Source organism: Centroberyx affinis, unplaced genomic scaffold (assembly GCF_046629955.1).
Source record: "Centroberyx affinis isolate AG114_WGS23_722 - 3 ecotype Tasmania unplaced genomic scaffold, CSIRO-AGI_Caff_v1 ptg004451l_1, whole genome shotgun sequence".
In the NCBI taxonomy this organism is placed as follows: Eukaryota; Metazoa; Chordata; class Actinopteri; order Beryciformes; family Berycidae; genus Centroberyx; species Centroberyx affinis.
In genome coordinates this window covers 30,657-158,274 of record NW_027282120.1, presented here as the reverse complement: position 1 = coordinate 158,274, position 127,618 = coordinate 30,657, and the positions used below count along the sequence as shown (strand labels likewise).

The following is a 127,618-nucleotide window of genomic DNA, read 5'->3' as shown; positions in this document are numbered from 1 at the left end:
ATCCTAACTTACTCTGACTTGACGCAGCTGCTGGTCATTAAGCAACTCCACTGAGATAATTATCATGATGGACATAATTATTATGCTTTACAACACAGCTATAGACACTTCATCATATGTAGGACAAAATAAAAAATACGTGGGATAATGTTGAAATATGATGCTTCAATTAATGAAAACATGGCAGTAATCCTATAATACATTTTATAAGGATAGCCTACTATGCAAAATATCACAGCAAAACTATCGCTGAGTCGCTGAGGGAATAATATTTGAATATTGTAGTGACACCATAATAGGTAATAAAAAAAAGTCCAATAAGGTCACTATGGAGTAACACAGCAACACTAAGTATTATAGGAATATTGTAAGAATATTATAGTGATATCATAGGAAATGAAAGTACCGCGAAGTACTATAAGATCACTATAAACTGACTATTGACAACCACAGGACACTGTAAGCCCGTATAGGGATATTATAATGATACCAAAGGAGATACAAATTATAAAAAAAATATTAATAATTAAAAAAAAAAAAAGATTCCTGTAATGCATTAGCTATTAAGACAAACATCTCCTTCCAGGCTGCAGCAGATTGTATCTAATGCAAAGAGGATAAGCAGCTAACTCACTGCTGGGTTGTTATGCAACGGATGCAGGCCTGCCATTAGGTGCGGCCTATGCAAATAGCCTTAAGACCAGCCAAACAATGATTAGTGAGTTCCCATGAAGCCATGTTGAGGGATATTCAACACTTGCATATATAAAATAAAAATTACCAGCCAGCCTGTGAGGGGAAATTTGCCCCAGTAATGAGTGTCCCTCAGTTGCAGGGACTTTTCCACTTTAAGTCTATTTATACTCTGTTGGCGACACATGGAGCAGCTGGGAATATACTGAAGCTTCTGAGAACACACAACACAGAAATAAACTCCCCATCCGCACCTACATGCATGGAGTGATTTAGTTTAAAGCTGCCATAGCATTTCAGTTTTCATGAGTTTGTTTTCAGATAAACCATGACTCAGGATAAGAATCATGTTCTTCGTGAAGTTCTGCAAACAAATGTAGTTTAGTTAAATGGGTATTATTGAATTAACTTGGAGGCTAAGTCCTCACAATGCTGGACTCTGATTGGTTGAACACAGCAGCTCGCCCAGTTCAAATGAGGTATTTTTGTACAAATACAAATACAAAAATACCTAATTTCAACTGGACGAGCTGCTGTGTTCAACCAATCAGAGTCCAGTATTGTGAGGACTTAGACTTGGAGGCCTCACAATACTGGACTCTGATTGGTTGAACACTGCAGCTCCTCCAATTCAAATTAGGTAAACCTGCTGATTGGAGGCTTTCCAGTTCAAATGCTGCAAACTGGCCTGATTGGAAGGATTTCAGTTATTCTGTAGTGAAGGGAGCCAATCAGGAGCAAGTCCAGTTGTGATGCGTTGACTGGAGTGACCCTGCTTTCACATGCTATCGGACATAATTCCCTACTTGGAAATTTCACATAAACGGCATTCATAGTTGGAAATAAGTCCGAAATTCAGAGAAAATGTTGCTACCAGTGTTTCCGAGTTATGACGCAATAATAACCTTTAATTTTCTCAACGAGGCAGTACAATCAGAATAATATACTTAGGTGTTTAAAATCTACTTTCTCACATTCCTGATAGGCTTTGTCTCATCTTCGTTCTCGCGAAGAAACTGCTAGCATTGTGGCAAGAGCTTTTTAAAAGTAAGATGCAGTCAAATCCATGTAATCCTTTTGAGGACGTCCGTGTTTGTGTATTGTTTGTCTTCCAGGGTTGATTCTCCAAAAAAAATAGCACGTGAAGGCAATATTCTTCAGAATCCAACTTGGAAGAGCCGGATGCTGGATCTTCATCTTCCCACCAGCAAGCACAATTAGTCCAAAACTGCCCATGAAAAAGGGGTGGAACTGCAATAACATGAAATTTAACCATGCACTCAATCAAAGTCAAATTTTAACAGTTCTTCATTAAACATCTTTGACCGTATATGTAGATAAATTGAGGAACATTTTGATTTCCATAATAGGGCCACTTTAGCATTAGTAGTGCAACAGAAAATAAGTAATGATGGGTTCAGTTACCACAGGTCATATGGCCTCATTCACAACATGAACTAAAAAACAGGAGGAAAGCTCTCCAAATAAGCAACATTACTATCAGTTTCTATCAGTTTGTAGATCTTGTCAAAAACAGGAAACATGAAACAACTTTTTTTGGACTATACCATTTCGGTTTTTTTGGTAGGGTTAGACTGCTGTGGGTTTTTGAAGGCGATACTGATACAAATATTTTTGGATTCAATTGCAGATAATCGACACTTTTCATGCGAATAAATACAAAAATGCAAGAGTTTTCCCCAGAATTTTATTTTTAATATTTTATTTTAATTTTTTTTTATTTTATTCTTGTCAGAGCGCAAACGCATCTTGTGTGTATATGCATATATGTATATATATATATATATATATATATGAATGTATTTCATTTTATATTATCACTACTATTATTATATATGTATATTTTTTATATATGTATGTGTGTGTATGTATGTATGTATATGTATGTGTATGTATATGTGCGTATACATGTATGTATGTGTGCATATATGTATATCTATATTATTATTATTAATGTAATTATTGTTATTATAATGTATTTTTATGTATTTATTTATTTATTATTATTATTATTTTTATTTTTTTTAAATAATTAATGTCATTGTCAAGGTACCTGCATCCCTCACATTGGGAAAAATAAAATAAAAAACTTAGTCACAAAAAAAGAGTGCAAACGCATCTGAAACAGCATTTAGACCGTCGTGGGACAGTAAGGGTGCAATCACACACACACAGTGTGTTTTCTTTGGTTTGTTTAGATTCACACTGCCCAATTACAAGCAAACCAGGGCTTGTCAACAAAAGCAACAAGCCTCCAACCCATATGTAGATAGAAATAGAAAAATAGAAGGAGTTGTCAACTGATACACAGTTTCAAACAGTTTCTCAGTTATTACAGTGACCAATCAATACATCCATAATTACTTCCTCTTCATATAAGAACAATGCACAGTAAACAATCCATACCATACCAAGATAAACGCCTAGACATTAAGTACACATAGAGATCATGCATGTTAGCCAAATATAAGAATTTAACTCAAGAACAAACCATATTCTATACATATCAATTGATCAAATCATCAAATCATCAAACCTCCTTCAGATAGCTATAAAACTATAAAAACGATATAAATGTCTAAGTTCATTGTCTTGATTAACTTTCCCTCCTGAAGAGAATATAATCTCTATGTCCCCTCCCCCTTCCTGGAACCTTCACATGTTCAATGCCCATATACCTTAAAGAGAAAATGCTATGATGAAATGTAGCGTGACTGGATTCCGCTGGTCTCCTTTTCGTAAAGGACTCCTGTGTTCAGCTATCCTGGTTTTCAGTTGTCTCCTTGTTTTACCTATATAGGCAAGACCACAAGGGCATTTAGATAGAGAGTCTACATACCAGTTAAGAACACATGAAGAAATAGCTATATATGAGCATCAGTCCAGAGTTCGTTTTGTTACCTCCGCCGAGGAGGTTATGTTTTCGGTGCCGTTTGTTTGTTTGTTTGTTTGTCTGTTTGTCTGTTTGTTTGTTTGTTTGTTTGTTTGTTTGTTTGTTTGTTTGTCTGTTTGTTTGTTTGTTTGTTTGTCTGTTTGTTTGTCAGCAGGATTACGGAAAAACTACTGGCCCGATTTTCATGAAACTTGGAAGAGTGTAGCATGGGCCAAGGAAGAACCCATTAAATTTTGGAGGGGATCCGGATCTAACTCACAAACAAGCAATAATAGTACAAACCTTTGCAGAGGTCTGCGCTCTCCGAGTGCCCTTCTAGTTATGCTAGGCTTACTGCTGGCTGTCAGATGCCAACATCCATCTCCTTGTACCCATAATCCCTTGAGTTTTCGGGTCGTTTCTTGTAGTCGGTTCAGATTACGTTCTCACTCCTAATGAAGTGGGCTAGAGTTCTCTTGGAAGAGGACAAAGACTCACATTTTCAGGCGTCTCGGTGCGGGTATTTGGTGCCACCTGAGTTTCAATGGCATTGTTCTCACCTGGTCAAAGGAGTAAACACTCCAGAGTTGGAATCAACCGGTTAGAACGTGCTTGTGTGAACGCACCATGGAGAGCATAAAACTGTCCATTGAAACCCAGGATGGTAATAAATAGAATGAAACATATTTGTAATCAATCAAACTGCATCATATCCATCATATCAGAGGTGGAACACACTGACTGGACCAGATCTGATTTTTCATAAAAGGACAATATTGGCCCCATATATCAGTCCAACCCTAGCATGCACTGTCCCGATGTCCATAGTTCCGGAGTGATGCGTCCAGCTCCCAGCCCAGTCCTTGGGGGTTTTCCATCATGCGGACTAAACCTCCCCCTGTCAGTGTATTTACATCCTCCCTCTGTCCCAGTGGTTTGCTCAGCAGTCACGCTGGGAAGCAGCTGGATTTGGGTGGGAAAAAAAAGAAAGGAAGAAATCAGGAAGAATGGAGGGGGGTCGGCCCACAGGGGAACAGCAGTGTTTTTAAAGCTGGTCTGTTGCCAAAGCTCCATTACGGTGAGGTTATGTTTATCTGAGAAACTATTCTGGGAATTGCATTTCCTGGTCCCACTGGTTTTAACCACTGACACAGCTTCATTTGGAAATGGATGGAGCTGCATCAAAGAATTCATAGCATATAGAAATCTCATGATTATTAATAATAGTCCTTCCTAAGTGGGGCTCTGTTATTGGAAGAAACGGTAACCAAAGTACAGGAGCAATGGGAAAGGAAAATATGAGGGATTTTTAACATTTTTGAATGGGTGTTTTGATTGTGGAATTATGGACACAAAGTCATTTTACTCAGTGGAAATTATTAAATATGATTACAGAGATACATACTGAAATTGCAGTGTATTGACTGGAATATCATGTTGGTTAATTAAATTGAATATTTGACAGATTCTGGAGGCAAAGTGACAAAATTGACCAAAAGTAATCAGATTATGTTTCTAAATTTGAGTGAGTCTGTGGATTATTGATTATTGATTCTAATATTTAAACAAGTCAGTAATGCAAATCAAATGTATAATATGGGTGCTGTTGGGTGAAAACATTGGGTATCTGCAAAATGTCAACTTTTTAGAAACTAAGAAAACAGCTTTGTTTTCAGCTTGACCACCATGCATTTTTTGAGTTTATTCAATGTATTTCAATGGGTTTCATAAGAAATTTCTCAACCCATATAGAAGCATGGAAATGGAAACATGACAAATCCCCAAAGTTGGGAGTTTGGAGGTTTTCACATTACAACAGCAAAGTGTAGTTTCTTATATATAGATTTAAGTAAGACGATTTAGAAAGAGAGTCCAGCAGTTATCAAGGCAGGACTGACATGATTTACCTACCTGAGTTAACACATTGTCTCCTTCTGATGACATTAATGACTTAATGAACTCTTTTTTTAGGTTGGGGTTTACTGAGAGGTAAACTATTTTCTTAACAATCTACTTCCTTTCTGCAGGCCACCCACTAGTTGGTGTACATCCTGTTTTTGAGTCCAGGGCAATTCTATAGGCTTCAGTGTAGAGTTGGACCGATATTTGCGGCTCATACTGGCCTTTTGTTAAATATCAGATATCATCAAGTCAGTGTGGTCAAACCTCTGATATGATGGATATGATGCAGTTTGATTGATTTCATATTTACTGTAGAATTGACCAATATTGCACTGGTTGTCTTTCTTCTTCTTCTTCCTCCTCCTGGCTTTCAATGGAGAGTTTTAGTGTCCCATGATGGTCTAAATGCTGTTTCAGAGGCTTTTCCACCCTGGCAAGAATAAAATTCAGGGGGGAAACAGTAAATATGTGTGATTGTGGGCATGAAAATAGTCAAATGCATATTGAATATAGGCACAAAATATCAGCTATCAGCCACTTTGATCCAAAAAATATCCACCAGATCCTGCTCGAGTGCCACCCGAGGCTCAGGATATGCAGGAGGAAATGTCCCGTAGGGCGAGGTTTGCCCCAGACAGCGGGGGACAAAAGACACTTTTTTTTGCTGTGGTTGGTGAAAGAAAGAATGAAATATTTTAGTCCTTTTGTCATGCGGGTGGTCGAAGCCTCTGCATGAATCAGGCTCATAACAGAGCAGGGTGGGTATGAGGTATGACGCCCAAATATTTCAACACAGAACTATGGCGTTTTATAGCTCCACCACTGAGAAAATAGAACATTCAAAGTCAAAACGACAGACAAAATCCTTTTCTTTCTAGGTATGGCAAAACATAGACTTGAGATTGACAGCTGGTGGAGAAATCAGAGCCCCGCCGACGTTCTACCAAACTTCCCCTGGCTCTGACCTTGGTAAATATAGCCCCGGCTCAGCCAAACACCTGTCACCTGTCCGTCAGAACAGCACAGAGGGCGACAGTCAGCAAGAGTCTGCACACATGCCATGAAAATATTAACCGGGTCAGAGAAAACCACGACCCGAATCCACAGTCACATGCATGACCTTCACGGACGATCGTGTTCTTCAAGACTGTACCGTTTAAAATGATTTATGTGTGATACCATGACATTAAAGGTGCCATATCATTCAGTTTTCATGATTTTGATTTCAAGTGCACAATGGCTCAGGAGAAAAGTCACATGTGAAAACCCATTTGTGAATTCAAAGCACATGTGCTTTTTGTACATATTCGTTTTCATATGTGACTTTTTTTCACGTTGTATTCTCTTTTTTCCCTCAATATTTTTATTTAAATTTTCAACACCATGAAATACAGCCTTTTACATTCATATAATATAAAATACAACATAAAATTGCTGCATTAACACAAAACTAAACAAAACTAAACAAAAAGACAACAAGAATGCTCCTCCCTGTTTTAACAAATGGTAATCTAAACAAAATGGAGTATATTAATTGCAATAGATACAAAATAATAAGTATTTAGAAGAAAAATAATAATAAAAAAAAAAATCTACAAGCTCAGAAACTGCATTGTCCATCACGTATTCTGACATCACACGTGAGTTTTAACGTCAGATGTGAAAAATTCAGTTCATAGGTGAAGTTTTTTTTTTTTTAAAGTTTTTTAAGTTTTTTTAAGTTTTAAGTTTTTTTAAGTTTTTTAAGTTAACTTTTTTTCACATTTTCACCTGACATCATATTTGTTTAACACATGTAAACCTAATTACACATGCAAAGAGACATTTAAATTAGATAATTTAAATTTAAATAGATAATAAAAAACATTTCATATATGTCAAAAAAAGCACATGTGCATCTACTTTTTTTTATAAGGCTGGTAGTGGTGATAGTAGTAGTAGTAGTAACAGAAGTAGTAGTAGTAATAGTAGGTTCAGCAGCTATAAATCAACAGTGAACCAGTATTACCAGTTCAGTTCCCTTGCAGGTTACTGGTGTGGATCATCTGACCCGGTAAGAAAACCCTTTGTGTAACATCAAGTCATCAAGATGATTATTTGACACAGTATTTGACCCGGGGGCCGGCTGGAGGCTCATGTGTCGGGTGACGGGAGATCACAAGGCTGTCATGACCGTCAATCTGTCATTCTGTCCCCCTGCTGGTCCACCAAACCAGAGCACACCAGTCTGAGCGGCTTACAGGTCAGACTGGGAGACCGGGACCAGTCACTGGCCACAGACCAGTGACTCAGCTAAACACAAGACCACCAAACAAACAACTGATATTCCTGGAAGTTGTTTTTTTTTCATATTTTCTTATCTGTAACAATTTCATGTATATTGCTGCTTGTAACTCCAATTTTGATGATTGCCATGTTTCAACTTCAACTGAAGGATTACATGCTCTTGTATGGTTCAAGAAAATCCTAAATACAGCATAACTCTACACTGGTCACACACAATTATGCTACACAAGAAAGATCAAAACCTCCACCCTAAAACCTCAATGCATGTACACATCATGTCAAGGAGGTGACCTAATAAGACGGATGACCTAATACACAAGCAAAGCTGAGAGGCTGGGTGTGTGTGTGTGTGTGTGTGTGTGTGTGTGTCGCCAGGGAGGGACTAGGGCTGCCAGTACTGGGCACAAGCTCTGATTCATGGTGGCTCATGGACTCCCTCTCTGCCTCTTACAAACAGCCACAGTGGGACGACACAGAATAGGCCTCTGTTTAAACTCTGCCACAGGCTTCCCAGTGGTACAGTCTGAAGAAAGGCTTTTTAGATGGTTCATTAAAAGGGCAGAAAGTGCCATTTTTTCCTGCCAGGTGCTGAGATTTGTGCCTTTCAAAACTTTTTTCTTTCCAATCTTTATTGAAAAAACATTCAAATATACAAACAGTGCAGACATGTGCTCAGCATAGTAGTATACAAAGAAATAAGAATATGAATTTAAATAAACAAATAAAAGTAATAATAATTATTATTTACCCCAAAAAAAAAAAAAAAAACAGAGTTGGGATAAATAAACTTAATTAATATATAATTATGATAAAAAACAAAACATGTTATTCTTCTTTAAAGAGTTCGCCGTACAGTTTGACAGTTTTATTACTTTTCTTAGTGTTTATAAGTTTGAGATTCTTAATATATGCATTAAATTCACATAAAAATCTAGTGAAATTGGGGGTAACTTTTGTTATTTTGCATTTATGGATGTGAAATTTACCATATAGAATCAATACGTTTACAATGAATTCAATGTTATATTTATCCTGTTCAAAATGTGTAATGACATTTTTACACTCAATTTTAATATTATGATTAGTTTTACACAATATATAATCTTCTATTACCTTTCAAAACTCACTTTCCAGCCTGTACTGTTTGGAACAAAAACTCCCCACCCAGTTCTGTTGAATCTCTGCTCTAAATTAGCTAGCTTACTCCTAGCTAACTTACTGTCTGTTGCTAAAATGTGACTTTATTATTTATGCCAGAGACCTGTCCATGTTGTTGCAATTCCTTGGTCGTCGATAGAGGGCGATAGAAGTCATAGATTACTTAATGCTCCTTTAAAGACGCACAAAATATGGTACTTCTGTGTTTTTTCGCGGCCTTTGACGGTTAGCTAACACAGTGTAACCGCATGGGAGTCGATCCTGAAGAATGAGGGAGTTTCTGAATGATGTCAGTAGAATGTGGCTAGACTGATATGAGTTTTTGAAAGCCGACTAATACTGATATTTTTGGAATGAAGCTGCAGTCCTGATCCCCATCAAGCCCACCAGCAGGCAGAACAGTAGAAACAGAGGAACACACTGACAAGGCAAGACTCAACCGATATGGTTTTTCGAAGGCCGATAACAATATTTTTGGACTGAATCTGCCAATAGACAATATTTGCTTATTTTCAATATCTTTAAATTTGACCATTTTCATGCCAAAAAAATAGAATTATTCAGCCTCTCCCTGCAGAATTGCATTCTTGTCAGGGTGGAAAAGCCTCTGAAACAGCATTTAGGCTATCGTGTGACGCCAAAACTCTCCACTGAAACCAATACAAATAAAATTCTTCTGGGTGGGTGAGAACTTACCAACAATGATCGGGTCAACAATGATACTTGGACAACAAAGACTATAGTTGGGATGGGAGTCAAGGAGAAAGAAGTATTTAAAAAGATACCCCTCCACCACATAACTGCCCCTGACACAAAAGGTATTTCTGGTCTCACATACAGTGTAAAAGGTTGGTTTGTAAAGTATTTCAGGATATGATAAGCTTCTGCAGCTGCCCAGATATTACACGCCCCTCTTATCTTTACCAAACATGTCGAGGCAGAACTACAAAGCCAACCAACAGTGAAATGTTTTGTACAACTCGGTCAGTCCGCACCTATCTGACAATTAAACATATGATTACTAACATAGCAGAGGGACATCAGGTCTGCTCAAATATTAAACTGATGACCAATTAAATGTGTCATTCTGTTACACGGCCTTTGATCTCCATTGCAGCTGTAGTGTGGTTTGTTGTGACACCTTGTGGTCATTTTCTATCAGGTGTCTGCAAGTTTTATCAAGTTCAATTTAAGACTTTTGAAGACCTTTTTAATGCCGGTTAGAATGAAATATAACACCAATTTCACAAGGCGAAAATAAAAACAACTGTAGACCTATCAGGAAGGAAAACTAAGAACATCTTTAAGGCCTCTAAAACTGAATTTAAGAGTCCAATTGCTTTGTTTAACTGTATTCAAGCCCATTTAAGGGCTTGATTCAGATAATACAATTTAACACATTGTTAAAGGTCCAGTGCAATGAGAATCGCATTTTCCCATCTCAAGCTTTTTGTCCACGCTGATCATTTTTGACTTCAGCGTCTGGCATCAAAAAGCACTTGGATCTACTAGTAATTTGATGTTGATTAAAGGAGCGGTACCGTCATTTTTTTATGGACCAAGAAGTCACAAACTAGAGGTTTGTTTAGTTGTTAAACATGTTGACGTCTTCTCAACCTACTGAGAATTGGCTGAACATAGAGAAAGCAGTACCAAAGCAGTTACAACAAAATGGGTGAATCAAAAACTGATGAAATGCCACTCCTCGCATTAGAAATCCATAGCAAGCTTGTCCTAACTGAATTAAAGTCATTGCACTGGATCTGAAAAAGGTAATATATTATGGAACTACACATTCACCACGTTAGAGGTAACAGCACAGCACAATTCATATCAGGCTAATGATACGATACGATATAACTTTATTGTCAGATTTCTCCGATATTTGTTATGCATCATAGCAGCTCCGCTTTAAAAAAGAAACACACATCATACACAGGGTGAATACACAGTCACATTGCATATAACCTTAAGACAAGTTCAGAAGTTCCTCTCTACATAACTTCACAATGATTAAGTGCAGTCCAATTCACTCCAGTAGGCTTTATCTATTTCAATATTTGAGAGTTGTCAGTTGGGACAGGGAGCTGAGGAACGATGGGTTTTGGAGATGTTTTGGATGATCTGGTCTCTGGGTCTGAAGTGGAGGCCGAGGTGACGGTGGGGGCTTTGGGACTGGAAGTTCTGGTTGTGTGGAGGTCTGGGGAGGGGAGTGTCGGCTCTATGGGACTGGACGTGATGGTGGAGATGGGCAGGGAGTACCGCGGCTCCTCCTCATACTTTCGTCCGCTCAGTACCAGGTCGTCGAGATGGACGCCTTCCAGCTCTCTGTCCCGCGGCCCGGAGAAGAGCCTGATCAGCGCCTGGACCTGGGGAACCTCCAACACGGTGTCCCTGAAGGTCATGATCACCACCAAGCCCACCAGCAGGTAGCCTGTGAAGAACAGCAGAAACAGAGAAATAACGATTACTTGGTCAGATATGGAGCTCGATAGAGGTTATAACTCAAAGGATACGTTTGGTGATTTTGGACCTACATATAATTTGTTTCTTTCATCCCTGTAGTACTTGGACCCACAGACAATATTGGCTCCAGAGTCAGCTGTCAGTTGAAACAGCGATCTCCATTGCTAGGCCATATTCTGACAAACCCCATTTGGACTCATTGTTTGCAGGAGGCAACCGAACAGACAGCTGTGAGTCAGGAGCCAATATTCTCTGTGAGTCCAAGAACTACAGGAATGTAAGAGAAATATTATATATAGGTCCAAAATTGCCAAACTTATCCTTTATTCTCCTTATTCTCCTATATTTAAGACCTTTCAAGGCCTTAGATAGCTCAATTCAAATCATTTTAAGACTTTATAAAGGACATCTAGTCACTTATGCAACACAGCTAGGTCTCTCACATATAACTCCTCTTACATGTGGTGAGGAGTTTGAGCGTCTCCTTGGCCGCCTGGTCCCAGGTCCTCCCCAGAGAGTAGCCCCCTTGGCCGATGGTGCTCAGGGTGACGAAGCAGAAGAAGAGGGCGTCCAGGAAGCTCCAGTCCGGCTCCACCAGGCGGAACACGAGGGCGGGGAGAAGGAAAAGCAGGACGACGACGAGCACCCAAAGGAGACAGGCGTGGACGAGGGGCGCCCGGGCGTAGGGCAAGCCCCAGTGGGTTTGCAGGTGGTAGACGGGGGCGTGGGTGACGACGGGGAGGAGGAGGTCGGACAGGAGGGTGAGGAGGAACAGGGTGAGGGGGATCCCGAGGGTGCAGTAGAAGATGCAGAAGATCTTGGCCCCGTCTGATATGGGGGTGAATAAGTCGTAACCTGGGGGAATGTAGAGAAAGAGGTACGGAGGGAGGGAATGTACCCATTTACAAACACCTGATAGAAAAATGTAGTCATCAATGACATTTGTCGTGATCATGATATATGGATCGGGCATCCTCACAATGTGTTCTGGCATTTAAAATATTACTACTAATAATATTATGGCCTAATGAGGGCGCTATAACTAAAGGTCACAATTTCAAACTCAAATGTGATGGCTCAGACACCATAGGTCTGATTGAGATGATGCATCTTGTTACCGATTGGCTCAAGTGGGACCTGCATCATTCCTGGGGGACGACATTTACTTGCTTATCGCATATTTTTCTTTGCTGTATCCTTGTTACCTCCACCAAGGAGGTTTTGTTTTTGGTGCCGTTTGTTTGTTTGTCTCTTTGTTTGTCTGTTAGCAGGATTACGGAAAAACTACCGGCCCGATTTTCATGAAACTTCGTGGAAGGGTGTAGCATGGGCCAAGGAAGAACCCATTAAATTTTGGAGCGGATCCAGATCCGACTCATGAACAAGCAATAATAGCATGAACCTTGGCGGAGGTCTACGCGCTCTGAGTGCCCTTCTAGTTTCATTAAAGTTTCATCATATTGTTTTTCTGTTACCAATTTCAACATGGCATTCTCACCCATGGTGGTCAGAGTGACGATCACAAAGTAGAGCGACGAGGTGAAATCGTAGTGGCGCTCCTCGCCGTCGGCCTTCAGCACGGCGACGTACTTGTCCTCGGCGGCCAGGGCCTTCCCGAGCAGCTCGTCCAGCCGGCTCTCCCGCACGCACGGGTTCTCCTGCAGGAAGGACCGGCGGAGCTCTCCCACCTCCGCCCTGAGGATCTTCTCCACCGGCATCTCTATGGCCGAGAACACCAAGCCTCCGAGGAAAACGAAGAGGACGTAACCGAGAACCATGCAAGCGAACGCGTTGACCCGGCAGAACGTCCTCAACGAAGACGAACTCTGGCCCATTCTTGTTTCTGGCACTGCTCTGTTTTCTGTGCAGGAATCCACAGTACTGCAACCGGACACTTAAGCTAGTCCGCCTTTAAATATTTAAAAAGGTAGAACAGGCAACAGAGGCAGTTCATTTGCATATAAACAATTGGTAATATTACGTCAGCCGCATCATAGCCGGTTTCCTACTTGCACGAATGAAACGGAAGCTTCAAAACTGAGTCAGTGGAACTTTTATTCTATGAAATCAACAGCTATGTACAAAACATCGAAAATATTCTCAAATACATGGTAAATGCTGTGCGATCTCTCAACAGTCTCAGCACTTTGGAGAAAAATAATCCTTCCATAACCATTTTGTCCATTACTCCAAATACTCTAACATGTTTAGAGTATGGAGTTAAGTTTGTGTCCTTTCCTATTTCCTTGAGGCTCAAGTCTCTCCTCCTAGACAGACAGGGTGTGGGATGCCGTTGATCACTGTCAGGTCTGAGTTAGTGCTTCAGTTTCAGTAGATAATAGAACACAGGGCTTTGCAGTAGGGTTAGACCGATATATTGGTTTGCTGAAATATCAGGCCGATATTGGCCTTTTTATTAGAAACCAGATCTGGTCCAGTCAGTGTGATCCACCTCTGGTATGATGGATATGAAAAATACTATACTGGGTATCTATGGGAAGCCCATAACCTGAATTGATTCTAATGAGTCATTTTGATTGGATTCAATACATCTGTGGATCAATGTTTTAATATTAGTATCATCATCATCATCCGGGGTTTAAGTGGAAAGTTTTAGGCTCCGTTCACACTGCAGCTGAAATTGTCAAAATTCAGATTGTTTCCCTCATTTGGGGAGACAACTCGATTCAGTCATACTCAAAGGTGCATACGATAACTGAAATGTGTTCAAAACAAAAATGGATGTGAAGTATTTTGTTACCGTTACTCTTCACACGCGTATTTTCAACACCGGTGTCAGTTCATATTGGTATGGGATATGGGTTACATCGTAGAATACATCCAGAAAAAACAGATATGAGCCACAATTTAGAATTGACCATGAAGGCCTGCAGTGTGAACAAAGCCTTAGTGTCTAAATGCTGTTTCAGAGGCTTTTCCACCCTGCCAAGAATACAAAATCCTTGCAGTTTTTTGGTACGAAAATAACCAAATCCAAAGATATTGAATATCGGCTATCGTCAGCTTCTGTTGCAAAATATCGATATCGGCTTTCAAAAACCCATATCTGTTGCAGTCTAAAGCCCTTTCCTTCTGCCCAAGCCTCTCTTCTCTTCTCTTAGAGGGGCAGATGAAGGGAGTAATGGGAACACGCCCAGCGCCGTACGGGTTTGCCCACCCTGCCGATGACGGGCAGTTTGTGGGCGTAGGCGCGGGGCGGGACGGCGGACAGGGGCGGGGTCGGGGCAAAAATGGTCTGGAAGGGGCGTCGGCCTTGGCAACGGCGGCCCATCTGCCGCCCGCCGATGAGGAAGGAGAACGCCGGGGGTCCGGTCTGAGGAGAGGTGAACCGGGCCTTGGGGAAAACGTCCCGGGACGGACCCGCCGAGCGCTGGCCTGATCGGGACGACGAGGATCTGGAGCGCTGGACAGAGGAGGAGGAGGAGGAGGAAGAGCGAGCCAGAGATCTGATGGAAAAAGACAAGACATAGGACGATGAGAAATAATAATATGGCCATAAACATTTACCAATACAGAGTCAGCACCTACTCACAACAAGCTCCCCGAAAATGTTAGGTGAGCAGAATCCATTGCCATTTTAAAAAATCATTTTAAGACCCCACTACTACTGTTTTTTTTATCTACTTGCTGAAATATATTTGGTCTTTTTTTTTTACTTTTTAGACTGTTTACTGTTACGTTTTCTTTTTCTTTTAACCTTGTGAAGCGTTTTGTGTTTTGTGTTTATGGTGCTATATAAATTAAATTAACTTGACTATACTTAGACTTATCCCTAGATCACAACATTGCTAGTCATTCCTAAACTCGCTATTGGACTCAACAACAATAGCCCTGTGGGACAGCAATCGGCTCAGCCTTTCATAAACATAAATACCAAGTCAATGGCATGAATTTGATTTCAGAGTTAAAACGCTTCAAAACATGCGACACCAGGACAATGTTGTGCACAATAAGCGACTGTAATTTAATGCTGGTATCAAACTTAATCCATAATGCATTTGTGTTGCTGTGTTGCTTCTGCACAAGGGTCCTATGACTCAACCATATTGAGATGAAACTGATTATTTATGGTTATTGGTTGAAGTGCAAAAATTAACCTTTGCTACAACTCTGACTCACTGATGAAATGAATGAATGAATGGAGAGGTGAAAAATCAGCAACCACAACACTGCATTTAGTTTTCCGCATGCATTATCAGCACATATGTAGAATAAATCCAACACACATCTGGCACCTTCATTGCAACTAATGCTGCAGTAATGGATTCTGTCATTTGGAAATTAATGAACTTTTATCATAGAGTAATGCATTCAACGGATTAAGTTTGATCTAGGGCTGAACGATTTTGAAAAAATATCTAATTGTGATTATTTTGACTGATATTGCAATTGTGATATGATTTGCGATATTAGAGGGAATGATAATTTTTACATCATTATTCTCATTTTCATTGAAATGATTATGGTGTGATTTTTGCGGGGATCTGTACCAAACAAAGATGTTTTCTTAAGTCTGTAGAATATGATGTGTAGGCCAGGACATCGCATTAGTTTGCTTTACCTCCCTGGTCCGGTAGCTGCCAGGCTGGGCGGGGGGGGCTCGGTGCGAGGACTCCCGTCCTGCCTGGGGCTGATGTTGAGGTTGGCGGTCAGCTGCGGCATCTTGCGGGCGGTATCCGGGTTGGCGGCGGGGCCGGGGGGGTCTTTCCTCGCGTCGCTGGGCTGGGACGGGGCGCACGGCGGGTAGCTGCCGAACCCGGGTCCCGTGCTGAACCGGACCGCCAGGCTGTCCCCGAAGAACGAGTAGAGTTCGCAGTACATGGCCGGCAGCGGGACGGGCGTCCACTCCTCCCAGGGGCAGCCGGCGCCCCCGGCCTGGAGGTGGCTGGCGATTCCCAGGGCGGCGTCCGAGAGCGGCTCCGGAGGGGGGCTGAGGCCCGGGGAGCTCACCCTGTAACCCATGGCGCCCGCCGCGGAGCCGGGCTGACCGCTGGACCCCCCCTCCGCCGACTGAGACAGAGACAGAGCTTTCATCTTCAGCAGACGCTCCACTGCCACCTGCAGGATGGAGTGGAAAATTTAGTTGGATTATAAAACAGTTGGAACGTGACTCCAGACTCCCCCCCCCTCCCCCATGTTAACCAGTCAGCCAGCCTATTTCTATTGTTGATAAATGTCAAACAGCATCAAATAGGCCAAGTCTCTTCTCCTGGGAGGGAAACGGTTCATTGTTTTACTGCAATTACAATTGATTATGAATATTTCAACCTTTGTATTGAGAAATTTTCCAGGTCAGTGACTGATGACAACAACTACAACACCTCTGATGTTTCTCTTACATTTCAAAATGTACATAAATTTAGTTTAACCATTTGTCTTGCCTTGTCTGATTTAATGAGTAAAACCACATAGAACCCAGCTAGACTGAAATCTGTATGCAACACATAAAATAGTTCCTGAACCAATATTAGGATTAGCATTTTACATTCCAGCTCTATACTATTCAATTTTATAGTAATATTCAATTTTGGTACTCTCTATTGCTGATTGATGCCATGCAATAGTGAGTCCATCTATAGAAAGGTCATGAAAGCTTTTACATTTGCTGTTCTAAACACTTCTGAGATGGTCCTTCTTTCCCAGGAAAAATCCTCTGCTGCACAGAAAGTGATGTGTTTACTGATTACAGAAGCAACAACAGCGGTTTGTTTGGAATAAATATAATCGTGTTCTTATTACCCTGTAAAACTATCACAATAAAGGCACAAAGAAATCTTAAAAAAAAAGAGAGAAAGTAGTAGTATTCAGCCGTACTGACCAGGATGGCTCCGTAGACCTTGTGTCCGTCTGCTTTGACCTGGGCGTTGGAAACAGAGTAGTCGTCCAACACCGCCTGCAGGTTGGCCCAGTAGGCAGGGAGGTGTGGATACAGCACTCTCTCCACAGCCTGGCAGTGAAAACACACACACACAGGTCAATGCACAGAATCTTTTCATACAGATTCCATAGAGGATATCATTTAGATGAGCAGGGGAAGAGAGGCGAGTGTAAATGAGATTAGATGAAAACTGAACGATTCCCCAGGGGGAAATTGAGGTATCGCAGCAGCAAAGAATACAATATAGCAGTGATTCTCAACCTTTTTCATATCAAGGACCCCTACTTTAGTCCACATTAGGGCCACGGACCCCCATTTGATGAGATTTTGTCTCTCGATCACAAATCTGAGAATATTTGTATTGTTAAATATGATTTTGTCCTGAATTCCATGACTATCTGTATTGTAGGTAGAGAGATAACAGAGAAACTATGATCAAAACAGTCATTCTTCTACATTCTCTAACTGTTTTAACTTCTTGTAAATGAAATAATGGTGAAGTTTAACAATTCATCAGTTTGCTGGGGACCCCCTGGAACCCCCTCAAGGACCCCTGGTGGTCCCTGGACCCCATATTGAGAACCACAGGAATATAGATAAGAATAAGGCATAAAATAATTACAACAATCAAACATATTGAAAATAAGATAGCTAATAAGTAAATGAAGATACAGCATTTTCGCTGATGGATTACATTTTGAACCAGATGTGCATCGCTAACTGTTCACATTATCATACTGTATGTGAAAATGGAAGATATACAGAAAAGTGTTAGGACATGCAAATATGCATAGTAAGCTAGTATTCTCATTATCAGATGGAGGAAATATATGTACAGATATATGTGCAGAACATGCAGATGCACATTGTAAGGTATCATTGTAATGTTTTGAAACACCAGAACAAAAGTGCCAAAATGCATCATCCCTCCAATTTTTTGTCAAAGTCGGACCAGATGCATGGTGGATATCATGCTTGACTTAAAAATTCTTAATGCTGGAACACATTTTACAGAAGATTTACAGATGGAAGCGGCATACGTACCTTCCATCCCAGAGCGTGCAGCCCCACCACGGCTCCGTAGTGGGAGCAGAGCGGCCGGACCGGGTCGGACAAAACCTTCTGGAGCGACAGCAGGATCTGGTGGTACAGACCGCTCACCAGGTCACCGTGAGTCCTGGAAACACAAACACATTTAAAGAGTTTTGCTCTGAAATGCCTTTGGGGAAAAAAAAAAATGTATTACCCGTAGTTTATCATTCACATCTTCTAAAATATAGATGTATCCAGTCAGTAAAAGTTGATATTTTCTCAACCAAGGACTTCAGTTAGCTACTATGGTTTATTAAGTACCTTCATTTATTTAAATGTTTTGCTATGAATTATTTTGTAAGGGGTGACCATTCTTCTTATGGTTAACATCCATCTCAATTTAGACTATTTGGATAAATAGATGGTGTCTGAAAAGTCGTAAATCATAGAGAAACTAAAAAAGTGTCAAAACAGATATCAGACCTCATCAGATCTCATCTACCTCTGATATGATGGATATGATGCAAGTTGCTGTCTGTGGGAATTGTAGAGCTTCATTTTGAGAAGATTCCACAAAAGTATGAATGAATGTGTTTTTAATCATTATTAGTACTAGTTTTGATGGAGAGTTTTAGTGTCCCATGATGGTCTAAATCAGGGATTCTCAACCTTTTTCATATCAAGGACCCCTAATTTAGTCCACATTAGAGCCACAGTCCCCCATTTGATGAGATTTTGTCTCTCCGACTCAAATCTGAGAATATTTTTATTGCTAGACATAAATTTGTCCAGAATTCCATGACTGTCTGTATTGTAGGTAGAGAGATAACAGTGAAACTATGATCAAAACAGTCATTCTTCTACATTCTCTAATTGTGTTAACTTCTTGTAAATGAAAGAATGCTGAAGTTTAACAATTCATCAGTTTGCTGGGGACCCCCTGGAACCCCCTCAAGGACCCCTGGTGGTCCCCGGACCCCACGCTGAGAACCACTGGTCTAAATGAGTCTTTCCCACCCTGACAAGAATACAATTCTGGGGGAAAACACTGAATCCTTGGGAATTTTTTGGCCCTTGAAACCGTAATCAAAACAGCTTGTCCCAAGTGGGATTTGAACCTACGCCTCCATTCGGGACACAAGAAACCAAAGAAATGGGGGTTAGTGTTACCAGAAGATGTGGCTGAGGAGCAGGGCGGCGTAGTCCCTGAGGGTCCAGTGGTCGTTGAGGGGGTTGATGGAGGCGGCCAGCGGCTCCAGGATGCAGTACATGACGCTGGAGACCAGGCTGCGGACGTACGAGCCCAGGTACAGGTAGGGGTTCTGGACCAGGCTCTTCACCATGTGCAGGAGCCGGTTCAGCTGCTCCAGGTCGTGGCTCACCGACTTCACCTGGATGGGAAGAGCCCAAGACGCCCCGTGTTAACGCTTAGCAGGTTAATAGAGCAGTAAAGTAAATATGAAAATGGGAAAATCTAGTGGGATACTCTGAAATCACAATTTGTAGGCCCACAGATGAATGCAAAACTTTTTTCCCCTGATTTGAACAGCTACTAATGCACATATGCATAACTGTATGTTCTCTACATCAGTGATTCTCAATCTTTTTCATATCAAGGACCCCCATTTGACGAGAGTTTTTCTCTGATCCAAATCTGAGAATATTTTTATTGCTAGATATGATTTTGTCCAGAATTCCATAACCATCTGTATTGTAGGTAGGGAGAAAACAGAGAAACTATGAGCAGAACAGTCATTCTTCTACATTCTCTAATTGTGTTAACTTCTTGTAAATGAAATAATGCTGAAGTTTAACAATTCATCAAATTGATGGGGACCCCCTGGAACCCCCTCAAGGACCCCTGGTGGTCCCCGGACCCCACGTTGAGAACCACTGCTCTACATGTTATCTATATCTGTAAAGTGAATATATTTGAAAGGTGTCGTTTTTTTATGATGCACATCTGCATGCCTAGATACTTTCTGTATAAATGTATGGCCTTCTGTGCACCTATTGCTGTAATTGCCGCACTTTTCATTCATATATTTCTACTTACTATGTTCTAGTGTTGTTAACTGTTGGTTGCATTATGTTTAATGCCCCCCATTTGTTATATTATTATTTACATTCTATTTTTCTTTGCTGTATCCTGTTATTATTCTGACCCACTTTCCGCCAGGGGGATCATTAAAGTTTCACCTTATGTTATCGTAGCCTCCTGTGAAGCTTTCAATCCGTACATTATTCCTCCCCTTCGCTGCCTTTGATGCATAACCTGCCAGTCTACTGGAAGGGTTTTCTTAATATTTCATGGGGAATCAAGCTTGGGGACTAAATCGATCTAAATGAAAGCCAAATATTAATGAGGATCCCCCTACAAGTAGAATCATGTAACCCAGGGTTCCTACACATTTTCAATTAAAAAATTCCATACTTTTTCCAGACCTTGATTTGTTTTGAAGATTTTGTCTGGTGTTCAATATGATTTACGCAGATAGACATCTTGCCCCTGCTAACTAGGTCATATCACTGTATAGATGAAGATTGTTCTTCACAGCCACAAATATCAGAATATGTGAGATGATTGGCAGGGTTCCTACACGGTTTCCATTTTAAAATTCCATATTTTTCCCAGACCCTATGTTCTTGACCGGATTTGATTTTGGTCGGTATTTGATATAATGCATGCTGACAGCGGCTGGGTAATAAGAGCGTCCCTCTATCTGAACATTATTCTTCACATCAACAAAAACTGTGGACTCAAAGTGGCTCTACATAAAAGCTAGAATTATGTGTGTATCGGACCTGAACCGCAACATTTTCCATACTTTTCCAGACATTTGTTTCAAATTCCCAAACTATTCAAGACCTGGAAATGATCAAATTCATTTTTAACACTTTTCCAGACTTTCCAGACCTGCGTAGGAACCCTGGTAATCAGACCCCACTGAAAAATCCACCCTAAAAGCTATCTAAGCATCAATGGTAAGTTCACACCCCTTCTCTGAGGGTTGTTGAAAGGCATTCTGGGAAATGTAGGAAATCACAAACTGAAGTAGAAGTAGACGAGGCAGGTTAAGGGAAAGTTTACCAAAAAAGCAAATTACAACACAACACTTCATCACAATATAACTGTGATCGAACAGTGTCTGAACAGTGGACTTTTCCATTTAATGAGGACACCTATCATCAATGTTAAATATCTATGACATCTATATGACCATGGACCTTGGAGTCACACCTACCCCACTGATGACATAAACAAAGTACGGCAGGAGAGCAGCGATCTTCGAGTTGGACTGGAGGTCCAGCAAAGCCACCTGAAACGGATGAGAGAAAATGTCAAAAGACGTGTGACATTTTTCAGAGGCAGACACGGCATCTCGCCCCGTTTACTCCGGCGGGGGGGTTTTACCTTCATGAGGTGCGGGTCCTCTCCCAGGATGGCCCGGGTGATCTGCTGGTAGTACTTCAGGAGGTCGTCCGACAGCGACTGCACCGCACTGGGAACTGTGGCGGGTAGAAGAGTGTCCAGCATTAGGACATTTTTGGACAGAGATACACAAAGCTAGGGCTGCAACTAACGATTATTTTCATGGTCGATTCATCTGTTGATTATTTTCTCGATTAATCAATTAGTTGTTTGGTCTATAAAATGTCAGAAAATGGTGAAAAATGTGGATCAGTGTTTCCCAAAGCCCAAGATGATGTCCTCAAATGTCTTGTTTTGTCCACAACCCAAAGATATTCAGTTTACTGTCATAGAGGAGTAAAGAAACCAGAAAATATTCACATTTAAGAAGCTAGAATCAGAGAATTTTGACTTATTTTTCTTAAAAAATTACTCAAACCGATTAATCGATTATCAAAATAGTTGCCGATTAATTTAATAGTTGACAACTAATCGATTAATCGTTGCAGCTCTACACAAAGCATTAAAAAACATATTCTGTACCGAATTCGAATTATCTTTGCATTTTTGCACACTGTATTTAGGAAAGATTGATTTTGAGTACAGACGGTCCGATGAGTACTTATTTGGCGTTTTGATATCTGCTTGTAAAAAAGCTCTTACCAGACGTTGGTTGCTTCCTGACCGCCCCACAATACAGGAGTGGATAGACTTGGTAAATGAAATATATCTATACAATTATTTATTAAATTCTGGTTGAAATGGGTCTCTTACGGCCAGATTTTGTGGAAGTGACAAATTAATAATCTGTTTTTGTGGTTCTATTTTTATTAACAAAACTCATCATTGTTTTTTTCTGGTCTCCTACCCTCCTCTTTTGTCTCTCCCCATATTTGATTTGTCGAAACCTCTCCCAGCTCTATACAGACACACCTGCCTTTCTCAGCCTGTACAAAGTTCTAGAAACCTACAATTGTTGTAATAAATAAAACGTTTTTAGAAGGATTTCGGGAAGGAAAGAGGAAAATTGTACATGTGCATAATGATACATTTCAACTGTGTAAAACCTCTGCTTATCAATATCTCTACTGTATTGATGTATGTCTCTTGTGATTTAAATCCCTGTTATCCCTGAATAAAGAATAATAAAAAAAATCTAAGAACTGCTGAAACTACTTAAACATCAATATATCATTGTCCAATTAATTGTACCTTGGTATAATTTTCATGAACAAATGAGAGCATGGTGGAGATGATTGGTAGCCTCTATCCCACACCAGTGGTAGTGCTAGTGTTCCCAAATGAAGACTACATTTCCCATAAGCCCCATTGCCTCCTGAACCTTATCCTCTACTAACTATAGGCTAGAGCCAGTGTTAATCATAGTGTGGTCGAGTCTTGCCTGTCCCTTGAGGCTCCAGGTTGCCTTTCCCATCCAGGTAGGACACATTCACTGAGAGGAGAAGAAAACAAAAGTCAGTAACAATCGCCATTTCCCCAACTCAAAGACTTTGAACGCAGCGGAGATACTTCACGTGTGTCGTACCTCGCACCATCGTCTCGGCACAGCCCTTGGGGATGTTGGTGGCCAGGGCCAACTCCACCAGGTTGATGTCCCGGTCCTCGATGAAGAAGAGCTCGCCTTCTTTCGCAGAGCGGAAGGGCAGGGCGTCCTGGGCCCCGTAGCCACACACGGCCTGGGGGACACAAGGGACACAGATACGGGTGAAGGCAGTGGCAGAAACACCAGTCAAGTCATTACAAAGTGCAAATAATAGAATTTACATGAGGTGGATACATGAGGTAGGTGTTGCAATAAACCTGTAAGACCTACCTCATGTATATAATTCACAACCCCCCCCCCCATCATCATCATCATCATCAGTAGAATAGCTGATTTGTGGATATAATTATTCCAGCATCTTTGCACTCTGCACCATTGCACTACTGTCCCAGTGTTGTTTACATATGTGTATATATATATATACTATATATATATACTTTCTATACTTTTTTTAATACTTTTTTTATATATATACGGTATGCATATTGTACATAGTAGTTAGATGTTTAGGTTTACCTCTGTCCATTGTGTTGTCCTTGTTTTTAGCTGTATATTTATTCTGTGTAAGTACAATGTGAGCAACGGAAAAGCTGGAGTCAAATTCCTTGTATGTGGACATACTTGGCCAATAAAGCTGATTCTGATTTGGATGGAGAGCTTGTGAAACTGCGATGGTCAAGCCGTCTCATTTGCGATTCCTACAGCAGAATAAACTGCAGCTAATATATCGCGATTCATCTTTCTGCCCCGCGATACGTATCGTCACATCTTTGTATCGCGACATATATCGAATCGCGATGTATCGTGCCGTCCCTAACGAGATCATGTCATCCCCTCCTTCCGTTTCTCCAGATGTGACATGAAGTGAACAGTCTGGCAGATGTGTATTTAGGATCAATGGCTCACCTCCACATTGCTCCAGCGCAGAGCTCGGTTGAAGTCCTCCACCGTCAGCTTCCTCCGCTTGGCATGCCTCATGAACTGAGAGCTGCTCTGTGTGGGTTCAGGACAGACAAATATAGCTCACCATGAATAATTACGTCTGCATCAGGAACAGCTTACAGTGCACATTTGCACGTCTGGAGACACTTCTGTATATATTCTACCCTCCATTTAGTAATAATGTGAGCAGCTTCTCTATATTTGTCCTGTTATTATCTATATCTTTCTCTCTGCTGCTGCAACGTCTCAATTTCTCCACAGGGATCATTAAAGTTTTATCACATCCAATCAACCCAAGACAATCATGTATCAGGTATTCCCCTATATTCATTAATAATAAAACTGTCTCAAACAGTTTAAAGATGCAGTGCAGTGGCTTTAATTCAGTCTGGAAAAGCTTGCTAGGGATTTCTAATGTGAGGAGTGTATTTATTTTTCAGTTTTTGATGGTTCATCTAATTTGTTAGAACAGTTTAGTGCCACTTTCTTTATGCCCAGACAGTTCTCAGTAGCTTAAGGCAGTGGTTCTCAACCTTTTTCATATCAAGGACCCTAGTTTAGTCCACATTAGAGCCACAGACCCCCATTTGATGAGGTCTTGTCTCTCAGACCCAAATCTGAGAATATTTTTATTGTTAGATATGATTTTGTCCAGAATTCCATGACTATCTGTATTGTAGGTAGAGAGATAACAGAGAAACTATGATCAAAACAGTCATTCTTCTACATTCTCTAATTGTGTTAACGTCTTGTAAATGAAATAATGGTGAATTTTAACAATTCATCAGGAAGGACCCCTGGTGGTCCCCGGACCCCACGTTGAGAACCACTGGCTTAAGGGGGCATGTCCTTGTCCACATACATACATACAAAACTCATTGGATATTAGCATATGTCCTAAACTGATGCATCTAGTTTTATTACAATCGGTGCTAATGTAAATCATTTCTGGAAAAACGGTTGCCCAATCAGAGCATCTATTAAAATTTGGGTATATTTGACATAATTTACACCAGGAAGTAGACTGACGCTACCAGTTCTAATATGTTGGGTACCTTTACATTAACATGTCCTTTGTTGAACAACACTATGAGTTTGGGAAATGTACTTCTCATTGCACTGGACCTTTAAAAGTGTAATATTTCATCCACCCAGCCCTGACCTGCGTTGCTTCCCTGAGGCGGTAACACACGTCTTCGGCCAGCAGAGCGGCCACATCGTCGCCGAGCTCCACGCCCGCACTCTCGGCCATGAGTTTGACGGACTCCCGGGGAACCTCGGCGAAGCGGCGCTCCTCCCGGTCCGCCATGCTCACGGCGACCTCCCGGTTGACAAGCAGCTCTACAGAAAACGTGAACAAACCAACCATCAGATAACATAACGTAAAACCTAGTCTGAATCATTAGGCTCCACTCTTCACTTCGGCATACATTGAATGTACCAAGCTGCTGTTGGTTCAATAACAAATTACGTTTTAGAATTGGTTCGCTGTTACTCCCACAATTTTCTTCCATCAAAATACAGCGTGGTGGGTGACAGCGAGCAGTTGAAATCATGTTTAAAAGTTTCGATTTTATTAAAAAATTAATGCTGCTTGGTGGATCGATTATGAGCCGAATTTACGACAAGATGCACGCGATTGGTAAAATGTCTTGACTCGTGGTTTAGGGGGTATGTATCTTCGGATAGGCGAGGAAAATCTTAAAAAATAACACATTTTTAAACAGAGTTTGGCGTGTCCTTCTCTCTAACTGAACGTATCGGGGCTAGCGGACACCCTGCCAAGCCTGGCTAGCACAATGAAAGCTGGGCTCCATCTATCAGCTGGAATAGATAACTTAAAAAGAATGACAGGGGCAAATTAGGGTTTCATGGCGCAAAGGTTAAACTTTTTCATGCATAAAGATCTGTTGAGCTTTACTAGGAAACAGTGAAATAACGTTACAGTATGAAGCAGCCTGACGCTGCTCACATTGTGCACATTATTCCAAATACTAGTCTGAGCCATTGCCGCTTGTACAATCATTCACGCTGATAAGCAAGCTTGCCGAGTATGCAATAACAACTACAGGAAAAATCCAACAATATATTTTATTTGTTGTGTTAAATAGACTTTACGTTACCTCTAGGACGGCTGGAAAATAAGTCGGTAACAAAGTTTACACATCAACGTAGCTGCTCTACACAAGGAGCTCCACACCAGACTGAAGTCAAGCCGCACACAGCGGTGGAAACAGACACATCCGGGTACCTTCACAATAAAAGCCCCCCACTGGCGAATACGTGTTACCTGGTTTCTGAGTAATACCATAGTGAAAATAAAGACTAGACGTAAGGAAGGAAAGATCTGTATCAGGTGAAAATGCAATTGGTGCCTTTCCAATAAGTTCATCTGTACATTTCAATTAGTCTTTTTTTCAAAAGTGAAACATTTTATCGCTTAACATCCGGTACTATTCTGACCAACTCTGTCTGGCTTTACGCTGCTGGGCTCTCGAGACTGAAATGTTGACATTTTTCCGTACAGCGACGCGCCAGACAGTGAAGGCCAGTGATTGGTCGGTGGAACGTCAGCCACACAGTGGGCTGGGGTTAACACATTGACTGGAGGAAACAAAGTCAATATACAGTATATATCTCCTGATTTGAAGACTCAGAACAAGAACAGTAGCAAAGATACTTCTGACATGGCCGCTCCAAGCATTATTTTCTGTATCGTTTCTGCTCAGACCAAAAATCGTATACTTTGTTTTTATTCCTCTAACATTTTATATTACCTAAAACCATTTCTCCTAGGTTGTAGTTAGTTGCACATGTATTACCGAATTTAAAAGACGGACACATCTAGGCCCTCCCATCATTTAGAGTCATATGGTAATATCATATGAAACAGGTGTAGTTGTTATCCCAGTCACCACCGTTTTCATTTTAGGCGTTACAAACGCTTGTCTGAGGCATTTGGACGGGATTAATTTGTCAAAAATGCCACTCACCACAATATATTTATGGGATGACTTCAGCCTATAAATGATAGGCTGCTATTGCTCTTATCTTCTACTCTTTGCTGTAGTTATATTCAATTTTACAAGTATAGTCTCAAAGTATTGTAGTTTGTGTTGCACTTTTTTTACAGAGAAAGCATAGAACAGTTTACATATGCAAAAAAAAACAGGGCATGAAAGGCCGGGATTAAAAATTTTTAGTTTATTCATGACGCTGAAGTCAGACATTAGAATAACTCAAATAAATACCAACAACTATGTACAACGTTAAAAGTTACATTATACTGATTTGCTGCAGGACAATTTCAGTCTTCCAGATAGTCAGCCAACTACCACTGAATGACAGTTCATGTAATCTGGGAACAAGTTGTGACAACAGCTAAAGGCGAGGTATCATCTTGGCCTGTAAATCACAAGCACTCAAGCCAACCTCAATTGAGGTGAAAAATATATATAATAAAAAAAAAATCTGGTGCTTATGGCCTCTGGGGAAAAAACAAAAAACAAAAAAAAAAACTATATACACTTGATATTAATTAAATCATGGTTCCAACAGTGAGTGCACTCCCAGCTACAGCGCCCTGTTGTCCCAGATCTCCTGGGCGCTGGCCGCCATGGCCTTGCTGCTCTCCAGCTGCTTCAGGTGCAGGGCCAGCGGCAGCAGCAGGTCGCACAGGTGCTGGCTGGAGAAGGTGAACGCGTTGTGGGCCGCGGACTCCGCGGACGGCGAGGGCGAGACGGACGGCGGAGGAGAGGGCGAGCCCGAAGAGGTCGGCGAGGCGGAGGAGAAGGGCGACGAGGGCGAGAGCGCGTCCGAGCCCGGGAACAGGAGCGGGGAGAGCGCGCCTCCCGGGCTCAGGAGCGGGGAGAGCGCGCCTCCCGGGCTCTCGGGGGTCTTCGTCTTGCTGGGGAGGCCGTGCTGGAAGAGGCAGCGGGTGCCGTAGAGGCAGAAGCCGAAGGAGCTGAAGGTGCGACACAGAGCTCCCCGCGGCTTCCACTCTTTGGCCTGGGGCTGGAGCTGCTGGGGGCTGGGAGCGGGCCCGGTCTTCTCGTCCTCCCTGCCGGTCGACTCCTCCTCGCCGCCCACGCCCTCCACGTGCAGGAAGTTACAGCGGGTACCGAAGGGACAAACCCCGAAGGAGCGGAAGGTGCGGCAGGGGACATTCCTCCGGCGCCGGCGGCAGGCGGGCCGCTGCTCCATGGGGCTGTGGACGAACAAGCAGCGGGTGCCGTAGTAGCAGTAGCCGGTGGTGTGGTAGCTGCGGCATAACTCGGTCTTGTACTTGGGGTGGCGGAAGGGCACGTGGAGCTCCTGGAGGCCGTGGGCGAACTGACAGCGCTCGGCGTAAGTGCAGAACCCCGTGCCGGCGTAGCTGGTGCAGAGCTTCGTCTTGTAGCGGGTGGAGCAGACCCAGGGGTTGAGGGGTGAGGAGGAGGAGGACTCGACCAGGGGCAGCAGGGCCTCGGACAGGGACAGGCCTCCTCCGCCTCCATCTGACTCCTCACTGGACAGCAGGTTGTCCACCATCTCTTCGTCTTGGTAGGGAGGCAGGAACAAGTCGTCACTACTGGTCTGAGGGGGGGGAAAAGTTCAGAATAGGTAAGACAGAGCATGGTAGGCTATAGTACCACTGCCAGAGTTAGTGGTTCAATTTCCACTGGGGCAACACCAAGCTGAAGATTAAGTCAGAAGAAACACTCCACTTACCTCAAACATGGTTGCAAATAAATTGGGTTTTGACAGGTCACTCCTGGTGGAAACAACCCCAAATCCTCCTTTTTTTTTAAATGATGAATTGAGGAATAACAGAGGGCCTGCTGAGTCTCTGTATAAACCCAACGTGTATTAATTGAACGGCGTGGACCCTAACAACCCTGCTTTGTTATGGAGTCACAGGCAACTAACCCGTCGTCCCCGTGTGTCTTTTAACCCAACTTCACCATCCCGCCCCGCGTTTAAAATGAGAATCAGCTGTGCTCGGGCTGAACGTCAGACGGACGCTCCCAAGCGGCCAATCACATCAAAGCAAAGGCGGCACGCGCTCAACGACATAACCAGTCAAGTCCAAGCAAGGCGATACGTGCTTGATCAACAGGCCTATTAGCGTCACCATCCGCATTAACGTGACAACGTCGCGTCAGTTTAGAGGTCAGGTCTTTATCAAATTAGGCTCCAATTATCACCATGGGCACCAGATCACTAAAGCCTTAGCTATGGCAAAAAAAAAGCCTCCCAAACCTGCTTATATAGATAAATAAACTGCATTTCTAGGGATAAAATGGAACACTTATTGATATAGATATAATTAGTTGGTCAATGTGATAACTTTGTTATTTTAGATGTAGGTCACCAAACTATATTGCATGGTAGGAATATTGGTCCTTCCCCCTGGTGAATTAACCTACTTATTTACTCATTTATTAAATTGATTTTACATGGCTTCTAAATTAATACATTTCTGGGAATTTTGCTTATCATTCTTTGCTCTCATTAGGCTATGATAAATGCTACAAGGCTAAATCTGCCATACTTAAGCAAAGCTATGGCAAAATCCTTCCTTTTGATATCAAATTACCTGATATCATGGTACACCAAAACTTCCAATCCCGTTCATATAAATAGACTAAATTTCTGGGGACAAGTCACACAGTTAATAGGGAATATTGGTCTTGAATGATTCCCCGATGGATTTATTTTTTCATTTATATGGCTTCCAAATACATTTCTGGAAAGTTTGCTTATTCTTTGCTCTCCATCAGCATGATAAAAAAAATCTTCAATGTCAAATTTGCTTCACCCAATTGACACCCGTGATGATCACAGGGAGCACGGGTGCAATCCACATCCTCAGTGACTGCTCTGTTTACAAGGCCGAGTGCCTCTACATAAACCTATCTGTGGAAATTCACACCTCTGAGGCGTTTTAAACAAACCTGGTAATTAAATGCCGTCTGTTAGAGTAGGAATAGAACCGAGAACAAATAGATAAACATTTCTTTTAGCTAATCTTAAATCATTCTTATACATTCTCTGATTGGGATCATTTCTGGTGAATTTATCTACTCCTCTTTTTGCTGGAGACCCTGTGGTGTTCCACAAGGATCCCGTCTAGGTCCCCTGATGATTCCCAAACAATAAAGCCCCCCCCCCCCCCCCCCCCCCCCAAATAAATAGAGAAAGAGACCGAGTGCGACCACGAAGAAAAAAAATCTTTATTTCTTTTCTTATCAAGATACATTAAAGGATACAGAGACATTGGAATAAAAAACACTTGAGAAAAAAAGTTTTTAATTGTAGCATGTTTGTCTCTCCAACATACAAAATTCAAACCCCTCTCCCTTTTTGAATGTCGCCCCCCCTGGTTCAAATCACCAGCCCACCCCGCCCGATGAAGGAGAGCAATGTTGCACATGTACAGTATCTGAACCCTCTCCACAATAACGGAGTAGGAATTACACGCTTTAGATTTTATGTAAAAAAAACACAGAAGTTTCCAATATGCCAGTTTTTCCACTTTTTTTTTTTTTGACTCGGATTAGTATTTGCTACGAATTTAACACTTTGATTTCTTTTCTTTTTTTTTTTTTTTTTTTAGAAACATTACAAAAGCCCACATTGGGACCAAACTTGCTTATAAATCCATTGTAACCCCTTGGTGGCCGTGAGGAATCACAGGCGGAGGGATACAGAGGAACTATAATTAATCCAATTAACCACTGATTTTATGCACTCGCCCTTTCATAACGATACAAAGGGGGGAAACAATAACGAATCAAAGCAAATGAACCCACAAGTTGAGACATAGCTGGAGATTCCTTTCGCATCATCATCATCATCATCATCATCATATACTCATCATCACAATCAAAAAAACATGACTTCTGCACCTACGTCAGACATTACATATTGCTGCTTTATTTAACAGAATCTGTCAACCGACCAGTAACATAATTTCACCAGTTTCATTCAAACCAACAGCCAAACAGTACATTGTCATAAATGCTGTGGCCTAAAGTTAGGGACAATCTAGTATTACCTTACAGGTAAAGGTGTCCACACAGAATGGAGTTTTACACTTCTACATTATGGCTTGATTTGGACTTCTGCAGTGTCTCTCACAAAAATAGTACCTCAAAGCCAAAATGTATTCACTCTGCATGTCAAGTCACACGCGGTAACTCATGCATATTAGAGCCATGGTAACCACAACTGGTTGAATTTCCTCAAAAAAAAAAAAAAAACTACACGATGATCCTTCCTACGCTGTGAAACCTACAGACCCATTTCAGCAAAACGACCGACCCGTCTCCCCCCCCCCCCCCTCCCCTACGATTCAAGGCCATTGTAGTCGAGCTGCGACTAGAACACAAAGTCCCTGTCTGAACGTCTCAAGGAGCCAGAGCGCTTTCTCTCTCCAAAACGGGAGGGTGGGGGGGCTTAAAATGGCTGTAAAAAAAAAAACGCGTGGCAATCAAGTGACGGGGGAGACAAAGAAGGACGAGACTCGGCGCGATTGCGACAACAACCGACTAGTAAACAAGAGTTAGACAAACACTTCTGTGACACCTGGGGGGAGTGGGAGGGGAGGGGGAGGGGAGGGGGCAAAGTGGAAAAGCCACAGATGGGGGAAAAACTCCGGGGGAGGACTCGACCCGTTAGCATTCGTTTCCTTGTTATCAAACCCCTCTCTTGTTGTTTCTGATAGGCTTGTGTTTGAGTGTGGATTTGGAGGGAGGGAGGGAGGGGGGGGGGGGGGGGGGGAGACAGGTCGACAGGTTACATCGGAGGCAGAAAGTAAAGAGACGCATGCTTGACGCTGGATGGATCAAACACACCAACTGTGCGTTCACACTGCTAGCAAGATGCTCGACAAGTCACCGGAAGTCACAGGAATTAGTTTTCCTACAGAGCCGAGACTCCAGCCACTCCAACGCTTCCCGGTTCTCTTCACTTTGTTTATTTTTCATTAACGCTACCTAATTAGAATTTGCTATCTAGTTAATGTTAACTCAAAACGACGCTATGAAAAGGCAACACACACACATGATTTGCCTGTTCGACACTTCTTTGTAGCTGCAGCCCCGCTACATAGATGCAATCAGAGCGTCTGGCCCCGCCCACAATCAGCCAGAATAAGAGACCCATCGACCAAGTTGCTCTCAGTGTGAACGCACGCCAACTTCATAATGGAGCGTGTGAGTGAAGTCTTCATCAAAATAGACCTTTTCCGAGTAAAGAAACATGCTAAAAAAAAAAAAAAAGGTGTCCCACACACCGGCCTCCCGCTTCCACCCCCCCCCCCCCCCTCCCCCAACGCTCATCAGATAGGTGTCATCCCCTTGAATGATGCAAATATTTACACAAACAAAGATAGAGACCTGGAGGAAAAATAAAGGTGCTTTATCACCATTGTTTCAGGATGAGAAATATCTTGATTTTAAATTACACATTTAAAAATAGTCGTCGTTAAAAAGGGGGAGCAAAAAATAATTAAGGATCCGGAATAAAATACTACAAAGCCCAAAGTGTTGTGTGTGTGAGTGTAGGCGTGTGGATGTCCGTGACTCTTTGCGTGTTTATTTAATGTGATGTAAATGTACAGTCGTCTAAGTGCTTGTGTGTGTGTGTGTGTGTGTGTGTGTGTGTGTGTGTGTGTGTGTGTGTGTGTGTATATGTATTTGTGTGTGTGTGTGTTGGACACATCAACTTTTGGGAAATAACAGAAGACAAAAGAAAAACTTACACCGAAAAAAGAGAGAGAGAGAAAAAAAAAAAAGACTACTGGTATGGCGTGCTGTGCTGCCTGGTAAGTGACGGCCTGAGCACAGACCCCCCTCCCCCTAACCCCCATGTCCTGTTACAAGACCCCTCCTGGCGCCTTTGGGGGCCGCCCCCCCCCCTCCATCAGTCCTCCAGGACGATGGGCTCGCTGGTGCTGGAGGGCAGCAGGGGCATGGCCAGGGTGCGGGGGGGCGGCGGCAGCTTGATCCGGACCGGGAGGTGAGGTTTCCTAGCCGCCCGACGCATCTCCGACTGGGTCAGGTGTTTCCTCAGAGCCCTGGTTGGAGAGAGACCGCCAGGTAAGACGCCACACTCCTTAATTGTGCACTCTCTCTGGCTGTGAGCCAATCAAATCAAAGCCTCTGTATCAAATAGGCTCCTGATTGGCTGCCTGTTATGCCGCTCTACACAAAGCGGTAGTGTCTACACGCTGGATGGCTGACTATCTTAACGTTAGCAGAACTTAATATTATTCCCATGTGGCACTGACGAAGTGTGAGGCCGACAAAAAGCAAAAATTACAACTAATTTTTTTTAGAAATAACTAAATAAAGAATCCATTGTGTACGTTAGTGAGCAAGTTTTAAATTAAAACTATAAATCAGCTGTTGTAAATCAGCAATGGTTGAATAGTAATAGCATATGGTTTGAGTTCTAGGTGCTGATGCTCAAGTTGTGTAGCTTCATAATCCAGATACCAATAAAAGCATTAAATCAACTAAACGTACCTGGTGTCTTTCGTGGCCACAAACACCACAGGGTTGGGCGCGTCTCCCTGGTTGACCTTCTGCCGCTTGATGACGGACTGGGAGGTGGTCCTCAAGCCCGACGCAAATGGCCTCCCATTGGCTGAGAAGGGCAGCCCTGCAGCCTGTGAACCAATGAGACACAAAGGATCAGTGATGAGATAAGTGAGATCTTAAAAGCGTGGAAAGGCTCGGTATGTAACCTCCTGGCCCGACTAAGATGCTGCTTCACTTAGAGACAGACAGGAGGGCAGATGCTCAGCCACGCTGGTAAGGCTTATTTAGTCCTTGTTCACACTATTCCACTTTTTTAAAACCCCAAGCATCTTTTTGACATTAAAATCAATGGGAAGTGGCCGCAAGGTGGCTGGAAAGTGGTCGCTTTGGAAGAAGTGCTGTGACTGGTTTCTTTTTAGGCAGAGGGGAGAGAAAAGTCCAACATTTTAGAGGAGACCACATGACCTGTTACTGTGTTGAAAATGGAGAATTGATACTATGAGTTGTGGTAGTTTCTAAGTGTTTGACAGTTGGAGACAAGTGCTGTCTGACAGTGGCAGCTAACCCAAAATAAGTGAGTGTGTTTCTTAATGATAAACCAACAGTGAAGTAAACAGGTGTGTGTGTGTGTGTGTGTGTGTGTGTGTGTGTGTGTGTGTGTGGGGAATACTGACGCTGTCAAAGGGCCTCTTCCCCAGCAGGCCTGAGCCCCCGCGAGGCTGGGTAGCCTGGTTACGATTGATGGGTGTGGGGGTTCCCCGGGGAGCCTTCAGCTTCAGAGGGGCCGAGATGGCTGGGGAGAGGAGAGGACCGACAGTCGTCACCGTCCAGTGACACTTGACAATGCATTATATAACAAGTGTAATTCACAGAAATGTAGAGAAGAAGTATTGGTTTCCATGAAAACATTGGCAGCCATGTGTCTTCCTGGTTGTGTTCTTACCTAAATCCTTCACTATGGTGGCCAGTGATTGCCGAGGCACCGACCTGTTCTTTACAGGAGTCTTTGTGGCTTTAGGCAGCCTGATCATACCTGAAGAAGTAGAAGGAGAAATGTCAAATCAAACTTCTGAACCAATATATACCACAGTAATAACTTGGGTTAGACCCATATATTGGTTTGCCAATATACTGGCTGATATTGGCCTTTTATTTAAAAAATGGGATATGGTTCAGTCAGTGTGGCCCACCTCTGATATGATTAATTACTGATCAATAATACAGTTCATCTACGGAAAGCCCTTAAACTGAAGTGATTCTAATGAGGTATTTTGATTGGATACCACATATTGAATATCAGCAAGATATCAGCTATTGGCAGATTCAATCCAACAGCATTGGTCCTCTAAAACCCATATTGGTCTAATCCTAGCAGTAGCATGCAATATACAGAAGTCAACAGATGAGTGAGTATTGTGCGTGTTTGATGTCCATGCAGTGTGTATGCATGTGTTTTGCAGATGAGTGTTTCTGTGTGTACATACACTCAGCCTTGACGGCGTTGGCGTTGATGGAGGCGTAGGGCCGCCGTGCGGCGCGGCGCGGCTGCAGGATGTCCTCGCAGACCCGCCGGGCGATGCGGGTCAGCTTGGTGGTCTGCAGGATGAACGTCTGCCGGTTCTTCGCCAGCAGCTTGGCTCGGCCCTCGCTGCGGGTGAACGGCGACAGGCCCTGGGCCTCCTGGCGCGTCATGTGACTACGGGGGCCCGCCTCCTGGACGGGGGGACAGAAGGGACACCGTGTAGAGAGCTTTCAGGTAACGGAACGCACCTTCTGGCGGCCGTGCCGGAGGTCCCCAGCTCTTGGTAACAATATTTGATAACAATATGGACTATGGAGCCAACAGTTTGTTCAGGCTAACTGAGCTGACTCTTCTGAATCTACAATCTGAGTGTTTTCGACTAGAGACTAGGGCTAACAGTGCCACAGCAAACTAAATATCGAAACAAGTCTACCTTATCAGACTATTCACTTTTACTCATAACGTTACTAAACTAACCTACACCACAACAATTATGACACAATCCTTCCATGGAGAAGCCAAATGAAACAATGTAAAACTACACTTTTGGTCAAAAATATCCTTATCAGAGAATGGTGGTATAAAAGCAGCAGCAAAAAGTTCATTTTTGATTGCAAATGCTCAAAACATATGTTATATATTCTCCATATATACAGTACTGTGCAAAAGTCTTAGGCACATGTAAAAGAAAAAAAGTAAAGCGAAGATGCTTTAAAAAATAATTAAATGAAAAGTTGCTAAATATCAAAAAATGTACTATAAAGAGCAGTCTACTGACACACTAATGCAGAAAAAAAATGAATAAACATCTAAGACACAATTTATATAAAAACTCTTGGGTGCCTAAGACTTTTGCAGAGTACTGTATATATTCATATGGAGGTTTGACAATGAACAGAAATGAGATTAGACTGAAGTAGGGAATCAGACGTACAGAGCCAGCTCTAGCGGCACCCTCTAGCTGCGTGGGGGTCTTCAGGCCTCCATACTTCTTCCAGTAGATCCAGCAGGAGGCGCACAGTCTGCACTGCATGTTGGGAGGTCCCCAGGCGTACCACTGGGGCGACTGGGCCGCTGGGGAGGGCAGAGGGGAAATCGGTGTTAGAGAGAGAGGGCATCTAAAGGAGCTCGTATTTGACCGGTAAATAAACACAACATCACAAATCATATACTGTGCTGATGAAAATGTAATCGTTGCTTCCCCCACCAAAGGCAGCCTGTTCACACCACATATTTATACAACCATTACTTAATTATTCTTTTTTCATTCCTTTGACAGTGACGAATCATACGCTTTTATTTTGAAGGCCGAAGCGCCTTATCGGGTGTTATTCTATCCGTCTCTGGCTGGCTGGTTTGAGGGAGCTGCTTCTCCTCTCCTCCACTCTTAACACTGCCAGACACGCTAAGCTTGGCACAGCTGGCACTTTGAATCACCACGCTGCAGACATTTTTCCTCCCACCGGAAAAGTATTTTGTTGTTGCCAAAGCGCGGCTCGTTAAAGTATCAGTATCGGGGACGGCTTCATGTGCTGCTCCAAGTTTGAGTATAAGGTGGATTGGAAGAATCTGTTGTGTCATTTTTCCTCTCAGACTGAATCTATCAACTACAACTCGTAAAAAGTTCTGGCCAAATTCAATGGGGAAAAACGTCCAAAAATGCAGAAAATCAAACAGAAGGCGAATATATTTTCAGAGCGCTGTACACTTATAATCTATGAAGAAGACATGCCACTACTATAATTGGAGAGCGGTTTGTGTGTCCCACCATGGAGGAGAGGAGGAGAGGAGATGAGAAGAGGGGAAAAGGAGAGGAGAGGAGGAGAGGAGAGGACAGGAGGAGAGGAAACAAGGAGAGGAGAGGAGACAAGGAGAGGAGAGGACGAGAGAGAGGACAGGAGGAGAGGAAACAAGGACAGAAGAGGAGAGGAGAGGAGAGGGGAAAGGAGAGGAGACAAGGAGAGGAGAGGACGAGAGGAGAGGACAGGAGGAGAGGAGACAAGGACAGGAGAGGAGAGGGGAAAGGAGAGGAGGAGAGGAGAGGATGAGAGGAGAGGACAGGAGGAGAGGAGAGGAGGAGAAAAGAGGAGAGGAGAGGATAGGAGACAAGGAGAGCAGATGAGGAAAGGAGGAGAGGAGACAAGGGGAGGAGAGGAGACAAGGAGAGGAGAGGAGAGGAGAGAGGAGACAAGGAGAGGAGAGGAGAGAGGAGACGAGAGGAGAGGAGGGGAGGAGAGAGGAGAGGAGAGGAGAGGAGAGAGGAGAGGAGACAATGAGAGGAAAGGAGGAGAGGAGAGAGGAGATGAAACAAGGAGAGGAGAGGAGGAGAGGAGGAGGTTATAAATTCTAGCAGAATGAAGAAGAGATGCTTACTTTGAAGCATGTACTTACTATGGCAGCTCTCACAGCTGAGTCCTTTCTGGAAGCCCGCTGCCCCGTTCATACCAGGCTTGCTACCCGGCGCCATGATCTGATTAGGGTTGGGTTTGGTGCTGGAAAAGAGAGGAGGGGGGTGCAGAGAGGAAGGTGTTACTTTAACAGCAACACTCTTAAAACCAAGGCACTTCATCTTGCAGTTCAGGGTGATACTCACTAGGTGGGGATGTACACTTGCTTGAGCTTGCTGTCTGCCTCTGCTGCCTTTAGTCGTTTCTGAGAGGCAAAACGTTGGAGACGGACAATTCGTTTTTGAGGAACTTGATAGAAATGAGTCAAAACCGAAGCGGAGTGTGGTGTACTGTGTTCTGTGGCTTGCTGTGTTCCTACCTGTTGGATGTAACGGTCGGTAGTCTTCCACATGTAGTAGAACTGGACCACGCTGGCTAGAGACTTCCAGGGCAGCTGGAGGAGAGCGAGCAGCAATATCACTAACCACAACTAACACACAACTAACACACAACTACACAGCTACATACAAGATAGGAGAAGTGATGTACTTCCACATGGCGCAAAAAGAAAAATATGAAGGAAAATCTGGACGTTTTTGGCATGAAAATGGTCAAATTTAAAGATACTGAATATCGGTACAAAATATTGGCTAAAAAGATTATCTTTGGTAATTGAGGCAATGATCTTAACACCAACCTAGCTTCCACATATGCAACACAGACACTTGGCAATAGGTAGAACAGAAGGCCAGCTTACAAAGTCCTGGCGGATGTCGTTGAAGTCTTTGCCATATTTCTCCAGGGCCTCCTCGAACAGCATGGCCTCCGAGGCGCTCCACTCCTCCATCTCGTCGCGGCAGAGCACCGGCCCGCCCTGCGGCACCAGGGTGGACATGGCTTTGGCCAAGTCGTAGTTGTTCTTCTGCAACGTGTCCATGGCGTGGAACTGAGAGAGAGAGCGAGAGAGACAGAGGATGAAGGGAGAGAAGCGGTGGCGTGTTAGATCTTGGTAATGGCCGACATAAGATGGTATTAATATTACCAAGGGAGGCTGGTAATTTGATTTGACCCGTGCACCATCGGTAATTTCAGTCAGTCATCTTGACGGTAAAATCATTTTCCGGGGGGACCGTGGTAATCCTGGGAGACGCCACACAATGTCACGCACAGTACAGCAAAGTGGCTTCATATCGTTGCTGTACCCCACGACTCTTTTTCCCTCATCTCTTGTAATCCAGATGCGGGGGGGGGGGGACCCAAATCGGCAATTGCGTCAAACACCAGATGTCGGTCCAAATTGAAATTACAGGATTGAAATTACCCCAGGACGTCAGAGTTAACTCAATCCACAGTAGGTCATTTCAGATGGAATTTTTTCAAGGTAGTTGGTAAAAGAGGAAAATCATTGACATGTTCGTTCACGACGGCTGGGGTCCTGAGGGAAAAATTGCCAATCAACCAGACCTCCCCTGGTAAAACCAATGCTGCCTGGAGAGGGATGTAGGCACCAATTGTCAACAATCCCACTTTAGGATGCTTGATTTGGTTTGTTTACAGTGGGTGTGTGTGTATGTGTGTGTGTGTGTGGGTCTCTCTCACCAGTGTGATGTCTCTGGAGGCTGCAGCGGCGCTCATATGGAGGCTGGGCTGGCGGATGGAGCTGCTGCAGTCCAAGGCCCGGGCGAACGTCCCCACAGCTCTGCAACACACAGCTACCGGTTACCATCACTGATCTATCAAAACCTCTGACCCGCAGTCTTAGAAAGCACAGAACGTTTGCAATGGTGAAATCTAACCACTATGAAGCGTTTGTGTAAAAAAGGCCTTGAGTTTTCATTAAATGGCCACTAGATGGAGTGTTTGGTTGATGTTGCCAACAAAGGACCAATTCACTGCCAGCAGGATGATTCCCTCCAAAAACAGACTTGAGGCAAAACAGCCCTATTATGTTGACTTGGATCTCATAGCACTACACTTTGCAACAGTTTAACCTGAAAACGCCAAACCAACTGATAATTGATCTCTTATGCAACTCAGGCGAAAAAATTAAATTCACTCCATATGGGAGGTTATCAAACTCGGCGCCAGTTCACGCCTCTCCTCTAGGAAAACTGTCCTGCCGGTGGTAGTGTCAGCGGTCGCCATGGCAACAGGACCCAGTGATTAGGCAACCGGGGTAACAGATGGCGGGGGAGCGTTACCGTGCCACCACCAGGAACTGGTCGATTTGCGGGTCTTTGAGCTGGTTGTCGGGGTCCCACACCTTGGTCTCCAGCTTCTCCTGGATGCGAGTGTCTGATTCAACTGAGACGGGGGGGGGGGGGGACAAGGACAGACAGGGATTAACACTAAAAAAGGGACAGGTTATCTCTTCACCTGGACACTGTGGAAGGTGAACTCGTCATGTTATTTAATGGATTATTTCTATCTATTTTGACGGTTGAAACGGCTCTCGAAACACACTTCCTGCTCTGTCAGCTTGTATGTTTCCTCATGTGTCACAAGAGGATGACTGGAAAGTAGGGCTCGACCGATATGGGTGTTTGAAGGGCCAATATTTTGTGCTGATATTCAATATCTGTTGTGTTTCCTCCAGAATTGTATTCTTGTGAGGGTGGAAAGGCTTCTGAAGCAGCATTTAGACCATCATGGGACACTAAAAGTCTCCATTGAAAGCGATGATGATGATGATGAAGGAAAAAAAAAAAAAGCATTAGAATCAATTCAGGTTAAGGTCTTCCCATAGACAACCAGTGCAGTATTGATCAATTCTACAATAAGCATGTAATCAATCAAACTGCATCATATCCATCATATCAGAGGCGGACGATACTGACTGACTGATATCCTATTTTTAATGAAAGACCAATTTCAGCCCCATATATCAGTCGACCCGGACAGAGAATGGGAGGAGTGATGGCGGGAAGAGGTCGAGCCGAACGGGTAAAATGAATGTTACGGGAAAAGATAAAGAAACAGGTAAATGAGCAGAGACTGATTGGCAGAACGATGAGAGGAAAGGAGGAGTTGTAGGGCAGAGACGATGGGAGAAAGGGAAAAAATAAATGCTGTTGTGCGGTCATCATGACTCACTGCCAGTGCTCTCCAAGGGATGCACTGCCATGTCCGACCAGATGGAGTGAGGGTGTGTAGTTGTGTGTGTGTGTGTGTGCATGATGAAATTGAAGTCACTGTAAAACACTGTAGTACATGAGTCCAGTATGAGACCTGTTCTGACATCTTGGACTTGGTCTCCTGTCTACTTTGAGTTGACGCAGCTTTTTCCTACTTAAATAAAAATTTCAAAAGGTGCATTTTTCTCCACCTAGTTCACCTTCATTTATTTTCTCCCCAACTATTTAAACAGGATCTGTGTAGTGCTGGGTGATATGGATGATATCAATATCACGATAACCATATGGATTGTTTTTCCCAATATCGATATACAGTACATCATGATATGGTTTACACATGCAAAATCACATGTTAAATAATCACATTGAACTGCATGGTAATGTTAGGTGTGATGTCAAACAAATATTCTTTAAAATATTTCATGCCTCAATTTGTCTTGAACAGGACACGATTTGCTCTAGTCTCGGTTTTGACTTGGACTCGACCCCCTTTGGACCAGGTCTTGGAATTGACTTGGCTAAGGTGGTCTTCCACTGCAGCCCTGGCAGACACTCTGGCCGGGATAATAATCATCTCCAGACCTCACAGAACTCTGTCCCTACTTGACAACATGTTGTTTTGGCCTGAGAAACCCATCTTCAGTGTGTGGGAAGCTTCTGCCTATTTCATTTTCACTAATCCCTGCTGATCCCTGCTACTAGTCGAGGGAAGCCCTCTCTTTGTACCGGAGATGGACTCAGGCCTCTTGCGTAAGCATTTTTATGTCGTGATACATGTACGCGCGTGTGTTTGAGGGACTTAACCTCTGGCCGTTTGAAGAGAAGTAACGTGATAGGCTGTGTGGATTGGGAAGGTCAGAGTTCGCCTGGTCCCTCCGACCTTTAGCCTGGCCGATATTAGCCTGCTGCTCACCTTCAGCTAGTTTGTCGGGGATCTCGGCCTGGTACTTGGATCCCACCCGGATCTCGCCCTGGTCCGCCAGCAGGGTCTTTTGGACGGGGTCAAACACCAACGAGTAGAAGAAACAGTCCTGGACAGAGCCCACAGCAAAACATTAAAACAGCTTGCCAGTTGTTTCTACAATTCCTCTACATTGTGTCTCCATGCCTGAAATCCTAAGAGTTTTCCACGTAAAGATCCACTGGTGGCAGATGAATGCTAGGAGCTTACCTCTTTCTCCAGGTAGCCGGCCAGGACGTCCGTTTCGTTGAGGAGGGTGACGTTGCATTTCCCCCTGTGGAGACAGTTAGGAGCGTTCAGAGGCCAGCATGCTTAACACCAAGCTCTACAGATTCTGAAAAGTCTCAAAAAGTGAAAATGTCTCAATGAACAATATTTCATCAGTCACAATAGCACGTTTGACCTTGATACCAATACCAAGTTTAATTAATCTAAAAATTCAATGCTACCATGATACCACAGAAAACAAGGATAACCATCAAACCATCAGGAACTTTAATAAAACTGTGCAATGAATCTTATAAAATAAATAAAGCAGAGATGCTTTACTCAGTTACTTGTGTCACCACACTTGTCTTGGACAAATAGACAACATTTTTGATGTTGATTGATTGGGTGTTCGTCTTTGTCGGCTCGGTAAATGAAATAGTTCCATATCTGGCTCCTGGCACCAGTTTGTCAACCACTTCAAGTCGACCGTTTGCCAATCCTGACTGCCGCAGTCCACTGTGAAGAGCCAGACTGACACCGTCTATTCCAGTCCTTCCTCTTCTTTTAACTATTCCAATCCACGCGCCATCTGCATGTTAATGCCCTCTGGAGGCCATGTCGAAATGGAATCTCTGCTTGCGCAACACATTTGGCGAAGGTATTGAACGTTTCTAAAATTAAATGTCGAATTCAGACTTTCGCAACGGTACTGAAGTAGCGTTGAGATTTCGGTTATCGTGATAATACTATAACGCAATCCTTACAATCTGCCACCTGCAAGTCATCAGTGTGATTATTCAGTAGGGAGGTGGATTGGATTGTGATGATGGGGTGGCCTCTGCAGGGACAGGTTTAACACGTCGCTGACTTAACGGCAGAGAATGGCTGCGGAGAGCACCGTTTGCTGGGCGGTTTGGTGTTAACTGTGCATGGCAGGTGTCAGGGTTGAAATTAAATGGCACGCATGTCTGTAACTGCTGCTGTGCTATAGCAACCACACACACACACACACACACACACCCTTACCGTATGTGAGTGGCAGGTAGAGATTCAAACTGTCGAGAGAGGAAGAGTTCTCTGTGTTTGAGCTGGTGTTTCTGTTGTTCAGACACTGCTGGCTGCTTGGACTCCTCCTCGAAATCTCCTGAGAAAAAGCAAAACCCAAACACATCAGCATGAATGTCGTTTCCCTATCGAGATGACAAACACCGAACTCTATGAAAAATACAAAACAAACCCTGCAAAAAAAAAAAAAAGGATCAACACAGGGTTCCCACTGTGGCCCTGATATAAAACTCAGTCAGAACCCTTCCATGACCCAAACATTTGATTCCTTCTTGGTTTGTTAATGTTGTTTTTCTCAAGGGGTGAACAGTCTGGTTTCTGTTAGAGTGGGGCTGAAAACCGTCTAATACAATTAACGCGAGTTGGAAAATACATTCTGCTATATTCCTGCAAAGTCACCCATGACTTTCCCAGATAATATAACCAACTGCCTGACTTTCCCCGTCTGGAATACACCTCTTTAAATTCCACGATCTTTCAGGAATTCCACGACCGGAGGGATCCCTGTCAACATGCGGGAGGTTCTCACTGCTGTATGCTGTAAGATGAACTAAAAACTGTGACCCTGCTGAACTAAACATATTGTAATATCAGTCATTCACCACTTCTTGCTATTGTCGCTGTGTGAGAAAATACAGACGATAAACAGCACTGCTCCATGTGACCAACCGGGGTCCGAAATGATCACCTGCCGAGCGCCAAATGCCAGTAAAATTTGTTTCTGGCAAAAAGTGAGACAAAACATGGCGTCCCCCATGAACGATGCAGGCGCCCCTTGGGCGCCTGCATCGTTCCAAACGCATCGTTCCAAACGCATCATCCCTCCGAGTTTCATCAAAATCGGACTGGTCGTGTAGCAGTTCTGGCCTTTCGAAATTTGAAATTTTGACCTTCGGTGTAATCTTTTCGACACTCGTCTCGTCAGCCAATCAGATAAAAGCAAAACAATGGCTCCGTATCAAACAGGCTGTTAATTAGCTGCCTGTTACACTGACTTGATCCATTGAGTGAGCAAGTGTTATCTGATTCTATACATGGAATAGCATTGAAATTTGATCCGGGGACATATTACTATGAAAGATGTGCCGTATATGAATTATTTGGCTGGTGAAAATGATTCTTGGCAGGTACATTTTTGGCTTACTAGCCTTTGGCAGGTGAGCCAAAAAGTTAACTTTGGTAGCCATTACCAACCCAACTGTCACCCCCAGCTTTATCTCCCCTGGCTGCAGATAAAGAAAGCCAGTATACTGTATTTGTTTCAGCCAGGGATGTCGATTCACTAAACCCTAAGCTATGGCGACGAATCTGCTTCTCATATTTATTTATAATATTTAAATCACTCCTTAAAGAAAGCTCATTTTTATACACTTGCTTTTTATGTGATGACCTTTGATCAATTGCATTTGACCTCCCTTTTATGGCTCTTACCCTGCTTTTATTGTTGACTTTAGCTGTTTATTTCTGTTGCTCCTTTGTAAACTGCTTTGTAAATGTTCCTAAAAAAAGTACAAAAGTAAGCCGCTTATTATTTAGTCAATGTGACAAATTAGACGACAGGTCACCAAATTATCAGGTTAGAGGAAAAAATGCTCCTGATTGTGATTTGGTGTATTTGTGTGGCTTCATAATAATAATAATAATAATTCATATAATGCTAAAAACTACAAGATACATTCTGGACTTACTTAGGCTAAAATAACGTGAGTGCCACACCTTGCCATACCCAACTGACACCCATGTTTCCAGCCATTAAGAGATATGAAGAAATGAAGCCGTAGGAGGCTCTGTGTGTGTATGTGTGTGTGTGTGTGTGTGTGTGTTCGGCCACTAGATTGCGCATTCCTAATTTCAGGCGGGTGAGTAATTTGTTGCGAGCTGGAGGGAAGGGGAGGGGGGGGTGGGGGGTGTGTGTGGGGGGGGTGGCTATATCGCTCCATCTCCGTGGACTCCGCCCCTGCACTCAGCCACAGGAAACCCTGTCAGTGAGGGCGAGAGAGAGAGCGAGAGACACAGAGAGAGATAGCGAGGGAGAGAGAGAGAGAGAGAGAGAGGGCCAGGACCTTAAGCCACACCCCTTTTCTGTTAACCCCTCAACCCCTCCTCCCCCTCCCTCCCCTCCCTTGTCCGGCGAGTCCCTGCCAGACAAAGTAGGAAACCCTGTGTACCAAACCTGAGGCGCCCATCCCCCCATCATGTACCCCCCCCCCCACCACCACCACCCCCCCTTACACACACACACAAAAAAGAAAAAGAAGCCACACACACACACACACACAGGGAAGGAGAGAGACAGGCACTCAAGGCGCACACACAGATACACACACACACACGCACTCCTTGCACACTCACACTCACACACACACACACACACACACTTTCTTCCCCCTGACAAAGACACAAGGCAAGTCAGAATTAACCCGTTGCGCGCTGCGGCCCTGCGGGACACATCAAGGGCCTTTTGTTCTGAGCTAAGGCTGGTACTTAGATATGTGTGTGTGTACGTATGTAGGAAGAGGAGGAGGAGGAGGAGGAGGAGGAAGAGGGGACTGGTAAAGAAAAAAAAAAAAAAAAAGAGTGAGGGAGAGGAGGAAGAGAGACTAAGGGTTTGTATAAGAGAGCGGTGAGAGCGAGGAGGCGTTGTGGGCGCCTGTACAGGACTTCATCACTGTGGGAGGATCCCGACCTGCTGAGCCGAGCCGAGCCGGGCCGGGCCGGGCTGAGCCGGACCAGTCCAGACCCAGACCCAGACCCAGACCCAGCAGCTGGACTGGGTCCCATAGGTGTCCAGACGGAGCTGGGCCAGACTCTTAAGCCCAGCGGTGGTTGTTTGTCCTCCTTTCTCTCTCATCTACTCTGATTCACTTACTCTACTGGCATGACTGTGTATCAGAAACTATATTGCCAAAACAGTATAAAAAATGAAGAATTTCAAAAGCAAACACGAGTTTTTACATTCAAACCATACGGAGATGACAAACGATGTGGTTTGAAAACATGTAAATTAGATTCAATTTGAATGATCTCTGTGGGGAATTGGGACTTTGCAGCAGCAAATAGTAAAAGGACACAGCAGAGAGGAATAGGATAGAAATTAGAATACATCACATGAGGGTTAGAACAGGGTGATAAAACGACCTTGATAATTATCACGATAAAATTTGCCATGATAACATTGATTAACTTTTGACATTTATTTGCGAAAAACTATTTTCAATCATTTTCTGTTTTTCTCAATCTACACAGAAACGTACTGGTACTGATTGAGCCGTGGGGAGCGCTGTAATAAACCCTCAAAGTCTAAGGCTGTCCTATCCTGTTAATTGTAAAGATATGAAAGTTGGTACAGATATGTATCTGGACGTGCTGAAAATTTTGCCTCGGGACCAATAATGTCCGACTTTTTGAACGCCATTTGTATTTTTTGAAAACTCACATGAAATCACATGAAATTTGAACTGGGTCGGCCTTCATCTAGTTCACGAAAAGCTAAGGGATCGGTGAAAAATGGCCAAGTTATTAACTTTTTTTTTTTTTTTATTCACACAAAAATGTAAAATCATAAAGTAGTCAGAAACAAGATATCTACCAAGCCACATATGTTGATATTTTGAAGACATGATGATACGATGAAGAAATTGTGATAATAACAAAGACCAATACCCACAATACATTGCAGGGCAATCAGGGAACAGCTATATTTTTAGTCTTTCTCTTAGTCTTTTTTCTCTCCCCGACTCTGTTCTTTCTCTCCATAGTTAGAGGGCTTCATCGTGTGTGTGTGTGTGTGTGTGTGTGTGTGTGTGTTGACCGCCATGGAGGACAGACTCTCTGCAGTCTGCACAGTTCACCTCCATATCATAGGGCTGTGAGATAACCGCCCTGTTAGCTAGCTAAGGGATTCCAGTGAAATGTTACAGGCGGTTTTGCTTGGAAAGCTAAGCCCACACTCCCTCTGCGAGACTCTGACTCCCGACTCTCCGCCACCTTAAAATCGCTCTCTCTACACTTCAGCTGACCTTCCCCACGTACGTCTGCTTCCCTGGGTTTGCCGTCACTTTTGGGAAAGTCATAGATAACAAAAACCCAACCGTGGAATCCTTCCAGGACCCTGCCACTACAAGACAAACGCAAGGTTGCCAGTGTGGCCTTGATCTAAAATGCCATGACTTTTCCATGACTTTCCCCAACACAGCCGGAGCGCTTCCATGATGACCTAAAAATGTTCTTCCTTCCCGGTTTGTTAATGTTGTTTTTCGGGTTTACACTCCAGTTGGGCTGAAAGCGCAATGAATGTGTCAAACAAGTTGGAAAATATATGATGCTATAATCTTGTAAAGTGACCCATTTGTAAAATTCCTTGTTATTCCCTGACTTCCCGTGAGATTTATCACATTCCCTGGCTTTCCTTGTCTGGAATACTCCTCTCTGTATTCCATCACCTTTTTTCATGGCTCAACTGCAAAAAAAAAGCTGTAATAATGAACAGTAATGAATTGCTCGACTGGAGGTCTTTTGAAGCTAATTATCCTAAATTTGTATAGTTAAGTGTGCAACAATGACAAGTCACCCTTACCGGTCCAACATTTGGTGATTACTGCTCACACCAAGTAGCACTGAAGCAAGTTCCACGAAGGCACTGAGTACCAGTTTTCTGAGTAACATCGCTGTCTACTTTTCATCTCAGACATGAATGGCAGGCTGTTATGTCAGTCTCTGCATCACAAAAGGTCACTCCACATCTTCTAAGTTCCATTTAGAATAGGTATATTCCACTATGAATGACTTGAGCTGAGCGCTTGTGCATACACACAGACACACGCATACATACCGATACTTGGCACAAGTCGAGCATTGTATTGCCACACTTGGACAGCTTTGTAGAACTTTTACTCAGGGGTTTTGATGTCAGTTGGGTGTAAGCCAAATTGTTTCACAATTGGCTCCTGGCCCCGGTTTGTCAGTCAGTTTAGGTGGACTGGGATTCAGTTCAAGGCATGGCGGACCGTTTGACGCCGTTGCAGTCCACTGTAATGGGTCTTTCAGACAGGACATGCATTGCCTGGCACTCATCTCTTTGGTACAGAGGAACTCTTGACTAAATGTTTGGGGAAGTCCGTTTGGCGTGACAAACAAAACAGGCAAGAGAGGAGTTTACCCCTAGCTTGTTATCTTGCTATTTGCAGAACATGCCTAGGCACCTGAAAACATCCACTGGTCCGAGATCGGTAATCTCCACTGCTTTTCTACCAAGGCCTCTATACAACTTCACACTTGTGCTGCATAATTTGAGAAATTCTGACAGAATTCCCAGTAGAGCACATGTTTTTCTCCATTTCCTTTCCCTTCCTGGCCGGCTACCTCCCTTGTCGGCTCTATTGGACACGCAAGGATTTCATCAAAATGTCCATACTTTGGTCAACGCAGTGAAAATTCATTCATGTGCGGCGTAAGCCACTGGAAATAATGCGTTTTAGAGTGCAGAATCGGAGTGCGTCCTGTGTGAAAGTAGCTTCAAACCATCCCTATCCATCATCTTCCTCTTCTTAAACTATTCCAAGCCACACGCCATCCACATGTCTACGTTCTCTGTAGGTGACGTTCAAATGGAATTTCAGCCGGCACAACACATGGTGAAGGTATTGAACGTTTCTAAATTAAATATTGAATTCAGTCTTTCGCAAATGTATTGAAAGAATACTGAAATTCTGGTTAGCGTGACACCGCTACACGCTATCTTTGCTCGACCCAATACAGGAGGAACACTGTGGGGTTTCACAAGCGGTTGAGAAGCTTGGAACGCTATCCATGTAGCACGAATGTGTCAATTAGTCCGGTTTGTGCCGTTCTGGTGCTGCTCTGTCACTGTACCATCCACTACAAATAAATTAAGCAACATTTGCGAAGGGCGGACTACCCAGTCGCTTTTAAAAGGAATATAAACCTTATTAAAAATGCATCCCGGTGTCGAGGAGGAATGAAGGAGCAAGCGCCACATAAGACTGCACCATTAAAAAGGCCCCAAGCTACTAGTCAAATTGTTAATTGCAATTAGCTTGACAGAAGTATCACAATCTGTCAAAGAGACTTATTAATATATGCTGACAAACAAAAAAAAAAAAATTGAGATGCAGTCGTGTTTGTCCAAATCTCCAACATGCCCACACTTAAACAGCGACCAACACTCCACATCAAATAGAGGAGCTTGTGGTGCTGAGTCCAGTAAAACTGCAGCATTAATGCATCCATTTTGAGGTGTGTGTGTGTGTGTGTGTGTGTGTGTGTATGTGTGTATGTGTGTGTGTGTGTGTGTGTGTGTGTGTATCTGAGCGAATGTCTTTGTCTGGAGCACTGCAGCCCAGAGGAGGGAGGGAAGGCTGGTATTGGTGTTGGGGAGTGGGGGGTGGGGGGGTGGATTGTGAGGGGGGGTGGGGGGGTGGGGAGGGGGTAATGAGTGAATCCGATCAGGCCTCAGTGGTCTGCATGCCATTAGCGCCACCTCACTACCTCAGCCCTCCTCCCTCTTTGGCTCTCTGATCACACACACAAGACGGAGAACACGTCGACACAACTGGTCTGATATGCCAGACGGGGGTGGGGGTGGGGGTGTGTGGTGGGGGGGGACACCGCATACTAAAGGGGAAATTCGGGTGACAAGTAGAATATGAGCTGTGCAGCCACTAGAGGTAGACAAAAATATCGGGCTGATATTGGCCTTTTTTTTTTTTTTTAAGAATATCAGCCAGTCAGTGTGGTCCACCTCTGATAGGATGGAGGTTCCTCTCTGACCACAGCGAGTCAATACTGTATGTTTTCATTACCATTATTATTTATATCATCTGACCAGAGAAATCACTCTAGTGTGGTGTGGGAGGATTTTACTCAACAGCTTCAGGGGTGTCAGTCTGTTAAACCTACAATGAAACCTGCTTTACCCTTCCTTGAGGAACTGCTAACCCACCTATAACAATTCCAACAATATGGCTTTCAATGGAGAGTTTTAGTGTCCCATGATGGTCTAAATGCAGTTTCAGAGGCTTTTCCACCCTGACAAGAATACAAATCTGAGAGAAACACTGGAACGTTTTTTTGGCATGGAAGTCGTCAAATTAAAGATATTGAATATCAGCACAAAATATTGTCTATCTGCAGCTTCTATCCAAAAATATAGTTATCGGCCTTCAAAACCCGTATCGGTCTGATCCTAGAAGCCGCTGAAGGGACTATTGTGACCAATTGCTAAATCGAGTGCAGTGCTGCGAGATTTCCAACAGAGACAAATGTCTCTTAGCGGCTTCAAACAGCCATAGTGTGAAATTGAAATTGCATTGCCGTGAATTTTCATTGAGAAAAAACACTGGCGCGCTTCACTTGAAGGGGTGAGGACACCCAGCGTTACATTGCATAGGGAGCATTGTGCTTTTAAGTGCAACTACAATCGTATTGGAATAACTGGTTTAAAATAAAGCATACGTTCAGCTCCCGACTCATCGCCTTAGAGTCTAACACAGGTCTGTAATGAACAAAAATTCTCAACACAGTCTTCATGATATTTAAGGCCTTCTCCGAACTAGAATCCAGCATTGAGCCTTGGACAAAAGCAATGGTAATACTGCATGTCTGAAGAAGGTCTTAGCGCACTTTATGACACAAAAGCTGAAGTGGTACTTTGGGCCTTTTATTCCAAGCACAGTGAGAAATGGATTGATTGAAGAGAGCGAGTCCATATAATACCTGCCTTCGCAATCTAGCAACAGGCAATAGAGGGGAGGTCAATGGGGAGATTTCGCACCGGGTCTAAGACAGAGACGGCTGGTACTCACTTGCATTGCTGTCGGCCAGAGTGTTGAGGTTGCCTGAGATGTCTCGCCTCCTGAACAGACACACCACCTTGGCCTCCACGTTGCCATTGGCCGTCTAGGATGAAGGGTCAGTGGGGATTAGTTAGGACCATGATAAAGCATTGGCAACTACATGATATTCCCCAACAAAGCTGTGAGTTTCTGTAGATGGCGCCCTTTTGTTTGTCTATTCAGCCCTGATGCTAATACATCTCTGGAATGCTAACAGGGCATTCCAGAGATGTTGGAAAGTTGGAGATTCCCACTTCCTACTAGGAAAAATGCATAGTAACAGCCCTTCGAGTAGGAAACTTGGCCAATTCGTTTTCGGAGATGCAGTTATCTGACCCCAAGTCAACATGGCGGCATACACTGTAAGCGCTACACAGTATTACTTTTAACAGGTTTATAATCCTCAAAATACACTTAAGTTTGATTTTCAACATTGCATGACCATACATCCATCAAAGCACTTGGTGGTAAATCGTGGTAAATGGTTTAACGTCTAAATTTGTAAAGTAAAGTTGCACATACAGTAGGGCTGGGCGATAATTCAATATTATCGTTTATCGTCTTTCAGTGGAATCATATTGTGATGATATGAAGATATTTTGATATTATGACATACATTTCTGCTGTCTAAATTGATGTTGACAAGCAAATTTTACTTAAAAACTCTGATAAAATGAGGTATGGTAGGAATATTGGTTGAAAATTTCACTTTTGTTTGACATCACACCTAACATCACCATTCGGTTCAATGAGATGAACATTCATTTGATTATTTAACGTGATTTTGTATATGTGAACCATATCGTGATATATACTGATATTGAGAAAAATCACTGACATAACATTAGCTGTTGCATGGGGAACAGCATTTTATATTGGGCAAGCAAATCTCCCGTTTTTCCCAGGCTGGACGACTGAAACACAGGAGGTTGGAATTACAACCGAACAGCTAGGAATTTCCGATTTCCAACTTTAAACGGAACGCAGCATAAGTACTCAGTTCTTCTTCTATTGATTTAAAACTAACCACTATTGACCTGCTGCCAGAAACATAAACGCACCATTTCCTTTTTTCGAGTGAAAGACCAACGCGACATCGCATATTTCGAACAGCAAATGTAAAAGCTTTCATCATCTGGGTACAGGCTGAATAATAATATTGCGTTATATTGATCGGCGATAGAGAGTAGCGAAACTTACATCTGTACGAAAATGTCACCGATTGTTACTTAAATTCGGGTTTGAAAGATGAGGGGTTTCAATATCACTGGATTACCCGTGACCAAAGGAGGAGAGAGCGAGCAGAAATGGCATATAGACAGTGCTTCCCTCACTCCGCATCCAAGCCTGGACCTAGAAAGCTATTCACTCACATAATATCCATTCATCCTGCTCAGCACCCATTAGCACTCAGGAAGATGCAGTCCTCCTGGTGCTCACCACAACCCCTTCAATTTAAGAGTGTTATATAAATGAGCTTAATCCTTTGACTGGGAAACAAGCCTGTGTCATATGCCACTGCGGCTGCTAGGTTATATAAGTGGCTCCTGTACCAGCGTCTTGTCATTAGACTAGCCATGGCTAACCACCAGAGCCCAGGGGAAGACTGAGGAAAATGGTGTGCGGGGGTGTGTGTGTGTGTGTGTGTGTGCATATGAATGTCAGTGTTTACGTGCGCTGGAAGACATGAGATTAGAAAACACAGCCTGGTTAAGGTGTGCAATACGACAATCCAATACTGCCGGATATTTAAAAACGACTTTCAGAGTCAGATACAGTTAAACGAACAATGGGCTCAAAGTCAAAAGCAGGCAAGTCTTTTAATGGAGACATATGAGGTTAGATGACAAGGACCGACAACTAACCTTGTTGAGCTCTTCTATTCTGCGGATCAGGTAGGGGTTGCTGGAGGAATTCTCAAAGTACACGTAATCTGGAACAAAGAGAGAAAAAAAAAACATCAAGTTCAGAATCATAGCTTGTTCAGAGAGGAAAACATCAATGCACAACGTTCTTGTTTTATCAAAATTAAAGCGTTTTGAAAAGCAAATCCCGTGCCGTGTGTGTGAGGAGTTTCGAGTTTAGTGTCCTGTGAAGAGAGAGCAGTGGTTATGATTAGAGTTAGACCAATATATGGGGCCAACGTAGGTCTTGTATTAGGCTACATATCAGATATCGGCCAGTCAGTGTCGTCCACCTCTGATATGATGGAGGTTCTGGAGAAACCTTCTAGGACATTTTATTTATTAATTAACATTTTCAATACTGTTTTCTATAAATTAATTCCTCGTTTTAAAAAGGCAGTAATGTATCCCAGCGTTTCTCCTACCATTGAATATGTAGGGTGGGTCACCTTGCCTTAAGGAGCTGCAAAACCCTAAATTCATTTCATTAGTCTAGGTTTCAGTGGAGAGTTGCAGTGTCCAATGATGGTCTAAGTAGTGTTTTGTTTGACCCTGACAAGAATAAAAGTCTGAGGGAAACACTGAATACTTGGAATATTTTGGCACGAAAATTGTCAAATAAAAAAAATTGAATATCGGTAGCTTCAATTTAAAAATATCAGTATTGGCCTTCAAAAACCAATATCGGTCAAACCCTAGTTGTGATATCAATCTTTGTTTAGCCTTTACTGGGCTCAATCAATCCACCAGCATCATACAAGTTGTAACGTGTGCTGTGTGTGAAGCGCGACAAAAAAAAAAAAGACCACTGGAAATGATTGAAACAACACCGATACGACAAGTCATGACACCGGTAAAAGCTAAACAGCTGCGGCCTCCGCTGTCCCGGACGAGAGATGAAAGGCCTCGGCCTCTTCCACCAAATCACCGCACTTCACATCCCATTCAGTAAAACCACCGCAAGTAAATCCCCCAACACACAGCACCAGCCTGATAGTTTGGTGGGATTGTTATTAGCAGTGAATTTAGAAGAGGGAAAAACAGATCAATAGAAATATGGTTAGAGAGTGTAATCTGGTTCTACACCAGATCTGTACCGCTCTGATAATGGACCAGACCCATGCAGTTGGAGAATTATTCTCCCTTCAAAATCACCTTAGTAACTCTACTGAAATCACATACAAAGACCACGGTCTACAAACTATCCCCATAATGCCACATCAAATTATATCAAATAGCCTTGTTGGACCAAATCCAGCAACTAAAATTATTTTCCAGTATTAATGCAAGAGATGATTTGGGTTCTGGCTCTGGCGTGACCAGTGTGTTTGCAGTTGGTCAAGTAGAGAAGCTCTCATGTGCGTTTTAGGAGACATTTGCAGGTCACATTAAAGGCCAGGAGGCCAGGAGGCTAGCCGAGAGCAGCATGACGGTCAGATGAGCAAGCAATCTGCAGCGCAATCAACATTCTGCTACCAACACGCGGGCAAATAATATCATCCTCTTATCACATATCCAACCAGTGCCCACAGTCCAGTCACAAAAACAGAAAGTCAGGGAAAAGCAGGTCTGCCTGTCAGTGAAACGATTAAGCTACGCGCCTGTCTGGTAGTCAAGAACACCAGCCACATGCTGGTAAACTTTGGCTGTGGTTTCTACTTCAGACGCTTGACTTCTGTTCTATTCTTAAAGAAAGAATCCACACTCACTTCCTCTTACACTGTTGTCAGTGTGAATTGATCAAATGATGTTCAATGCATTCCAAGGATTATTTTGTGATGAAGTGTTATAATTTGCTTTTTTGGTGTCCCTCAACCTGCCTTGCCTACGTTTCCCAGAAGAGAAGGGGAGAAGAACTTGTTGCTTTCAATCAAAGGTGGGTGTATATATATACACACACACATAGCATGTCTATGATTGTGGCAGCGGCCCTTACTCATAACACAACATGTCTTGCGGCTGCCTTGCATTCTGGTCTATTGAAGCTACTGTCGGTGGAGAAGTTGTTAGCTGACATACAGTATGTTCTGCTATCAAACTCCACTGTAGCTGGAAATATCTTGACATGACATCACATGGTCTACATTTGGCCAGTTATCCACAGCACCACCAAACAAAATGTTAAAGTGTTTGAGTGGATTTTCCGTTAACAGGCAAATACTGAAGTAGCTTGTGAATTTCAGTAACTGGTAATTTATGCACTGTCCTAGTACCATATACACAGCACTTCCTGGTACAGTTTGATTCAGTTATGCACTGTAATGTTGCCTTCGCGTCAAGCTCCATCTGATCTTCCCACAAGCAGCGAGAGAAACCCTCAGGAGGACATCAGTGTGGTTCAGATGCTTCCGTCTCCACTGTGCATCATCACAGACCATAGATAGGGACGGCGTTTCTTGCTCTACTTAGTGAGTTGATGTGGAGCCCAGCCAGAGAAGCAGCACCTCCTGGATCACACTGGAGGAACACAACACCGCCACGTTACATAACACTGCCTGAACCACCGAAAGGGAAAGCGCGCTCTCATCTGTTTGACATGACTCGAGCTCAAGAGACAAAAGTGATGGAGGACAGAGGGAGGTTGTTCTTTCCTGCCTCTGTCTCCCCTTGATCGGCCATGTTCTGGCATTTGGCGCCCAGTGGGACAAATTAAGAGTATGATGCTATTCCACCGGCACCGTGGGTCCGGCTGAGTGTATCAATGAGACAGAGGGCTGTAGAGGAGCCTAATGGATCAATGGACCAGAGAAAGACGGCCAGCCTGGGCTTTGATAGGGATCACACCGTCTGCCCTTCTGGAAACACACACCTCAGCTTAACTCGCCACGTTTCCTCGGCATTAATCACACATCGCTTCTGAAAAAGGGGATCAATCGGTTTCAAGATTTTTTTTTCTCGTCGATGGATATCTGAAGCGCAATAATGCCTGAATACATAAATACCGGTGGGGAGAAGAAAAAAAAAAAAAAAAAAATCTAAACGAGGAGAATTGGCTGCACAGAAAAGGCTCGGGCAGTCTTGAGTGTTTGTTGTGAACGTATGCGGCTGGAGTGGCGCAGTGTGCCGGGTGCTTGAGGGTGAATGAAGAGGAGGAAGCCCTTTGACTAATCTCTAGGGAAGATAATGATCTTACATGCGGGCTGAACACTGTGTGCTTCTGTAGGGCTGTTAATATAGGCGCTCGCACACACAAACCTGCCTGCACCAGCAAACTACAACAAAGAGAAAACCTTTATGAGCAGAGAGTCCATGGACACTCTGCCTCACAAACATCCGTCAGAACCAACTGTGGCAGATTCTAATTAATATCTAATTATCCTGAGTAATAAGGTTAGTAGCGTTATGCTTGACGTTTGTCACAAAACAAAAGCGCTGGTCTGGATCAGACTGAACATTCTCAATCAGGAACAGTGGCATTGATTCCCTTCATAAGCTCGGTTTGGCCGTAGATCAGCATGATACATTCCCTAGCTGTCAATAGGGTCCTTTAGTGATAAAATAGGACCCCCTGCCTGACTGTCCAAATCCATTAAAAGCGGGGGTGCACGGTCATGGGTGAAATAATAATCCTGATTATTTTGCCATACATTGTGATTAAAAAAAAAAAAAAAAAAAAAAACCCCACGATTACTTGATTTGAACAAAAATATTTTACTCCTCTTTTGCATCACATAACATCTTGAAAATGTAAAAGAACAGAATATTGTGAGGGAGCCTTTTACAGTGCTTCCCTCAGTACACACACACGGCGGAAATGGAAAACAGAAGATGTGTGTACGGTGGCCACCGAGCCCTCGGAAGAAGAAGCCGTCTCTCTCAACATCTAAATTAATTACTGGAATCCCCACCGATTCCCGCACACATATCATTTATAAAAGGCAGCCACATGTCAAGGGACATTACTTCCTTCACTGGCGAGAGAGAGAGAAGTGGCGAGGCCTCTGTGACACCAGCTGAAGAAGCCGTCTGAGGTGGTCCTCCCTCTCATCTCAAGGACTCCACCAGCCAAAACACATGGATTTCACTGCTACTGTTTGGACTTTGGGCCGTATCAGAAGAAACACAACGCTACTGGCAATGTTTCTCACTGGGAACTGGCAAAAATTATCTGACCTCAACAACATTACTGTTCAGGCCTATCCCAAGGCCTATACTGCCCATTACATTTGTTCACTATTGCTTTTGAATTACACAACCAAACAACTCAACCTTGTTACAGTGTGGGCTACTTAAAAATCAATTTGTAAGTGATTATATAATCGTATGCTTGTTGCCAACGCTCTCACTGCAATATTGCATAGGCTAGATTAATTGTTAGGCTACCATAAAATTTTATTTGCCACATCATACAACATTCCTCGTTGTGTAAATTCCGAAGCACATATGATCCATCAAAGCTGGGGCTTAACCCTTTCAGCAACGGCTCAGTTCGGGGGGTTACGGCGGTATATCTGTCAATCCCCTTCGCCTCAGAAACCCCACATCTCTAAGCAGCAGTGGAACAATAGAATAAAGCTCTAATGGTTTCCTCGTGCGAACACTCCCAGAGAAAGTTCCCCTGCCGACGGTGCGCAAGACCGGGCTCATAATAAGTCCTTTATGGCACGAGGTAGGAGCTCAGAGGGCAGCCTGTGGGGGGGGCTGACGGGCCGCGGGGCCCGGGGCGGCCATGCTGGAGGACGCTACCTGCAGCGGCACAGACGCCGTCTCATGGCCAACGTGACTGGAGGAGCGGGGGGAGGGGTGGGGACTAATGGGATATGCAATCACTTTACAGTAAAGGAAACCTTGACACCACTGGGGCTAAAATTACTAGCATACCGAGTCTATTTCAATTGGTGACACAGAACCAGACATCAGATAGGGCAACATCAATGCTGAAAACAGTCACACTTCAGATATGTGTTTTTGAAGGCTAATACTGCAGCTGCAGATAGCTTATATTTTGCACCAACATTCAATATTTAAATTATGTTTTAATTTTTATACTCAGTGTTTCAGTTGTTTCCCCCAGAATTTTATTTTTATCAGTACGGAAAAACCTCTGAAACTATATTTAGACCATCATGGGACACTAAAACTCAACTCTCCACTGAAACCCAGACTAAAGAAATTCTTTTAGGGTTAGCAGCTTTTTAAGGCAGGGTGAACCCCCCCCCCCCCCCCTCCCAGATATGATGGAGGAACCTCTATCATATCTGAGGTGGACAGCACTGACTGGCTGATATCTGATATTTAATAAAAGGCTGTATCACCAAAGTCATGTACCAGTATAACCCTAATAAAAACATAACACTAAGTATAGGTACTCTTACTAGTCATGTAATGCTAAAACTATATCTGTTGTAGATATGTGACAGTTCCACAGATTCCATACATCACACTACTACTTTCAGTGCCTGCAGTACAACTATATATTCACACTAAAGAGTTTAGTCTGCAGTTGCACCTAGACTGCAATTAAATACCACAATAACCAGTAAATGCACAAGTGAAACGTGATGAGAAGCTTGCATGGCTGCTGCAGCCAAAACAATGCAATCTAAGTGATGCATTTCTCTTTTGACTATCAGATCTATGTTACAGTATCCCATTACAAAATCCAGTCACCGTAGACCCTTAAATGGCGACAAAAAAACAAAAAAGTACATTGCTGAAGTAACTGTTAAGCACAGAATAGATGCAGCATATTTTGCAGAGCAGTGTTTAATCACCATGACCTAAATAGGCTACAGTACAGACTCTTATGGGACCTTACACAACGATAAGCCTGTCAGAATATCTCATTGTCAATTCAGCCATCCCTGCCTCCAAAAAACAGACTCAAGCCAGGTGCAGCAAGCCTTAACATTGTTATTCATGCTCACAGACGATACATTTTGATCACATGCATTGCATCGATAAGGCGACACACCAACATCCACAATCAAGTACAGGTAGAGTTGCCATGTACCCACGGCCCCAGGAATTCATGGAGAAAAATGTAGCAGGCAGCTGGTCGCGTTTTAGGCGCACGTTTACCGGCGTTTTTGTACATAACGGTAGGTCAACCAAAGTTAGCAGATGAGTGTGTTGAAAAGTCTTCTTTTAACAAACAAGTCCGCGGGCAAGATATGTTTGATTCCTACTAACAGTTGACATATTTCACAGGGTGCCTAGCTAGTTTACGTTAATATTACTTTAAACTTGCAAAGAGGCTACAGTTTGTATCCAATGGCTCAGAGTACTTTCTGTAAGAAAACACGGGCTCGCTGCAAGTAACACTGAAATTGTTACGCTAGTAGCAAGTCCGTTAACTTAGGTTAGCCGTTTTCTTAAAATTTTCTATCGTGCAAATGACGTTTAGGAAACGGCTACTAGCTTGCCGGTTAGGGCTTCACGAAAACTAGTCTGCTTCTTGTAATGATAAACAGTAGCGAGCTACTAACCATTAGCTAACTAGCAATTACGCATTACAAGAAATAGTCGGACCCGCGGCTAACGGCTAATTTCGTATGTAAGCTAACAAAAGTTAGCAAGCAAAGTTAGCTAACATGGCTAGCTATCCATTGCATATGAAGTGGTATGGCGGAGTCGATAATGAAATTATCCCACCCCACTAATAAAGCCAGTCGGCCAGTTTCAGCTATCGCGGAAATGGCTAGCTTCAGTTAGCGGCTAACCGCACAAGAGCTAGTAGCTAGCTAGCTAGCCCCGGTACGTTCCGTTCTCTCCCGTATTGTACATACGGGACGCCAAACTCTGTTAAAATTCTGGTAATATACGTTTGCATTTCTTACCGGTAAATGTACATGCATTTATTATATATTTATAACGACACAACACATTTCCTTAATCGTTATGAGCCACTCTTCAATTCGGCATATATATAATTCCAGCAAGCAGCATTTATTTGAATAAAATTGCAACTTTCAGAACCGGTTCACACTGCTCGCTACTGCCCGCCGCGGGGTATTTTGGTGGAAGAAGATAGTGGGAACAACAGATAAACCAGTTCTTAAAGTTGATATTTTATTTAAATAAACGCTGCTTGGTGTGTTGGATGCATGCCGAATTGAAAAGTGGCTCATAATTATTATAAAAGGGTCGTACGTCAAGTTGTGGGAGTTATGTATATTTGCCGATGAGCAAGTCCGCGTTAAATTGCCCGATTTTAGAATCAAATTTGGGGTGAGTTTCTCCCATGCATGAGTGGACGGCACGTATTGGGGCTAGGAAATAGCTAGCGTTGGTTAGCAGCTAACCGTGCAGACGGCTAGCTAGCCACCTTGCTGCCGAAACGAACAATCACGTTGTGGGGGGGCTCTTCAAAATGTAAAACAGTCCTTACCTCCCACTCGGTACATGTTGGCCGCCATTCTCTCGTAACCCTTATAAAACACAGTCCCAGGGATTTCCCCACTTGCGTAAAAAATGTCGATGTGGATCTATTTTATTCCTTCATTTATCGTAGACACCCCCGCCGTGAAACAAAGCCGGCTCCGGGCACAACAAGCCGAGCTGTGGCGGGTAAAAAGTTGAAAGTTTCCGTTAGTAATGTTCCGGAGGTTATCCCAAAAAAATACTGTCTTTGTTTTCGGTCCCTCAAACGACCTTCCTCTCCTCTTCCTCTTCCTCACTCACTCACTCATTCACACACAGCTAGCCTGTCTCTTACTCCACTCTTCCTCCCATCCTCCGCTCCCAGCTTCATCCTCCTCTTCTTCACCTCCGCTCAGTTCAACACACACTCACACACATACACACACACACACACTCACTGGCCCCCTTCGGTCGTTCGTTAAACGTCATCTTCGGAAGTCGTCGACAATCTCCGGCACCGCACAATAAACTTTTTATTGACCCGAGTTTAATAATCAATAGATTTATAACGTGAAATATAGGCACACTCACACACACACATAGATTATGACTGTTGAAGACATGAACGACAGGCAGGAAAACACAACGTAAGACCAAAAAAGTGCTTTCCAAAACTAGATAAAAGAGGAAATAAGGTCTATATAGGTTTATACGTTCCCTACACAAGTAGCACACACACACACACACAGCAAAACAAGATAATAGGCCTACTACTGCACTATACCCTCATAACTAAAATCTTGAAAGCACCAAGAAAACTCAAGAATGTCATATTAGCATAAGAGAGCTATGCAATAGGCTATATACTGTATAGTTCCATTGAATAGTCATTGAAATGTATTTCCAGTTTCACCAGTGGCTTTTACTACTACTGTTATTTCATTCACTAAAAGTTACCACAGAATGTATAAGAATGACAACTTACAGTAGCTCATAGGTTTCACTCTCCACTGTTATCTCTCCCACAGGAAAAGAGATGAGTGACAGTGTATTTGAATTGCATGAACTGAATTGAATTTGTCATTCTTATATTAAACTGTTGAATCCAAAAAATGTTTTTCTGTTTTGTGTGTGTGTGTTTTTTTAAATAAATGAATTCTAAAAATACATTTGTAAGGCACAATTTAAAATTGAATGCAACGGTTTGGAATTGAATGTGATTTTTATTGAATTTAGGTTTTAGCAAAACTTTCAAATTCAGTTTTGCCCTTTCTGAGACACACATCTGAGTCTTTGGGGAGGGGGGGGTCCCTATCAAACTGAGGTCAGTGGGGATTAATGTGTACTGTATCTGTTTGGGGGTTCTCCACATGAAACAGTTTGGGAACCCCTGGATTGTAGCAGCTTCTCAAACTGAAGGCCGGCACACCATGCGATTCCTGGAGCAGCACTGCCCACTACTGACATACAAGACACAATACAGCTTCCAGTCTTTAGTCATTTATTGGGAGCAATATCTTGATAGATAGATACATCACAGTATTCCAAAAGTTCTTTTAAATATATAACATTTTACAAAAGTAATCACTTCCAAGTGTATTGATCTGCTATTAAAGAGTCAGAGATGCCGAGTATTGATTCCAACTAACAGGTTTGTCACAGTCTGTCTAACGCAAGCACAAGAACAACTTTAATATTAGCTGAGATGTCGACCATACACTGAAGAATAAAAACTATGCATATTCTGCAGAATTCCTTTTAAAGCGTAAGGACACAAGCCACAAGGCAGCGCTTTGGTAAGTTTGGTAAACATGACGGACGCTTTAATTAGAAACTAAAATACCGGAATGTTCATTGAAACCAACGTCTCAGAAGCCGAGTCATGTTCTGTACCAGCAAACATATTTGACCGCTTCCAGTGAAATTCACCAGAAAATATTCCGCGTTCTGGTGATATCACACTGTCCAGTTTCACAAGGATTTTACATGATCATGGAGGCGCATACGTGTAAAACTAATAATGGACAATCCTCCAGACGATTCCTCTACATGTACTGGATCAAACTGACACAGCAGTGGCACCGCAGTTCTGGTGTCCACTCTCTTTCTACGTCTCTCTCTCTCTCTCTCTCTCTCTCTCTCTCTCTCTCTCTCTTTCACTGTGCATGTAAACAGTTCCTTCTCTTTCACTTCTAACAAACGCAAGACTTTCCTTTCCTTTCCCTAGGTGGCGGCGGGCTCCGGCGAGCTGGTGGAGGTGGAGGTGGAGGAGGCCGAGGTCAGCCTCTCCCTGCTGTCGCCCGCCCCGCCGCCACCGCCCCCGCTGCCCCCCTGCACCCGCCACTGGAGGATGCAGGTGTCCTTCCCGCCCATGGAGAGGAGGTGGGAGTCGTTGTGGGTGAAGCAGACGTTGGTGACGTGGCTGCCGTGGCCCTCGTACCTGTGGCTCGGCGCCTGGTGGGGGGGAAAAGAAAAGAAAGAGTCCGTGAGGAACGCTTTGGATGGAACTTACAAGTTCTGGCCACGCCCCCAATCAGTGATGTCAAAGCTGGGAAGGTAAGGAAGGTAAGTAAGGCAAAACACCTTATTTGACATCACTGATTGGGGTGTGGCCTAGGACAGTTTCAACCCACAGAAAGAAAGTGCAGCAGCAATTTTCTGCCCTATGTGATTGAGTGTTGATTTACCCTTTAAGGTCTTATTCTGGTTAAGCTGGCTCTCAAAACGAACACCATATTTCCCATAAACCCCGCTGCTTCCTGCCCCCCCCCCCCCCTCCCCCTCCCTGAAGAGGATTAGGGTTGGGTGATAGTGTGTCCCTCCCATCAGCCCGGTGCATTCGTCATCGCTGCACTGTCGCTTCCGGCCAGCAGATGTCGCGGTGAGACCCTGTGTTCAACATGACTTTGGTCTCAGTGAAAATAAACTTATGTATATAATGGAGTTTTTACTTTTTTTTTTGTAGGGTTTCACAGTCAAGGTGGGGTGATCTCTTGTTAAGGCAGCTATCTATGCTTGTCAGGCGCTGCAGGGGAAACCATTACATTTTAAATGACCCAATATCAAAGTAATGAATTTCAAGTGAATTTCCCCCCGGCGGTGGATTCAGCCTATCGCCGATCCCCGATGTATTCATCCAATCACCAAACCCTAAAGAGGATAAACATGTTGGAAGTAGCTTTTTGGATCGGCCTTTCACTCCTTCTATCGTCCGCCATTGCCAGAAACCCTGAAAGCATTTAACTCCATTGGTGCTGGAAGAACAGCGCCTTCTTCCCGTTTTGTGCCATAAAGCAGTCAAGCTGATTTCCCGCCCCAAATCTGACCAGGTAAAATTCAGTGTAGAGGCCGGTAGAGGCTGCCAGTCTTCTCAGTCATGGTCTTGTTTGTTTACAGTAATTGTACCAATGTCTCATAATTGATGTGGTAATGATTCATCGACGGTAAAATGATACAGAAAACACCTTTAACTGAATATCCCTTCTCCCTCTTTGACTGAGGTTACTTCTAATACAGGGGAAAGAAACAACGACCCCAAATATTATTCTCTGTGATCTTGTGATGCTCCTGCGTGTTGCAATTGTACCGTTCACTACATTGAATCACTCACACCAGGAACGCTAGACTGTAGTCGCACCTCGAAATGCACTCAGCCTCTCGACATTTACCGATGACGCCAGCTCAGAAAAGCGGACGATTATGGATGAGAGCGGGGAGTGGAGAGGGTGGTTACGCTTGAGATGTGGAATGGAAAGAGTCTGACTTTAACAAGATGGCGAAACCAAAAGTGAAAGCAGTGAGATGTTTCCATGCCATAATAACCTGGTTAATATGGGAGGGAGCCAGGCATCTTAACCAGGTTTCTCATAGTAAAAAAAAAAAAATCTAAACTGGTTCTTTTCCTTTCTCTTGAGTAACTGGTTTAAGAACAAAATTCTCTTTGCATGTAACTAACAGTAAACTGTATAATAGTAAAATAGACAGTTACAGTGTTTTGACTTGGTATGTCACCGGTTATTATGATGCATATGAGCGTTACCTTTGGTTTGGGACATGGGTACTGGAAGAGGTGGACTTTACAGAAGTCGTCAGCCACCGCCACCACCCTCTCACTGTGAGAGCGACACAGTGCGTTGATGTCCGTACCGTCCGAGCCCTCCAACCACACGCCTGGAAGACCACAGTGTTATTTGTTAAAACTTCTTGTTTTCAACCACTTGATGACAGGAATTTATGCTGCATTCCAGAGATGTTGGACAGTCGGAAATTCCAGCAATCTAACGGCCGCTTAAGTCGGAATTCCAAGTAGGAAACCCGGGTCTTCAAAGGAACTAAAGTGGCGAGATCCTGGTTATTTAGAGTTTCAAAAAGGGCAAAAACTGACTATAAAACTACTCCAAACAGCTCATGCAGCATAATCAAAGTGTTTTGAAGCCAGACAACTGCACTGTGGGTCCAAAAGTCCAATATTTACTGCAGTGATCTGGTGGAAGAGTCTGGTGGAAGCTCGTATTTCAGAGTTTTACAGTCGTAAATACAACTCGTCGTGTATTAAAGTACTTTTTAGTCAGAAATAAAGAATGAAGAGGACACTATTCGCAGTTTTGTAATTGATATTTTAATAGGTTTATTGGCTAAAAGGTCTTGTATACGCATGACAGCTAAAAGTTAAACAGAGTGAGAATGTCACGTCTTGGCATCTTAGGTTTCATGTAAAATATCCATAATTACAAACTTTCCCATTTGAAGGCAGCTTCTGCCTTCTTGGACTCACAATGCAATCCTTTGGCTTCACAACACTTGGATTATGCTGTATGAGCTGTCTGGAGTTATTTTATGGTCATTTTTTGCTGTTTTTGGAACTCAAATGAACTATGACCCAGCCACTTCAGGGCTTTTGGAGAAGGCTGATATAGAGCAGCACTAGCAAACTCACTGTGTGTTATGTGGACATATAAACCCCAGTTTCTGGACAGACATGAAGGTAGGGCTGGGCGATATTGGTGAAATCAATATCATGATAATCATAAGGATTTTTCTCGATATCAATATATATCACAATATGGTTCATGTATGCAAAATCATGTTAAATAATCAAATTAATGTTCATCTCATTGAACCGAATGGTAATGTTAGGTGTGATGTCAAACAAAACAGAAATATTCAAATAATATTCCTACCATACCTCATTTTATCAGAGTTTTTAAGTAAAATTTGCTTGTCATCATCAATTCAGACAGCAGAAATGTGTGTCACAATATTAAAATATCTTCATATCATCATGATATGATTCCACTGAAAGATGATAAACGATAATATTGAATTATCACCCAGCCCTAGTAGATAATGACCAGACTTTAATTTCTAGGTGAACTATTCCTTTAAGTTCAATTGTCAGCACCGCATTAACTTAAATGTATTGTAATACCTGTGTGGTAAAAGGTTAAACATCTAAATTTGAAATGTTAAGTTAGCACTTACACTTGCTATCCTTCTATAAATTGCCAGATATCACTGACATAACATTAGCTGTTGCATGGAAAACAGTATTTTACATTGGGCAAAGAAAATCTTGCAGGCGTCCATGTTTCCATGGCCATGTTTCTCCCTTGGTTTTTCTGAGCTGGACCACATGGAGGTCTACAGGTTGGGAATTTTGGACTTCTGACATCAAATGGAATGCAGCATTAGTAAAATGATGGTATGTATATGTGTAGTTTGTGTATATCAGTGTATATGCTGGATGCAGAAAAGTTCCTTTCTGTTCAACAGTGAAAAAGAGGTTTTATGATCACGTTGCAGCAAACTGGTGTTTCTCACCCATGACATGGAAGCCCAGCACACAGGTGTAGGAGGCCCATTCTCTGTCTTTGCTCTCGAAGCGGTTCCTCAACAGTTTACACCCCGCAGCAACGTCCCCTGCCAGAGCACATATTCATTTTCATAGTCAAATCAGGATATTATCATAAACAAATACGCACGAGTATGTCCAGTCACGCTATCTGGGAATGTAATTACAGACAGATACTCTTTCACTTACAGTAAAGGATCTCGTAGTCGCCCGAATTAGACATGATGTACTTCCCATCTTTGGACCAATCCAGATGAGTTATAAAGCTAGAGTGGCCCTGGTTGGATAAAAAAAAAAAACAGTTTCTGGTTTGTTTGGAATAAACAGACAAAGAAAAGAGAATCTCAAACTGCATCGACAGAAAATCCAAGGAGAAAGACGGGTGGATTTACAGATGGATTTGATGCGTTCACCCAGGATATTAATATTAATAAGGAGAAAAGGGGCACAATCCTCAACTCACATTGCATTTCCCGAAGCGGGTGTAGCGCCGGCCGCTCTCTGTCACATTGTAGATATAGATGAAGTTGTCATGGGAGCCCACAGCCAGGAAGCTGCCATCTGAAAACACAGGGGTGCATTCACACAGTGAAGAGGGGATTTCCACACGTTTCCAGTGTCCTAGTGGTCACTTTAGATTCTTTTCAATACAAGCAAAAAGTACACTAAAACTTACATCGATATATTGGTTCCCAAATGTATTAGGCTAATATTGGCCTTTTATTCAATATTGTATAGAAATTCTCCTCAGCTTTCAAATGCTAAATACTACTAGAAAATACGGTTCACTCAGCTTTCAGATGTTAAATAGTACAGAAAATACTGTTCACCTCAGCTTTCAGATGGTAAATACTACAGAAAATACTGTTCACCTCAGCTTTCAGATGGTAAATACTACAGAAAATACTGTTCACCTCAGCTTTCAGATGGTAAATACTACATGGGAACTCAGGGTTTTGATTACTTTAACTTCCTGAATTTTGTCACCAACAAGGAAATAGCTGTAGTCAAATGTAGGGAGTGATATATTCACTTCAAACAAATCGAACACTTAACAATTTTCCTCTCATAAGTCATTTTGTGATCACAACTCTGAAAATATCACAACAGGACACGACTACTTTGCTCGATTTCTGGTTTGTGGTCGACATTTTCGTTTGCTGTAAAACACGAATGAATGACATTGACCCCCAACTACGATTTGGCTGCAATTCTGACAGCGGTTAGACAAACAGAGCGACCGGCGGTGAACTCTGACCTGGGGAGTATCTCATGACAGACAGCTGCTCATTCCCGTCGGTGGATTCGGAGACGACCTCCCTGGTCAGCAGGTCAAGGACCAGCCACCTGTTATTGTCACAGGGGGGGGGGGGATGGGAGAGGAGGGACAACAGGACAGAGGCAGAGAGGTGGAAATACACCAGGAATGATGACTGAACTGGGCAGCAGGTAGATGATTTGTCACAGTTTTAAGTGCTTGAGACTTGACTTGACTTGGGTTCTGGTGACTTGGGACTTGACTTTGATGACTTGAAAAGGTTTCTAAAGTCTTGACTTGAGATCTTGTGTTTGTGTAAATGACTCAGATTGAAAGTGATGAGATTTGTTCCAGCAGACGACTGAATTTAAATTCTGTTTTCTGAATTTGTATGGAATGATTGAATTTATTGAAGTTGAAACTGATTATAGAAATCAAACTCATGATGCTCTTACCAAGTTTTTATCCTATTAAAACCATATTGCATTGAAAAGTCCTAGATATTTAGTTTTCTTTAAGATAATAAATTGATACTGGACTCTTGATTTGTTCTGACTTGACTTGCTGTTCTACATTTAGACTTGAGCCTTGACATTAATGACATGAACTTGACTTGGACTGGACTTGGTAATCTACATTTATACTTGGGACTTGACTTGAGACTTGTGCCTCAAGACTTGAGACTGACTTGGGACTCGAGCAAAGTCGACTTGATATTAAAGAAAGAGCTCCCTAGAATATCGCGTCTCCAGCTGTTCATTCCAAACCATCGACACAACCTTGTCACACATACATATTTTCATTATTTCCTATTTTTTTCCATACTTCTCTTTCATGCCTTTCTACTTAAGACTTTTTTCTTTGCTATATCCTGTTACTATTTTACAGCTGCAATGACCCAATTTCCTCCTGGGGATCGTTAAAGTTTCATTTTATCTTGACACATGGCCATAAATGATGAATGACCCTGATGACCTGAATTAACCAGTTAATTATTATTTGTAATGTGTAAACTGAAGCGGCAATAAGAAGGGGGTTTCCTGTCCCACAGCACAAAATGACCATCATTTATCTTGTTGATAAGGTTATTGATCAATAATGACCCGACGATTACTTGGTGCTGAGATTTCTGGCTTTCAAAACTCACTTTCCAGCTCTTATACAAATAAAAGTCATAGATGACTTCATGCCCCTTGAATGTGTCATGTGTAAATATTGCTGGGTCTTTGTTTGAGTGTCGTCTTACCTTCCAGTACTGAGGCCGACTGAAACCACCGATCCGCTTGGGCAGAAGTCTGCACACAGTCCATACTCCTGGAAGAGACACACAGTGCTGGTTAAGAATATGTGGGTCAGGGCTGGAGAGGGGATCAAAGTACTCAAGTAGAAGTACTGTTGCTTTGCTGAAATTCTACTTGAGTATAAGTAAAATCACTGGTGTGAAAATCTCAAATGAAGTCAAATGAATCAAAAACACTTTAAGGACATGTTAGTGGTGGTTTCTGTACAGATCATCCCTCTTCATCAACATGGTCAAACAGAGTTTTACATTTCCGGTTTGTTTGGAATAAACAGAAGAAGAACTGGGGCCGGATTCACAAAACCCTCTTAAGAAAAAAAAATCTTCTCAAGTGCCATTTCTTTCTTAACTTTAGTCTTCAGAAAGAAATTAGGAAAAAATGCTATTCTCAAAAACAGTTCTTATATATTTTCTTAACTTTCTTCTTATGTTTCTTCCTAAGAAAAAACTTAGGAATAAATGGTATTCTTGAAATGAAAGTTCTCAAATTTGTTCTTGATTTTTTTCTTAACTTTAAGACGGCCCTTCACCTGTCTTAAAACTCCTACAGTGAAAAGGTAAGCCTCTAATATCATATATTTAAACACATTTTAGACAAGTAGGTTATAGTTCAAAGTCTTCATAGGTTCCCCTACACCTACCATTAAGATGAACATTTATTGTAAAGCTTTATTTGGTGTAGGGCCAGGTAGGCCTCTGTCTCATGTTTACTGAAAATAAGCTGCAAATTTTACAGTTACCAACAGCAACCAATGTTTAAATCTTTGCTCTAGTTGCTCTAAATAGGTTTTTCCCCAATTGTTTTGTAGATGGAAGCACTTTGGGTTTCCTCCTAGCCTTGTCTCCTAGCCTCCTAGCCTTGTCTCCTAGCCTCCTAGCCTTGTCTCCTAGCCTCAATGGCAGTAAGCCTAAAGTTTATTAACCAGAATTAATTCAGGCCCTATTTTGAGAAGTTCTAAAGTTGGAAAATTAAAGCAATTCGTAAGAAATGAGACTGTTACTAAAAAAATATTGAGGAATTGCACTTAAGAGCCTTCTTAAAAACTTCCTAAATTTTCCTCTTATGTCATTTCTTAAGATCTATCTTAAGAACACATTGGTGAATCCGGCATGAGCAGCGATAGCCACCATGACTGAACAGACAAAGAAGAGAGAAACTCAAACTGCATCAACAGAAAACCCAAGCTCCGCCCACACTGTTTGATTGACAGCTGATCTCAAAAACACAGCAATGAGCGCTTAGCAACAAAGATGGAGACTCAATAAAAACAATGAGGAACATGAGGATTACCACTTTAAAATGTACTCAAGTATAATACTTCAGTCAAAACATACTTCAGAAAAATACTCAAAAACAACAGTACAAGTACACAAAAAAGCTACTCAGTTACAGTAATTGCATTTCGTAACTTCCACTCCATTGTTCCATTGTGTGTGTGTGTGTGTGTGTGTGTGTGTGTGTCCTACCTCCAGTGTAGTGCACCAGTCCAGTTTGTGTTCCTCTGTGTTCCACAAGCACACCTGTCTGTCGTGACCGCAGGTGAGGAAGATGTTCTGGGAGTGGTGTGTGGCCAGACCCCACATCTCATCCACATGACCCTGTCTCACACACACACACACACACACACACACACATGCAGACCCATTGTGAAACCAACAAAATCTATTGTGCAGTTGCTCTACATTTTCATTTTGTTCAATCTACAATGACCTGATTACAGGAAGCGAAATGCTAAATGCTACTTCCTTGTTCTGTCTAAATATTTTCATATATCACTTTCACTGCAGCAGCAGCTGTGTGTATAAGGGTGAGACCGATATATGGGGCTGATATCGGCCTTTTATTAAAAATCAGATCTGGTCCAGTCAGTGTGGTTCCCCTCTGATATGATGCAGTTTTATTGATTACATATTTATTGTAGAATTGATCACACCTAACCATTTTGATCAGATTCCACACAAGTATGCATGAATATGTTTATTCATTGTAATTATCCTAGGTTTCAATGGAGAGTTTTAGTGTCCCATGATGGTCTAAATGCTGTTTCAGAGGCTTTTCCACCCAGAGAAGAATAACATTCTGGTTGAAACACAGAAAATGTGGAATTTTGAGATCTTTTTAAAGATGTAAATGGGAATATCGGACACAATATGGGCTATAAGCAGCTTCTATTCAAAAATATCAGCCTTGAAAAACTCATACTGGTTGAATCTATACAATAGATATACTGTATATATCTGTAGAAGATGCTGTGTGTTTGATATCATCTGATTTTGTAAGATATCAGAATTTCTTTACATACGAACTGCCAATGTTCACATCAACCTCTTAGTGGTAGCCTAATTACAAGTAGGATATATGGGATTTCTTGCAGGCTTCGATATCTCCCACCTGCGTCACAAATTGAGGAAGTGTGTGAACACAAGCTGTAAACACAGCGGGGAATCCACCGATGTCGAAGAACGCTTTCAAGCTGAAGCAACAAAAGACTGGCAGCCGGCAGAGTAAACAAGGAAGTGTGTGGGCAATGCTAAAAAGTATCAGAAGGACTATTAGAGCTGAAATGTCATGTGATGATTGTTCAATCACAGCTATTTAAAGATGTCTAACAGCAGTGTGAGTGTTATTGGGAGGTTCAATCCACAAATATCGGTATCAGCCTAGGGCTGGGCGATATGGACCAAAAATCATATCTCGGTATTTTTAGGGTGAATGGCGATACACGATATAGATCTCGGTATTTCCTATGAAGTGGGCTAAATGTTCAGCTGTAAGTAGGGCTGGGCGATATGGACAAAATCAAATATCACAATATTTTTGACCAAATACCTCGATATCGATATTGCGACAATATTGTAGGGATGACTATTGGTGCTTTCACAAAATATTTACACAATGAGATTTTTGATAAATAATCATCAGTAATGTGGATATAATGACTAAGTGGGTAAAGGCAAATAATAGAACAGCTAGAACAGTCTGGTAAGTTCAGAAAATGACATCACTTTACTGTAATGCAGCCTTTAAAACCAGGAAAAGACAACATACATATCACGATATTACGATATCCAAAATCCAAGACGATATCTAGTCTCATATCACGATATCGATATAATATCGATATATTGCCCAGCCCTATATCAGCCTTCAAAAACCCTATCTGTAAAATTGAACGGTATAATTAGGTAATTTGCATACCTGCACTATGGCCACAAAGCCGTCAGAGAAGGTGCCTCTAAGGATAGCGTTCCGGGTCGTACCAACTAACAGCTCCTCCCCATCCACGTCTGCGATGGTGCGGACCGCCCCGAACTTCTCAGGAATCTAGAGAAATAATAATAATATTAAGTACAAAAAGCGAGACTTTCTCTGTATTTGAACAAAAAAAAAACGTCAGCGCTCTTCATCGCTTGGTTCACCTCACACTCTCTCTCGGGTGCCAGGTCGGCGCTCCAGCGGATGATCTTGCGGTCTTTCCCTCCGCCGCTGAGCAGGCCGCCGCCCTGCAGGGTGCACAGGGTGAACACGCTGCCTTCGTGCGCTCTGGTCTGACGCATGATCTGGAAGGTCTCTGCGGGACGGCGGGACACGGGGAGAAAGACTCAAAAGGAGGAGTAAGGAACGATGGAGCGAGCAGCGTCGCGACACGTTTCGGCTACGGAGGCTAAAAAAGTCGCGTTCTCGAGCCAGAACAGCAAATGACAAGGCAGTTTTATTATTCCAGTATTCTGCGTCTTTTCACTAGACGTTTCTGTTGAATCTCTGCTCTATTTAGTGGAGTCATTCCTATGTTCCCAGCTAGGTAGCTAGCTGGCCTATATATATAACCTTGATAAAATTATTAAATTATTACATTTTCAGTAGAAAAGATGGGGTCAAGATAACAGTGATGGCAGTAATATCTGTTATTTCATCCATTTTCACTCCTCAAACTGTCAAATTTGTCAGTTACCACGCTCATGATCATTGCCGATTTCCGGCAAATTTTGCCCCAAATTTGCACTAAACATTTGCTCGTGTATCATCAGCTTAAGAGGAGACAAGTTGTATCAATGTTGTTGCAATTCCTACTGGTCGCCAATAGAATTCAATGATCCCTCTGGGGAAATGCTGAATGTTGAATGGGAAGTGTTAAACAGCAATAGGATAAAGCAAAGGGAAATTGAATAGAAATAAGAACAGAGAAAATGGCAGGGTAGAAAAGCATTAAACAAACATTATATCAGCAGTAGATGACACTGACAAGATGATTTTTAATAAAAGGCCAATATCGGGCCGATATATCGGTCTAATCCTAATATAGATGTTTCACAGCGTATAGGTTTGAGTCAGTGACTCCAGGTACAGAGTGTGAATATGATCTACAGTAGTTACCCTTGGCTCCCTTTCCGAGCGTTTTGACATCCGCGGCCGACTTTCCCCAAGTCAGGATGTTTCCCTCAGAGTCTCCGGTCAGAACGTCTCCCGTCAGGCTGAAGACAAAACACTGGATGAACTTGGGCTTCTTGTATTTCTGACAGAGGGAAAAGGAGAACAAAAATGAAAACGCTGGACAAATGCATCTACTGGAAGCTGAAACCTTTGTGTTTCCAAAACGAAAACTTATGCCTTTCTTGACTCCTCTGCACCGGGGTTTCCGTTATCCGGTAATTACCGTTTTTTTACTGGTAAAATCTGTCGAAGTTTGACATATTTAAATCTCTCCGGTCATAATGTCCGGTGAAAATAATTCCCTCTAAGCACAATTATTGGAACATTGTGCTCCTTGTTTTACTGAGACTGAGTTACAGCAACAGGTTGAGTTCTACTCCCAGTCTGTCTCCAGACCAGTAGCTCTGAGTAGCTTTAAGTCTCTTTCAGTAAAGTAAAAATAAATATTGCACTACGTGAGTTGATTTAAGTAACATGAGACACAACTGGGGAGGATTTACTAAATTGTTTTGAATGTAGCGTAATGTATTAACCAATCAAGGGCAATGTGTGTGTGTGTGTGTGTGTGTGTGTGTGTGTTGGGTGAAGGTAAGATGCCTTTGCAGTTTATTTTCATGACTTTTTGCTGAGCTGTGCTTTTTACATACTGTGTTTTTCTTGGTTGTCAGTTGTGTATTTACCAATTGGCAATGTGTTATCATGGTTAACGGGACATGCACGTTGCGTAATGGTGAGAGCATTTGGCTATTTGGCAACAAAATACATGCCAGGAACGAAGTAAAGTGCAAATTTTCATAGTAGATGATCCTATTTTTCTATTTTGCATGGAAACGTTGTGTGTGTGTTTGAGAGAGATAGCGTTATGCACGTGAGTCTATTGACGGGACTTATTTTATTTGGAATATGATGTATAAGCAAAAGTAGCCTACTTTTCAACAAAAAATATTATAAATCTACATGCCTTGATGATGTCATTCTTTATATAGCCTGCCAATCAATTGTTTTTAAGCTCAATAAACACAGATAATATTTGACCGGAATTTCTCCCATTTGTCCGGGACATTGAAATCTTCCAGGACACGTGGACCGGCACCAATTTTTTTCTAACAGAAACCCTGATATATATCTGCATAAAAGAGAAGTGTCTCACTCCAAAGATGCCTTGTTTCTTGGTGAGCTGTCCAGCGCTGAGCGTCCAGAAGTAGACGTGGGATTTACCGCAGGTGATGATGTTGGTGCTGTCGCTGGGGTTGAACTCCACAGCAAACACGGCCTCATTGGTACTCTGAAACACAACACACACACACACAGACCTGTGTTTAGCATGATTACAGTGTTTAACGGGATTTTTACACCTATGAAATAACCTACTATTAGCTAAACTGCTGAAGCTACTGAAAGTATAATAATGTTGCTATGATTGTGGATAAAATGTCGGCAAGAAATTAGAAAGGAGAACGAGGAGGTGAGAGAAATAGATATGAAAAAACTTAAACAATCCCTGTGGAGAAATTGAGTTATTGCAGCAGTAAAATAGTAATAATAGGAATATAGAAAACATAATATAAATAAGAACAGAGTAAATGCATAACTGACACTGGCAACATGTTAAGTAGAAATGCATCATTTTCAAGTATGAAAAAACCCTCATAATTACAGCATTATGAGGGTGTGCAAAACAGCAGTACATAAGACAAGGAAAACATATGATAAAAATACAACTGCAATATGACCGTACAATATGAATACAACCAAAAAATATACTGTATATACAGTATATGTATGCAGCATGACATGAGTGAAAAATCATTTAAAAAAATATCAAGATATATGTAATATATACTCAGTGGTTACTCTATTAGGTAATCATCTCTACACAAACAGCTGGTTCCTCCAGACTGTGAGTTGCATGTAAATAAAGTATGAGAATACAGCATGCAGACAGAGTCAAGAGGTTCAGTTGCTGTTTGACTAAACTAGACTAAATTAGAATGGGCAAGATGCCTGATTTAGGCCACTTCCAGCATCCAGCATCACAGAAGCAGCCGACTTCTTGAGATTTTGGCACTAAAGTGTATCGAGTTTACAGTACCAAAAACCCCCCAAAACATCCAACCATCTGCCAACCATCAGCCAAAACACCTTGTTGTCAGAGGAGAAGCACAAGACTGGTTCAAGCTAACAGCAAATAGCAGCTCAGTGCAACAGTGGTGTGCAGAAGGTCTTCTCAGGACCACAACTGGTCCGACTGCAGCAGCAGAAGATCCATGCTGTCAGCTAGCAAGAACAAGATGAAGCTACAATTGCTGAGTGGGAAACCTTGCCAGCTCTGATGAATCCTGACATGCTAACAACGTGAATCCTGGTTTCTGCTGTGATGCTAACAGGTTAACAACATGAATCCTCCTCACCTCCTCAGTCACCTGTACAGGCTGCTGGTGGTGTCATGGTGTGGGAATGTTTTCTTAGTTCACATTCGGCTCCTTAGTTCCAATGGAGCATAAACATTGTTGCTGACCAGGTCCAGTCTAGCCTTTGTCAAATGGAAACTTCCAGCAGGATAAAGACGTTCAGGAGCGTGACAGTGACTTTAGTTCAGTTCAGATCTCAGAGACCTTTGGGCTGAGGTGGAACAGGAAAAACGTGCAGGAACTGAGTGACGCTTTGAGTCAACATGGACCAAGATCAGAACGTTTCCAGCACCTTGTTGAATCCAGGCCATGAAGAATCAAAGCTTTTCTAGAGGCAAAAAGAGGGTCCTACCTGCTACTAGCTGGGTGTACCTAATAATGTGGAAACTGAGTGTATAAAAATAGAGAATATGAATTTAACAAATATGTCAGTTTAAAGCATATATACCGGATATGCAAATGTAAGTCATATTCACACTGGCAGCTCTACAGCAGGCCATGCATACTTTATGTATAGAAAGTACAACTACATAATTTCTACACAAAAGTCCCATTCATGTCTGTGCTGTAATGCGGCATATGGACTATTCCACTGCTATGCAGAGGGGAGGGGGGGTGTAATTATCTTCCTCCTGTTGGATGAACTTGTATGTTTATACAGTGCGGGTCAGCGTTGGCCTGTCCAGCATGGAGCTGGATTCCCATAGCCAATCATGCATATGCTAAGCAAGTTTGAAAAAACATAAGTTCTTGCAAAAGCAGCACATTAAAATCTGGACATGAGATGAAATATAAGCTAAAGCACCCGCCTATACATCCCAGCTGCTACGTTAACACGCACTCACTCACACACACACACATAGCCAGACAAATTCTCTGTATAAAATATTTACACTGTTGCCATGACAGCCGTGCTGAAATTGCTCTCAGGGAAGTTGAGGAGTTTTGGGCTAAAAGCCCATAACAGCACGGCGGAGACACTGCCTCCATCTTTTTTTTTTTTCTTCTTCTTTAATCTCTCCAAACAGACCTCCTTTATAATGAGCATCTACAGATTCAGTATGCAGCTACAGTGGGCGTTTGGCTGCAGAACGGCCTACATGTCGCTGCTGTCATGTGAAAAACCCCTAACTGCAGTTTAGTTTAAATTTTCATGCTTTAACTTCAGTTGAAAGATTTCACGGTTCCTCTGGGTTCAGAACATTCTAGCAGCTCTGGGATTATGAAACCCTGTAGTGACTGATAATTTAGTAAATGTCAGATATGATAGATGTAATAAATTGTCATATTGTAATAAAATGTCCCCTAAACCAGTCAAAAAATGCAATAAAACCTGTTAGTAAATTAATTACCAAATAATGTAATGACATCTACAGACTGATACTGTAATAATGTAAAAAGGGGAAAAAAAGAAAAAAGTTACACTCCTCATAATGCAATTGTAATAAAACCTGTTATTGTAATATTTTTTTCCCTGATAATCTAACACATTATCACATTAACCAGCAATTATACATTATAAGGGGTGTAATGTCATAAATCATTATGACATCACTAAATAAACATTATTAAATGTCAGATCATGTTTAGCTTGTCAAATTCTAACATCCCAAAACTACTCAAACATGTAATACAACCTGTAAATATAATAAATTGCCAGATAATGAATCTTCAGAGTGTAGTATTAAAAACAAAGAGAACACCCCATCCATAATTTTCATTTAAAGTGATAATATGTTACATTACCAGATAAATTACCATAGTATCGGGTTTTATTAAATTTTAGACTCATTTAGAATCATATTTTTATAACATTTTAACAAGTTATTACAATATCTGGCAGGTAAGTACATTACCAGCTGCAAGAAACCCTTTCAAAACCGTCTGGATAAACTCAAAAATGCTTGTTTTCTTTTTAGTTTTTCAGTGTTTTCAGTGCAAATTCTCCTCTTGGCTCTCGGCTGAGATACAGCAGCAGCAAAGATTTCATAGTTGTCATCGCTTCAAGCTTTGGGTTTAGATAAATACTGTATATTTGTGTTGTTTAGATGATGGATAAGGTCGTTTAAGGTCCCAGAGGAGGTATTTGGATGTGTTCACTGTGCCTTTATCATCTCAAACGGACTATTGCAACTCTAACTTTGTACAAAAACCAGTTCCATCTCAGTCTTCTGTTTGCAACTTTTCCACAATGATGAATCAAGCTTATATTTCTCACTGTCGAATCATTTGCCCCAGAGGCTTGGACCTGCTGATGGCTGCTTGCGGCTATATTTATTATGATTATCATTATTATTATTATTCATCGCGCTGTCTCTTGGTATTTCTTTACCTTGACCTCTGCATGCTTGGTTCCCTTGGTGCAGTCCCACACTGACAGCATGTGTTCATTAGAATCATCGATCACACACAGGAACGCTCCAGAGTCCTGAAAACACAGATGACAGCAATTAGACTGCAGTGTTTCCCACACATAGGCCGAAAAAGGGACACCATCTGTAACATCCCCTCCCTGCATTGCGTTTTTTCAACAGAACGGGCCTTTAATTCAAGCGCTCTAAACGCCACGTCACACACGCCGGTCGGTTAAACTCACAGCGAAGGAGAAAGCGACTGATCCCACTCCCCTCTCGAAGGTTCCCAGGCCGATCTGCTGCAGGGTGACCAGGCTGGTCGAGTCCCAGATGTGAACACAAGGCTGCAGGGGCTGAAACACACAGATGAACACACACTTGACTTATAGTTCAAGTTCAAGTTCCACTTTACTATTCTGTAAGGGAAAACTGGTTTGCAACAAGGTTAAACATATCATAGAAGACATGTCACAAGAGATCAGAGAACAGTTGAGAGGGTTTTAGGCCTGTTGTATGTATAAATGTACACAAATGTATATATATATATAGGATATATAAACATGACATTTTGATCCAATAGTGGATGATAATACAGTACAATGATATGTTTTTTTTGTTTTACTGTCCTGTCTATGAGGACATAAGGGATGTACTTTTTAGTAAAAAGTCTTCTATTTATGTTGATTGCTTTGGGTTGGATGATTATGAAAAACTTGAGTTGTGTTTCAAGAAGGGAACGTTTTGTGTAGCAGACTTTATTTGTCAAGCTTGGGAGAGAAGGCAGAATATTTTGTTTAAAACCGAGCTGTATAATAATCGGTAATCATGGTATGAAATGAAATGTATTGAAATTTATGGCCGCTGCAACTGCAATTTTTTTTGTGTCTTGTAAACCCATGAGGGTTGGGCACTTTGTGTGCATGACACGAAAATAAAAGAAATCAATCAATCAATCAGATATGACAGCAATACCCACCTTGCCGTCTTTATCCACCCCTGCCATTTGGCCAGATGCCACCCGCACCTTGTCAGGATGGAGGGTCAGACTGCAGGCAGAAAAAACATATCAATAGAAATCATTTCTATTTGATTCATTATTTACTGTAAATACAATGCATGTTTTGCTCATGGATATATGCTATAAACTTGCAATATAGAAACTTAATGTTTCTTCACATTCCCACATTTTTCTCATCTGTGATTTCATCTGTTCTCATATACTGGATATATCATGACATTCACACTGCATAGATTTCAGATTTTTTTATATTTTCTTGCATATTTTCCATTCATTTTTTTGGCTCAGTACTCTCTTTTGCACACCCTGCATACAAGCTGTAATTCAGATATTTCATATTTTTTACTCTCAATATTTCTACTTATTACATTATTGTATGGTAATTGTTGCTATGTGTACTACCCCTCATTTACAATAGTCTTTTTTTATATTCCATTTTTCTTTGTTGTATCCTATTGCTGTACTATTTGCTGCAGCAACAACCCAGTTTCCCCATGGGAATCAATCAGTACAGTTGCATTTTATCAAATCTTTTGATACAGCCAATAGATTAGATATATACAAATCCTGTCCAATATGCACTGACCAGCGGACGCAGTCGGTGTGTTTGCGGTAGTGGCGCTGTGTGCGGTTGTTGATGTGGTAAAGCACCACGACGCAGGCGATGAAGTACACCGCCTCACCCGACGGCAGGAAGTACAGGTTGGCACGGCAATCCCGGCCCCGGTAACCGTAGCTAGGCGGGGTCAGGGTCAAGGTGGCATCGTTCAAGCGTCTCATAGGTCTATCAGTCCAAATTAATTAAAGGTACAGTTCAGCCAGCAATGAAAATTTCAAAATGTCATTATCTATTCACTCCCATGTCGAGTCTCAGCCTTCTAACAAACTGTTTAAATGAACTATCTATTAGCTGGCGAGTCACAGTGCCATTGTTTGTCTATAAAACACCTGGTTTATGATGCAGGAGCTAGAAGTCTGAAGGTCATGGAGCTGTAGTAGCCAACTTGCTGTGTATTCCATGTTGTTTCCATTCCAATGTTTCCATTGACATCAGGGCGAGTAGATAATGACAAGAGTTTCATTTTGGGGTGAACTGTTCCTTTAAGCATAAGACAATTTCACCCACAGCTTCACCTCTAATAGCTAATTTATGGATGACGCTGCTCTTATTGAACCTGGCTGGGGAGACGGCTTTTTTTCCCAAGGACATATTTTAGAGAGACACTTTCCAGACTAATAAGCAATACATACTCTGTGGCTTGAATCCAGGAAATTAATTAACCACACCGTTCAATCAATAGTGTCTGAATTTAAAACAACCCTGTTCCCATAAATATGCAGAACTGTGGCATTTTAGGAAGGATACACCCAGTCCAGCTCCAGCTTCTCTGAGGGAGGCTCCATCTTCAGGTCTTCGTAGTTCTGGATGTTAGAGGGGATGTACATAGTGATTGGTCGGCCGCGGATGAACATCTTGATGGACTGCCCTGAAAAGCAAACACAAGATGAGGGTCAGTGAAGTAGTGGTAAATAAAAAGGAGGGTAATTCAAAACTGCATTAAATTTCATAAGTGTTCATTTTTGTGTATTTTCCCTTAAAACACCCTATCCTTATATTGCTTATATCAGTATGATATGACTTATTATGATGTACAATTTCTTTTATTAAGGTTCATGTCAGCCTGAAACAGTGTTTACTACCAATATACCAATACCAAACTGAATGAAATGATGTAGAAATTTCCCATCCTAATTCACTAATCCATTTAGCCACTGCCTGTGTGTATTTTCCCCTTTCCCTTTCCCATAGCCTGTGTGCAGAGAAGCGGGCTTGTGACCAGAGGGTTGCTAGTTCAAATCCCTGGAAAATATGGGTGAATGAGACATGTTTGACCCTTAACCCCCCCCCCCCCAACTACTTTCCAGTGGAAATTCTGAGTGGCCAACAGTAGAAGATTGGTTGTACTGGATAGCATATCCCTAATGTAAATATGTATGCGTGTGTGAATGTGAAGAAGGGCGTTGCCGGAAAAAAGAGCAGGATGCTCAATTGACTTTCCCTGGATAAAAAAGCGCTTAAAATAAAAAAAGTGACATAACGGCATGACAGGCTGGTCTACCTTGGCTGTAGGTTCCTCTCCGGGACCCGGGGGATCCTGTGTGAGAACGAGAGCGAAGGGGGTTAGACAAATAAACACCAAGATCCTCTGAGCTTTAAATCACAGCTGATTCCTGCCTTGACATTAGGGGATCCCCGGGGATCTATTCCCAGTTTCTAAGGACAAAGATGTATGAGCTCGGAGTGGGTTTCCACTAGAGTATTTTTTTCTTCTTTTGAGGTTCCCTGTCACCGTGGCAACTGTCACTTTTCCCTTTATAAGACTAGGAGTGCGGCGAGGGGATGAGCTTCCAGGACCGGCAGATTGAAAATGTTACAGCTGGGAGTCGAGGCTTCAAACATCTGTCTGTCCGGCTGTGAACTGGTGGTAAAAGGGCTATGGGTGGGGTGGGGGTGGGGGGGGGTGTTATAGCATTGCCTTGAAAGAAGAGATGACTGTGCTGTGAAATGAAACGCTTTAACAGCTCAACACGCTGCGGGGTTGGTTCTCTCTTTTTTTTCTCCATGGCGATTTTTCAGGGAATGCCCCCAAATCTTAGGCAGGTTTCTATTCCAATTGCCATTAATGAAAGGAAAATACAATCCCTGGACACTATTATACTGTTTTTTATTTCGTCAATTAGTCATGTTCAGTGTAGTCCATGAGTTGTTTTGTGATGTAGTGTTTTAATGTAAAATACTTTTTCGGTGGGTAATAATCTGTTACAGTCCACGATTCATTTTTGTCATAATTAGTCATCACTGCAAGAATTGCAACCGCAACCACTGTAATGGAAGCTAATGGGGATCCGAATAAAGAATAAAGAATAAAGAATTGTAGAAAAGTTGACTTTCTCTGGGTGGAAGTATTCCCACTTCTTTGATGTTATCCAGTGAAAGGACAACAAGAACACTGGACATCAACACTGTTTGACTTCCTGATCATTCACAACAGAGGAAACTTATCCTGATGACCTTTTTTTTTTATTATTTGGGCATTTTTGTGTTGATTATACAGTGGAAAGTAGAGAGACAGTAAACATTTACAGAGAGAGAGAGAGATGGTATGTGCCTTAGACCACTGAGCCACCAGGACGCCTACCTGATGACCTTTTGAAGGAGAGCGAGGATGCAATTGCCAATTTTGGGGATGTAATGGAAAAGTGATACAATGAGCGGTATAATGAATTACTGCTGCCAGGGAGTAATAAGTAATGATATCACCTTTAAAATGACTAACAAGTAATGAGCAATATATTAGCTTTTTAAGTAATGAACCCAACACTAATTAAGAAAGTTTAACTCATACCGAGCACAGCTATCACTCATCAGCTGAGACAGGGGGGAGAAAGTGAGAGTGATGAGGAGGTTCAGACAGAATGAGGGGCAAAGCAAAAGAGAGCATGGGAAGACTTGAAAAGAAAAATGTCTCTTTGGCATCTTCCTCCGGCGAGCCGGCCATTCATCATCCCGTCAGGCGAGTTGGAGTGGTGCGGCGGCTCGGCTAACCACAATGAATGTGATTCCAGGCAGCGCCCACGGCCCGAACAGGCCCTCCAGTGTTTCGCTCTGCCAGGACTCGCATGAAAAAGCGATGGTGAGTAAAAGAAGAAAAAAAAAAAAAAGAGGGAAAAACGTCCCTGGCCTGTGATCACGGCGACCTGTTGAGTGATATTTCTGGCATTTTCAGGGCGTGGTAAAGCCATGGAGATGCACTCTGAATGACCTGGATGCTTTCAGCTGGATATGACGCTTAAGTGAAGCAGGTTTAATATAGATCATATCCAGGGAAACTGTCCTCGGGAGAAGTTTGTATCCTTTGTCTCGTCACACTTTCCTGTCATCACTCTTTGGTTACTGCCACACTTATGGTAACACTTTACTTGAAGGTCATTGTGAGGCATTACAAGCTGATTGGAAGGCCATTAGAAGCATAAACGTGTCAATGTCAAGAAACGTCCAACTCCTGCCAACTCTTCAAGTAGAATTATTGCTAAAGACATAATAGTGGTATATAAACACAGTATTCTGGTTGTAGTTGAAGCACCAACTATTTTAGCTGGACGTAAATCATTGTTTAAAGGCTAAAAAGCACTGACTCCTCAAATACTTGTACTGTGTTCCCTGTCAAAAAGACCCTGTCTAACAAGCAGCCCTATGATCAAATTCAGAGACTATTATGCTGCTCTGATAGGTAAATCAAAGCAATTTTCCGCCAAATGAATTCTCATTAGGGTTGACTTTTGCAAAGCGACAATCAGTGTGAGAGAGAGTTTGTCCTCTTATGCTCTCTACTTTGGGAATGAGGTCTAAAAAAGAGCTTACCACACTAAAGGCCAACTCATAAAAAGCTACGCTAACCACAAGTGTGGTTTCGATGAATTGGTTAGGAAAGGGCAAGAGATTTTTGTATGAATTCCTACACATGTGAACCAGAGGGAAATTGACTGGGCAAGAGTAGTTTAAATCAGGCTTTGCCAATGTTGGAGTCAGGACCCTTGAAAATGTGGGAAAATTCCCTCATTGAGCAAAATGGCCTATAATAATGATCAACAAATTTTGGAAAGTGTAGAAGCCACCATTGAAGCTATGCAGCCTGTCTAGAGACAGTTGTAATTGACTAGCTTGATCTCTGTCCCACTGAAGAATGAACCCTTGTTTGATGTCTTGACATATCCCGGTTAGACTGCTTGTTAGCAGCAAGAGGCTAACAATGGGAGCTTGCCACTTCAACCGAAAGCTGACTCAGGAGCCAATATTGTCTGCGGGTCCAAGTATTGCAAACTTATTCTTTAAAGGTGAAAATTGAGGAGGAAGATTGGCATGATTTATGTCCCACATGCCTTTCGGATCCCTGCATCAACTGCAGTATCCTGCCTTTCTCTGTTAGAGAGAAAAGGCTTCGGCAAGTGGAGGCCCTGGTTTTTCGGGACTCAGCCTCAAATGTTGGTTGCCGGGAGCAGTCTTGCTCTCAGAAGCGCCATAAGCCACAAGCTGAGGGTTCACCCACCTTAGGGAACTGAACCGGTGTTGGAAAAACACCCACACCCTAGCAGGACCCTGTCTCCTATGCATAATGCAAAGGAACATGGCCTTGACCACATCCCCCGAGTGAACCACTGCATTGCCTCTGTGGTGCTTTCTCCCGACGACGCTATGAGAGACAATCCTCCCTGCCCGAGACCACGATGTCATATAACGACCTTCTCTTCTCTTATGACATGGCCGCCCGTATGGCAGGCATGGGCAAGTCTCTATCTGTGGTAAACTCTTTGGCCCGCCACAGAGAAAGCCCCAGAACTCAGGCAGCAATTGAGCCAGCCTTTACCAACATGGGACCATCATGGCAGGGGAGTTTGGGGAGGCACAGGTGCCTCAAAAGAAACTTCTTACTGCACTCTGGTTCTCCCTCATGAGGTGAGTGCCCCCTTGGGAATGGATGCCCTAGCCCACTTACGGCCAGGCAAGCTGTTGTATGCATTCACCCCACTTCCCCTGATCACTGTTACACTTCACAGGATCAGGCACAGGTTAGTCAGTTCTTGAGAGGGACGAGAAGAATGTGGCCGCCTAAGGAGGTCAGGGTCCCATCTTGGAATCTCCTCTTGGCCAGTCCACTATTTGAGCATCTTGCTGAGGCCGGGTTAAAGTGGTTGTCAATGAAGACGATTCTGCTCCTAGCGATAAATTCTGCTAAACGAGTCAGCAAGCTCCATGCTCTCTCCATTAGTACTTTGTGCCACCAATGGAAGCCAGTGGCCAATGGTGATTCCTCGCGGCCTGTACTGACGGTCAAGAAGATATGTAGTAGAGCGGAAGTTATGTATGTAACTATGGTTCTACAAATACCTGGATGACCGTCAGTAGGCCTTGTCACTCTAAATCTTTGGGCGAGAAAATTCTACAAAACTTGTAGACTGACATATGGTTATATACCATTAGGGTGCATCAGCCTACGTCACACAAGTGAATGTTGTTATAATTTGTTGTTAATACCTGGGTACTGCTGTGGACAAGCTGTGCTTTGAGGCAAACACTGAAGCCATCTGTTAGAGGGTTCAACAATGCATGTTCTTTTTAAGAAAAATGTATTCCTTTCAAGTGTTTTAATGACTGTTTTATTGCAGTTTTATACTTGTAGCAATTTCGTATAATAGGAGTGTACTCGATTTCTAGTCTTTGTGGCTTTGTGGCCTAGATCTTTGTGGCTTTATCTATTGGTCCTTACTATTGTTTGTATTGTATGTGCTTGTTATTTATGTATTTTGTTCGATGTATTTTAACCTTGTCAAATTTCCATCGGGGCAAAAGTTGAAGTAGTAAAGCCTCAACCTGTGCAGAGCATGAGGAATAAGATTCATTCTGATAACCATACTGACGCCATCCATTCGTAGAACCACAGTTACATATGTAATTTCCATTTTTGCACTGTCTAGTTTCTCTAGACAGCCCTGGTGGCTATCGCTGCTCATGCTAACTACCCAGTTCTTCTTCTGTTTATTTCAAACCAGTCCTTTTCCAGGAAAGATCTACCAGACATCAGGTGTTTAGAACAGCAAAACATTTTCATAAACTGGGTATAGGTTGAATCACTATTATGTTACATCATTTTTTTCTATTAAAAAGGTTGTGGATTATTACTTTGATGCGAGATCACTGACATTAAAAAGGTTGCAAACTCCAGGTTTTAATCTAATACTTATAGCCTAGAGCCTGCAGACCATTGCAGTCATTAGGGCATCTAGTGGAATAAACCACTCCAGTGTGTTAGCAGGTTGACAGATTGTTGGTCCTGTTCCCGGCACCAATGAGAAGCTGATTTCCTGATTAGCTGGTGACTGGACGGTGGCCATTATTACATCTACAATGCCCATGAAAACTGAACTGCTCTTGAGAAAGTCACTCATCACCCCAAACTGTGCTCCAGGCAACCTTGTGCTCTGACCTCTCTGAAGAAATGTGCAAGCCATGGTCTTCAAGATTCTGTGTGAATATGCTTAAAACGTATATGGCTGAACAAACTCCAGATGACTTGTATAATCTGGCCACCATAGTGATCTCAATCTCAGTCTCAGTCTCAATCTTAATTTTAAACAAGCCAAAAGACACAAAAGGTTGAAGATACATTACCTGCACCGGCGATAAGTTCCTTGGCCCGGCTGTAGAGAAACAAACCAACCATAGCAGTTAGACAGACATATCAAAACCGGTTCAGACAAACCAGTGTTTGTCCCCTCAGCCGCTGGCTTGGAATCACATTCTGGGGATCAGCAGGCTTTTCATGGGAATGGAATTTTATTGTTATTCAATAGTGGAATATAAAGGCCACTGGTGTTCCAGCAAGTGACTATTTGTCGAAAAATGTAAGGTTGTAGCAGCGATAGGAAAATGTGAGCTGTATAAATGTGTGGTGACAGCTGTGAGTGATGGCAGCGTGGCTCACCTCTCCAGGCTGGGGGAGCGGGTGAGGAGGTTGGCCGAGGACGCTGCCTTCTTGTCCAGGCGCTTCCTGTTCCTCTCTGGGTTGTCCTTGCCCAGCTTCTCGCTGTTCCTACGAACCCTGGAAGACCAGAGGACAGGGAGTCTGCATGAGGATTCAATTTCAGCTGCGAGTAGTAAACACTCACGTTAAATACCACTAAATCCCACGCATATGCATTGATTCGCCCAATATATTCATGCATGCAAATATAGCCATATCCGCCGGTGTGAGTGTATGCATGCCCATGCACCACATGCAATGCAACCACACACACACACACATTTGTCTTGTTATACCTGTGAGGACCTTCCATTGCCTACATTCATTCCCTCACCCCTAACTTTAAACCTAATCCTAATTCTAATTTTAAACCTAAAGCCCATGTCCTAATCCTAAAATTGCCCCTTGTAGAAGTGAGGACTGGCCAAAATGACCTCACTTCCCAAATAAAGTCCTGTCTCATCAGAACACGCACCAGAACACACACACACGCACACACTTGTGAATCATTATGTCTTATTGTGTCTAAGGCTTTCCTGTGACACACCCCCAGTTTCCTGGTGACATGCCGTTCTACTGGAACCAGTGATCAGAGGAAGTGTTATGGGACTAGAATGGTACTGGTGGCCGACTACGTCACCAGCCTCTGATTTAGGAAGTGAAACTCAGCTGCCAACCACTGCCACCCGCCGCCCCTCACCCCTCCTCCCATCCTTTACCATCTACTCTAAGTATACTTTACAATAACGTACCTTGTACTGATCAACTTGGCTGCATTCAGAGAATTTACCTGAGTTTACCTGAAAGTGTTAAATGGTTTATGGTGTATAATGAGATACAACTTTCCCAGTACCACTGGTTTCCATGGAGGGGCATGAAAGAGCTGGGCTGAGGGACTTAGAGCATATGTTACCAATCGACAACAAAAACCGTCTGACATGCCACAACAAGGAAGTAGAAAAGAGGACGCATGCACGCACGAGCATGTACACAAGTAAACAAAAGCGGCAGCAATGTGGTATTGTAACAATTATTTTCTGATTGCTACAGGCAGAATGGAGGAACCCGTTTTGAAGAAGCACAGTTCACAATGGAGAACAGATCACCGCATGCAAGACATCAGTCCTTGATTTACGTGCAGAAGAAAATGTTAAAAAGGCGGATCAACAGGTTAGAGTAGAGCTGCATTGAAAAAAATCAGAAGATTCGAGGAAAGAGCTTGTGTCTCTGCAAAACCCAGTTGAGTGGCGGATCCTTAGTGGCACTGTCTCAACGCTGCACATCTGTCTTACATAACTATCAATTGTAATTCTTTATGGCTACAGTTAAGCTGTAACAGAGAGGACCGAGGTTGAGCTCCTTTTGATGGATATTAACTCTGACGTACGCTGCTTGGACAGAGCTGCCATTTTTAAACATTTTTTTTTTATCCTTGAATGCTACATAAAAGAGGCGCTGACATGGCAGTACACTCTGCACTCAAACAGCCCCCTGAGCTTATCCGACCGTTCAGTCCCATTGTATACATACTGTACATGACGCTGTGTTCAATTACCCTCACATCACATTTTCCACCGGGCTCAAAATCTGTGTGCGTGTTGCTGATCTTGGATATGTCACTCAGCGTGGACAAGCGCCGCCGTTATGTTACACTGGGGCCTTATGTTTCCCATCCCACACATCCAGCCCCCTGTTCAAACACATGGAAAAGAAAGCACACGGAGGCTGGAGCGAACATGGAGACAGAACATGTCATCCCCCTCGGGTTTCCTACTATAACCCGGCGTAATCACAACCTGGCAACCTGACTCGGATTGCTTCATATGGGCTCCAGCACTGGGGTTTGCAGTTACACAAGTCAGGATCAGGAGAAAGTTGATTTGTCCTTAAAAGCCATGCAGAAGACAAGGATGATGATGAAGATATAGGCGATGGGTTGGACGGCGTCGAGATCACGCACAGCTGTTTCTTCTCTCCTTCCTGGATGTGGGACAGGGGTCCGGCGCGGGGAGTGGGGCTCTGGTCTTTACTGGGGGCCGAGGAGGGCGAGGCTGAGCTCTGCTCCTCTGGAGAGCCGTTAGCGTCCTGGAAGTCCTCCCTCTGGACGCCCCGGATGGTGGTGGGCTGGATGGGCTCCTCCACTGACGACGCCCAGCTTAGCTCCTTGTCCTGCTCCCCTCCTCCGTCTTCATCTTCCTCCTGCTCCTCATCCTCCTCTTCCAGCCCTGGGATGCGGTGGAGCTTGGCCCGGCCCCCCTCCGCCACAGGCTCCCCCTCAGGGAGAGCGTCCTCCAGCTGCAGGCTCTGGACGGCCCTGGTGAGAGCCAGAGGGACCCTGTCCAGCCCAGCGTCCTGCCCCGGTATGGTTGGCTCTGTCTGGGTTGACCTGTCCAGTGTGGGGGGTCTGGGCCTGGGCTCCAGGGACACTGGGCTCCCTATGTGGCCATTCTCAATGGTCACAATGTTGTTTGACACTTGGCTAGAGATAGTTAAAAAGTTGAGATCAACAGGGAAGGGTCAGACATTATATAAACACAACTGTAACTAATTCTCTTGTGCTGTGAGCTACAACAAACCATTAGATGACAAAGCATTATGGGTATACATCGACTGCAATAAAACAATGATGATAGGCAAGTCCCTCTTCCTCCCCGTCCCTGTAAGACCGTCCTCTGGAGTCTCGTGTGTTGGTTCAGTACCTGTTGGCAGTGTGGCGTCCGTCAGGTGCTGAGCTGGAGGACAGTTTCCGGCTGCTGGTGCACCCATCTGAACAGCACACCTGGTTCAGCACCCGAGCTGCACCCGGGTTCACTAGGGGGGACGACAGTTTGGTTATAGGTTGGAGTGTTATTGTATCGGTACAGATGAATTTGTAGTATAGTCAGAGGTGTAGTAGGAAACTCGAAGGGAGGGTAAACTTTGACCTCCAGTTAGTGATCATCATGAGGCAAACAACCACCAATCTTTTTTCCATGCACAGTGCTTAGGGGAATTACGATATACACTGTTCAGCACTTTGGTGTGAACAGGTGGAGTTTTTAAAGTCACAGTTTCACTCACTCCAGTCCTGCACACCCCCACACACCTAAAAAGTGCAAGCACACTTAGCTTATGACTTAGTTTATAACATCAGTTAGCTACTATTAGATTTATGTCAGCAACTCTATTTCTGCAAATAAAAAGGCAGGCAAACTGAGTTTAGGTTGGTTTAGCTTCCATCCCATCCCTGATTTTTGTGTTTTTGTTAAAGTATTATATCTATGAATCTATGGTGCTTATCTGTAAGAATAATTTACTTAAGCAATAAGCTACAAGATGCGATGTGGTTATAGTTACTAGCTTGCTACCAGTGGATTCAACATGGTGGTTATAAAGAGCTACACTTTCCTGTTTACAAAAACCCTATTGCTTGATTAATGCAGGTGAGCCAGAGGCGAGTCCCAGGAGATTTTCTGGTTTCATTCATAATCAATGACAATTACAATCACACAATGAAACGTTTTCCTACCCAGCAGAACATTATTGGCCAACTTGTTATTTGTTACAGCTATCAACAATTGCCTATACTCATTTCAATCGTTGGCAAATATCATAAAACTCCTCTACAACCACGTGACATCACAGCTCCTGACTTCACGGAGGAGGGTGAAGATCACCCACCTGCAATGAGCTGCTGTTTAAGCAATGGCAGGAGCTGATCGTGGAGGCGGAGCCTGCGCAGGGCGTCGGCCAGCGATGACTTGAGCAGCGTGATCTCGTCCTCCTGCGCCTGCAGACGCACCTCCATCACGGACGCTCGGTCTGGGAACTCGGCGCTGCTGTCCGCCGACACGTCATCTGAGCAAAGACACCAGCAGAGCCAATGAGGAACACGGTAACACGTTTCATTACAAGCAGATTAGAAGCCCATTAGAAGCACGGATACACTTTTCATACGATATAATCACATAAACATAAGGCAAACAACAGAAAATTGCATTCAATTTGATGTCATTAATAATACAGTTGCCTCATAAAGTATTCAACAGAATTTGTTTTGCACATTGTGTTTCCTATGTCATTAGTCCAGGTGAAATCAGCCAATAATAGGCCAAACTCTAATATGTATAAGTCTCCATTGTGGGTGTATGAGCATTAGATAGTACATTAGAATATTGCCAGTTGCATTTCTTTGCTTTTGCCTTCAGATGAAAGAAACCAATGTTAGCTGACACTAAAGGGCAACAACAACTGTAACTGGAAGCATTCCTAATTGGCATTTTATTTTCTGCAACATTTCAAAAAGATTGCGTGAAATTCGCTTGACAGTTGCATGGAAATATCAGACGTAGACGTAACAGTTCTGTATTAGATGACTGTCTGCAACTAACTAAAAACTTCTGATTCAGTCATTCATTCTGGTGTCCCGCAGTATTCTTCCATTACTGTGTGTGCGTGTGTGTGTGTGTGTGTGTGTGTTTACATGCGTGCTATTTGCTGTCTGTTTGGAGAGGGAATTACAGATGTTTAGCTCATTGTGCGCAGACAGAGGAGTGTCCAAGTCCTCAAAGACCCCATTGTGTGTGTGGAGCAGAGCCATGGTTCTGGTGTGTGTGTGTGTATGTGTGTGTGCGTGGGACTTAGTTGATTCTGGTCCAAAATGCACATATGAGTGTGTGTGTGCGTGCATATACAGGACAGTTGGTTCTGGTCCAAACACCATGTGTATGAGTGTGTGTGTGCGTGTGCATGTAGCAGCTGGGTGGTATTGGATGAATTCTCATGTTTGTGTCACTGGAATGACTCCCTCTGTTCTTGTGTCACTGGATGGAACAAAGCTGTGCATGGCAAGCATCAAGAGGATATTTTCATGCTCTCAACTCATTCAGCTCGGCTCCAGTCGCTGTGCTTTCTCTGCTGTTAGCTTTCATCATCGCTCGGCCACTACGTTCTCGCTCAGCCATTTAAAGTGTTATTTTTGCGTTACAGTCCAACAAGGCGCAACCGTTCAGCGCCGGGGGAAGTTCTGAGGAAATGCTCTGCCCACTCAGAAATAAGTAGGTAAGAGGTCCTCAGTCACCGCCCCTCCCTGCAGAAACCCCTTAAAGCCTCATCGACTCAATTTTAGCAGAGATCTGCAACCTGGAATTACGTAGTGCCAGTAAATGTGCTCCAAATGAAGGTCACCGGCACTTAAGACGTGCATTGGGCTTTAAAGGAGAAATCCACTCAAATGCACTGTTAAAACTCGCAGTTGTATGCCTCCACCAATAAACTTTGTTTTATCATTGCAAGGACAGTCTTTATTTATTGAACATATATAATTAATGTGATTATTAGGTCAACTTAAAGGATTTTGGTGTCTGCAAAAGTAAGTGACAGCACTTCCACCGTTTTTGTAGAATGACCCAAGATCGTTTTCTCAGCTACAGTGGTAAGCAAAACATTATGATGTCACAGTGAAGTTGACCTTTGAACTTTTGGATATAAAATGTCATCACTTCATCGTTTTATCCTATTAGACATTTGTGTGAAATTTTGTCATAATTAGCGTATGAATTCTTGAGTTATGGCCAAAAACGTCTTTTGTGAGGTCACGGTGACCTTGACCTTTGACCTTTGACCACCAAATTCTAATCAGTTCATCCTTGAGTCCAAGTGGACGTTTGTGCCAGATTTGAAGAAATTCCATCAAGGCGTTCCTGAGATATCGCGTTCATGAGAATGGGACGGACGGACAATATCTTTCGCATTTCTGGGTCCACTTTGTTGTTTCTTTTCCGCTACAATGGAGTTTGATATCAGAAAATGTTTCAGCGATCTAAAACACCAGCAGTAAACGGTCAGTCCCTCAGAATCAAAGAGCGAGGGCTTCTTTCTAGAGCCGCCATTTTGCACTGCGCGTCTTACCGGACCAGAATGCAATGCAGCTACAAGAAGACATGTTGTGTTTGGAGTAAGGGGGTGCTGCCGCAATCATAGGCATGCCCCCAATGTTTACAAATTAGTTGGCTTGCTAGCTAACAGGTCAGATGAAGCAAAATCTAACTTCTTTGAACAAAATCAATCAATGCAATATACTTTATTTGCCTTTTCAGTCTTGTGGTTAACATCAGGTGTTGGATTGCATCCTCAATAAACCAAGGCTACAATATGGTGGAATAAAATATGCAATCACATTAGCTTATTTATTGCCAAAGATTTGTTAGCACTTACTTTTTATGTCTTTTTTTATGTCTTTAGGTCTTTTACTTTTTATGACTACCAAGCTAACCATCGCTACCCGTATAGTGATTACCCATTAAGATCTGGTTATTCCTTGGATCATCTATGATCACTTTTAATAAAGCAGGGAATTGTTGCCAGTGATGCTGGAGCAATTCAATTCAGTAATATGTAGGCGGCTACTAATATGCAATGCCTTTGAGGACTGATCTATTAAATTAAGAGAACACAAAATATTCAAGGGAATAACCCAATCTGGATCGAATCCAGTAACTCGTAATATTAAGTTTCAAAATAATTACTTGGAAAAACAACTAAGCAAACATCTCATAATGTGATAAAAGCACTGGGAAACGATCTACAGTGATGCAAATTAAGGGAATGCAGGAATAAGCAAAAACTCCAATCACCCCGGAATAGTTCTTTAAGCCTAGATCATGCCTGCCAACTAGGTCTTGTGGTGCCGCTTGGTAAAGGGTTACAGGAAATGAAGTTTGCAGCTATGAGTCATCTTCTTTGGAGCATGAAGAAGGCATTAAGATTTGAACTTGGATATCAGCCTACAAGGCCTGAGAAGAGGAGGAGACGGAGATTGAGCAGAAGGAGGAGGGAGGTACATGTGAAGACTTACATGCATTGCATTGCAGTAGAGTAAGGCGAGACTGATATATTGGTTTGTCGTTATATATTAATATGAGTTTCAGTGGGGAGTTTTAGTGTCCTGTGATGGTCTAAATGGCCGTTTCAGAGGCTTTTCCCACTATAAGAAGAATAAACTTCTATGGGAAACACTGGCTACGTTTACATGCATGACCATTTCCCTTCTTACCCCAGTTACTTAAAGGAATAGTTCACCCAAAAAATGAAAATTCTATCATCATCTCCTCCCCCTCATGCCAGTTGAAACACAGGTGAAGTTTGTCCATATAACACACAGGGAGGCTGCAGCACAACTCCATAGCAGCCTTCTCCAAAACAACTGAAGTCAGTGGGGACCAGTTCTTCAGAGTTCCAAAAAGACCTACAGTATATTTACACCATCATTTAGTGCAAATCTGAACTACAGCTAATTGATTTGCAACAAATAATGGTGTATAGGTCTTTCTATTCACAGTGTGATTGTTTGGCTGTTTTTGTTTTGGAGCTCTAAAGAACAGGTCCCCATTGACTTCAGTTGTTTTGGAGAAGGCTGCTACCAAGTTGTGCTGGCAATTTGTTGTTGTTTGTGTTTCATTTGGCATGAGGGTGAGTAGATGATGACAGAATTTTCATTTTTGGGTGAACTATTCCTTTAAGTATCCTGGTTTTGGGTCGACCCATGTAAACATCATACCTGGGTTAGAATAACCCAGCTAGTTCATACTCTGATTATGAGAAACCTGGTTGAGATTCCTCCCATGTTAAACTGGTTATTACTGTGGCATGGAAACATCTGACTGCTTTCACTTTGGGTTTTCACCATCAACATATTCTGCTAACTGGTTTATTCATGGCAACAGCAAGACTCAACCTGAATAAAACCTGAACCAGAGTATGGGAAATAGACAGTTTACTCTATGGGAAGGGTAGGAAGAAGTTGCTGGAGACAGATGATGTGTTACTCATACATGGGAAGTAAAGGGAGGAGGAGGAGGAGGAAGAGGGAGTGTCAGACTACAAATCAAACCAACAATTCCCTTTGACTTCTTAGACATGGGAACACAGTGTGGAGTTTGCCGGAAGCCACACCCCTCTCTGGAAGCTGCTTCTTTGACCTGGTAGCTGCTAGCTGGATGGTGCAGTGTCAACATCAGCAAGAAGCCACTGCATGTGCCAACTGAGTGATGTAAAGACACCCAGATACCCGCAGACCCAGTGGCTGTTAAGGCATGTCAGGGATATGATTCACAGCGGCGCACTGACATCGGCCTCTTTTAAGATGTTTTCTTTCACTGGAACAGGAGTTTCGTCATCGCTGCAGTTGCAAAACGCCTCGTGCTAATCCTGCTTGATGGTAGAGGCAATATTCTTTCAGTCATTAAGTCTACTTTGATGTCATGTGTTTTGATTATCTTTCAGGATTATGACAAATACTGAGTCTACTTTACACAACAAGCCTGTCTCTCAGCTGGATGTTAACATCTCACTATGCCATTTTCACTGCTGATCTTTGACCAAACATGAGGCATCAGGATCCGTTCACACTGCAGCTGAAAGCGTCCCAAATTCAGATTTTTTTCCCCTTACATGTGACACAGATCTGATGCTTTCTAAACAGTGTGAACAGCAAAAATCTGCATGGAGTCACATTTTTTTCCATTTCCTCATATGTGGTGCAAAAGACATGCAACCTACATGCGACTTGTGTTTGAGCGCTGAGACTGAATTTGACAATGCTGCCATGACGATCAGAAAATCTGACATCATTCACCTGAGACAACTGTCATAATTTTGCCAGCCTGGCTGAGCCAGCGTTACCATGGAAGAGAACGAGACAGAACGATGGAAATAAAGACAAACAGTCGACTTGATTGGTATTTGGAGAGACAGCAAATTTACATCAGATGTCCAATTTAAAGGCTCATTCCGTAACCGAAATGTGTTCAAACAGAAATGGATGTGACGTCTTTTGCTATTCTTACTCCGTGCGCATGTGTCTTTCTCGACATCGCTGTCAGTTCATATCGGTATGGGACAGGAGTTAGGCTACATCCTGGAATAGATCTGAACATTCATCCAAAAGAAATCAGATATGCGCAGCAAATTCAGAATTGAGCATGAAAAGCCTGCGGTGTAACTGCATTGCTTCAAAAAGAATTTGTCTCTGCAGGTTCCTAATAAGACATTCTACACTTCATCCCCGGTCTGTCGGCGCATAAGCCTGCACACAAATCTCTGGCCAGTGGCCAGTGCAGGCAAAGGAAGTGTTTCACCGAGTGATAGAAGCGGCTCATTGGGAATTTCCAGCGAGACCACATGCTATCTCTGCACAACAATTGAGGCCAAGCTGAGCAGGAAGTGTGAGCTGCAAAAAAAAAGAAGCAGTTGGTTCTGTATTTGCTCACGTGTCCTGTGGATTGCAATGCAGATGTGGATTCAGTGCAATGCAGACCCTCTCAAATCAAAACATGCAGACATGCCAACACACACACACGCATGTACCAAGTTCTCTGCAGATTTCAGCAAGCCAAATTTAAGACTTGTTTATGACCTTTTTAATGCTACTTGGAACTGGATTTAAGACCAATTTAAAAAACCAAAACAGGCTTTCAAAACCAGCCTGTGTCTGATTGAACATAGCTAATGACAGTTGTGAAACTAGAAATGGGCAGAATAAGAAAAAGAACACCAGGAAATTAACTGTTAAGGAACACCCAACACACGTACAACTGTGTTTCGTAAAAATAAGACCGCTAATAACTGGATTCAAGAAGATTTTAATACTTTTGAAGGCCTTAAATTGACATATTTGAAGACTTTTTCAGACATTTTAAGGACCTGCAGATACCCTGTGCGCACACACACACACACGCACAGGAATGTCATCCGGCAAGTTGTTATGTCTCGGGGATGATGGGGGAGATACAAAACACGCCAGATCACACGGGATCTTGAGAAAGGGCTTCCGTCCAAAACACGTGGGCCGAGCCCTTCCTCGCCCGTGCTAGAGTTTAAGAGAAAGTTTTCGACTCTCGGGCTGGGGATTAATAGCCGTCCTAAAGCGCTCCCTCGCTAAACACAACCTGATGATAAACAATTAAAGCATTCCAGTCCTCCTTCTTGCGGGGCTGCTTCTGAAAACGCGGGTGGAAAAGGCTGAGGAAAGCAGAAACACATGCTCAACGCTCGTTTCCCGCTAATAGCCGCGATGGGGCCTCCCGCCTCCCGTTTTTTGCGATGGGAGGAAAAAAGAGGATTCATCAGTCAACGAGCGGCTTCAAAGACCTGCCATCCTTAGTAAATAAACAAGTTTCCCCCCGAAAAACCCCAAAGACACTCAATTCAGGTCTAAGTCTGAGACAGTGATGGATAAACACATTAATGGTAAAGCTTTATTGTCGGCCATCTTCCCGCAGAAGCTATTTTTCTCGCTCTTTGATTTGGTTTTTCAACATTTCTTTGGGTGGGCAATTGTCTTCACTAGGATTCGACTGATGTGTTGGGTTGGGTTTTTTGCTAATAATACTAATATTGTTTATATTTAAGCTGCCAATAGCCAGTATTTTGTATCCGCCGTTATCCGTTTCCACGGCCAAAATATGGCATGGCTTTAGTGTTTCCAGTATTTTTGATGTTCTCATGGAAGAGAAGCCTCTGAAACAGCATTTAGACCAGTGGTTCTCAACGTGGGGTCCGGGGACCACCGGGGGTCCTTGAGGGGGTTCCAGGGGGTCCCCAGCAAATTGATGAATTGTTAAACTTCACCATGATTTCATTTACAAGAAGTTAACACAATTAGAGAATGTAGAAGAATGACTGTTTTGATCATAGTTTCTCTGTTATCTCTCTACAATACAGATGGAATTCTGGACAAAATCATATCTAACAATAAGAAATATTCTCAGATTTGGGTCCGAGAGACAAAATCTCATCAAATGGGGGTCCATGGCTCTAATTTGGACTAAATTAAGGGTCCTTAATATGAAAAAGGTTGAGAATCACTGATTTAGACCATCATGGGACACTAAAACTCTCCACTGAAACCCATGCTCTTAAGAGTAATCGCATATTCATGCATGCTCAATCCCACAACAAACACGTAATCAATCAAACTGCATCACATCCATCATATCAGAAGTGGACCACACTGACTGGCTGATATCCGATATTTCACAAAAAGGCCAATATCGGCCCCATATATCGGTCTAACCCTAGTCTTTACTAGTGGGAAGTTCTGATGTGCTGCAGATTCATTATGCATGCGTCTCATATCACTACTGCAGCCTGGACGGGAATCAAGGTTTTGAGCCTTAACTCTAGCCGGCTGGCTCCAGCGAAATGGATTGATACGCTTTTGCAATAAGATAAACACACAACGTCACGCTGAAGAGCATTTACCCTCTCACCGTCACACACACACACACACACACACACACACACACACCCATGCATGCTGGTCTGTTGAAGGATAGGAAACACCCGGCGATTGGCCAAGAAGAGGAACGACATGGCTCGGGGTAAATAGAGGAAACTAGGTGACTCCATGGTTACGAAACTAGATGCAGTGAATGGGCCTCAGCTATAGGGTTAGACTGATATATGATGCCGATATTGAGCTTTTATTAAAAATCTGATCTGGTCCAGTCAGTGTGGTCCACCTCTGATATGATGGATATGATGCAGTTTGATTGATTACATATTTATCGTAGGATTGATTTACTCTGGTAGTCTATGGGTTGTCTATGAGTCCTTAACCTGAATTGATTCGAATGCAACATTTTGATCTAATTCCACAAAAGCATGCATGAATATATTATTACAACATTAATTTGATTATTTAATGTGATTTTGCATACATGAGATATCGAGAAAAATCCTTATGATTATCATGATATTGATTTCAACCATATCGCCCAGCCTATGATTATTATTATCCTGGGTTTCAATGGAGAGTTTTAGTGTCCCATGATGGTCTAAATGCTGTTTCGGACGATTTTCCACCCTGACAGGAATACAATTCTGAACTGTATAAAAGTATAATTTTTTGCCCTGAAAATGGTCAAATAAATAATTTCTAAATCATACTTTTTCTTTAAATATAAATGTATCGTTTCTTTCTTTTTCATGACCCTCAACTGTTTGGGTTACACTGTTGAATGAAATGTGCTATACAAATATAAATTACATTTTATTTGAAATGTAAAGATGCTGAATATCAGCTATCGGTGTTTTCAATCCAGAAAATATTGGTATTTATCGGCCTTCAAAAACACATCCGCCACAGTAGCGGACAATAAATGTACTGTAAAAAATAGCCATAACTAGCGGTGTATACAAAACTAGATGGCGTGGATGGGTCTCAGCTGTGTTATAGGCTTTGTTCCATCCTGCTGGTTTTCCTATGAGAGGAGAAAACCAGTGACATGGTGATGAAGGGGAGGGGGGGGGAGTGGGGGGGGTGGTGGACTCGACTGATCTAGCCAAGCAGCCGCGAAGCATGAAGTTACAGATGTGTGGTCGAAAAACGAACTGGAAATTCGGGTTAGGGGTTAGACAGATATACGAGATATATGAAATATCAGATATCGTCCAGTCAGTGTCGTCTACCTGTCTTAGCGGCTGCTAATCCTAAAAGAATTTCATTAGTCTGGGTTTCAGTGGAGAGTTTTAGTGTCCCATGATGGTCTCAATGCTGTTTCAGAGGCTTTTCCACCCTGATAAGAATAACATTCCCCTTAACAGCTACACTGTTCTTTACTTGTTCAAAAAAGGGCAACATTGGCTAACTCATATATCGGTCTAACTTTTGTTGCATGCACCCATGTGTGCACTGAACAGGGACACACACACACACACACACACACACACACACACACAGACAGAGGTGTACAAGGCCCATTAATAATGCAAGTCACTTCCTACCTAGTCTAGGGTCAGTGTGTGCCACTCCACCGCAGGCCGAACACATGAATAAACACAAGCTCCTGAAGCATAATCCCTGACTTTCAAAAGGAACACACTCTGTTTTCCACACACACAATGCAATGCAGCAACTTGTTTTCAACTAGTTTGAGTTTATGAGTAAAATATTGTTGGTGATGAGGGGAAATGGCTGACTAGAGAAGAGGAGCGGTCTTTATGCGAGTGTCAAATCAAATTAAGAAACACATGGTTTTTATTAGAAATTCGATCTGGTCCAGTCAGTGAGGTCCCACCTCTGATATGATGGATGTGATGCAGTTTGATTGATTATAGAACTGAACAATAAGGTTGTCTATGACAGTGGTTCTCAACGGTCCTTGAGCGGGTTCCAGGGGGTCCCCAGCAAACTGATGAATTGTTGAACTTCAGCAATATTTCATTTACAAGAAGTTAGGGGATGTAGAAGAATGACTGTTTTGATCATGGTTTCACTGTTATCTCTCTACAATAGAGATACTTATGGGATTCTGGACAAAATCATATCTAACAATAAAAATATTCTCAGATTTGGGTCCAAGAGACAAAATGTGGACTAAATTAGGGGTCCTTGATATGAAAAAGGTTGAGAATCACTGGTCTATGAGAAGCCCTTAACCTGACCTGATTCTAATGAGACAGCATGAATATGTTACTATTTGTTACTATTTTTATTATTATTATCCTGGGTGTCAGTGGAGAATCTTAGGATACGCTCATAACTACAGTTGTTTTTTTGGGTCAGAACCATAATGGAAAAGTTTAAACTGACAACCTGTGGGAAACACTGGGTTCACACTGCCCAATTACAACCAAACCAGGGCTTGTAAGCAAAAGTCACATGGACTCACAAGTAGCTTGTTTACTCTTTATTTTATTGAGTTTACTGAGTTTGGTAACTTGCCATCCCACCAGATTTTGGTGGTGGCTGGGACTTGGGAGGAGGGGGGCTGGGGGGATCAAAACAAATCTGATTCCAGTCCCTTTAACTTTAGCTAAGCATGTGATGGTCTGTCTCTTCTTCTCTGGTGTTCACACCAGTTACGAACACATGAAGAAATAGCTGAATATGAGCATCAGCCCAGAATTCATTTTGTTGTTTTTAAGCATGAGGAACTGCTGGCTGTCAGGTGTCAACATCTGTCTCCTTATACCCATAAACCATTGCGTTTACGAACGTAATCCGAACCTGTAGTTGGTTGGATTACATCCTCACTCCTAATGAACCGCACCACAGTTGACCCTTAAGTCTCCCATGGTCTAAATCAGTGATTCTCAACCTTTTTCATATCAAGGATCCCTAATTTAGTCCACATTAGAGCCATGGACCCCCATTTGATAACATCTTGTCTCTCTGACTCAAATCTGAGAATATTTTTATTGTCAGATATGATTTTGTCCAGAATTCCATGACTATCTGTATTGTAGGAAGAGAGAAAACAGTGAAACTATGATCAAAACAGTCATTCTTCTACATTCTCTAATTGTGTTAACTTCTTGTAGATGAAATAATGCCGAAGTTTAACAATTCATCAGTTTGCTGGGGACCCCCTGGAACCCCCTTGTGGTCCCTCTTGTGGTCCCCGGACCCCACGTTGAGAACCACTGGTCATGAAAAAGGTCAAACCAAAAATATCAGTAATCTGTCATCAAAACCCCGTATCGGTCTAACCCCAGCTGTAACTAACCTTAGCATTACACACAGCCACTACCAGTAAAACCAGGCAATAAAATACTCTATTCATTTAGCCCATCTATAAAGCCATCCTACTAAGTACAGGGATCTCGACTCGGTGCCAAAAACAGATCTGGTGAAGCGCTTCTGAAAGCAGCGGTGTGGGTGTGGTGGCACCAAATTGGCAGCCATGGCCTCATAACCCTGTAAAAAGATAAATTGTCCCTAGATAGACCGGACTGACGCAGAGATTAGCGACAGGACGCATGTTGACGACAGCATCAAGGTGCTTTGGACTTCAGTATGCCAGCCCGGGCCCCATGAGGAACCAATTAGGGAGTGGTAATTCTTCAAGGGCCGCTTTTTAGTGGACGTTTGGTATTTATATGCGAGAACAGGAGGTGCAGAAGGAGGAAGGCTGGCCGGGAGGGGTGGGGGGGTGGGGAGGAAAGAGGGATGGTTAATATGGTTTTTTTTTCCTCAGGGGCAAATTCACGAGTAAACAGCGCAATTGGCGTGTCGGCCTGAGAGGAAACATTCACCCCAAGACACTTTAACGTTGTTCAAACACAGCTACTGGTGATGATGTACCTTGCAGTTCTAGGTCCATTTTGTCGTTTGGTAGTGGTGTATTTTTCTTATTCCTGTGGATAAGTGGCCAAATGGACGACAACACATGACGTCACATCAGATATTCCCAGCCAAGATATGGTCCAGATATGTCCAAATCTACACACATGATCACCTAATTACATACCTAGGGCTATATAACTGGGTGAATGCAACCTAACATAATTATATTGGACTTTGTCATCTCCGCACAATTTAAAGTTTGAATGGAGTTGATATCTTAGAGTATGTTGGAGTGCAGGTCCAAGGTTTTTTTAAATAAATAAATAAATAAATACAACAACGATGGCAAACACTGTATATTCATGCATACTTTTGTGGAATCGGATCAAAATGTCTTGGTTAAGGGCTTCCAATAGACAGCTAGTGTAGTATTGATCAAATGTGCAATCAAGCTGCATCATATCAGTGGTAGACGATACTGACTGGCTGATATCTAATTTTTAATAATAAGCGACAATATCAGTCATATACTGTATATTGGCAAACTGATATATCGGTCTAACCCTGACAAAATACACACACACACACACAGATACAACAGCAAATGCAATTACATGCAGTGGTGCACACACAGGGTACGGTGCATACAAATATCACCTACACACTACACACACACACACACACACACACACACACCTAGTTTGAGCGTCTGGTTTTCTTGTTTTCATTTTTCAGTAACAAGCCAAGGCTGCGGGTGAGTCACAGCCATTTGGCAACCAGTCAAGGGAAGCTGGAATCGGATCCACAACAAACTCACAGCAACTGGACTGGAATTCTCTCTCTGGAAATATTCATAACTCCCTCAGTTCACTGACTCGAAAGAGGTGAAAACTGTCAAGGGTTAGACTGATATTGGCCTTTTATCAAAAATCTGATATCAGCCAGTCGGTGTGGTCCACCTCTGATATGATGCACACTGTTTGACTATATATTTATTACACTGGTTGTCTATGAAAAGCCCTGAATTTGAGCTGATATTTGCTATAAAGTGGAGAGTGATAAGAATATGGAGGGAGAGGGAGAGCTGCACAAGGTTGAAAAATGTTCACACACAAAAGTACACATTATGTATTATTATCCTGGCTTTCAGTGGAGAGTTTTAGTGTCCCATGATGGCCTAAATGCTGTTTCAGAGGCTTTTACACCCTGACAAGAATATATCTCAGGGGGGAAACGGTGAATACTTGGGATTTTTGGGGCATGAAAATGGTCAAATTTAAATTATTCACAGCTTCCAATCCAAAATTAGCAGCGTGGTGCCGGGCCTTGAAAAACCCATCAGTCCAGCCCAAACAGCCACAGCGGCTAATAGACAAAACCGAGTTAGTCATGAGATTAGAAAGGGACGAATGAAATCAAACACCAACACCTCCATCACGGATTATCATTATGCGGCTCGGGTTACGCAAGGAAATTAAGTCAGATCTGTTCACTCGAAGCCATGCTTTGCTGGTGAATCACAAATGGGACAAACGAGCGCCAGGCCTGGTATTCAAATGGGAAAACCGCAAGCATGCAGCGACCCTCGAAGAGAAAAGGAGGACAAATTTGATCCCGAGAGCCGGGGGGTGGGGGTGGGGGTGGGGGGGGAACAGTTCCTCTATTTAATTTTTCACGTCGCTGAAAAGGCTCGGGGGTCATTCCAGGTCTTGTGGGCGGGCGGCGCAGCCAGAGCGCTCTTGGACTGAACAAACTGACTCTTTTGTTAAGTCTCCACGCGCAGCTACAGAGTGTTTCTTGTCCAACTGGTTGATATACGAGCAACGTGCAAAAAAAACTCCCTTTTTTTTTTTTTTTTTTTTCACCCGGCACGATTTGAGCCAGCGGTAGATTGGAAGCAGCAGATTTCGTTAGCGTAGGCCGAGTTTCCCCGTATTGCATTTTTTTTTTATCTGAATGTGTTTCTAATCTATGATGTTGCTGCCTTATCTGCATCTGTTCCTGTCTTGTCGCAATATATCAAAGTCCTCAGTGCGGTACCTGTAAAGATCAAGAGATCATTCTCATAAACCGGGTGATTTTTCAAAGAGTCCTAATTGTGCTATGGCGCCTCAGGCTGTGATGAATGATAGAATAGAATAGAATACAATGCTTGCATAATGCTTGCATAATGTATAATGTATATATGCTCAACGACAGACTTTGTGACTTTATGCTTACCTTCCCTCACATACATATAAGACTAGAAAAAAAGCATCTTATAAAGGGTAAGAAACGTAAACTTAAATGTACGAGCTTCAGTGTGGTTTGCAGAGGTCCACAGGTGTGGAATGAGCTTGATAACACGATAAAAATGTCATTATCTTTGTCTGTTTTCAAAAAATATGTTTCAGCTTGAATACCCTGAACGGCTGGGGACTTCTAAACTAGTTACTCTACTCTGAAATCCATTCAAATTGTTCTGTTATTTCCACTTGTCTCTATTTATTGTGTCTTACCTATTTAATCAATGTTTAGACTGATGGAATAAATGTCTTAGGACCATTTAGTAGTACTTTTTAGGGTCTTAGGTTAGTCTTAGGTGTTTTGTAGGTTGTAAATGTTACTGTATAATCAAATCTAGACGTGTTAGTAAACATATATTTTAAATATCTGCTTAGTGTCTGGGCCCCTATTCTCAAGCTTCAGATAGCTTATCAGGGTGTCCCATTTCACATATCTGCATTATGTCTCATATGATTGTACTTGTATTTTAACTGGTTTGTGAATAAACTGAACTTTTATGGGCTTTTTTTCTCCCGCTAAGACACAAAGCTCAGCTGAGACAGAGGGAGCGAAAAGGTCAAAGGGCACAAGAAGCGTTACATCATTCTCATCGCTATGCAACAGCACAGTTTACAACTTGCGAGCTATCTAATTAGTGTCGCCAGGCTAACCTGAAGTAACACAGAGGATAACATTGTTGAGAATAAAAACGGAGGGTAGAGCGATGTCTCTGCTCGCTTATCCTCCACAAATGGAAGTGGAGGATGCGGAGAACAGAGCAGCCGCGGGTTTATTATCTCGTTCTAAGAGCTACAACCAGATAAGAGTCTGTTTCTGGGGTTGTTTTCACCTGACAGTAAATCCATTAACCGGCTTGTTCGGCTTGTGAAACCGAGTATGGTGACATTGACGTAACGCGCGGCGTTGAGACATGTTCAAAACCCACTGTCTCCATAATGTGAGATTAACTGGAATGAAGGCACAAGCACGTTCATAAGTGTCCTATGTGATTATGGTCTAAGATGAGCGTCTCAACAATAGCAGTTAGTAGAGCTGGGCGATATGGACCAAAAATCATATCTCGGTATTTTTAGGCTGAATGACGATACACGATATATATCTCGGTATTTTCTATGAAGTGGGCTAAATGTTCAGTTGTAAGTAGGGCTGGGCGATATGGACAAAATCAAATATCACAATATTTTTGACCAAATACCTCGATATCGATATTGCGACAATATTGTAGGGATGACTATTGGTGCTTTCACAAAATATTTACACAATGAGATTTTTGATAATGTAATGTGGATATAATGACTAAGTGGGTAAAGGCAAATAATAGAACAGCTAGAACAGTCTGGTAAGTTCAGAAAATGACATCACTTTACTGTAATGCAGCCTTTAAAACCAGGAAAAGACAACACTTATGCTATATCATGATATTACGATATCCAAAATCTAAGACGATATCTAGTCTCATATCACGATATCGATATAATATCGATATATTGCCCAGCCCTAGTAGTTAGTACTTATTTCCAATCGACGACCACACTCATACTAGTGCTAGACCGATGTATGGATTTGCCAATATACAGTATGTGGTCAATATTACCTTTTATTAGAAATGGGATATGGCCCAGTTAGTTTCTGATATGATGGATATGATGCAGTTTGATTGATTACATATTTATTATAGAATTGATCAACACTACTTTGGTTGTCTATGGGAAGCCCTTAACCTGAGTTGATGTTTTCATCAGATTATTATTACAAGTATGCATGAATATGTTTATTGCTGTTATTATTTTCCTGGATTTCAAAAGGAGACTTCCACTGTCCCAGTGTCCCGTGGTCTAAATGCTGTTTCAGAGTAGGGCTGGGTGATATGGTTGAAATCAATATCATGATAATCATAAGGATTTTTCTCGATATCAATATATATCACGATATGGTTCATGTATGCAAAATCACGTTAAATAATCAAATTAATGTTCATCTCATTGAACCGAATGGTAATGTTAGGTGTGATGTCAAACAAAACAGAAATATTCAAATAATATTCCTACCATACCTCATTTTATCAGAGTTTTTAAGTAAAATTTGCTTGTCATCATCGATTCAGACAGCAGAAATGTGTGTCACGATATCAAAACATCTTCAGATCATCACGATATGATTCCACTGAAAGACGATAAACGATAATATTGAATTATCACCCAGCCCTATTTCAGAGGCTTTCCCATCCTCAGAAGAATACAATTCTGGGGGAAACACTTAATATTTGGATTTTTTTTGGAATGTTTTTTTGGCATGAAAATAATCACATTTGAGGATAATGAATATCGGCACGGAAATATCAGCTATCGGTAGCTTTAACACAAAAATATCGGTATCGGCCTTCAAAAACCCATATCAATCAAACTCGGTTAATCTCATACTATGGCCGTCTGCAGTGACAGATGGTTGACAAGCACATGCAGCCGACTGTGTCCACCCACTCTCTCTCTCTCTCTCTCTCTATCTCTCTATCTCTCGCCCAACTCCCCGCCACAGAGTGCGGCGGCGTGTCCTCCGCCACCTACAGACTGCGTTTGTCCCACGGTTCTCGCGCTCTCTGGTTTGATTCGCGATGCCTTGCCACCGCACAACATCCTGTGCGCATCGTGCAGAGGTGGATGAGGTCCCGTCTGCGCGCCGAAAACAGAGAGAGGTGTCGCTGAGAATCACTTTCTCTTCCCCCGCTGCGGGAGTATATCTCTGCACAACCTGCAGAATATCTCATTTCAATGTGAGGCAGAAGCGAATAGGAGGCAACATTCAAAAATGGGCTGATGGGTGACTTTTGAACCTAAATCCTCAAAGGAAAAATCCACTCTAAAACACTTTAATGCCGTTTAAAAAGCAGCTATTTGTGATGTACCTTGCATTTCTAGGTTCATTTTGTTGTTTGGTGGTGTATTTTTGTTATTGGAAGGATAAATAGCCAAGCAGCTGAAACCATAAAGATGTCTACGATACAGCTGAACGATCACACTTACAACACTTCATCATAAATGGACTCCTGGAACATATTGAGCATCACAGATTGACGAGATCGGCCGGTGGAACGGTATCTGTGGGTGGATTTTTCCGTTCAAGTGAAGGAGGTTTGGCTTCAGATCTAAATGCGACACTGCAGCCACAACACTCCGCTCTACTGTCTGGCCAAAGCTCTTATTAGGTGCGCTAAACCTTTTTCATTACTATTAACCAGAGGTGTGACCAAGTCAACACTGCTCGAGTCCCAAGTCAGTCTCAAGTCTTGAGGCACAAGTCTCAAGTCAAGTCTCAAGTCTAAATGTAGAACAGCAAGTCAAGTCAGAACAAATCAAGAGTCCAGCATCAATTTAATATCTTAAAGAAAACTAAATATCTAGGACTTTTCAATGCAATATGGTTTTAATAGGATAAAAACTTGGTAAGAGCATCATGAGTTTGATTTCTATAATCAGTTTCAACTTCAATAAATTCAATCATTCCATACAAATTCAGAAAACAGAATTTAAATTCAGTCGTCCGCTGGAACAAATCTCATCACTTTCGATCTAAGTCATTTACACAAACACAAGATCTCAAGTCAAGACTTTAGAAACCTTTTCAAGTCATCAAAGCACAAGTCAGAGTCAAGTCCCAAGTCACCAGAACACAAGTCAAGTCAAGTGTCAAGTCTTCTCTTCATGTATCAAGTCTCAAGCAGTTAAAATTGTGACTCGAGTCCAAGTCATGTGACTCGAGTCCCCACCTCTGTCGTCTCGAATAATCCCCAGTAGAGTCAAAGTCAAGTCAAGTCCCAAGTCGCCAGAACCCAAGTCAAGTCAAGTCTCAAATCTTCTCTTCATGCATCAAGTCAAGTCTCAAGCAGTTAAAACTGTGACTCGAGTCCAAGTCACGTGACTCGAGTCCCCCAACCTCTGCTAATCGCAATTAAGCACCGCTTCATTCAGACACTTCGGTAGACGGAGATTAAATGTCGGCCCGTACGCTACGACTCGGAGAATAAACACGTCTAAAAAATAACTGGCCAAAAGCCCGAGGAGACCGTAGACCTGTGAGCTCACGCTAACGTTGGCAGCGGGTCAAAAAGGTGTCACGGATTTGACTGTCATATCTGGCAGAAAGCAGAGAGGGAATGTTATGCAAGACGTCGCTTGCTCTGCACACAGTCAGATAACAAAAGCATGAAGTATTCTGTTGATTGCCCGGGCAAACATAAATCCCCGCTGCAGGATGATCTCACCGACTCAGAGTGAAGAGCACCGAAGTTTTACGGCAGCTGATTCAATAACCAGAGCCCATTTATCTTTCCGGGATCTAAGCTGAAGTCCGTAAAGGGTTGATTTTGTTTTTTTTTTTATTATTTCCTCTGATTTATATGTTCACTGTCGGTTGAGGAGTTCAGACGGAGCTTTATGTAAGAAGGGAGAGAGGAGCGGGAGGTTTGGTCGCGGCTCTAGGCGATTCAGTAAAGCGGTTAGATCCTCAGCACAGACAGCATGAGGCAGAGGCCTGACGTGGTTTGAGTGTAATAATATGCAGGTGAAATGAGGATAAGACAAGAGAGAGACAGAGAGAGAGACAGAGAGAGAGAGAGAGAGAGAGAGAAATGACTGTATCCTTCCTGACTCAACCATAAGGCATGCCTATTCTGCTGAAAAGAACCAATATTGCACCATTATTGGGAAACACACTGAAATAGTTGGCATCTGCTGACCTAATTTCCCGCTGGTCTCCAGTCAGTTTCCCATCTAACACTAAAAAAACAATAAAAAAAAGTAATAATCCACAACATTTCCAGATTTATAAATGCCCTCTCTATCTGATTGCTGTAGTATAACACAACAGTGATTCAACCTATATCCAGTTCATGAATTTTGTTGTTCTAAACAGCCGATGTCTGGTAGCGCTTTCCCGGGAAAAATCCTCTGGCACACAGGAAGTGATGCGTTTTATGTTTTCTGTTTGTTTGGAATAAACAGAAGAAGAACTGGGTAGTTAGTTAGCGATGAGCAGTGATAGCCACCAACAGACAAAGAAAAGAGCGCCACCTTCAGAAACTCAGCAACTCAAACAAAAGCGGTATTATTATTCCAGTGTCCTGCATCATGATTTAGGTCTATTAACTCTTCATTTTTGTCCATTACAGGCCACCGTAAGCCGTGCCAGAGGAACTGTCGATGGTGTCGCAATTCCTACTGGTCACTATAAAAAGTTGATTAAAGTCATAAATTACTTAATGACCACTTAAATATAGCATAGAGCTGAACAATTAATCGAAATTTTATCGAAATCGCAATATGGCCGACTGCAATTTTCAAATCGCAGGAGGCGCAATATTTGTTAAAGGTGAAATGTGTCAAAATAGCATTTTAAATGAAATATTGTGGTGCTGCAGAGATGTCCTGGCCTACACATCATATTCTACAGACTTAAGAAAACATCTTTGTTTGGTACAGATCCCCGCAAAAATCACACCATAATCATTTTAATAAGTTTTTCAATGAAAATGAGAATAATGATGTAAAAATTATCATTCCCTCTAATATCGCAAATCATATCGCAATTGCAATATCAGTCAAAATAATCGCAATTAGATCGGTCGCTATAAAAAGTTGATTAAAGTCATAAATTGCTTAATGACCCCTTAAATATAGCACATACTGTATATATGGGGTGTGTCTGCCTGTGTATCCACCACAACAGTGAGCTGTTCACATCATCTGACACGTGATGTGCTGCAGCCGGCCGGTCAGCTGATAATGAGACAGAGGCAAAAGCAGATGTAGAAGAAGGCCGCTTCATAACATTTCAACCCGTACCTCGGTTATTAAACAGAAGACTGATGCATGAGGCCTGGGTTCAATTTCGGTTTTTACATATTGCATAATTGCTTTAATAGGTTAACGTGTGAGAGGGAGACAAAGAGAGGTGGTTAGTGGCTCAGAAATGGAAATGGTCTATGGCCAAACCAACACAGTGCATAGCTCATGTGGTTTAACTACTTGGATTCGACATGTGGGTTTTTCAAGCCTGATATTTTTGGACTGAAGCTGCTGACGACCAATATTTTGTGCCGATATTCAATATCTTCAAAGTGGATACAGACAACTTTTCAACTTTCCCCCCGTTGTCCCCCCCTAGTGTTTCCAAGTGGTATTGTTGTTGTTTGCTCCGCTGTTGCAAAGACAACCGGATCTCTTTCTGTTAGAGCCTAGCTCTGTGCAACAGAACAAACCATCTGTCTGCTTATCAACTCCTTGATCATAACACAGTATAGTAACTTTCACCACTGCTCATTTTAGAAAGGCCACTGCAAGAAAACATGTTCTTTGTTTAGATTATCAAACAGACAATGGATCATTTGTTTGTTTCTGGCTGCTAGCGTTAGCGTTAGCTAGCGTTAGCAACATGGCTAACATTGCTAACGCTAGCACCCAGAAACAAACATAGCCTAGTTAGATGTTTGTTTCTTTTGCTCCAGAAACAACATAGATTTGATTAGTTTGTTTCTGGCTGGTCCTGGCTTCCTTGTAGCTCCTGGTTCATTTTCTGGCTGCTAGCGGTAGCGTTAGCAACATGGCTAACGCTACCGATACCGACAGCTACCGGGGAAAAACTATCCTGTTCCTCTTTTGGTTGCGCAATGGATGACTCACTTCCTTTGTGCCGTAAATCGAGCCTTCATTCTCCCAGGAGATCGTACCCGGTGGCAGACAGAATTGCATAGTGAAAGCGAGGCTTATAGGGAACCAATCTAAACGCTGATGGTGTCATTATTCTATAGCCGTTACACTGTGCAATCAACATTTACTTCATAATGATAGGTTAAAGCAAAAAAGTTGCCTGTAGGGTCTTTAAAGATGCTACATGTAGGATCTTCCAATCACTAAATCATTACCACATTCATTTTGAGATATTATTAGCATTTGACATTGTGAGCCGCCGAGGAAAAGCCGAGGCAAGCCGCGAAAGCTTGCAAGAGTTTTCTGGCAGACGGTGGAAGGAGTGAAAAGGCTGGAGGAAAAATCACTTCCACCGAGTTTATCCTCTTCAGTGAAGCCAAACACAGCAGGGAGTGGGGGGGGGGGGGGGGACAGGAAGCAGCGGGGTTTATGGGAAATGTGGTCTAAATTTGGAGATGTACAAGCACTAATAATACCACTGGCATGAGATAGAGCAGTGCTTCTCAACCTTTTTCATATCAAGGACCCCTAATTTAGTCCACATTAGAGCCACAGACCCCCATTTGATGAGATTTTGTCTCTCAGACCCAAATCTGAGAATATTTTTATTGTCAGATATGATTTTGTCCAGAATTCCATGACTATCTGTATTATAGGTAGAGAGATAACAGAGAAACTATGATCAAAACAGTCATTCTTTTGCATTCTCTAGTTGTGCTAACATCTTGTAAATGAAATAATGCTTAAGTTTAACAATTCATCAATTTGCTGGGGACCACCTGGAACCCCCTCAAGGACCCCCTGGTGGTCCCCGGACCCCACGTTGAGAACCACTGAGACAGAGCATAGAGGCGACCATATTATCTCCACCATGGTCTCATTTGTTTACTGTAATTAAACCAAGGTGACGCAATGAACTTGGCAATGATATCTGAGTTCAGGCTAAGGGCTTCCCATAGACAATCAGTTCTATAATAAATATGTAATCAATCAAACTGCATCATATCCATCATATCAGAGGCGCAATATCGGCCCCATATATCGGTCGAACCCTACACTGCAAACCCATCTTCCTCCGGCTCCGAGGGAAGAGCAAGGCCTTGCCCGCAGATGCCGGCGGGGGCGTCTCCATGTGATATTTACTGTTCCCCAGTGCCTTGCCGCCCCACAGTTTTACAAGGCAAGTAAACACAACATCAGCACATAAGGTGGGACGGTCGGGGCCTACAGATGTGCAACAATAGCAGCATTGTGTAACGGCGTTATAGGTCCTGTTAAAACAGTTTTCATTGTCGGGGTGGAGCCCAGGCTGTTGGGGTTTTTGGAACCATATAGGATTCTTGTTTGGTCTCAGAAGCTAGACTTAAGAGGTCAAGATGCACAAACTCAGATTTTCCCTCTAGATTTTGGGAGTAAACTGCTTACGCGCACAAACTGAGACAGTCAATTTAGAGGATTAAAAATGGCACAGAATATTATTCCATATGTGCGCGTCTTTAAATAGACAGCGGGGTTTTCTTTGATCTTCTGACAACCCTGCTGGTGGGCCGTCAGTCTGGCCTGCAGACCTCTGACAGAGCGGTGGAGACTGCATTCCTTTAAAAGTACAGCCAGGACCTCGAGCGCATATTGAATGATAAATGCTCATTTCCAGAATCAAAACAAAAAATAGCCTACTTTTTTTTTTTTAATCCAAACTGAATGTTTCATAAGTCAAACTGGGTGTGTGGGTGTAATGATAGCTGTATGTCCATCAGCCTTCAGTCTGAACTGCACTAGTGTGTTCACGATCAATCACAATAGAGAGGCAACAGATGCACCAGCATTATAGAGACATGGTGTTCAACTGTCACACCCAACACTCCAGTTTCACCTGACCCCAATGTGCCAAAATAAAGAAAGCTGCTTTAACACAACACCACGTGCTGAAATCGAAACTAACTGCAGGAAAATTAAACTGCAATAACTATTTAACAACTATTCAGGATGTGCGTAATTGCATGTACCATGCACTTACAGCTACACTAGTGGTGCTGTCATTTTGTGCGCTGGTACACCCACACAGCTCGCAACGATACGTGACGTTCTCTCCATCTCCGTTTGAAAATATGGAAATTTAAAATGGCCTTGATTATCGGTAATCATACATGCATGGCTGAATAAGACTTAAGACCTTTGACGAACGGTTATGGGCCGCTCTTCAATTCGGCTTACTCCCAATGGTCCAAGCTGCACTTACTTCCATAAAATGTCAACTTTTAGAAGCGGTTCCTCTGCTAATGCCATAATTCTCTTCAACCAAAATACACCATGGTGAGCGGTGGCGAGCAGCGCGAACCAACTGTAAAAGTTAAAGGTTTAATGAAATTAAGTGTTGCTTGGTGAAAGATATGCTGCCGAATTAACCAGACGATTGTAATAATGTGTATAAGATCTTAAGTCATGTTGTCTGACCTGTGTACGTTTGCCGAAATGCGAGGCAACATTAAACTGTCAGATATTCAAATAGATGTTGGCGTGATTCTCACCATACGAAAGAGAACGAGACAAATCGGGGCTAACACACAGCCAACTATTTTCTAGAGTGTTGAAATGTTGTGGTAATGTTTAAAAAAAAAAAAAGTGAATTAAAAGTGAATTAATTGTTTTGCTCACCGAGACTGTTCGTGGAGGAATCCATAGTCCGACGTTTAGAAGTTGTGTAAAGTTTCTCTAGAGGTAAAGTTTGGGTTGAGGTGTGTTTTCCATGCTGAGAGATGAGTGTCAGAAGTCACACTTGGACTCGCGTCAAGCTCGTGCAGTTAGCAGCAAGAAGACCGGAAGTAAGGCAATTTTCCCTGCAATAAAAGCGCCATTCTTCCTTTAAAAAAAAAAAAAAAAAAAAAAACTTAAAGGAAAGCCAGAAATCTTTGACAGTATGAACATTTTACGTAAATAGCCTAATAGAATAAAATAAAAAAACAACGAACAAACAAACAAATATATATAACTATATATGAATTTTCAACGTGTACTATGCCACAGCTCTTCATTTCCGGAAGTCCTGTAGGTTATTGTGGCTAGCTTGACACTGGTCACGGAGAGGCACCGTGCAAAGTTGCCTATCGTGTATTACTCTGCATAGTATAAGTCTCCAAAATGCTCCAAAAATGATTTCTTTCTTTCACTGCAAAGAGTGTCTAAATGTACTGTAACGGCAAATGTTGTAGAAAATTGCTGAAAATCAAAAAAATGCAAAATGAAAGTTGCAACACAACTTTTCGAGGTGGTTACGCCCCCTGTCAAATATAAAAATAAATGTCACTTCAGACTATTTAATTTGGAAAGCGTTTCCCGCCACCGCGCGGTAGGGTTTTGTAGTGCACGCGCTCTAATGCTGCCTTCCAGGGCTGTCGGAAATATCCGAATTACAGTGGCAACAATTTCCATGAAACCCGAGTTGAAAAGAGACGTAACGTTTGGGGAATGGAGTATGGAAGTTGTGTCAACAATTAATGATGTATTTTACTGTCATGTGAAATTGTTAGACATTGTATGTAACTAATTTGTAGGCCCACTGTTTTGAATATGTCTATTTTAACTTCTTGTTTAACTTGCATTTGTCATACATTTTTGTTTAAATACATTCATTAAAACCTCAATTACATACCTGGTGCGAATTCTGTCCTCTTCTGCCGCCGCAGCTCAAGGGAGCTTTGAGTCGCTTGATTTCTAAAATTTAATTTTAAAACAACACAGATACCAAAAATAGTTTTGCAATGGGTCCTTTTTGTTATTACGCCCCATGTTTTCTGAAAGCAATTCAGGGCGCGACGAGTTGTATTTCCATAGCACTATTCTGAAAATTATGACGGAACAATTATTGGCGCTCATGTTTCTGTTCGTTAGGGGAAGGTAAGTAAGTGATGTAGAACCAAGACGTTCTACCGGCTATTCAACATGGAGGCGTCCGTGGAGAGAGATTTCTGAAGGAGACTCGTTTATTCATACATTCTCCATGCTAATCGTGGGTATTACTGAGTGACGGTTGTATACATAAGTTAGTCTATAGTGAATATATATTGGTCAAACGTTGTACTATAGAACAATGTTTTCAATCAATCTTAAATGTATTTGTCTGACACTTAGCAGCAATACGTCCCGTTCTCTCGTATGGAGAGGACTGCATGCCAAATACCATTCAAAAATGTGTCACTTTAATGTTTCCTTGCTTATCGGCAAACGAACATACCTGGTATAACATGACTTAATGATGGTTACGAATGAATCGATCCCACTCTTCAAATCGGCATACATCACATTCACGAAACAGCACTTACTTCTGTACATTTTAAACTTTTATGATCGGTTCACCTTATGTTTCCATAGTCGCCTTCCACCAAAATACACCGTGTTGGGTGTGAGCGAGCAGCGGAGATGAACTCTAGAAATTGAGGGGTTTTTTTTTAATATAGCGCTGTTTGGTGGTTTATCTCTATGCCGAATTTACCAGGCGACCTCACTCTTAATAGGACTTGGGCTATGTTCTATGAGATGTGTACAGTTGCCAGTAAGCAAATGAGCATGAAATTACCAGATTTCTCAATGGAGTTTGGGGTAGCGTATCGGGGCTAGTTCCCATGTACCTGTGTCATTGTTGCTGAAATGTAACGGTCGTTTCACCTGTTCAATTTTGTCTCGCTGAAGGTCCGTGTGATGGGTCTGCCATGAACTGTGCTCGCTGCCTGTTGCGGCTGCAGAGTGTCGGCGTCCCGGGCCCGTCAGCCAGGTCTGCCGCCCAGTATGCTGCCCTGCTCCAGTCAGCCTCCAGTCAGCCCCCGGTGCTGTCTAACACCCACAACCAGGTAAGCTGTACCCCCCCATACATACAGTACATAGCCTCTTGTGCTCTCTTATATGGAGAGAACGTCACGCCAAACTCCACTCAAAAATCTGTCAGTTTCATGTTAGCAAAGATACATACAGCGTAAATATGCTTCACTGAATCACTGGGGTCCACTCTTCAATTTCGTACACATATAATCCACCAAGCAGCACTAATTTCAGTAAAATTCCCCGCCTTTAGAGTGAGCTAAATCTATTATTCCCCTGTCTTCTTCCACCAAAACACCCCGTGACTCCTAACACCCTGCAGCAAGTGAATCGAAAAACCTAAACCGAAAAGTTACAATTTTGTTGAAAGAAATGCTGCTTGGTGAAATATATGGATGCCGAATTGAAAAGTGACTCCTACTGATGAAGAAAAGGTTCTGAATCATATTTCATGCGGCATGTACCTTTGCCGATAAGCGAGGCAACATTAAACTGCCACATTTTTAAATGAGGTTTGGCGTGACATTCTCTCCATATAAAAAGAGAAGTATTGGGGTGAGGTAACCTTCACACGTAACAGTAAATATGTATTTTCGCACTGCTTTTTTAAAAAGAAATATTTTTGAATGCAATGATAAATATACTTAATTTTGATACGGAAACTTTTGCCTGTAAAGCTGCTATAACTTAATGCATGTGGTTTGTCACATGACCACATTCTCTGCTTCCATGTTAGCAACCTATTGGCTGTTATTTCCACTGTCTCTTATTCCATTGGTTGATTTTAGTGTGTTTTTTTGTAGCTATTTATGCTTATAGACAAATAGTTTTACAAACCCTGACTAACACCTTGGTTTTACTAATAAATCTTTGTTCTCAGTGCTGCAAGACAAGTGTTACTGGATTCTCCTCTGTTCCCATGGTCACAGCTACACCTTATAACCAAAACAAATCGTCTCCCATAGGTGCTGCTGAGGCGTTTCCACGGCAGCCCGGCCTGTCCCGAGAGTCGGCGGCCCGTGCCCTCGGACTTCGTCGAGGGGGTAAAGGACAAGTCCCTGGTGGCCCACGATGACCTGTTTGAGCGAGTGGCCCGGGAGGCCAAGACCAAGGCCACGTTCAGCAAGGTGGTGGACGTGTTCAACAAGAGGGACGTGAGGCGCCGGGGACACGTGGAGTTCATTTACGCCGCCCTGAAGAAGATGGCGGAGTTCGGCGTGGAGCGGGACCTCGCCGTCTACAACAAGCTGCTGGACGTTTTCCCCAAAGAGGTTTTCATACCCAGGAACTTTATCCAGCGCATGTTCAACCACTATCCCCGACAGCAGGAGTGCGGAGTGCAAGTGCTGGAGCAGATGGAGAACTATGGTGTGTGTGTGTGTGTGTGTGTGTGTGTGTGTGTGTCGGTTTATGAGGTTCCCTCCGGTCATGGGAGTTTTCCAGGGGTATTCCAGGCAGGGGAAGTCAGGGAATTTGATCAATTCTCTGGAGAAGTCAGGGAATATTAGGGAATTTTATAAATGGGTCACTTTACAGGAATATAGCAGAATGCATTTGTGGCATTAGATGGTTTTTTTAGAAGGAAACCAGCCTGAAAAACAACATTAATAAACCAGCAAGGGAGAGCATTTTTAGGTCATGGAATAGAGCTGCAACGATTAATCGATTAATCGATTAGTTGTCAACTATTAAATTAATCGCCAACTATTTTGATAATCGATTAATCGGTTTGAGTAATTTTTTAAGAAAAATAAGTCGAAATTCTCTGATTCCAGCTTCTTAAATGTAAATATTTTCTGGTTTCTTTACTCCTCTATGACAGTAAACTGAATATCTTTGGGTTGTGGACAAAACAAGACATTTGAGGACGTCATCTTGGGCTTTGGGAAACACTGAGCGACATTTTTCACCATTTTCTGACATTTTATAGACCAAACAACTAATCGATTAATTGAGAAAATAATCGACAGATTAATCGACAATGAAAATAATCGTTAGTTGCAGCCCTATCATGGAAGCACTCCAATTTCGTTATGGAAAGTCATGGACATCAACGTTTGCCTGTGTCCATGCTTTGAACTGAACTGAACACACATCCTTCTACTGTTTTCTCTATGCGTGTTTGTGTGCGTGTGAAACCAGGTATCATGCCCAACGTGGAGACCAAGGTCCTCCTGGTCCAGATCTTCGGGGAGAAGAGCCACCCCATGAGGAAGTACCAGCGCCTCATGTATTGGTTCCCCAGGTTCAAGCACATAAACCCGTTCCCCGTCCCGCTGCAGCTGCCCGAGGACCCGGTGGACCTGGCTCGACTCGGCCTGACCCGCATCGCCGGCGACCGGGACGCCAGAGTCACCGTCTACCAGGTACGGCTGGGCTTTTTCGGCTAAAGCTGAGAGAGGTTCGATACACCGGGTACTACAATACTACCGATCCAAGTACTACTCAGTTTACAGTCATTCATGCTGCCTAGTATTGGCCAGTTGTAAAACAATTAAAGGAACAAGTACAATGCGTGTACATACTTGTGTATACTTGATCAGATTATGCACTGACTATTGTGTTAAAGTCCTCGAGCAAATAGAAATAAGTAATAATGCTAAACAATACTAATAACATAGAAAATAGATAATAATAACATAATAAAACAGGTCTTACTGAGAGACTAAAATATCTTATTCAGAATAGATTAACAGGTAACACTTTACAATAAGGGTCACTAAGTTAAGGGTTAGTTAATGCTTAATAAGCATTAACTAACCCTTAATTAACAGTTAACTAATGTGTCTGGTAATCATTTACTAATGGTGTTCATGTTAACTAAGGTATTAATTTATACATTATTTAATAGTCATCTTTATAAACTATTAAATAATGCATAAATTAATAATAATAGTTAACATGAACACCATTAGTAAATTACACATTAGTTAACTGTTAATTAAGCATTAACTAACCCTTATTAAGCATTAACTAACTCTTAACTTAGTGACCCTTATTGTAAAGTGTTACCGAAATAAGTAATAATGATAAACAATAATAATAACATAGAAAATAGATAGTAATAACATAATAAAAACAGATCTTATTGAGGGACAAAAAATATCTTATTCAGAATAGACTGACAGGTAAAAACAGTTTATTCAGAATAGATTAACAGTTTAAAACAGTAAAGTATGGTATCAGGACAGCTACTCAAAAGCACCTTGACAAGAAAAGCACGTGTTTTACAATGTAAAATGTAGTAAAAATATAGTTGTTGTTTTTTTTAAATTGAAAACTCAACCAAGTTGTAATATTGTCGTGATGCACATGAGGCTGTATGGTCGTCAATACTGAGATGTGTGTGTCTGCCAGAAGGGGGCATGTAATCATATCTGTTCCTCCCCTCCTCCCTCCCAGATGCCCTGCACAGACATCACAGAGACCGGAGAGGAGATTACACTTCCACACGTCGTAGGTACGGAAACAACAAGAGTTTCATCCTTGGAGTTGCCGTGTTTTACAGGGAATTCCTGCAACATCGTGGAAGATAGAAAGGTGTATTCCGGACGATGGGAAGTCTGGGAATCAGCTAAATTCTGTGACAGTGGTTCTCAACGTGGGGTCCGGGGACCACCAGGGGTCTTTGAGGGGGTTCCAGGGGGTCCACGGCAAATTGATGAATTGTTAAACTTCACCATTCAAGTTAACACAATTAGATAATGTAGAAGAATGACTATTTTGATCATAGTTTCTCTGTTATCTCTAGATAGTCATGGAATTCTGGAAAAAAAATCATATCTAACAATAAAAATATTCTCAGATTTGGGTCTTGAGACAAAATCTTATCAAATGGGGGTCTGTGGCCCCAGTGTGGACTAAATGAGGGGTCCTTGATATGAAAAGGTTGAGAATCACTGCTCTAGAATATTTTAAAATTGCTCATTTAACAGGAATTACAGGAATAGAGCAGAATGTGTTTTGCAACTCGTTTGTATTCATCGCTTTAGATGGTTTTCCAGCCCAACTGGAACTGGAATGGAAACCAGACTGAAAAAACACCATTAACAAACCAGGAAGGAAGAACATTTGACCAGACGCATTGGTCTTAATCATATAATCCGTACACTTTATTTCTTTTCAGTGTTCTCCTTTCCTTTCTTTCCTCTCCAGGTATCCAAAGCCCCGACCAGATGGAGCTGCTGGCCCGGCACAACACCAGCAGGCCGGTGTTCGTGGAGGGACCCTTCCCTCTGTGGCTGAGGAAGACCTGCGTCTACTACTACGTCCTCAGAGCCGACCCCGCGCCCCTCGACGAGAAGGTGGGGCGCACACACACACACACACACACACACACACACACACACACACACACACACACACACACACACACACACCATTCATTTCCAGTTTTCTGAATGGCGGTTATGTCTTGAGGGGAAAAAAATCCACCCTAAAACACTTTAACACTGTTCTGTATCTGGATGGATCTTGCATTTCTGAGTCCATGCTGTGTTTGGTAAAATGTCAAAGCTTGTATATTTTTTAGTGCTAAACTACAACTTGTTTCACTTACTCTTTCACTTTTTATTATTTTTATTAATTTTATTATTATTTTTTATTCCTGGACTTCTGTATGAATATCTGCATTTACAATCCAAAAATGCATCTCCAGGTCTAATGTTGGTTCACTTCACTTCAGCAGGCTGCTTTTTTTTTTTTCAAGGATATATTGGTATTTTAATTTGAATAATTGAAATAACTGAATAATAATAAGGTAGAGGTTTTTTGAGTATGCATAAAATAGAGGTTGTTACAGATGGGTGTTACACTACATGTGGAATTTGACCATCAGGAACACAAGCACAAGCATGTGCAAATATATATATATATATTTTTTTTGTGTGTGTGTGGGGGGGGGGGGGGGGGGGGGGGGGGGGTGATGCATCTCACCACTGTGTTCTCACATTTTCAAAATTCCACTGATCAGCACTACATCATTTCGAGGGCTTGGAGCCAAAGGGCTGTAAGTGCAATTTTGGGTGAATATGAGTATTATATATTAATTGAAAGGTCTCAGTGAGATCTTTTCACTGCCAAAAGGACACAACTGAAATCATGACCCATACGTTTTAATTAAACAAAAACTGAAAGCCGTAACAGTAAAAGTAGGGTTTTGTTTGCTGCCAAAAGGGCGTAACTGCACTTACGCCCTTTTGACACCAAGCAAAACCCCACTTTTGACACTGAACAAGCATTGTGGGTAGAGGACTCTAACAGCACTTAGGTCAGCTCAAAATGCATGCTGACGTAAGTAATTCTAGCATGGCAGCATGATCACATCATTTTTAGTATCCTATTCATATCCTAATTAATATTCTAGGTCAATATTAGATGGATGTAAATATGTTAATATTACCATGAAATACTTAGGGCTATAGATTCAAAATGTTATTTTATAATGTTAGTCAGACTGCTGGTAGCTGAAGTTCTCCCTCAGTGTTATGAGGAGTTTTATAGTCTGTGAATGTGGACATGTTAGGACACATCAATAAGTGATGTGTCCCAACAGAAAAAAAATTATCAATCAATCTGATATGTTCCATGTTCCTACAATTTTAAAGGCCTTGGTGAAAGTTGCTGAGCATTACTTCAAGATAAAGATATTCATTCTGATCTTGTTTTATATTTCAGTGTTGATTGAAGTGTAAATGCGAGATTTGTATTAAAATGAATGTGTTTTACAATTGTTTACTTCCATACGCCCATATTCTGCATGGCTGTATTGGGACAATGTTTGTGCCAAAAAGGCGTATTTCACTCTTTTGCCATTTTGAAAAAGGTTAACAAATATAATTCAACTTAAACTGTAGCAGTATTGTTTTTATAGTAATGCTCAATCTGATAACACAAAAAGTTAAAATATTGTGCTTAGTATGTGGTAACGGCAGCTGATCCAAGTTTGATCAAAATTTGTTTTGGCTCTCCTGTAAAATCTACTATAACGCACTTACGCCCCTTTGGCTCCAAGCCCTCGATGTGTTCACTCATCCATGTGTCACGGCAGTATCTCAGACAACACTGATCTGATTCTGACAAAACTTGTGGAAATGATGCATCTCACCGCTGCATTCCGGCATTCAAAATGACACCGATCGGCCCAATAGATGAGTTTCCCGTTTACAAACGGTCGAGGAGAAAAGCTCGGGCAGAAAAGCCGCTGTGGCTGTCGGAGCTTTAGCAACTTGGCTGTCGCACTGATAACAAACAAACGGACAACAATGGCGTACCTGGCTAGTTTGTCAGACTCTGATCACACAGACTATTTAGAAAAACTTGTTTTAAGTACTGGTGAAAGACTGCCAGACCCTTACGCAATCCCAGTTGATGAATGGCTTGTAGACATGGCCAAGTGGCCACCGATCCAAGGCATATATGTCTCTGATTAAAAAGCCTAGCGTATAAAAAAGACAGCCTCCCCAGCATACAAATCTCTCGATGCTGTAAATTACTTAGTATGTGGGCATGTGCAACAAATCAGACATAAAAAAAGTCAAAACTCCAGCAACACTTGTAGTATATAGAACAGCCATATACAGAATACAGAAGCCACATGACCATATACCCCATTGGCTGATATGTGTGTGGATGTATATGATTGGTTGTCCTTTATTTTTTTTACCTTTTACCTACATTTTTTCTGCTACCCTATTTAAATGTTGGGATGATGAAGGCCACAAGCTGAAACGTGTTGGTCTAACAATAAAGTTGTTCTATATACTACTAAGTGTTGCTGGAGTTTTGACCTTTTTAGACCTTTTTCCCCTTCTCCATGCACCTTGGAAGTAGGTGAAGTTGTGCCAGAAACCCCTACTCTGCTTCAACAAATCAGACATTACAATCTCTGGTGAGTTTTGTGTTAAGAGCAGAGGTCTTACCCAGCCGGCAAAGCCCTGTGATGCCTGGGTGTACGTACTGAAAAAGGCAACATCCTGACAACAAATTGTACATGTATGGCCAAGGGGCTTCAGCTGGACTCTACTGTAACTGCTGATTTCAGGGGTTGCTTTCATTCTTTCCAGTCTAGGGTGCAACTGCGACCAGCAACTGCGAGGCATGACGTTAAAATATACGGCCACTTACTAAACTAGAGTCTTTGCTATCGCTTCAGGGAACTCAGACTACTAAACTAACTGAACTGAGTGGCTATCGGTAGCCTTTCTGCCCCTGAGATGCACACACACTTTGTGACGTTGCTTGGAAACTCATCTATGGGGAACTACAGTTGCAGCTCAAAACAAGGTGACATATCTGTTACCGATTGGCCCAGATGGGGACTTCAGTATTCATCGGGAACTACATTTGTTGTCGTTTGTTTTTGCATTTTTTTTTTCTGATCAGGCAGTTGAAACGATGACCTATTCCGAATTGTTTACCAGCCGATTATGATCGGTGCACCCCTGATAACGGATGTTTCATGTTCACACACCCAGGTAGAGGAGCCCTATGATCCAGAGAGGTGCTTCGACTTCCCTCTGCAGCTGAACCTGGATTTGGAGCGCGACCTTGGGGATGACGAGAGCTTCGATACGGAAGATGGTAAGATATTAGTATTGGTATCAGTCATGGAGTCACCCATATCAGTGGAACAGCCCACATCCCCCACCATATGTCATGTTTTTATCTACATAGTTCAAGCCGTACAGCTTTTAATGGTCCATTTTCATCATGTGAGAGTCAATAAAAATCCTCCAGTCAAACAGGAAACCTCATATGCGTCCTCTTCTCCCTCCAGTGGACGAGGGTCCGGTCTTCGCCATGTGCATGACCGGCCAGGGAGACCAGGCCACCCTCAACCAGTGGATCTCCGGCCTCCAGCAGGCCAACCCCGTCCTGGGCCGGGTCCCCACCCTCTTCCGCCTGGACGCCGGCCCCCGGGAGCTGCAGCGGGCGGCCGACGCGGAACCGGGCCGCGGCCGCCGGCCCGACCCGGAGACCGACGCCCGGGCCGGGGAAGAAGAACCGCGACCCGAACCAGAACCCGATATCGTGGTGGAAGAAGAGCCGCGGAGAAGCCAGGGGATGAAGCAGTGAACGGCAATAGGACTGTGAGCCGATCTTCATCCCATATAAAGCCGGTTTTGATGTTTAGGTCAAACTAGGCTGGGGCAAAGGGGGATGAAACCAGTATGAGGTGGAAGACGCCCAAGTGGGACAAAACCAGTGCACCTTGTGGAAGGTTCTGGGAAATATCAGCTGGTGTTTAAGCACTAAATACATCTTAAATACAACCTGAGCATCATTTTGGCTCCCGCTTGCAACTTCCCCCATTTGAGTGTCTTGCATTTGAAATCACCACAGAGCAAGGTCATTTAAATCAGTGGTTCTCAACGTGGGGTCCGGGGACCACCAGGGGTCCTTGAGGAGGTTCCAGGGGGTCCCCAGCAAATTGATGAATTGTTAAACTTCATTATTTCATTTACAAGAAGTTAACACAGTTAGAGAATGTAGAAGAATGACTATTTTGATCATTGTTTCACTGTTTTTTTCTCCACCTACAATACAGATAGTCATGGAATTCTGGACAAAATCATATCAAACAATAAAAATATTCTCAGATTTGGATCCGAGGAACAAAATCTCATCAAATGGGGGTCTGTGGCTCTAATGTGGACTAAATTAGGGGTCCATGATATGAAAAAGGTTGAGAATCACTGATTTAAATTTGCAGAAACCAGCAATGAAAGTTCCACTGGTCATGGACTGAATCCCCAGTGTAGTATAGCTGGGTTTCCATCCAAGCATTTTTTTTGCGAATCATGATGTATTTGAACAAGACAAGAAAATATCCTCAAAATCGGAAACAGGTTTTCAAGTTCGCTTGAAGCAGAACATTTTTTGGTCACTAAATAGATTCTGTAGGATTGGTGTGATCGGCCTGACGAACGGTTCAAAATTGACTTTGGACATCATCACCAATATAAGTCACAGGTGTATGACTGTTAGTTTATACATAATAATATTGTCAGTGCATTTCATTGTTTCTACGTTCAGAGAGCATGAAATATGGCCAACATTGATCAGTTCTTGAAAGTTTCCATTTTTCTGGTGGTTTCTTTACATTCAGGAAATCCGTATTTTACTCTTAGTGACATTTTAAAAGTTTGCTTAAAATTTGCTTGGCAATTGGATGGAAAGGCAGCTTATGACTGAAAAAATGATCGAGCTAGAATTCAAACAGATTTCCATATAGATTTGTTATTGATCTGACACTCTTATCAAGCATGAGTTCAGTGTCTTCTTCGAGCGCACATGGCTGTTGCTGGGATGGAACCTGAAGACCTTCGGGTTACGAAACGGTCTCTCTAAACCACAAGGCTTCACTGCAGTTTGTACTGTGGTCAACCCAAGTCTGAATAAAAGTGAAAGCCAGCAGCGGTGTATAAATACTGTCTATAATATACATAATAATATATATGTAACCCGATGCTCTTTAAAGTCATTTCAGTGCTTAAATAAAGCCTTCAGTAAGACTATTAGAGCAAATGGAAGGTACTGTGTGTCAAACAGTCTGCAATCATCACAAAATAAAGACTCCCTTTCTAAGTTCTGTTGACTGAGGTCCTTTGTATTCATGAAAGCCATTGAAATACTGTATTGAAATGATGGTGGTGGATAGGGAAGTTCCTCTCACTGATATGAATATTTCATGTCTCACAGAGCCAGTTCGGCCTAAGGTAAATTTGCAATAGCCGGCTACAGAGAAAACAAACAATGTCAATCCTGGTGAACCGGTCTCACCGAGGTGGCCATGAAAGAGGCGGGGTTTGTAACAAAGAGCCAATCACATTGCAACGTGGACAGATCCAGAGCAACGGATTTCACTCAAGAAGAACAAACTACTGTGATGAATAAATATGAGGAATACTGAAAAATAACGGCAAAAAGTGACACTTGCTGCTGCCAAAGCTAGAGATAAAACTGTAGATCTGCATAGGAAGTGATGCATTTTATGGTTATTTTATTGAAACTAAAACTAACTGTGTGTATTGTATCAGTGCATACTCATAACCTTAATGTTTTTCTTTTCCTATAGCGGTGAGAGAATCATTTTTCAAGTTGATGATAGGTAAATCTGAAAGCAAGGGCATCTGCTGATCCTTAAAAAGCCTGAAAAAGTCTTAAATAATCTAAATTTAAGGCCTGAAAAATAACATCCAGTTAGTAGAAGTCGTATTTTCTCACCATGTAATGACAGGTTTCTTTGTCCTTTTTCTTATTCTGCTCGTATAGTTTCACAACTTTCATGTTCAATCTTAAATCCAATTCCAGACAGCATTAGAAAGGTCTTAAAAAGCCTTAAATTTGGCTTTCTGACACCTGCAGGTACCCTGGAAAGTTGATCATCTCATTGTGAAAAAACAAAGTGATGCTCATATGTCAATCACAGAACCAGCTCAAAAGGTATAAAAGGTTTATTAGTACTAAGAAGGCATTTGAACATTCCCTTTTAACCGGTAAACAAGTCATCAAGTCAGAATTACATTCTCATAAGGTAAAATAGCTTGGTCAGTTTCAGATATTTACAGTTGGTTGTGGCTGTGTGGGCATTGTTTCTTCCCATAATGCATTTCTCTGATTCGACACGACCGACTCGCGAAAGCTTTGTGCTCAACGGGACTTTATCTCAGCATACTGGTGATGAAAATCATATGGGAAAACAAAAGAAAAATGGGAATGCATTCCGGATCATCATCATCATCTGTAATATACAACTGTCCATCTGTTTCATGCAAGGACGCCTTTGGATCTTCCAAAACTCACAAATGAGATACTAGCTAAGGATATCAATAATGCATCATCATGACATAATCAGTTGTGTAAGAACAGATTCAATAAATAATAAATAAAGTTACATTTTCCATTGGAAGATTGTTCAAAAATAAAGAAAACAGCACAGTAAAAGATTTGGCATCATAACCACTTGTATTTTGTGTCGTATTTACAGTGTGTTTCATGTTTGACAGCTGATATGAACTGCAGGAGTATGTTTGTTTGTTTTTTGTTTGTTGTTTACAGGAGTTCAGAAAGTTACTGTAAAAAGTTGTTGAATACAAAAAAGGTGTCAAACAGGAGTATCTAAGGTTCAGGGTTTGAAGTACAGCATGGTGCGTTACTATGGAGCCAGAACAGTGACGTTAGTATTTGGCACTGAAAAAAAAAAGTTGCCATTGTATTTGGAATTGGGGGAAAAAATGGCATTGAAAAACAGGACACTGGCATTGAAAACAAAAATTGAACTGATAAAAAAAACATTGGTATTGAAAAACTTTCATTGAAAATAGTATTTATTGGAACTGGAAAAAAAAATCTTGGCAATTGAAAAAAAATGGATTGAACAATAGTACGTTGACATTAAAAAATAAAAACTATAACTATAAAAAATTAACTGAATGTAAGACTTTCTCTGCACATGTTTATTTTTTGATGCCAATGTTTTATTTTTCCAATACATTTTTTTTCAATGCCAAGATTTTTTTTTAAGTTCCAGTAAATACTATTTTCAATGAAAGTTTTTCAAAGCAGATGTTTGGGGGGTTTTTTCAGTTCCAATAAATTCTATTTTCAATGAAAGTTTTTCAATGCAGGTGTTTTTTTAGTTTTTTTTTTTTTAGTTCCAATAAATACCATTTTCAATTAAAGTTTTTCAATGTGGGTTTTTTTTTCTTTTTTTTTTCAGATAAATTTTTGTTTTCAATGCCAATGTCCTGTTTTTCAATGCCAAATTTTTTTCAATTCCAAATACAATGCAGACGTGTTTTTTTTGTTCACTGCCAAATACCACAGTCACTGTTCTGTCTCCATACATTACCGGCTACAAAAAACAGCTGTAAAACATTTCCAGGCACCCATGCAAACATCCGCGAACAAAGGGAGTAGAACGGTCTTGGACCTGAACGCCAGCCTTTTAGTTGTGCAGTAAAAACTTTGTACAAAACTGATAGGAACTGTCGGCTCGTACAAATACACGACAATAGAAAGATTTTACGTATTGTGCTGTGTGTGAGAAATAGGGTTAGACCGATATATCAATTTGCCGATATATTAGGCCGTATTGGGGTTTTATGATAAATGTCATATATTATTTATCATAAATATCAGCCAGTCAGATTGGTCCATCTCTGATAGGATGCAGGATCTTTCTGACCGCAGCTACACAAAAATTGAAATTTTTTAATTTTTGTTTATTCATTTGATTGTTCACTAATGTTTTCTGCAAACTAATTATTCAGCAATGTATCCCAGAGTTTCTCCCACCATTGAATAGGTGGAGTGGGTTTCAATGGAGAGTTTTAGTGTCCCATGATGGTCTAAATGCTTTTTCACCCTGACAAGAATTAAATCCTGGGAGAAACATTGATTACTTGTTTTTTTTAGCATAAAAATGGTCAAATTTAAAGATACTGAATAT

At 42.3% G+C, this 127,618-nt stretch overlaps 7 protein-coding genes across 9 annotated transcripts in view; 1 reads left to right on the top strand and 6 right to left on the bottom strand.

Annotated features, from left to right (window-relative positions):
* Positions 1-10,980: 10,980 nt before the first annotated feature.
* On the bottom strand, positions 10,981-13,233 carry kcnk7 (potassium channel, subfamily K, member 7). Its single transcript, XM_071544079.1, has 3 exons — positions 12,897-13,233; positions 11,858-12,253; positions 10,981-11,366 (listed from the first exon to the last, which is right to left on the bottom strand). Exons 1-3 carry the CDS (start codon positions 13,231-13,233, stop codon positions 10,981-10,983), a joined length of 1,119 nt encoding a protein of 372 aa, XP_071400180.1.
* Positions 13,234-13,445: 212 nt separating this feature from the next.
* On the bottom strand, positions 13,446-25,580 carry taf6l (TAF6-like RNA polymerase II, p300/CBP-associated factor (PCAF)-associated factor). Its single transcript, XM_071544085.1, has 11 exons — positions 25,410-25,580; positions 24,212-24,298; positions 23,288-23,438; positions 23,144-23,194; positions 21,745-21,839; positions 21,575-21,649; positions 19,500-19,720; positions 18,342-18,474; positions 17,238-17,366; positions 15,981-16,477; positions 13,446-14,865 (listed from the first exon to the last, which is right to left on the bottom strand). The coding sequence occupies exons 1-11, from the start codon at positions 25,554-25,556 to the stop codon at positions 14,517-14,519; spliced, it is 1,935 nt and encodes a 644-aa protein (XP_071400186.1). The 5' UTR covers positions 25,557-25,580; the 3' UTR covers positions 13,446-14,516.
* A 2,240-nt stretch (positions 25,581-27,820) lies between these two features.
* On the bottom strand, positions 27,821-28,966 carry cth1 (cysteine three histidine 1). The gene is made up of 2 exons (XM_071544078.1): positions 28,958-28,966; positions 27,821-28,822 (listed from the first exon to the last, which is right to left on the bottom strand). The coding sequence occupies exons 1-2, from the start codon at positions 28,964-28,966 to the stop codon at positions 27,821-27,823; spliced, it is 1,011 nt and encodes a 336-aa protein (XP_071400179.1).
* A 3,603-nt stretch (positions 28,967-32,569) lies between these two features.
* On the bottom strand, positions 32,570-60,512 carry mta2 (metastasis associated 1 family, member 2). 2 transcript variants are annotated; one of them, XM_071544076.1, is made up of 18 exons: positions 60,141-60,512; positions 52,772-52,839; positions 50,877-50,970; positions 43,015-43,132; positions 41,989-42,052; positions 41,722-41,848; positions 39,885-39,990; positions 39,283-39,382; positions 38,441-38,629; positions 38,063-38,137; positions 37,890-37,948; positions 37,688-37,788; positions 36,231-36,370; positions 35,259-35,487; positions 34,718-34,807; positions 34,449-34,567; positions 33,760-33,902; positions 32,570-33,308 (listed from the first exon to the last, which is right to left on the bottom strand). In XM_071544076.1, exons 1-18 carry the CDS (start codon positions 60,166-60,168, stop codon positions 33,155-33,157), a joined length of 2,004 nt encoding a protein of 667 aa, XP_071400177.1. In that variant the 5' UTR covers positions 60,169-60,512; the 3' UTR covers positions 32,570-33,154. The 2 variants fall into 2 exon arrangements, with proteins under 2 accessions (XP_071400177.1, XP_071400176.1); XM_071544075.1 differs by having other exon boundaries at positions 39,885-39,987; positions 41,731-41,848.
* Positions 60,513-62,214: 1,702 nt separating this feature from the next.
* eml3 (EMAP like 3) lies at positions 62,215-113,110 on the bottom strand. 2 transcript variants are annotated; one of them, XM_071544073.1, is made up of 24 exons: positions 113,008-113,110; positions 89,977-90,153; positions 89,016-89,127; positions 88,277-88,795; positions 86,278-86,394; positions 85,965-85,993; positions 80,857-80,892; positions 80,103-80,223; positions 79,323-79,472; positions 78,695-78,764; positions 77,961-78,071; positions 77,697-77,792; positions 74,104-74,238; positions 72,897-73,035; positions 71,942-72,093; positions 71,721-71,846; positions 69,989-70,120; positions 68,468-68,535; positions 67,222-67,310; positions 66,427-66,524; positions 66,153-66,240; positions 65,933-66,031; positions 64,152-64,282; positions 62,215-62,566 (listed from the first exon to the last, which is right to left on the bottom strand). In XM_071544073.1, exons 1-24 carry the CDS (start codon positions 113,030-113,032, stop codon positions 62,336-62,338), a joined length of 3,051 nt encoding a protein of 1,016 aa, XP_071400174.1. In that variant the 5' UTR covers positions 113,033-113,110; the 3' UTR covers positions 62,215-62,335. The 2 variants fall into 2 exon arrangements, with proteins under 2 accessions (XP_071400174.1, XP_071400175.1); XM_071544074.1 differs by lacking the exon at positions 88,277-88,795.
* Positions 113,111-114,278: 1,168 nt separating this feature from the next.
* Positions 114,279-123,739, top strand: ecsit (ECSIT signaling integrator). The gene is made up of 8 exons (XM_071544084.1): positions 114,279-114,358; positions 115,039-115,196; positions 116,130-116,532; positions 117,307-117,530; positions 118,567-118,624; positions 119,320-119,468; positions 122,640-122,745; positions 122,942-123,739. The coding sequence occupies exons 2-8, from the start codon at positions 115,059-115,061 to the stop codon at positions 123,238-123,240; spliced, it is 1,377 nt and encodes a 458-aa protein (XP_071400185.1). The 5' UTR covers positions 114,279-114,358; positions 115,039-115,058; the 3' UTR covers positions 123,241-123,739.
* A 3,087-nt stretch (positions 123,740-126,826) lies between these two features.
* Positions 126,827-127,618, bottom strand: part of LOC139665110 (uncharacterized) — an 8,881-nt gene continuing 8,089 nt past the window's right edge. The window contains exon 11 of the mRNA XM_071544077.1: positions 126,827-127,618. This exon is cut by the window's right edge and continues 287 nt beyond it. The gene's annotated coding sequence lies outside the window, so the exon portion shown is untranslated.

What these genes read in the sequence shown, in the direction of transcription:
- mta2 (XM_071544076.1), bottom strand. Translation starts at nt 60,168, where the DNA reads ATGGCGGCCAACATGTACCGAGTGGGAG. An exon ending in CAACATGTACCGAGTGGGAG is followed by an intron (nt 52,840 to 60,140) that starts GTAAGGACTGTT and finishes TCTTTGTTCCAG; the next exon opens with ATTACGTGTACTTTGAGAAT. An exon ending in CAGTTCCTGGTGGTGGCACG is followed by an intron (nt 39,383 to 39,884) that starts GTAACGCTCCCC and finishes TGTGTGTTGCAG; the next exon opens with AGCTGTGGGGACGTTCGCCC.
- eml3 (XM_071544073.1), bottom strand. Translation starts at nt 113,032, where the DNA reads ATGGATTCCTCCACGAACAGTCTCG. An exon ending in AGAAACAAGGCATCTTTGGA is followed by an intron (nt 73,036 to 74,103) that starts GTGAGACACTTC and finishes TCCCTCTGTCAG; the next exon opens with AAATACAAGAAGCCCAAGTT. An exon ending in GTCGGCCTCAGTACTGGAAG is followed by an intron (nt 67,311 to 68,467) that starts GTAAGACGACAC and finishes TGACAATAACAG; the next exon opens with GTGGCTGGTCCTTGACCTGC.
- kcnk7 (XM_071544079.1), bottom strand. Translation starts at nt 13,233, where the DNA reads ATGGGCCAGAGTTCGTCTTCGTTGAGGACGTTCTGCCGGGTCAACGCG. An exon ending in CGTCACTCTGACCACCATGG is followed by an intron (nt 12,254 to 12,896) that starts GTGAGAATGCCA and finishes ACATTCCCCCAG; the next exon opens with GTTACGACTTATTCACCCCC. An exon ending in GCTCAAACTCCTCACCACAT is followed by an intron (nt 11,367 to 11,857) that starts GTAAGAGGAGTT and finishes TGTTCTTCACAG; the next exon opens with GCTACCTGCTGGTGGGCTTG.
- taf6l (XM_071544085.1), bottom strand. Translation starts at nt 25,556, where the DNA reads ATGGCGGACCGGGAGGAGCGCCGCTTCGCCGAGGTTCCCCGGGAGTCC. An exon ending in TGCGCTGGAGCAATGTGGAG is followed by an intron (nt 23,439 to 24,211) that starts GTGAGCCATTGA and finishes TGTGTCCCCCAG; the next exon opens with GCCGTGTGTGGCTACGGGGC. An exon ending in AGGTCTACGGAGCCATCCTG is followed by an intron (nt 16,478 to 17,237) that starts GTCAGTACGGCT and finishes TCCATCCTGCAG; the next exon opens with GTGGCAGTGGAGCGTCTGCT.
- ecsit (XM_071544084.1), top strand. Translation starts at nt 115,059, where the DNA reads ATGAACTGTGCTCGCTGCCTGTTGCGGCTGCAGAGTGTCGGCGTCCCG. An exon ending in TGTCTAACACCCACAACCAG is followed by an intron (nt 115,197 to 116,129) that starts GTAAGCTGTACC and finishes CGTCTCCCATAG; the next exon opens with GTGCTGCTGAGGCGTTTCCA. An exon ending in GAGCTTCGATACGGAAGATG is followed by an intron (nt 122,746 to 122,941) that starts GTAAGATATTAG and finishes TTCTCCCTCCAG; the next exon opens with TGGACGAGGGTCCGGTCTTC.